The sequence below is a fragment of the Nelumbo nucifera genome, chromosome 2 (assembly GCF_055504915.1).
Source record: "Nelumbo nucifera cultivar China Antique chromosome 2, China Antique-T2T, whole genome shotgun sequence".
NCBI lineage: Eukaryota > Viridiplantae > Streptophyta > Magnoliopsida > Proteales > Nelumbonaceae > Nelumbo > Nelumbo nucifera.
The window spans coordinates 24,606,474-24,717,566 of record NC_142650.1 but is presented as its reverse complement, the minus strand read 5'-3'; the positions used below and the strand labels follow the sequence as shown (position 1 = coordinate 24,717,566).

Genomic DNA, 111,093 nt, shown 5'->3' with positions numbered 1-111,093 from the left:
TAACAATAAAATTAGTTTTTTAAAATAAAACCTGGTATGTTTTCTTAATAGAAGCCTTAAACCGAAGCAAACTCAGGTTTTCAAGCAACCCAAGTGGACATCTTCTGGGCAGGCCACGTGGCAAACCTGAAAGCTCAATGCAACCCCAACCACACATTTAACCAAGAAGGAATTATTATTAGTAAATAAAAAGGTCCACGTCAAATACTTCATGCATGGCCATCCCACCACCGCCCGTGACTCATTCCTCCCTAATAATAAATTCATTCAATTAGTGCTCGCGTGCTTCACTCACGTAGGTCCATGAAACCATGATGCATCTTCGCCACACCAAAACGAACTTCCACGTAGTTGACCTTTTCTATCTTTAATCTATGTTGTTTTCATGCATCATCATTTGATCATCTACCGAGTATACGATTCATCTGCCCCGTCCGATTCCCATATTGGGGACAAGAAATCCTACGACGCTGATTTCTTTGAGCTTTTGTTTTCGTGTATTAATTAAAAAGTAAGCCGGGTTTATTTATAATTTTTAAATTACGAAGTTTCACAAAAGCCAAAAAAACTGCCACGATAAAAAGCCCTCAACTCCGTCAACGGATTCTCACAGTCTCTGAATACCGCATCTCACCTGAGGCGAATGGACGGAAGCCGGAATCTGACGTCAAACTCCCTCGGTCTCTGTCTCCTGCCTTCAGAGCTCATACAAGAGATTCTACTCCGGCTTGTCTTGCCGGAAATCATCCGTTTAAGAACTGTTTGTAAAACACTAACGTCGGTTATCTCCGCCGAGGATTTCCGACGTGAGTACAACTCCAGGTCCAGCTCCGACAGTTGGCTCTTCGTTTACAAGAAGAGATCACCTCGTAATTCCTTATTGCACGGCTTCACGGACCGGTCAGACCGTTGGTTCAAATTACAGGTAGCCGAGTTTTTGTTTCCAGCCGTTCCTCCGGGTGAGGATCTTTACTTCCTGACCGCCTCCGGCAACTTCTTTCTCTTTGCGTCGAATAACCGCCGGGAAGTGATCGCCGTTAACCTGAAGAGCAACACCGTCAAGAGGATCCCTCCAAGCCCATTGGGTCCACGTGGGACGTCATCGTGGCGACGATCAGGACTGAAATTAATCGCCGGACCTCCCGGTTCCGACCGCTTCCAATTTTTATTTGCCGACTTATACGAGAACCGCCCCACTCTGTTCGTGTATGGCTCGGAAACGGACACGTGGCGGTCGATGGAAGCCATCGAGAGGGAAACCAATCAGCCAGGTGTCACTGAGAAGGGGACAGTGTTTCTGAGTGTCGTCCATCGGAGGACAGAGAGCGTTGTCATCGCGCTTGGGCCCGAACGAGAGAAACCGATGGTTCTACGGCCAAGATTTGACGGGGGAGGCGTTGAGGAGAGGCTGGCAGTAGGATTCGGTACGGCTGATGCAAGCGATCAGTTACACGTGTACGGTGATGGTGACATGGTGATTATTAGGTCGGAGTTGGTGCATGGGCGTACAAGGAAGATGAGGATGTTTACGTGCATAGAGCTTTGGCGGTTGAGCGTGGATGGACGCGTGTGGGAGTTGGTCTCGAAGGTTCCAAGTGGATTAGTGAATAGGATTAAGAAGGCTTACGGGGTAATGACGGGTTGTTTGGAGGAGAGAGATGGGATAATCAGGGTCGTTCTGGTGTCTAATTGTGAGGGTTTGTGGGACCTGATTTGGCTGACATATGACCTTAGGATGGGAAATTGGGCATTGGTCCCATTGCCTGAGTTCAGAATGGAAGGCCTGAACATGGCTGGGATTGCTTTATCATCTGGTCTCTCACTCTTTTGATTTTATCATGGATCCTGATCCAGCGGCTACAAGTCACCGAAGAGTATGTTATAGATTGCCCAGTTTTGTCTTTTGTGCGTTGCAGCTTTTCATTTTGGGTCTGATTTGATTTTGGTGTTATCTGAGAAAGATTGTTTTGTCCCTGTGGTAGTGTTTCAGCCTTGCAGGGAAGAGAAAGGGAAGCCAAACGAAACAAATGCAGTCGTCTTTTCTTTCTCAATCAAAATTCGGGTGCAATTGTATTGCGCTGCGTGTTGTTGCAACGCATTGAGAGTCGAGATACCTGAATTTCAAATTGTGTTATTGTACTACCTAAACTTAAAAAAAAAAAAAACTGTCATGTTGGTTAAAAACCGTTAAATTACATTAATCGACAAGTGTAATGACATAAATGCCCCTTGTAATTTGAAGATGAGACATATTAAAATTGGAAAAATCTATGGAGCAGAAAAAGATATATTGGAAGAATTTTGACCAATCAAAATCTGCCCATGAATTTTGATAAATATCAACATCCAATTTTTGTTCAGTCTCCTTTTTAACCCACTTCTCACACTATAAATGTCCAATTAGATCTTATCAACATATTTAAAACATGCTAAAATCTTAAAAAACTAAACTACAACTCAGATAGTCTCAAATCCATCATCAAATCCATAAGATTCCTTTTCGATGGTTCCAATTGTACCACACCACAAAACCTGTTACCTGCATGGTTTAAAATATCGATATGATATGCCTCGTATTGGGCGTATCATATCTTTTGAAAAAGATACGGTTTCCAGGCGTTTCGGACCCCTAATTTTTTTAAATAATAAAAAACATGTTTTTAGCTTTCGAAAAAAACAAAATTTGAAAAAAAAACTAAAAAAAAAATGTTTTGGTCGTTTCTAAGTACCGATATGATACGATCAATATGCGAATCGTATCGATACTTTGAACCTTGGTTGCCCGATCAGACTCCACCACATGAAGCAAAGCTGATTATCATCCAATCACACCAAATTTCAGCCCTAAATTCCTTGATTTCACCATTCATCCATTAGAGATTCAATTTCAACACATCTGACAATATGACACTTCTCAAACCAAAAACCTATGATCCACACGTCCCCAACATGATCAAACCCTAACAACAACATCGTAATTCAAATCCATGCCACTTCACCAAAGTCAAACTAAAAATTCCCTTATTTACCCATTCATCAAACCAAGATTCCATTTTAAGTCCCCTCGTTATCCGAAATACTCACAACCTAGATCCTCACGATTCCCAAACCACTAAAGCCATTAGACACTTTCATTAGACTCTTGGGACCCCAAGATGCCCATTCAACAAATTTTAGAACCAAAAATATCCATTTTGCCCCTAATATAGGAATATTCCAAATCGGCCATTTTCATTGCCCACTACTCTCCAAATCATAAATCTCCATCACAACACCACCCTCTATGCACCCAAACCTCACCAAAACTTTCATCAACCACCTCATCGACAATCCAACAAATTTCAGGCCCCAAAATACCAATCTTGCCCCTCATCCAAAAATATTTCAAATCAACCACTCCCGTTACCCGACACTCTTAAAATCTTAGATCTCCATCACAATAGCTCCCCCGAGACACTCAAATCTTCATAACCTCCATTAGACCCCTGATCGACCAACCACCAGATTTTAGACCCAAAAATGACTGTTTTGCCCTTCATCCAAAAAGATTCCAAATCGACTATTCTTGACAGTCGTCACTCTCGAAATCCAAGATCTTCCTCGAGACGCTCCATCTAAGCCCCCCAAACTATACTAAAACCACCATCAACTTCCTGATCAACCATTCATCTAATTTCATACCTCAAAATACCCATTTTGTCCTACGTACACAAAGATTCTAAACCGACGATCCTCATTGGCTGCCACTTTCAAAATCCAAGATCTTCATATAAGCACATCATCTAAGACCCCCAAAACCTACCAAAACCTCCATCAACTTCCTAATCAACCATCCGTCCAACTTTAGACCTCAAAATATCCATTTTGCCCTTCATCCGAAAAGATTTTAAACCGCCGATCCTCATTGGTTGGAACTCTTCAAATAAAAGATCTTCACGAGACACATCATTCGAGACCCCCAAAACCATCTGAAACCTCCATCAAACCCCAATCAACCATCCACCAAATTTCATGCCTTAAAATGACCGTTTTACCCTTCGCTTAAAAAGATTCCAAATGAGTCATCCTTGTCGTCTAACTCTCTAAGTTCAAGATATCAATCATTACACATCATCTGATACCTCTAAGCCCCATCAAAACCTCTCGATTGATGATACATCACATTCCATACCCTGAAAAATAACCATTTTACCATTCGCTTAAAAAGATTCCAAATGATCCATCCTCGTTGTTTGATACTCTCCAAATTCAAGATATTCCATTGTCATACATCATCTGACATCCCCAAACCCCATCAAAACCTCCTGATCGTCGATCTGTTAAACCATAGACCTTAAAATGACCATTTTACCCTCATATATAATGATTCTAATTTGAGGGCTTTCATTGGCCACTACTCTCTTATTTCAAGATCTGCACTACGGTACACCCTTTGATACACTTAGATCACGCCATCACCTTCCTAAATACCCGAATAAAATCTCCTCTATTTTTTTTAAACCCAAAATGACCATTTTCTCCTTCCATTAGGAAAATTTCCAATTCCACGACCTTTTTTAGTCGACGCACTCCAAATCATAATTTCTTACTCTAGCATACCCTTCAAGGCCATCAAACCATATTGATAAAGGAAGATTTGGCCCGACCTCGCAAATCACGGCACGTGGCAAAAAAGGCAAGTAGCTCGGCACTCAAGACAGCATACCGAGGGTACAAACGCCAAAGGGAAGGGACCAGCAGGCCCGGACTCCCTACTTAGAACTCGAACTCCCTAGCAAGAGGCCCGAGCTCCCTACTTAGTGCCCAAGCTCCCTACTAAGATTTCAAACTCCCTAGCAAGAGGCCCGAGTTCCCTACTAAGATTTCAAACTCCCTAGCAAGAGGCCCGAGTTCCCTACTTAGTGGTCGAACTTTCTGCAAGGTGCCCGAACTCCCTACTTAGTGGTCGAACTCTTTGCAAGGTGCCCGAGCCCCCTACTTAGTGATCGGACTCCCTGCGATGAGCCCGAACTCTCCCTTTTGACCCCGAGTCACACAAAGCAGAGACCCGAACTGGCTCGTCTTATGACAGTTCGGGGCCTCCCCTTATCCGAACTCGAGACTTTGCCTCATGCACCGCTCCAGGCACTTCGCTTCCGGAGCATTGAACTGGACGAACCACGCCGTACCTAACACCGAAGGAGTCCGTATCCAGGGGCGGCGCACCTAACTGACTTGGGATCTGACGCTTGACGGCCGCATTTCCAACAGCCACCTGCCACCTTCACCTGTCACCACTGCCTCCAGCTACAGAGGTGGCTTCGACAAAAGGAGCAGTGACGGGTCTGCCCCAGCAAAGGCGATGACGCCCGAACTGGCAGAAGCACGGAAATACTCATTCCCGACCTGATAGGAGTCTAGGAGTGAGTGCGCGAGGTGGTTATAAAAGGCTCTCCACCCCCAAAGAGGAGGTATGCAAACTTTGCGCTATCTGGTTTATCTCGCCTTTGAAGGATTCTAACTTAAGCTTCGGAGCTTCCTCATCTCCTCCGTTTCAGGTCCCCCGCTACTCGATTCAGAGGCAAGATCGCTGACAGCTAAGACCGGCCGGATTGCGCATCATCACATATCATCACCCTTTTCGGACACCTTAGAACCCCTTAGAAAAATTTGTTACAAAACCCCCATTTTACCCCTCATCTATGAAGATTCTAATTCGTGCGATCTCGTTGTTTGAGATAAACCCTAACATCTTGAGTTTTAATTTCAACCCACTTGAATCCTACACATCATACCCCTTTGGACTTGCCTTCTCATTGCAAAAAACCCCTTTTGTGTTTTTCACTTAAGTCCCTACACATTTTTGAAAATCACCCCAAAGCCTTCACTAAACCTAGAATCAATCCTAGCCCTAGATTTGAACCCCCCCCCCCCCCCCCCCCCCCCCCCCCCTTGCTTCTCCGCCCTTGGATCAGCCTAACCCTTACTTCCACACCCCAAAACCCTAAATTCTAAAACCTTAGACGCCCCCTCCAGTTTTGGCTCCAAGTTTCAAATTTTAAAAATTAAATTCCAAATCCCCCTCATTCTAGACATTAAATGAAGGGGAGACAATTGAGAGTGATTTAAGAAGCCTTGTCTAGAAGACTCCACTCATTAGATTAGCACAAATAGATAGCCCTCCAACCACTTTAGCCAAACCCTGAAACCCTAACAATTCTCACTTAAACCCTAACTAGACACTAACCCAATTCGGTCCAAACATAACTAGATCACCCCAATTCGGTCGATTCCCAATTGATCGAGCCAAGCCCTCTCCATTCGGTTTTAAAAGAAAACCTTGGAAAAAAAAAAAAAAAAAAAGTGAAAAACCTATAATACAAAACCAACCGAAGCCCAGTCTTCTCTCCTGAAGAGTCTTACCACCAGAGCCCAACCGTCTTCGTACTCTCCTTCTCACACTTTCTTCTCCCTGAAGCTCTTTCATTCTCATCTCCTCTCCCTCACTCACCATCGAACTCTCTTCTTTTCCTCCCCTCTCCCTCACCACCGAACTGATCTCCTCCCTCATCTTCTTCTTCGTCTCACCCCCAACTTCCAAGGTTGGAACCACCGAACTCCCTCCCGCTCATCTCTTATCTTCCTCCACCACCGAATTCCACCTTCCTCATCTCTTCTCGTCCTTCCTCCTCCCTTCTCATCTCTCCCACTCTTCCCACCAAAGTTGAACCTATTCCCTCAAGCTCTCTCACACTCAGTCCCTTCTCCCTCACTACCGAACTCTCCCTAATGCTCTCACCGAACTCCCATCCCTCTCAGCCCTGAGACCATTGCAGTAGGACCTTCTTCCTGATCTCTCTCTCTCTCTCTCCTAGCTTCCGCTCACCTTCTCCCATAAGGAAAACCCTAGCCACCGAACTCCCCCTATTTCTTCTTCGTCTAACCTAAACCAGCTCCCCTCCTCCAACACTACTACGCCGAAACTCCTCACCATCATCTCCATCCCCGCTTGTCCCTTCAACCAAAATAAAAAAAAAATAAGAGAAAAAAGAGCAGGTTAGAGGAGACTCCTCCATTCAGGTAGAAGAGAGAAGGAAAAGGAAGAAAGAAGGGAAGGAAGAAAACGTACTCGGCATCAAGCTTGAGCATTTCCCTCCCACCAAATTTAGCACAATATTTTGGGGCTTCTTGGGCATCAACCGAGTTAGGAGCTTTCCCATTCAATCAGACCATCAACACTCACCTCATTGCCTCTCCCAACTTTGAAAGAAAAGCCATAAACAAAGGTATCTGGCCTTAACTTTTCCATCCTAGTTTACAACAGTTTTTTTTTTCTCTTTTTTCTTTCCTTTCTCTTTATTGCTTTGGTTATTTTTAATTTTTTTTTCTCATAAATAAAATGTTTAGATTGATGTTGCCTTTATCGTGATGTATTTTTTGTTTGTTTTGTTTAAAGATGAATTAAGATGATATGAATTTGATTCTCCTGTAATTTGTTTGTTTTGTCTAAATGCATGTAGCACATTCCGATCTAATCCTCTTTATTTTTGTAAATCTGATTTAGAGTGAAGTTTGGAGTTTTGTGCTCCTCATAGTTCCCTCTCTCTCTACCTCAAGTAGGACTGTGGTAGACCTTGGATAAAGAGGGGGAAGGTGTGTAGACACCCGTCCATTTGCTCCTCTAAAGGCTTCTTACACTCGGAAAGAGGGAAAGAGGAGATTGAACCCTGTGAGAGAACACTCTCTCCGTGTTAATATCCTTATTGAATCAAAGGATGCCTTTTGTATATTGATTTAGTTTTGAATTTTAACGTTAGAGTTTAGGATAGGCATTCACAAGACAAAAGGGAGAGAGGTGCCTAACACCTTCCCTCTCGCCTAGAATTATGCCGTAACCTTGGTTTAGGAAGCCCATCACTCTGTATTTCAAGTTGTTGGTGGGTGGCGGCTCCTTTCATTGCCATATAGTGACACCCAATTTCAATGGGATGTTCACAATAAGCAACACCTGATTGGCTGCCATATTTATGTTTCCACTTGATTAGTGAAAAATCATTCAGATATCATATCTTTCTGATATCATAGTCGAACCCATTAATATTTAAACCTTTTTTTTCCTTAGACTGAGCAAACTGTTCATTCCAAGCATTGATGTTTTGTTCGAAGTTGCAATGTTTTCTGTTGGTGGGTTTGTTTGGAAAATCGATGTGGGAGATGACTTATTCAACGATTGAATTCACCAATGACGATCAGAAAATTATATTATCACCTATACGATTAGGGTTTTCGCCTATTTACACCCAGGTAACTGAAAAGGGTAGTGTTTTCAATCTATCACCGTCACCGAAGAAGACAAAGTTGTCACTCGGCGCCTCAACAACTAGGGTTTGCTCTAGATTTTATACATCAGTTATCAGCCTTCTCTCTCTCTCCTGTATCTTCTTTTATTTGGCTTGTTGAGTTCACGAAGGAGACAATGAAACCGATTTGCACTCATTATGCTCCAATCGATTGTTCTTTGGATAGTTCAGTGGTAGATATAACTGGGCTGGGTTGTTAATTTCATTGAGGAGACGATGAGACCGGGCTGTGCTTATTGTGATCCGATCAGCTATTCTTTGGATAGCTTGGTGCTGGAAACAATTAGGCCAATAGGCATTACACTAAAGATGTGCAAAATCCTCTTGGCAAAAAACAGTTATTGCCTACAAGGTAATCCTCTTGGCGCCAATTTGGTTGCCACACTGGCCTCCTTAGATGTGCAAAATCTCATGCATCTTGAACCGTAAATGGAAGTAGGCAAAGAGATCTGATGACGAAACATGAGTTAAAGGCTGATTCTTTTCTTCTTTTATCAAAACAGAGCAAACAGTAGGGACGAGCATTTTCTCTACGATCGGTATTGCTGAGCTCAAGCACCAATTGCTCGGCTGAGGCCATCTTCTGATCTTTGTTAGCTTGAACAATGTTTGCATTAATGGAAGAAGCACTTGGGCCACCATAAGGAGGGTTGAGTGAAAGTGATGGGGGCAGATTCACCATCAACGGTCGTGTATCGTTTTTGATACCCGAGTTTCTTCTGGGAGTTGGAGGAGGGAGAAAGAGAAGTGACGATGTTCTTTATTACTTTTCTTTTCCTCTTATGCCTCTCATGTTAATACCAAAACATATCTTGATGACAAGGAGTTAGTTAGAACGTAAAACCAGTACCAAGGATCTCTTTAGCCTTCACTTCCCAAGTCTAGTTTCCAATGGAGGCGTCGAGGTAGAGGCGGGGCCTAACTAGCAGCAAGAGAAAGATGCGTTTGGAGGATTTCCGACATGGCAACAACTGTGAGCCCTCATAGATGCGTAGGTTGGTACATGCGTTTTGGGGTGAATGACAAATTCTGGGCGTTTGTGAAGCCCTTGTCTCCTCCGATCTCTCTTTCCCGCTATGTGAACGTGAAGCCTTTGTCGTCGTCAATCAAAATCCGTTTGCTCAACCCTAGATTATTTATGTTCAAGTAGAAGCCTCGTCAGAAGGAGAAGAGGAAGACTTGTCGAGAGTAAAAGACCTTGGTCGATGACCCGTCCACGCCATCTCTCTCTCTCCCTCTCTCGTGTTTCTCCTCCTTTCTCGTTTGAAACGCTAGATCTGAAAACCGTCGTAACAGTGATTGTCGTTAAGCTGAATAATCCTAAATTTCCCAAATTTTAAACTGGTTTAAAAAGGATAAAATGGTCTACAAATTCACTTAAAAGGGTAGTTTTGACATTTTGAAAATTTTTAACCATCACATGTCGTCACGTGACCGAGATAACGGATGAAGTACTAATGCCAGATACCAATTTGAAAGTTTTTGAAAATTTAGGTATTGTAGAGACAATTTGAAATTCCGGTACTAACTTGAAAGTACCCCTAAAGTTTAGGGTACTAATCTAGAATTTACCCTTTACTTATTATGCTTAAGTTCTTATTTTATATCTTTTGTTCTACCATGAAACAAAACAAGGTAAAATTTTAAGCAAAAAAAAAAATCAGAATTTATTTACACTGATGCAAAATCATGGTAGTAAAAATGATTTTAGTGCAAATTATGGTTTATTTTTATTTTGAATTATATGTTATTTTGTTTTATTGCAGTATAAATGAAGTAAAGCAAGGCTTGAATCAAAATAAAGTAACACCGAAAACAAAATTAAACCAGAATTTGCATTCTTTCCATTTGCAGTCTTATGCATTTGAACTAGTACAAATAAAATTGTCTTGCAACCATACACAGCCTTATATAAATCACTTATACTACCATAGTTTTGCACCACTGCAAACGAACGCATCTTTGCTCCATATTTAACATTTAAAACAGATATACTGTATATGAAACAACAAGGTACTAATTGTAATGGGCCTAGCCCTGCATAAATTCAGCCCCAGCCCAGGTAGTCCCTAATCGTTGTTCAAGACCACTCACCACTCCATAAACTCAAATTAAGATTGTGAGCGAATGTTACAGGGAGGGGTCTTTAACCACGATTAGACCTGCTATTGGGGAGGTGGGCTTTGGCCAATAATGAAGACTGAAGAGCATCTGGGAAACGAAAGGCCCCTTATCGCCCTGTGTTATCCAATGTTATGGTAAAGATATATCATGGGCCCCCATGGATTTCAACATGGTCTATAATTGTCTTAAAAGTAAAGGCTTTAAGGCCTGTATTGGCCAGCTTGGGTTGGGTTGGGTTGGCGATGGGCCTTCGGTATTTAGTAGCCCATTGGCCCGGCCCTTGGATAACAGAACAAAGAGTAACTTGAATGGAAATGCAAGAAAAAGTGAAGGATATCGGGACTCAGAAATTATGTAAATAACCCTAAATTTGTTTTCTTTTTTGGGAGGCAAATGGACTACATCTACTCTAGCGGGTGGAACGTCCCCGAAACCCCAGAAGAAGGAACCTCCCCAACCCTAAACAAGGGCAGGATTGGATCATAGGTCTCCATCGCAAGTCGCATCCAAAAGGGACCCTAACGAGTTGTGACAAGTCTTTGTTGAGGTGAGTAAGGGTGTCAATGGACCGGTTTTGGATTGGACCCCATCCAGTCCAAAATCAATTTTGACGGACCAACAGGACATATATTGGATTGGACCAATCTGGTCCAAAAAATTATTAGATTGGATTGGACCTGGTCCGTCCATAACAAATTTATATTGGATTGGGTTGGATTAAGTCAATATCTGGACCATTGATATAAGATAAGAATATGTGTTAATGGACCAGGTTTGGGTTGAAATCAATCTAAATCCAAATTGATCCAAATATTCATTGGATTGGATTGGACTTCGTCCATTTATAATGGATTCACATTAGACTGGATCGGATTGGACCAAATCCAGTGCGATTGACACCCCTAGAGGTGAGGTAGGTGGAGGATTTGACATCACTTCATAGACGTTATAATTACTAAAATACCCTTTTCTGTGACCAATCTAAAATCAATACACAAACCCCGAATAGTTGGCATCACTTCGTGGGAGGTGGACCCTGAATAGTTGGTCAGAAAACTTGTTGAATCTTCATGTTCCCCATTGCCAATTTGCGATAGATTTATTGCAAACAAGCTAAGATTGTGTTTGGATAAGCTCCAGGGTTGGGGGCTTATAAGTGTTTTGGCTTTTATAATATAGTGTTTTCAGAAGCAAAAGTTATCAACTGTTCAAAACACTTTCTGGCTCAATTTTGTTTTCAACAGCCCAAAGCTCAAAAATAAAACTTATCCACACAGTGCGTAAAATTATTCAATTAACAAAGCCAAAGCTCCAAAAAACGGTGACACATCAGTGCCACATCAGAAAAAAATGGTATTCCAGGAATCACCTTTTTGTTTAGAATTGTATTTTCATAAAAAAACGGTGCTCCAAGCCACGCCTTAGAAATTGAGAAGGCATGGCTTTGAGCAATGCCAAATTTGACATTTTCTGGAGCTGCAGCTCATTGCTACCAACAAGGACATGAGCTGAAAACGTTTCCTTGAAGTACCAAACAGAAAATGTTGCTGTTGCTCCAGGAAATGATCTATCTGACAGTAACATTTTCTAACAAAAAAAAAGATACTGTTCTCTCAGAAAACGATGTTTCCAACCCACATATCAGCAGCACCCTTTTCTGAGAAAACGGTGCTGTATCTGCAGCATAGATGCCATACATATATTAACTGTTTTTGTTGAATGACTTATAAAATTCATATTTATACATACAAGTAAAGTAGATGCTCCCGGTGTTCGGCTAGATTGCTGTGTTTGATAGTGGCAAATATGGACTCTTCTGAAATATCCATTGTCCAAATAGGAAGGAAGAGAGAGAGAAAGAGGTTATTAAGCAGAACTTTTGGAAGCAAATACCAAAGTCTGGGGACAAAAACCTAGACGACATACTCTGTTCTCTATGCTTTTAGTAAGATGAAACTGTCAGCTAAAACAACGGGACCAACACAACATGTTCTCTTGGAGGAATGCCCACAATCCTCCTGTTGGAATTTGGAAATTGGCAACTCCACTGTAAGATCTATGACCAAGCCTTTTAGGGTTTCCACGAGGGTCCTCACTCCTCATTGGAAAACCTAGTGGACCCCATCAACCTGACCTAATATGAACCCTTGTATGAATAAAAGTATTACACTATCTCTCGATTTCAAGTTCCTAACATCCTTTTTATACTGAATTTTACTGCATTTTCAAATTTGAAATGTTTTTTCTTTTAAGTTAGAGAGAGAGAAATCTTTGCCGAATGACAAATAGAATATTAAACTCACATGGAGTGTAGTTCTTGGAGACCAGCTCATAACAATCAAAACAGTAGGATTGTAGGGAGACCCATGTCTTGAATTGAATCAATGGACTATTTTAATTGAATGGATGTTTCTGACAAGGCTCCCTTTTCATGAAAATAACAGTTAATCAATATAAGAGTATATGTGTGCTTATATTATAATTTTTTTTTTATTCATTTGGTCTGTAGAGAGTTCTAATGTATTAAGCTTAGTTTATACTCGATCTTGTCTTGTTCCCAGATTTTCTAAAATGCCTTATCTCAAATGAAGGGATATTTTGGTAGAAAAATAAATTTCTTCCCCACTTCCATGAAGTTGAAAATGTCTTTTTTTAATCCCTTGTTATCGCACATGATATGTTCAATTAAAAATGCTTCATTCTAAAATATTCCATTTCCTTCTTCATAATGGAAATGGATGGCTATTCAAGACGCCATCCATTTTGGTTCTTTTGATAAATGGACTCGTTGGGTTAGTGCTGCAGCCAGGAATGCAATTGGATTTAGCAGGTTCCTCCAATCCAATGATTTTCTAAAACCAAAGATTAAAATATTGATATATCTAAGCATTGGTGTGTATCGAGATAATCAATATTGTTTAATTTTTATTTTTTTAATTATATATTAAAAATTCATACCATTTATTTTAATTAAAGTTTTAAGGTTTTCAAAAAAAAACTTATATCAATGCATCCAAACATATTTAAATACATTAATTAATATATATATATCCTAATTACCATCAAAACGTGAAACCAAAGATGCATATCTATCTGAAAACATTGAATTTGGATATAAGCAACATATAACTACTCCCCAAGCTTGATGGGATGGGGGGATTGTGTGCGAGTCCACGAGAGTAAACTTGCCACTGTACTTGGGTTATTACTTATTATTGCTTCTGTCTAATTTACTATGTATAAAATATATCGCTCTTCCGCTAGTTTAACACCTGGCTTAATATAAAAATCAGATAAATTGTTAGTGGGACTCAACTTTCTCTCCCATTAATGGCCCTACAGTATCAGCCACCACATCAATGTAGCAAAGTTCTCGTTCAAAGCAAAATACAATTTAATAAAATATGGTTTCAGTCTTCATTCATGAAAAGCTATCCACATTACTTTTTTGATATGTAGAAAAGCTTTCCATATTGTTCATCAATCATCGAATTCGAATGAGTAACCTTAGTTGAATTTCTCACTTAGCTCTTTTATTAGTTTAATCAACTTAATCGGAATTGGAATCAGAATTAAAATTTTTTAGAATCGGAATTGAAATGATTCATTTTCATAGTCTGTTTTGTTCAGACAGGAACGGTAATGAGAGTCAACAGGAATAGGATTTTATACCCAAAGAGAGGGGTAGGGAATGATCATTCCCTCTAATGGGGAAATGTTATTCCAACAGAAATAAAAATAGAATTCCGATTCCACACAATCAAACAGTTCAAATTAGAATAGCCCATTCTGATTTCAGACCCTTTTCCTGCAAACCAAACAGGACTTAAGAATTAAGAATAAAAGCTGAGAGACAAGTAAAATTTTAGATTAACTGAAAACATCAAATTAAGTCTAAAATAGAGAATAGTTTAAATAGACCATTGATTATTTGAAGCACTGGTTTGATTGGGACTCCATTTTAGGCACCGATATCAGCAATTTTGGCCCCTTGTGTTCAAAAGTATTTTCACTTCCAAGGATTCCTATACTCACCTAAGAATTAATTGTCATACTAAATCCTTTTCTTTCTTTTTTTTTTTTCCTTTGTTTTGCTGTGTTGTCATCCAGATATAAAGGTTGCTAAGAAGTCATAATCCACCTTATTAAATATATGCTTATCACTTTATAACCTTCAATGTTAATTAGTAGCCTAACTTAAGGAGAAAAAAAGGTACAAACCCTCTATTTAAAAAATTAGGACTCTTTAGCATATGATAATCAACTTTGATTTTGGTGAAAGAAAAGAAATTAAATATATTATCATCTTTTTCTCTACAAGCCCCCATTAAGCCTGAAAAGAGGTCTGGCTCCTATTATTTATTTATATTACAATGGTTTATTAATAGTACTTTATTATTATTTAAAAAATAATAATAAATTATTGGGTATTTGATATTGATGGATTGGGAATACTAATGTGGGTAGAACTGTAGTCAGTTCTGGTAAGTATGACTAATAATAGGCGAGAACTTTCCTATACATCTGAAAAGCTATTCATATTGTGTTGACAAACTTAATTTATTATATTGCATGTGGACAATTTTCATGTTTCCCTTGAATTTTAAATTCTCCAATGTTCTTCAATTATTTACATTTGTACCCAATAAGATGAAATTTGGGCTCTGTTTGTTTTGTTTGCAGTACAATTTTGTAAATGCATGAGAGTACAGATGAAAAGCATGCAAAATCCGATCAACTTTCTTGGGCTTTTATTTTACCTTTCTTCAAGTCTTGTTTTACTTCATTTTTACTGAAAATTGTCAAAGGTACGGTAAAATTTGAAAGAAAAATAAATTAGAATTTACCAAAAAGATGATGAGATTTCTGTAATTATTTACATTAGTCACTATAAATCAATAAAGCACATGAGATAATATGTAATAATAGGCAAAGAACAAGGAAAACAATGAAGTTTGCCCTCATATGGTCTATTATGAGCTTTTAGCTTTTATCCTTGCACAAATAGAATACCTAGACAGTACAACAGGTGCACTTTGATGATTTTTGTTGCCAAAAGCACTTTGGCAGAAAAAAAGTCATTCGCAAGAATCTTTGCCATGAAATTTAGGTCGAAAGCAGAACTTTATAAAGGAAATGGGACAGAATCATTGCATCAAGATTGAATCATATTAAGAGGTCTTGACTAAATTAGGACCACTTGTTCATATCTCTAATAATAATTACCCAAGCCCACAGTCCAATCTCAAAAAATAGATCTGGCGGTTGAGAATTCTTGTGTAAATGGCTTTGTTTGTCCAAGGGTTTAAAATATTGGGTTATGTAAATATTCTCAGACGGGTAAATACTACATTTAGCTGAATGATAGACAAATGGGTGAACCATCCAATTCAGCCATCAAACCGATAACCATAACTTACAATGTAGAGTGGGTGTAGAATCCTTTATATAAGTTATAATAAAGATCATCATCAGTTTTCTATTAATATATAAACAGCCTGATCTAGTACATTTAGATTTAGCCGCTCAATTAGGTTTATGTTAAAGCAATGAATGATAGACACACATAAGCCCAAGAAAAGTGAACAACTTTTCTCATAAGTCATAATGCATGGGAATCGGGAAAGCTGTTGGGGCAACAAAGTGGACATACTGTTTTAGGCTTTTAGCCATGACCCCGGTCCCTACCAAATTTTGGAGTTTGTTCCCACAGCCTAATTCCTAAAGGAGTGCGGGAATTTTCCATTTGCCAGCCAAACGAGACCTACCTTCACTTGAAAGTTCAAACTCCGGAGCCAAAAAGCCCGAATAAGGGATTTTTTATGAAATGAACCCATTTTGAAGTGCTTTTCCACTAAAAGATAACCATAAGCGTTTATTAAGAAAAACATTAATTAATAAGTAGTTATTTATCCAAATAAGCAGTCCCAAACGGGGGCAAAAGCTTTTGTTTTTCTTTGTATCTCACCACGTGGTAGAAAAAGGTACAACTTGGGAGAGCAGTGGGTATAAGTTAAACTGCACTTTACAGGTTCGGAAGATAAACCTCGGAAACAGCCTTGTCGACTGACCCACCTCTCTTTTGACTATTATCTATGTCCCTTCTATCTATCTATTCAAGAGTCATGACTCAGGGCTCCAGGACTCAGGAGACAGCCCTTGGCGAAAAAAAATTACGGTGTAAATGTGCCTCTGTAGTACTGTACTCCCGGTTATCGACAGTTAAAACTTGTATTCCATTTCTTCCCTTTTCTGTACTAGGGTTTTACAATTTCTCGCGAGACGAAATGGAAATTTGAAAGAACGAGAGAAATAAAAAAGTTAAGATGGAGAGACAATCGAACCGTGGGCCCATGCTACTTGCATGGCCTCCGATTGATACATCCATCCATGCATCTATCTTGACATTGGCATTTGGCAGGCAGATCTTACGCCCCCCTCTCTCTCAAACTAACACAAAACCCACCTTCCCCTCTCTTTCGTCTATCACTTCTTAAACTTCCTTTCCTTCTCGCCTCCTCCTCTTCTCCTCATTCCTCACTTCTCCTCCCTCTCTCTCTCTCTCGCTTTCCTCTCGCCGGATTCCGATATGCTTCAGGGATACCGCCAGCACATTCTTAGCTTCTAAGTAAAAGCATCACTTAACCAGGGATGGGACCGTATGACTCCGGCGCCTCTGCCCCAAGCACCAGCAGCTGCTTGTCTTCATGCATGGGAAAATCTTCGGAACTAGACGGACTTCTCGCCGGCGCCGGTTACAAGGTCAGGTCCTCGGATCTCCACCAAGTGGCGCAGCGTCTGGAGCGACTTGAGACGTTCATGGTCAATGCTCCAACCGAGATTTCACAGCTCGCCTCCGAGGCTGTACACTACAACCCCACCGACCTCGCCTCCTGGGTGGAGTCCATGCTCACCGGAATCAATCAACCCTTCCCCTCATCGTCGTCTGATCTATCGGGCTTTTCTGAACTCCATTACTTGGATGATCTAGTAAGTCCACCCCTCCACCCGACGGTCGTCACAGACGCCTGGACGGACCAGACTACGCACCAGCAGGAGCCGCAGCAGCAACATCAGCTGACAGTGGCGACCGCAATGGAAGAAGATTCCGGCATCAGGTTGGTGCATTTGCTTCTCACGTGCGCTGAATCAGTGCAACGTGGCGACGTCGCATTGGCTGGATCCTTGCTCGAAGAGATGCGAGCGTTATTGTCGCATGTAAACACTGGATGCGGCATCGGGAAGGTCGCCGGATACTTCATCGACGCCCTGAACCGCCGGCTTTTCTCGCCACAAGCCGTATGCGCCGGTTCTACTCTCGAGACCGAGATCTTGTACCATCACTTCTACGAGGCCAGCCCGTACCTCAAATTCGCTCACTTCACGGCGAACCAAGCCATCCTCGAGGCCTTTGACGGCCACGATTGTGTCCACGTCGTCGATTTCAACCTTATGCATGGATTACAATGGCCTGCCCTGATCCAGGCCCTTGCCCTCCGGCCCGGTGGGCCACCCTTTCTCCGTATCACCGGGATTGGACCCCCGTCTCCCGATGGGCGCGATTCGCTACGTGAAATTGGGCTGAAGCTTGCCGAGTTGGCCCGGTCCGTAAACGTCCGGTTCGCCTTTCGAGGAGTGGCAGCTTCACGGCTAGACGATGTGAAGCCGTGGATGCTCCAAGTCGGGCCGAGAGAGGCCGTTGCCATAAATTCGATAATGCAGCTCCACCGGCTACTAGCCCCGGACCCGAGCCGGGGTTCACCAATCGACTCGGTTCTTGGATGGGTTCGTGGCTTAAACCCGAAGATAGTAACAGTGGTGGAGCAAGAGGCAAACCACAACCAACCAGAATTCCTGGACCGTTTCACGGAGGCGCTGTACTATTACTCGACAATGTTCGATTCACTGGAGTCTTGTGCGCTGCAGCCGGAAAAAGCCCTCGCTGAGATGTACATACAGCGGGAGATATGTAACATAGTGTGTTGTGAAGGGTCGGCCCGGGAGGAGCGGCATGAACCGCTGGCCAAGTGGAGAGCCCGGTTGGATGGAGCCGGGTTCCGGGCGATGCATCTGGGGTCGAATGCATTCAAGCAAGCGAGTATGCTATTGACGCTGTTCTCGGCCGAGGGATATTCCGTGGAGGAGAACCAAGGGTGCTTGACGTTGGGCTGGCATAGCCGTCCTCTCATTGTGGCCTCGGCTTGGCAAGCCGTGCCCGATACGAGCGCCCTTGCTAGAATAAACAACAATGCCTTGTAATTAGTTTTTTTTTTAATAATATTATTTCTTTTTAAATTCATGTTATTATGTTCTAATTTAGGGTTATCTATTAAAGGCTTATCCTTCTTAGGGTTCTTCTTTTCGGGTAATAAAAAAAATTCATGCTTTTCCTTTCTTTTTTCTACATTTTTAATGTATATTGAACTACTAATAAAAAAAGTTTTTTTTTTTCCTTATCGCAACGTGTATCTGATATGTATTATATGATATGTATCGATTTTTGAAACCACCCTTTACATAGATTTAAGAGGTTTCTTTATACCACATCAGCTTGAAAAAAACAAAATTTGTATTTCTTGCGTATTAATACTTCTTTTTGATCATCAATGGAAGGCCCATTTTTGTAAATAGGCAAAATTTAAAAATATTATGTGGGCATTCATGGATAGGTCGTCAATTTGTATTTTTTTATTTTAAATGTTTATTTATATTTTTTCACTTTAAATACTTTTTACTTTAAATGTTTCTTTTTTTTTTTTTGATATTTGGTTAGGCTTCACTTTAAACATTTTTTATTTTATATATCAAATTAATACCCATTAAAGTGTGCCACATCAAATTAATACCCATCAAAAAACATTGGGACGTTGGGGAAAACACAAATTTAACATTTCCTTAAATGCCCGATGAACAAAAATCAAAGCATTTCAGTTTTTTACCATTTGTTTGATAAACGATAAAACCAAACAGTTATTTCATTTTGCTTCATCCTCAATAAACGCTAACACCTATAGCTATGTGGCACTGATGTGATAATATTTTTCAATAAATGCACATGGAACCAAACACAACCTATATAAAAACCCTTTATCCTTTTGATAAAAAAAAATTTCTCTACTAATTCTTTGTTATGTTACTGTTATTTTGTGCTTTTTTTTCTACAAATTTGAATATCTAAACATATGGATGAAATCAGAAAAAGAAAAGAACTCATTTTGCTATATAGATTTGGAAACATGAAAACCTAATGGAATTCATGTGGGCTTGGGTCCTCATGCACGCTAAAGCCCCTTTAACCGGGCCGTTAAAAAAAAGTGGACTTGGATGATTTATGTGTGGCCTTAGAGTATTGTAATGACACAAGGGACCCACAAGAGAAATTCTAGACGAATCGGAGGTGTATGATTGGGATAGTACATGCGTATGATGATATAGGCAAGTAAATACATACACGTACGTACGTGATCTCATGGAAAGGAAGAAACTTGTGGGTCCCGTGGACGTCAATATAATGAATCAATCACATGGGAGTTCTGTTTAGCTCTGCCCGTACCATTGACACGGTATCCTCATTCCTCAACGGGCTTCTCAGTCACGAATATCGGCTCGGCGTTGGCGGCTTATAATGAGTTGTGGCTCAAATTGTAGAACCAACTAGAAATTACTGGGTTCAAATTTCAAAATTGGCCAAGTAATTAGTGGGTTTGAATTGATGGGTTTTGCGTTGGGTCTGTGACTCTCGGTAGTCGGTGCTGTGCTCCCAAATCTCAACCTCTATCAACTACTACACCGAACCTCGGATTCTTGATCCCAGAGTCTTTCCGCGTGGAGGAATATTTTCCTTTAAACAATGTCAGCTTTTTCTCAGGCCCATGTACGAGTTTAACAAGTTCCACAGCTTAGTGCTTACAGAATCATCAGCTTTTTTATGAGGTTGGCACAGGCTGTGCTCATATGGCAATGCATGGAATGGACCGGCCATACCTGAACCGGACTTGGGCAGCTTTCAGAGCGGACCAACATCAACCGACCCATATTCCACCTTGGGGTTGGACCTTGGACGGAATTTGAGAATCTCCAGCCTGAGCCTTTGGTGAGTGGAAGTGCTTTTAGTAATGTCAGTGGTTTCAATAGCTCTATCAGCTTCAGTAGATTCATTCATGGACCTGGCCCATATGCCCAATGGGTGGCAAAATATCTGAACCACTTTGAGCATTGTCTGTCCAGAGCTATGCCACATGAAGCACAATGTTAGAATGGGCAAAAATATCAACAGAATCCCTTCATTTTAGGTTCTCACATGAACACCATTGTATTGTCAATTGTCATTAATGTCTTGAAAAGGTTAGATTCCATTTCAGTCGACATGTCCGGTCCGGTTCGGTCAAGTCGAGATTCGACATATGTTGCTTTCGAAGGGCCTGACATGCCACATGGCCATAATTGTACAATGTCAATCATTGAAATTGATGTATTTGCAAGACCTGTTAATATACAAATCTGAAGGGTCCTAGTCTTTCTCTTCTTCTTTTGCTTTCTTACACTAGCTTGAGAGGGAGAGGTTGAATTGTGATGAGCAATAAATACAAATGGAAACCATACTGAATGGCTACATCATACACACAGACTGATGGCAAATTCTGTGGTCCGGTGGTAATCCAACGTCCGGACAGGATGAAAAACTTCCCCTTCTCCAAGTGAAAACAATAGCGAAATAACATTCATTCACCAAACTTTTATATACTAGAACCCCCATTAGAAAGCATAATTAAGTTATATGTTTCTACACAGCAAAAAAACTTAGTGTCCACCAAAACTTGGTTGGGAAGAGTTTTTTCTGACCAAATGCTTTTTATACTTTATTCAGGGGTTGGGGTTTGGTGGTAGGTTGAACAATAAGACGTCTTTATGTGATTGGTTTAGATCTGGAATTAACGCACGGCCAATATCTAATTAAAATCTAAAAATGTGCATTAAATTAAATTTACATGTATTTAAATACTTTTACCCCCCCAGTACAACACAGACAGAGGCTAAGGTTGAGAAGCCGAGCCGAAACGAAACGCTTAGGTGCGAGTTGGGTAGCTTGATAACCACTGGCTTGGCCACTTGAGTGCTTGTGTCTGTGAGGACACGAGTAAAGCGGACGGACCACTCAAAAGTCAGAACCACTTTTTTGGAGCACATAGCCTTGCTTTCACGTGTTCCCGTTCCCGTTTTCCTGACAACTTGCGCCCACTCATGCACGGCATGGGGACCACCACTCTCCGCAGATCACGTGTCCACCTTCTTCCACGTGGCGACAGTGATATCACGAGAATATCGTTACTTGTAACGGCGGCAATTATTTTCCCATAATCTGCTTGCTTGATTTCTTTCTATTTCGGGTTTTTCTTTTTTAAAGCTCGTGGGGCCCATCGCTATAATCATCATCTTGACCGTTGATGTACGCACGATAGCTGTTTCCTCGAAACGGGAGTGGGTCCCGCTCTGAATAATTCTTCGGAAAGGGGTAAACCTTTGATTTGGATTATCTTAACATATTGGATTGGAATCTTTTATTTGTCGGAGTGGACCCCTCTTTTTGATCGTTCGATATGGCCACGTGGGATTCCAATCCAGGGATGAAACGAAGGTAGTACTGTCACTGAAATTCTGACTCTCCTATACGGAGCTGAACGTGGACATGTGATGATTGACTGATCCCCATCAAAAAGCGTAGGTGGCATGTTTTTCCTTTCCCTTCTTACGATTGAGAGAGACGGGTAACCTCATAACTGTCCGTGTAACTTGTACTTCGGGTCGAGTCGGGTCGGGTCGGGTGCAATAAAATGTATTGTTGGAAAACATGTGGTCCTGTACCTCTATTCCGATACAAGTTACAACATGGTCCCCACGTACTAGCTTCTAAGAAGTGGACGGTCATGATCTTCTTTCTCATCAAGGGGGATCTCTGATTTGGCCTATCTCTTGCTTGGTACTTGGTAAGGAGCTTGGTGGAAATAGAAGGATTAGCAAATGAATTATGACATACCCCCACCCTCATAAATTCTTCTTCCCTTCAGGATTCCCATCGATTTCCTTGGAAATTTATCTGCTTGGACACATTTTTACAGCAAAGTTTTTAACTTTTAACCATTTTAGGACAAACCATGCCTGCAATTTTAGGTATTGCCTCTGCTACAGTGAGGGATTTTCTTCATATGAATAGAGTGCCCATGGATTCAGGTCAACTAAGATGTTAGAACCTTTTAAGTGGTAAAAAAGAAGACATTAAAACCCGAGGCAAAGAAATATAATAATTATCACTTGACTGGATTATGGACCCATAAAACATAGTATGATGAGACTGTCAGACTGTGCATCTTCTGAACAACAGTTCTGCTTATGGGCCTACAGATGTTGGTATATGGTAACTTTTTTCATCCCCCATTTTAGTAGAGAAAAAACAAATGATGTAAAGCAAAAGCAATTAAAAAAAATGCCAATTGAAGAAACCTATTCTGCTTCTGATGTCAATGAGCTAGGCCATCAATGAATCCATTACTATGTTAAAAGAGATTAAAAAATCTCCAAATCTACAACCCTTGAAAGTGAAGGCAGACTCAATTTGCAAACAAAAGAGAGATTTCTCCTATGAATTGGTCGGTCCTTATGGATAGAGTTGTTCTCCCAATAAGGTTAAGGTTGAGGAAATCAATCCATTTAAAGATATTCTGCCCCAGGACGTTATTGCAGATGGTGTTGTCTAAAATCTGTATCCCAAATGTAAAATTTTTCATCATTCTTGTTTTATAAACAGATTTCTCTGACTGAAGCATTGGCCCTTTGAAAATCCAACAGCTATGTCTGATTGATGCTGCACTGTCTCTTCAACATGCAAGTTCGAGGTTACCACCATTCACTTCAATCAAGCTACATCCTGGAGGCTTCTCGATTCCCTTAGTATCCATTAGATTTCTGATCCTTTTCACAGCATTCCATTGACCCATATCAGCATATATGTTAGATAGCAGTACATAGACGCCCTTCTCATCAGGAGCTAACTTGAGAATGTGTCTGGCTGCTTTCTCTGCAAGTTCCACCTTACGATGAACACGACAAGCAGAAAGAAGAGATCCCCAGATGATAGTGTTAGGTTGCATTGGCATTTTCTCAATGAGATCATTTGCTTCATTTAAAAGACCCACTCTACTGAGGAGATCCACCATGCAACCATAGTGTTCAATGCTTGGGGTGATTCCATACAAGTTCATAGAACTGAAGTAGTGGTATCCTTCTTTGACCATTCCCGAGTGGGCACATGCACAAAGAACAGCTATGAAGGTTACATCATTAGGCATGGTTTCCCCTGCCTTTTCCATTTGGGTAAAAAGATCAATGGCCTCCCTTCCATGTCCATGGGTGGCAAGCCCTCCAATCATTGCATTCCAAGAAAAAGTATCTTTAATAGGCATATGCTGAAATATTTGTAATGCTGTCTCTATGCATCCACACTTGGCATACATGTCCAATAATGCATTTACCAGATGCATATCTTGTTTCACATTGTTCTCTTCTATGTAAGCATGAATGTGTTTGCCTTGGTCCAATGCTCCCAGCTGAGCACAAGCTGATAACAAGCTAACAAGGGTAACTTCGTTTGGCTCAACTCCAGAGAGCTTCATCTCCTGAAAGAGGACCAAGGCCTCTTTGAACTGGCAATCTTGCACATAACCAGTAATCATTGTTGTCCATGAAAAAATGTCTCTATCTGGCATCTGACGGAATACATCTACAGCTTCATCTAGATGTCCACACTTGGCATACATGTTAATAAGAGCATTACCAATAAAGACATCATAAGCAAATTTCTTTTCACGTAAATATGTATGAATTTGTTTGCCTTCCTTGATATTAACCAATTGTGCACAAGCTGACAATGCACTTACCACTGTGATCTCATTAGGTTGCACATCCGAGCATTGCATTTCCTTGAACAACCTTAATGCCTCTGCAGGGAGGCCATTCTGAACAAACCCACCAATCAAGGAATTCCATGTAACCACATCTCTTGTAAGGATGTTGTCAAAAACTTCCAATGCATATGACATAATTTTGCACTTAGCATACATACTAACAAGTGCATTAGCAACGATGCAATTAGATTCCATATTATTCTCCACAATGTACGAATGAAGCCACTTACCTCTGCCTAGAGCTTGTAGATGCCCACACGCAGAAATTAAGCTCAAAATAGTGACATTGTTTGGCTTGACCCCTGCCCTTCTCATCTCATCAAATAGGAGGAAGGATTCTTCAGGATAGTTCAACTGAGCATAACCAGAAATCATAGTTGTCCACGCAACTACATCTCTTTCAGGCATCTCATCAAACAGTTTTCTTGCAACTCCAATTCTTGCACAACACAAATTGAAATGGATCAGTCCAGACATTATAATCATATCTGAATCAAACCCAGATTTTACAATCTGCCCATGAAGAAGAGACCCGCATTCAAGCGCATGAAGGTGAGAACAAGCTTTAGTTACAATTGGGTATGTAAAATTATCAGGAGAAAACCCCCTGATAAGCATCTCTTTATAAAGCAAAAGCGCATCTTTAGGAGCACAGGTTTGAGTATAGCTCCTGATCATGGAATTCCATATGAACAAGTTTGGGTGGTGGACTTGATCGAATATTCGACGAGCGTAGTGCACATTGAACTGGGTTGATGGAACTGTGAAAAAAGCAATGATCCGGCTAACCACGAATGTATCTTCGATCAGACCAGTCCGGATCGTCTGGGCATGGATTTGGTGCAGTATCTCTATTTTGGAACAGTTTTGTATTAAAGAAATTATGTTCTGGCGGTATTCTACCCATCTTATGCTGGGTTTGGAGTTAAAGAGGTAGCGCATGAATAGCTCGGGTCAAGTGATGGCCAATAGAAGAAAAGAACTGTAACGTCATGGACTCGTATATGTAAGGGTCTCTTTTGTTGACCAAAATACCCCGGGATGCATCGCGCATTCAAAGTTTCGCTCAACTAACTTTTAAATACTTGGGATGAACTTTATTGACCAAAATACCCTCTCAACATTATTTGCTTGACCAAAATACTCTCATAGCCTCTTCTTATTCTTTTAAAAATTTAGGGAGAATTCCCCATCAGTACCCTGTATTTTGTACCTAGTGTCACTTAGGTCCCCAAACTTTAAAATACGATGTTTCAGTATCCAAACTTTCAAAACGTGACAATCCAGTATCTATCATTAATCAGTAGTTAACCTGTTAAGTAACATTTGAAAAGAACACAAATGCCCTTTGAGTGTCATTTAATTTTCTTTATCAACCATCTAAACATTGACAAAAAATTAAAAATCTCAAATCCTTGCTTCTTCCATTCAAGAAGGTTGGGGTTACGTTTGAGTGGACATTCCGGTGACCCCAACTTTCTTGAATAGAAGAAGCAAGAATTTGAGACTATTAATTTTTTTGGTCAATGTTTGCATAGTTGATAAAAAAAATTAGATAACACTCGAATGGCATTTGTGTCTTTTTAAAATGTCACTTAATGGCTGATTAACAGCTATTTAATGGCAGGTACTGGATTGTCACGTTTTGAAACTTTGGGTACTGAACTGCTACATTTTAAAATTTGGGGACCAAAGTGACACTAGGCCGAAAGTACAGGGTATTAATCAGGAATTTTCCCAAAAATTTATACACTAAAATTAGTAACGTAATACAAAAAAAAAGGTGGAGTTCAGAAGAATTTGAAGAGAAGAAAGATTAAAAGAACCTAATAAATATAGCATTTACTGTGATATTTATTTCTAAAGTAAAGTTGTAATTTGAAATATAACTTATGAGAAAAACCAATTAAAAAAAAAAAGATTTCGTTGAATGTAAGCAAAAATCTTGAGGAGAATGAATAATTATATTAATAAATTGGAAGGGCATTTAGATGGAACAACAAGCAGTTATATAATATTATATGTGGAATACATAAACCAAGCTTATATTACAAATCCAAGGATTATAGTACTAAGTAGACTGTGTCTCATATCTTCACTGTCTTCTTGATTCACTTGATGGATGACTCGATCAGTGAAGCTGTTCTCATGGACATCTTCATCAATCATCAGACCCAAATACCAGAGGCTTCTTCCGTATGCAACCTACTCCCTTTCTTTCTCCCAAGATCACAGAAGGTGAAGATGGTATTGACCTAAAGACTCTAGCACTCTCAGGCCTAACAAATTCTCTCTTTTTTCGCCTTACCTTCAAAGCTCTTGCTACTCCCAACGCCTTCACCTATGCTGATTTCAAATGTACTAGTTTTCTGCAACTTGAAGTCATTAGTCTCTGTCTCAACAATGTCTTCTTTCCTCACTCCACAATTTCTTTCGTGGACTGTCTGTTCATCAATCTCCTCATCAACCTTGGCCTCTTTCTGTGGATACTTGAGATTCAGCTTTCTTATTGTTTTGTTGGCTCTGCTCGTCTCAGGTTCATTAGAATTTTCAGTCAGCTCCTCAGTATTGTCTAGAAGCATTTGGAGCCACCTCTCTACCTTCCTTTTTCCGCGTTGTTTTCTGCATTCTTCATCCTCCTCTCTTTGTGGGCTTCGGAGTCGGAGAGTTGAATTTGGTGCATTAATCATCATCTTGTTTGGCTCTTGGAACTCTAATCTGTGAAACTTATTCTTGACCATTGATTCATCCTCCACAGCAACAAGGGACTTGCTGTGTTCTTCAAGCTGCTCTCTCCTGTCTTCTATTTCTTTTTGTATTTTCTGTTCATTGAAATAGTAACCAGCTTCAGATGATTTTTGCTCTTCTTCAGAGACACTCAGTTCCTTGTTATGATGCTTCCTTGGCCTGATTCTTGGTCCGTATAGAAAACTTCCATAATCTCCTTTTGCATGAAGGGTACCATCAATTCTAGATCTCTTCCTTGCTTGTTCCCATTGAGGCCTGATCTGTGTTTCAATCTCATCCCTTTGTTTGAATTTTTTGAGGAGCTCCTTCTCTGAGGAATCACATATTTCTTTTTGTGCTTCAAGTCTTGCCATCAAAACATTGGTGGCTGCTTGGTTCAATCTAATCTGCTCCTTATAGATGACACTCCTACAAGATGCAACAAAATTAGCTAGAAAGTATTCCAAACTAATACAAAATTGTAAAAGGGTTGGTGGTTTTCATCAGTCTTACTGGTGAAGGGCATCTCGAATCATCTTCTCTAGTACAGTTTTGTATGAGGATTGTGATTCTGCTAGCCGCCTACATTTCTCAACCTTTCTCTTACGTTTTATTAGTAACAGCTCCAAATCTTGAATAGCGAGCCTCTCAACTTCAGTCTTCTTCTTCATTTCATCCAATTCCTTGTCCAGTTTTTTCATCTCTGATTGCATCTTCTGTGCTTCCTCTCTCTGCCTAAGGGAATCTCTGGCCATGGAGATTGCCAGATATGGGTTCGTTACCATGTCAGGATTATTATTTTCTGTTGAGATACTATGTAACTGTCTCCGAACTGACTTGCAGACGGATTCATTATCATCAAATAATGACTTCCTCTTAACTATAAAAATTGAAATTAAAGAACAAGATAAGAAAAGATGTTATTTTGTGGTCTAAAGGAACTATAGAAAACATTGACTAAAAAAGGACACTTTCCCACTGACCATTAGCAGGAGAGCTTGATCTGAGTCGCCTATTGAGATCAATGGATTTAAGAGGCGAGGATGCATCAAAAGATTTCTTGCACGACAGAATAATGGCAGCTGGAGCAAGGTCTGCATACTTTTTTGTCTCCATGAAATGTTGTGGGAGAGCATGTGACTCCATAGTCTGCGAAGAATTCAATTCTTCCTTTTCTCCATGAGAGAACAGTAGTGAGAATGCTCTGTTCCTGTTGAAATTGTGGGATCAACATCAGTGGTCTCTAGTTTTGTGCTTTAAAGTCCCAAAAAAAAAAAAAAGAATTTTAGGCATACAAAACCCACCTGAAGTCAGAATTTGAAGAAGCAAATATAGACAGGAACTGGTTTACAGAGATTCCCAATTGAAGATCCCACCATGGAACTAGAAATTGCAACTTGTTATGTTTCTTCCTACATGCTTGCCACTGTAGCAACCTCAAATTGCCTGGAACAGTGCGTCCACCTCCTGTAGTCTCAGAAAAGGCCGCCAAAGCAAATCATTTGTATGTGTCTAGACAGAGAGAGAATTGAATTGAACTTGAGGAGAAAAACAAAAGAGTTTCCATAGATTATTACTTGAGCAAGGAAACCAATGATCGATCTCCCAAGCAAGAGGAGAAGCCGGATCGGCATGGTAATAAAGAACATTACCATATGGATCTACTCGAAATTTTGCAGGATCAAAGCCAGCATTCCTGAAATCTCAAGAACAAATTGTAATAACAAATGGTAATCAGGAACCTTTCAGTTCTATCTCAAAAAAAAAAAAAAATCTATTTTTCCCATTTGTGAGATATAGTATACAGTTCAAGGTCTTACCCAAGGTGGTCGAGTTGCTTCCACAGAAGACTGGCGTAGATTTTTGGTTCCGTTGAAGGTTTTCCTTCATGATCGATTATAGGAAACAAATCATCAAAATCGCGAGCTCTTGAAATCTACAGAGAATAATATCCTATAATAGTCAATTATAAATTTTAAAATGAAAAACTAAACCCAAATACGAAAAATTTGAAAACATGGTTTTGGAGACCTCCTTTGAGCAGGATAAAAAGAAAAAAGAATTGCAATTAAGAGAAACCAAGACCAGAAATTCTGAATGATCCATTAAGCCAACTAACATTTACCTGAAAATGGGAGAAAGGAAAAAGAACATTGAAGGAAATGGGTGTAAGATTCCTTCCCAGCCCAAACCAGAGGACAGAACAAAAAAATAAAAAAGAAATTGAGGATAACCCAGAAGCTTATCTGCTTGGTATTAAAACTGAAAACCAGCTAACCAACAGAGAGAGAGGAGCTATTGTTACCTCATGAGTGGGTAAAACATAAGGAATGAAGGTGAAAGGGGGGCCATTAATGTAAGGGTTGAGATGGGGATCTCGACAGAGCTTCGCGTAGGCTTTTGGGTAACCGATACCTTCGTCGATCATCATCTCATCGTCCGCGAATACAAGTTTGGCCGCCATGGTCGTCTTCGGCTCTTCGCTGAGCTGAGTTCCAAGTCTTCGGGGAGGAGGAACGCAACGATCGACTCAGCTTTTCAAAGGATATATTTTCAAAATTTTGGGCCCACTAAAATAGTCTCAGAGACAGCTCCCGTTGTAAAAGCCAAGAAGCCCATACTTTGCAGGAATTGCAGTCCGAGTCCGAGTCGATCACATCAGGTTCTTTTAAAGTCCATAAAAGCCCATGGCCCAAATTCATCAAAATAAACTCAATTAAACTTAACAATTAACATCACCTTACCAGACTAACCTTAATCCATCTTGGGTTCATATTTTTCAAAACAAATCCAAATTCAACCTGATCCAACCCAACCCGACATTTTCAAATTGGAGTTGGGCTAACCTGGCCCAAGTTGCGGCACTAATAATAATGATCCATCAAACCATTTCTAATTACATAAATCAACGCGCAAGTTTGGACGAGGTCCATGTCAATCCACCTACAGGTTCCAGGTTTATTGGTTCTAGGTCCAGTTCATGGGAACTCATGGTCAGACCAACAAGGATCAGGCCCGAAGTTTATGGACCCAGGCCCTGTTAATCTGGACCGTATATGGGAATAAATGGGTACCCATTAGCAACTTCTGCAAGGCTGGAATTCCTAGCTCCTATTGACGATCCCGAACAATAAAGCATAGTAAGGACCCCAATACAAAAACCAAAAGAGCTGCTGGGATTGACGATAATATGCAGTCTGTGAATATGACGTACGATGACGATCAAAGCTACCACGAAGGTTTTTAGAATTGGATCGGACAACGAACCAATCAGGGTCTGGTTCTCAGGTTGAATGGTCTAATCGTTCAAACTGAATAAATGGCCCATTTTGACAAAGATTAAAAAAATAAAAAATGGTCAAAACCGTTGGACGGTTCGAATGATTTGAATGTCCAGATCAACGATTTATTGATCAAATCAATGGTTTTTGGCAAAATAACGATTTTAGGGTAAAATGAAATCGGTTCCCTTTTTCCGGTCCAACTTTCCAGTCCAGTCCGGTTTTGAAAACCATGGCTACCATTGGAAGAGCTAGGTTCTTCTGATTCAAGCAGAGCATCGTTTTCCATTGGAAATCTTTCGTACCAACTAGCACCGCTCAAATTTTGCATCTCTAGCAGTGACCTGTACTCACTCAGGTTGCATTTAGTTGCAGCGTAAACCTGAACCATGTTCAAATTTTGCACTTAATTCAGTTTTGCATCTGATTGTTTGCAACAAACTAACAATGATTTACTCTATTACCTGATACAAATTTTACACTTTGAGTTTTTGTCCCATTTGAACTCATTAACAATATAAATTTTGCATTTCAAAAATTTATGCAAAATTTGCACCACCTTCCTCCCATGGTCCTACCTCAATTGTCGATTCTCTCTCATATAGCCTGAACCCAGTCCAATCCGGCCTATGAACATGTCTACCCATATCCTCCTACCTCCATTTTAGTGCATATAAAGTGGAACCTCACCATTTTACCAACAATTTTACTCAAGACAAGATCAAATATGAAGCAAAAGTATATTAAAATTTAAACTCTACCTATTTGTACTCCCATGCATTTAAAGTAGTATGAATTTTATTTGCACTACAACCAAACGCAGCTTCAAGAAAGCTTATGCCATTTTTTATTTCACTTTTATTAAATACTTCTTTTTATAAGTACTTAAAATAAGTGCTGGGACCACACAGTAAGTGGAAAATAAGCACTTATCCCTATCTAGTAAAAAAGTAAGGAAAAGGTGCTTATTTGAAAAAGTACTTATTGAAAAAGCAACTTGAGAGTGGCTTTTTCAAGCACTTATTAAATAAGTGCATGTTCGAAATTTTTTGGGATGGTTCAGTCCCTGGTTAATTTTTTAAATCCCCAAAATACCCCACACGTTAGAAAAACCCTCTTATTCCTCATTCAAATAGACTCGAGTACACCAACGGCGACACCTCTACTGGGAGCGACCAGCAATCACCAAACAACATAAAAACTCACCAGCAGTCAGGCTAGTTTCACTTTTGGGACCATTTTTTTCATGTTTTCATGAATATTTTTTTTTGAGGTATTTAACGCACAAACCCTTTTGGTGTTATTATTTACCAGATTTTTTTTTTTTTGGGGGGGGGGATTCCATGCCATACAATTGCTAGCGACATCAGGTTGATCATCCTCCTCTCATTTTTTTGGGGGGGATTCCCATGTGTCATGACGTGGTGATGTGGCGAACATCCTTCAAGTGTATAATATAATATTGAAAATCATTGTTTATATGTGTGGATAGAATGGGGGTTAAAATTATCATTTATGCTAAAATAAGAACTTTTGGAGAAAGTATCTCACCTAAGTGATTTAACAAGCAGGCTACCAAACAACATTAAGTGAGTGTTAAAATAAGCACTTACAATAAACAATTTATCGAACCACTTAATCACCAAGCATAGCCTTAATCATTTATTTTTATCATTAGACTGCTTATGCTTATGTTGGACCACACTCATTTGGAGAAGAAGTGCACATTCCATTGGACATTCAAATGTAACTCTGTGGTTAAGACTTTTTACCAATTAAAAATTTTCAAACTTACCACAACTCGAGTGTAGAATCTTCCTCCATAATGTTATTAGAAAAGAGCATCAAAATTGTACTAACACATCTTGACTCGATGTCCTCCCAACCAAAATCCTTTGTCTTTTGGCTTTCCATAATTTCCCTTTAATGCCCCAACTTAGCCTTGTTAAAGTAAGATGGTCCTTCAACTCCTTTGCCATATAAGGTAAAGCAGCTGCCTTTGCCATCAAACCTTTCAATTTGAACTTAAGAAATTGTACTTTTGCTATCATTATCTCTTAAACAATTTTACAAACATCTTGTGAATACCAGCCTAAGAGCTATGATACCAATTTGTTGGACTCAAAACAACCGCCCATAAGAGAAAACCACAAAGTGCTTTAAACAAAATAGAAACCAAAGGAATCCAATAGAAACGGAAATAAAAAAATCAAAGCAAAGATAAAAGAAAAAATAAATACCAACAAGAACACAGAATTTACATGGTTAGACTTTACTGCCTACCATGGGGGAGATAAAAGTTGTTCTTCACTATAAAAGAAAATGAGAAATAGTACATGATAGTTTGTAGATTGCAACCCTAACCAACCCTTAACCCTTGTACACCCATTTCCCCTTTCCTTAATTCAAAGAACAAAATAAGAGAAAAAAAGTCAATCAACTCTTACGTGAAAATCACTTCTTCTCTCAACCCCTCTCTCTATCTCTCTCTCTTCAACAAGAAAAAAAAAAGTAAACTTCCCTATCTAAATCTTACATACAAAAGAACCCTTTTATATGTAAAACCCACATTAACCTAAAGGAGAGACCACACCCATTGTTAGATTATAACACAATCCAACTGTTGAAAAATAATACACAATCCCAATAATTTACAAATACATTAAAAAATTTGAAGATGATTGTGACAGCATTATTTTAAAAAGGAAAGATTTCACTATCTTTTTTCTTCTTGAAGCATGAAAAGGAAAAATTCATTGAAAAATGCTCACATTATAAAGCAAAACGAACAAATAGCAAGAAATAAAACTAACACCCAAAAAAGTTCAAATTATTGAGCAAGATATAAGTTATATTGAGCATTGGGAGAAAGAACTTGTAAGAACTTTGCAAATGGTGCAGAAAAAGTCAAGAAACATAAGGAAGGAGTAGAATTCTCCAACAGAGATTAACTTACCAAGCAAAACTCCCATCTCAAAGAAACTGAAACTCTAAAAGCCTTATCCACACATGATTTAAAAAAAGAAAAAACTTTCAGAAAATGAATATTGTTGTAAAGGATGATAAGACAAAAAAAGATAGAATTGGAAATAAATATATTAAAGAGTTCCATGTGTAATTTCAATTTGTAAGAGGACAAGAGAAAAATGACTAGATGTTTGGTTTGGAGATTTAAATAAATGGCCAAGAAAATGTTTGGTTTGGTTTGGTGCAAGGAAAGGGTCATAAAAAAGCAATAAGTGGACAAGAAAATGTGGGTTGAAGTGCTATGAAATGATCTAAAAACTTATAATTTGACCAAAAGCACTACTCTTAATAGAAGAAATTTAAATATAAGAATATCTAGAATTACTTTTTTTTTTATTTGACTAATGAGAATTAGAGTACTTCTTTTGGGGGGAAGGAGGTCAAATAAGTGCTTCTAAGACTTATTTCTTTCAAGAAGCCAGCCAAGGTATATCCTTTTCTAATTCATACCTACAAATTGAAACCTGAAAATAAAACTACATAAAGCAAAAGAATCTTACACAATAAATAGGGGCCAGCAACTTAATATCCCAACTCAACCTTCATGATGAAGCTTTACGATCTAAAATCACTGTTACTACTACTGCTTGTATTGTTCCCATTAAGCATATCATTGATGTAAGCAAGATTGGAGCTGAATATTTCTTAATTGTTGCAGCCTGTAAATTAAATTAAATAAAATATTAACCTTCATAATAAAATAATAAATTAATCAATTTTATAATAAACAATGATATGGCTAAATTTCTTTCAATATAGGTTATTAATGATCCCATTTCTTGTGCTACACATTTATCTTTCTATTAGAAATCATTAATTCATAAAACTAACCTATTATGCAATCAACCATTATACTCAAAATTGATTATTAGTCATTAAATTAATATTTAACTTTTCATTCCACACCAAAATGCGTTGTATTTAATATTTTCTTTTAAAGATATAGTAAATTTTGTTTTCAGAAATAATTTGGAGAAGTCTAAATCTAAATGACAAATGCCATGGTATAGTGTTTTGTGGGTAGGATTCTTATCGATCCAACTAAATCTGAATCTAATCTAATTATTGAAACTTCAAATCCAAATCAAAAGTAATTAGGGTTCCAAAATCCATTGAGAGCCCTGATATTTTTTATTCAATTTTGCAAATTTATGATCTATGACTATGTCTTGCAAGTTGGATGTAAAATTTTCAAAGAAAGGGTGGCGCAACATTTAGAACCTACAATGTTTTCATACTTTTGTAGGGGTGTCCATGGTTCGGTTAACCAAACCATGGGCAGTTTTTGTAAATTGAACCAGTATCACCAGTTTTTCCATTTCCCCAAACCGAAACGGAACCGGTATAGTACCACCGGTTAACCAGTCCGTCGATTTCGGTTTTTGACCTTTTCGATTCTTGGGTTTTTTTATATTTATAATATATTATATAAATATATGTATAATATTATATTATAAATAATAAGTGATATATAATATATTTATAAATAGATTATTATAAATATAATATATGTATATATTTATATATAATGAATATATATTTATATATAATATATAGAAAATATGTGACATATATTAAAAATATATATAAAATATACATATAAATATAACCGATCGGTTCGGTTAACTGCTGGTTTTTTTGTAGGTTAACCGAAAACCGAACCGGTCCTTTAGTTTTTCAAAAATACCGAACCGATTGATTCGGTTAACCTCATTTTCTGGTTCGGTTTTCTCTGTTCGGTTCAGTTTTTTAATTTTTCATGGACACCCCTATATTTTTGGTATTTCAAAATATGTCTATGCACATAAGACTATTATATTTAGATTATTATATATTTAGATTAATTGTTACATATTTATACTAAATATTTTTTCCTTTGGGTTTAGAAATTACCTGTAATATATAGAAGGCTGCTTGTGAAAAACCGGAAACAATAAGTAGAAGGGAGCCTTTCATCCAATCCTTTTCTAATGATGCCACTGGTTTGGTAGAATTGGTAGAATGTGGCGAAAAAAGTGAAATTACAACAACACCCTTAACACCCTTGTATAAAGTCATGACTGTAGCACCTGCAAAGTTATAAGAGTTCCACCTATTGGCTGCTAAATTTGAAAATATTTAATTTCTCCGTTCTGAATTCAAAAAATCCAAATTTGTTAACGTTAGTGTCTATAAGAAAGCTAAATACAATATTTTTTTTTATAAATGATCAAATATTTGAAATTAACAATAAAAGATTTGCACATTCAAGTAATGGACTTGAAACCTAGGCTGCATTTGAAAACGATGCAAATGGAGTGTAAATCCCGGTTCAGGATAAATTTGCACTCTGATTCACTTTTGCCGGCGTTAGGCAACATTACATTTATACATTGATAAATGACAGAAAATACATTTTACAATGCATATTTACATTGATAATAAGGCTGTGTTTGGAAACGATGCAAATGGAGTGTAAATCTCGGTTCAGAGTAAATTTGCACTCTGGTTCACTTTTGCCTGTGTTTTGCAATGCATATTTACATTGATAATAAGATGTAAAAGTACATCAATAAAAAAGAAGTAAATTTGCATTCAAGTGGTCTTTTAATAAAAAAGGAATATACTTTATTGGAATTCGTGTTTGCAACCAATACAACTAAAAGTCTGTTTGGTAAGAAGGTAAATTTGCCAATGCAAAACTAACCCAATTTTGCAATTTATATGGACCATTTTACACTCTACATATTTGCATTCACACTTATTTGCATGGTTTCCAAACACAGCCTAAGATGTAAAAGTACATCAATAAAAAATAAGTAAATTTGCATTCAAGTAGGCTTTTGATAAAAAAAAAAAAAAGGCATATGCTTTATTGGAATTTGTTTGGTAAGAAGGTAAATTTGTCAGCGCAAAGCTAACCCAACTTTGCAATTTATATGAACCATTTTACATTCTACATATTTGCACTCACACTTATTTGCATTGTTTGCAAACGCAGCTTTAGAATAAAAAACTAGAGCTGCCAATAACGGTGTGTCCTGATTAATAAATTGGGTAGGACTGGTTTTTGCGGTTCTAAACTGATAATATAGTTACTGATATATATATATATATATATATATATATATATATATATATATATATATATATATATATATAAGATAATTTTAGGGTCTGTTTGGTTCATGATCGGAATGGTCTATTCCCCCTACCTGTTTGGTTCAAACAGGAATCGGAATCAGATTCCTATTGATGCTGTTTGGTTCATCAAGAGGTTGGAATCGGAATCAGCCATGATTTCCAATTTTGCCCCTAATAAAAATAAAAAAACAGAAAATGCATGAAAATACCAAAAAAGTGCAGAAATTGCAGAAATTTTGCAGGAAAATGCAGAAGTTACAATAATTTTACAGAAAATTTAGAAAAATGTATGAAAATATTCAAAATTTGCAGAAATTGCAAAAAAAATGTAGAAATTTTGCAAGAAATTGCAGAAAAATGCATGAAATTTTGCAGAAATTGCAGAGATTGCAGAAATTGCAAGAAAATCAGAATTAGAATGGGCATTCAAAAAACAGGTTGCTGCTTCTGTGATCATAACATGGAAAATTTGGTGTCACTTTTTGAGAGGCATCAACACTAGCTAGTGCTTTCCAGTAACAGTGATGTAATTGCTATAGAGCTTATTTAAGTAAAGAGCATGTGCAATCATGACAGCAACCATACTATGATCATTTGGATGGAGTGAAACTCTGGGATTTTCAGCAATAAGTCTGCTCAAAAAGATGAGGTGAAGAGAAATGAAGTTGCAACATGTTCCTGCTTATCTGTGCTGGAGTTCAGGGGTGTTGTGAGACATGGCCTTTTCTGTATGGGAACATAGGTATAAGGGGATTATTGGATAGCCTCATCCTGAGAGTGCTTATGTAATTGACCTTGAGTCCTTCATACAGCCTTTCACTGTAGTAGCAGCTCAATCCTAGAGTGTATCTCTTATTTGTTTCCTTTCAATATAATACTATCTCTTTCCATAAAAAATATACCTCTTAGATCCTGCCCAGGTTGTGTGGTCTTGAACTCATTAGAGTAAATTGACTAAGGTTTCTACCTTACCATAATAACATGCTTTGACATATAAAATTGAGGCCACAAACTTGGTATGTTTCAATTTTGGATAAGATTCAAAATATAATTATATAGCCCATGGATTCAACAATGGGATATTTTGCTCTCACATTAGATATGATGCATAAGTACCCATTGATTAGTTTGCCACCTAATGGCAAAGGATGCTAAACCAACCTTAGTTGCTCCTGTAAAATGAGTAAGCAGGTGCCTGTACACATCTGGCAGATATGCTATTCTAAAGGTTCATAACCAGCTTTATGCCCAACTTATGAGTTCTTAAGTCATGGTTACGATAACCTAATGGATATTCCCATTTGAACAGTTAGTGCAGAAGTTCATGTTTCTTTTCTGAATTCATTGTGAAGTTTGTTTTCTCTTGAGCTGGAGCTAAATTTGTTGTTTGTGCTATACACGCACATAATATATATTTCCTTGTAATGCACCTGACCAAAATGGTTTCTATCTGCTTCTTCAGGTCAAGATAAAGTGCTTGTGTGAGTCAGGACGTGTCATTGGTTGCAAGCTTACTCTGTTTTAATTTGAGTCCAGATGAGAGAAGGTTATATGTGTTTTTCAGTTTTACAACACCCTATGTGCCGAGTCTCATATTTATTAAAAGGAAATCCTTTCCTTCAACCAAGGATCTTGGCCCGTTTTTGGTCAGAGAAGTACCAAAACAGTTGTAGATTTTATGTGCATGGACCTAGCACCCATGAGCCTTCTGCAAAGGAACGATATAGGGAAGATGGGAGCAGTTACATATAAAAGTAGGAAGTGAAAATACCCAGAGTAGTAAACTATATGAAATCAGGCACAAAGTGTTGGACGGAAAAGTTACAGCAACAACTAAGTTAAACATAAATAAGCCAAAGCTGATAGAATTTGAAAGGGTTCAATACTGTGACATTCAAGAAAAGATTTCAGATAGCAAAGTACTAGATCAACTTGTCACATTTTTTGTTTTTGATATTGAAACCACTGGATTGAGCAGAGAGAACGAATGAATCATTGAGATTATAATTCAGGATCTCCTAGGAGGTGAGAACAGTACATTCCAAACTCTAGTCAACCCAGAACGTGTTATCCTCAATTCCCATGTCCATGGCATCACAACAAGTATGGTTAACTGACCTGATGTTCCAAGGTATAGTATTTCATAATACTGCATTTCCATGCTTCTGTCATTGACTGATTACCAAGTATATCAAGTAATAATCATGGTTAACAGGCTCCCAAAGATATAGCACTTTGATACTTTTTTTTGATAAATTATACCACTTTGATGCATTGTTGAAGCAGCTATTCTCATCCTCTCTCATCTATCGAATAAAGGAGGTGGGAGCATGCATGTGAGATGAAGGGATCACATGGATCGTTGAAAGCTCATGGAAAGGAGGAGGAGAATAATTAATTACAACTAGCACTTCTAATCTGTAGAGAGATTTTTTTTCTTCTAATGTATTCCCTTTTCTTTTTATTATTATTTTTTTATCATTTTTTATTAATCACAATTTATAGTTTATCTATTTCTTATATTGCTTACTACAGGGAAACTCCCTGCTTATCGGAGAGTTGAGATCAGTTCTTGGCCAGATAATTCAGACGAAATAACCATCAACTGGACTAATGTCATCATATTTGAAATTAGGAAAAGAAAACCGGGAAAGAAAAAAAAAAAATATATATATATATATATATATATCAGAAGGTCAGCAATCACACTAATCATAAATTGAGTCCCTAATCGGAGTTAGAAAGAAAAAATGAAGAGGCTGGATAGGCGTTGACAGTTTAGTAGTTTATGAGCTGATTCGACAGAACCAGCTCCATCCCTCTCCCTCAGGCCCTAGTCAGTTCGAGACAACAACTTAAATAGAGAGTCATAAATATAAAATGGAAGAAACGTAACCAAAAAAATGATGAAATATTGTAGAACGCACTTGCCTGTTAGAATATTGGCTTGGAATCGATGGATGTTGTAGGGGAAGATTTGAGACGAACTTTGATCTTGAATCACTCGCCCTCTCTCTCTCTCTCTCCCTTTGAATTATTGCAGCCATCGGTGCTCTAGATGCAGTCTCTGCACGAGGTTTAGGAAGGAACGATTTTAGATTGTATCCGGTGAGGAAGAAGAAGAAGATTCAATCAGTGGTCTTACCTCGCCGGAGGTTGGTTCAATTAGAGCATGCGGTTGATTTCGAAGAAGGAGGAGGAGGAAGAGGAGGAGGAGGAGGAGGAGGAGGTGGTGGTGGAGGAGGATAATGGTTCAGCAGTGGTCTTACCTCGCCGGAGGTTGGTTCAGCTCTCTGTTCGGCGATGGAAGAAGGCTTGGAGTTCTCGCAATCTCTGTTTCGTATCTTCGACTGGGTTGAAACAAAAACAAAAATCATAAACTCGAATGGGAATAACATTCCCTGGGGAGGGGTCGGGAACGGCCATTCCCCTATACGAGGGATTTTCATTCCTATTTCGATCAGCCAAGCATTTGGAATGGAAATGGGCCATTTCGATTTCGATTCCAGGCTCCTATTCCCTCAAACAACGGACCCTTGATCTAAAACACTTGTTCTATCAATATATAAACAGTTACTATTTACTGTCATTTTATTAAGAATGAAGTTTGAAATTGTTATTATCATAATAAAAATTATAGATGTCAATATAACAAGGTCTAATTGGGTCAGACCCGATTAATAATTGGTTCACTTATAGGTCTATATTATAGAACCGATTTTTTGGACTGGTCCATTCTTTCCCAAGTCAGACCCAACCAATTGACAGCTCTAATAAAAACACCATCTGGGTGGATTTTCCAATGATTTTAGAATTCACCAGGTAGACAAAGAACACAACAAAAGTTTTTTTTTTTTTTTTTAATCTCATGCGACTCAACTTTCCAAACCAATAGAGCAAAATATAAAAGGAAAAAAAAACTAAAAAATATTTTCCATTTCTGCTCCAATCCAAAAACATCTTGATGAGACGATATAGGACTTTACCTGCATAGAATCGCCAAAATGAGAGTCATTGATGGAACTAAATTTCTCATGGCAGATGAAGTATATTCTAGGCCAGCATAGAATGTTATCGATGAAAGTATGGGCCTGAAAGATATTATAATAATCATTAATCAACATTAAAACTAGGCCACTAAGCCCGGCCCATGAACACACTACATACCACGAGCCCCGTAGTTCAACTAATTTGATACTATACCCACTTTTCTTTACATTGACAGAGTTCACTTGATTCAATTATTTAATAGGCTTCCCAAAGAAATTTTACATGCATTTGTAGATAGTATTCACTGTGATTGTTGCTAGTCCAGATTAGCTGCATTTAACTAAAAATAATGGAAGTCAGAATAGCTAAACGGAGAAAGCTGTAATGGGGGCTGTGTGGCCAATTACAAGTTTACAACCCTCCGTTTGCTTTATACGTTAAACCCCCTTACCACGTGAGTCATTTAACAATTTCTAATGGGTAAGGCTGTCAATCGATCGGATATATATTGGTCCATACTAACCCTCTTCAATGAGTCCCATTATAGATGGACCGTGTCCAAACGAATTCGATGAATATTTTGTACCATTCTAGATTGGTCCAATTCAATGTCTAAGACTGTCCAAAATTGGTTTTAATTTAGGTTGGATTCAAACAAAATTGGTCCATTGACACCCATACTCTTAGATTGGACATTGGTTCAAACCGATCCAGTCTAATATAAATCCATCTTAAATGGACCAAGTCCAATCCAATTCAACAATAAGTATTTTAGACCATAAAATCAGGACTAGTCCAATTCAATATGTCTTATTGGTCCATTCAACCCATTAAAATTGATTTTGATTAGGATGGAGTCCAATCCAACCCAGTCCAGTGACACCCCAACTAACGGGAGACCCCTGCCTCTTCCTCTCCCTTTTCTCCTATCTTCTTGCTTCCGTCTCAAGAGATCACATCTGCACCCCATGGGCACCTCACAACACATTTCAACCGTGTATTGGAGCATTTTCCAATGACAAATACGAGAATTTCCCAAAAGGGTGCAGATGTGAACTTCCACCTCAACCCAGCCCCCACTAGTACCCTTCAAGATTCCTTCTGGTTTTCTGTCCATGGTGGAAGCTGTAGGTGCTTGTTTCCAAGCTTATATTTGGATATGTCAACCTCGGTTTGAAACTCTTGAGCTCCTTGTATAGAATTAAGGATCCCTACGTTCCACAACCACAACAATCTCTGACTTTGTGTGTATGGCTGACGTGGAGATTATTAGTTAAACAGCCCCCAACACAGCCAACAAGTATCAAAATACTAACCTAGAAGAAGATATTGCTTGTCAAAATACTTACCCCAGAAGTCCCAAGAAGAAGATATAGGTCAAGATAAGGAAAGTGATGTGAGGTCGATTTTTCCTGCAACAAACAACAAACTTAAATCAACCTTTGGTGGGTTTATCTCATTCTCATTACACGTTTTTACTTCAGGATATATACATGAACAAGACTTTGCTTTAAGATTGTATTATTACTTTATTTTTTTGGTTCCTGAGAAAATTAACAAATGAGAAAGGTAAAGTTGTTGATGAACTTCATGAAATGCCTTGAAGAATTTTCCACAAATTTCTTTTTCTCACTAATTTTCTGATAAACTAAACATAGTGTTGGAAAACCAAACATGGTATAGTATAGAGATGCTTGCAATTATAGGCATGGATAATTAATTAAGTAGAACTAAGGAATCATAAGGGAAAACCCATGATTTTCGATTTTGGATCAAGTTAAAATTTGGGGCTTATCCCATGTATAGAAAGCATAGGGATCTTCTCAAAGCAAAAAATGTATGGGAGCTAGATATTCCTGATGTGTGATTGGATGATGATGTGTTGTTAGTGTGTTCATATAACTTTTTGGTTGGAGCAGATTCCACCTCACGCACTAAGAGAATTGCTGCCTTAGTGAACTTACATATTTGGCTGTGAGGGAAGAAACAAATTAAGAGGAATGGGACCTTTCCAAGCACATGAGCATAGACGACGAGGACATATCGGGTCATGCCTTTGTTTAGAGAAACTTTGGAGACTATGTTAAACCCTGCAGCACAAAAGCAGTTAAATATGCTGAGAAAGTAAGGTTGCAATCTCTCCATCCTCTTCAGACCTTCTGTGTTTCCAGTTCTCTCTTGCTTTTCTTCTATTTCTCCTTTTCACTGATAGATCTCAGAGGTACATGGGTTCGTTACAATGAATCTTACATGCATTTAGACTACTGACATGGGGTGTTTTTTGCAAAAACCATGCGATTATTCTAAAAGCACAACATCCATTCAGCCGCATATCAGGAATATCTCCTATAAATCTCTTCTCTCTTCTTACTGTAAATGGACCCCTTCCCTCCCTTTTGAAAAGGATAAGAAAGGCACTATGGCTATGGTTGATTGGTTGGATGGGAATTGAATTATAACAATTAAAGAGAACAGTGAAATACCAATCAAATGGGCCATTTCTTTTTTTCTTTTTTTGATAGAATAAATGGGCCATTTTTTATTCTTATAAAATATGTAACTAATTCATTTTACATGGAAACAAAATCTATTATACCTCTGCCTTTTCTACAGAAAAGAAAAACCCTTGTTATCTTTTTCTTTTACACGGAACCAGATGTCTCTATTATACCTTTTTCTTATAGCCACAACTTAATTTGTTTTTTTCATCCCTTTTACATGGAAAAGGACAGGCTTAAAAGAAGAATAGCATTCGAATCTCAGGTCTCTGTTATTTTTTATCCTTTTTGTTAAATCGTGGTATCAAACAATCTTAATTACTAAGCTGTATTTTCAATTCCATCTGTTCAATAAGAAAGAAAGAACTAGAAAAAGGTGCATTTCATCACTTTATGAAGTGATATCAAATGAATTAAAGGTCGCCCAATTATATTTGTACCCATTACTGGTTCCTACAGTTAGGCATTGCTTTTTGGCCTATATACTTTTGATTTTTGATCGTCCTTGATTGACTACTCCACTTGTCCTTTTATATAGGGTTAATTATTTACCCTGTAGTTTCAACAATGTGGTTTAAATAAACCTTGTTGACTGGCCCACTTGACATAAATAGCCCTTCCGTTATTGTAATTTTTGTTTTGCCCCTCTATTGTTGAAAAGAATTAGAAAGGAAAAAAAAAGAAAAAAGTCTGATTTATCATATCTTTGTATCTTAAAATCCTTAAATCCACATCCAGCCTTATTCTTAGAAAAAGGGCTTTGGGCAAGATGCATAGGTGTTGTAAATATAAATATGTTCAATCCAAAACCTTGTATACAGTTAATTATTTATAAATATCCTGTATATTTAGAAAATTACCATATTTAAGGGGGTATTTTTTTTTTTGGCAAGAAACCCATGTTCTTTTATCAGATTTGTGTGGGGACCAGAGAAAGTTTATTTTCTTGGGTATGAGTACTTACCCGTGTAATTGATACCCATCTCCTAGGTGGGTAAATAACTTTCCCACCTGGGAGGAAGTTTTCAATACTTTAATGCGACAAAAATGCCCCTTTTAATAATAGATTTTTATGGTTAAAATGGTCATTGCCTTTACATTTACTTGGATAAATAACTTACCGAAAAACAACCAGGGCCTAATGTATTTGGTAGTATGGTGTTAAAGAGATGGACATCGTAAAAAACCAGAACTGAGAACCCGCCTTTTTAACCTTACTTGATGAATTTGGTAGTATGGTTGTAGTGTCCTAAGCATCCTTGATCGTGTTCATCAAACCTTGAATAGGGGAATAAGAGAAACATCAAAGGAACAAGAGATGCAAAAACCGGGAACTACGGAGGAAACTTAGACACTGCTATTCTTGTAAGATTAAACCTAAATGTTTAGTCTTGAACATAGGGGGCCTTTTCCTTTTCTTTGAAACCTAAGAACCCCTTTTCTCTTTTCTACTAGAAGAAAGAGGAAATCAAGTATTGGAAACTCAAAGAGGCTAATTTAGATTGGGATTTCTACTGCAATCAATCTAGGTAAGTTATTTTTGTTCTTTAAATCATTTAGTTTTTCTTTTATTGCATTTTAGGGTTAGATTTAAATCAAGAATTAGGGTTTTTTTTTTGCTAGACGTTTGTTTTCCAGCTACTTTCCGACAAAGAAATTCTAATCAAAACCCCATGCCATTAAGATCAGAACAAATCCAATCTTGTAGCATTTGGGTTTGTAGATTATGAATTATGTTAAATTTTAGATTGTAAAGGCATAACATCATTCAACTTTAGGCCATAAGAAACTAGCCCTCCAGTAGCATTTCTGACCTGATTTTGATTTCAAATCAGGTGAAAAGTTATGGTCTTACAAAGTTGGCATTCTAAATGGGCTGGACCTAGAATTCCACATATAATGATGATTAACCGTTTTATAATATTTATTTGTTAATTTCGGTTTTATCTTATAGATGGTCACGGGGAGTCTATATTTGGAGTATAAATTCATGAATTTTGTCCTTAGAAAATAAGGTATAAATGTTGGAAATTGGTCTCAAAAGCTTATTATCTAGGTGGCCGAGGGTGGGCATAGTGATCCTGCAAGGTGAGAGGGCACGTCAGAGGCCCCAGGTTGTCACCCGAGGCAGAGATTCTGATAGTCAAGTTAGTATATCTGTACGAAATAGCCGAGGCTTGAGGTACGAGTACTCAAATGAGGCCACAAAGTACGATAAGAGATCTTAAAGGGGAGTTTTGAGAGTCTTAAGTTCTGGGTCCCCTTACCTTAGTGGGGGGTACCCCCTATTTATACTTGAAGTTACCGGGTCATGACAAAGTTCGGGCGGTTGAAATGAAGTCTGTACACGGGGAGCAAGTCCATCTAAGGCCGTCAAGTGACACTGCACGATTGGTTCCACGAGGCCCGCTGGACTCCTCCCTGAGTGCATCGTGATTGGCCCCGCAAGGCCCGCCAAGCTCAGCTCTGCCTCTGCTTTGATTGACTTCCGCCCTGAAATGCGCTGATAGGCACGTGTAAACCCGCCATTGGTCTAGCCGAATGCGTCTACATCACTTTTCTTTGCAGAAAATGTGTTATTCAATGTAAAAAAACTAATGTTTACTTTTGGGAAGAGTATGAATATATAAATACGTTCGGTGCAAAAGAGATGAAAAATAGTATTTCTATATCTATAAATGCAGTATCTTTAAACCTTATATTTGTATTTTTACTTTACTATTCTTCTCAAACTAAGCCATGAAAAGTGCAGCTTGGAAATGTTAACTAGCCATATGTTGGACTTTAAAACAAAACCATTTATCATTTAATTACATTGCGACAGCTGAAGTCTTGTCCAACCGTGGGAATAGAAGGAGATTTAAAATCGGGAAGTAGATGTGCTAAAATGACGCAAACACCCGAGGTGTCTCTCTTTGATGGTGTTTGGTTGTGTGCTTATTTATTTGAAAAACGGTGTCAGGTCATCACCATCACCATGTAAGCATTGGATGAAACACCACTATGTGGTAAGATCATTCATTAAATAAATGTTTTCTTGGTTTATATGAGAACCAACTGTTGGAAAAACACTATTTTAATATTTTTCACAACACCCAACTGTTTATTTGCTATTGAGCTTATGTAAAACCTAATAGCGCCTACCTCAAACAACACTAAATAAACATTTATCATTTACTTTTTCATTTTTTAAGATAAAAAATTATAAAATGTTTATTAAAATAAACAGTCTATGTTTTATTTGTAGTTACGTTTCAGTTAGAAAGAAGAACTCCATTCAATTTAAATTTATTTATTTTAATCAAACAAACAAAAAATGACAAGCAAATGTGTTGGCTTGATTACTAAGGGAGTGTTTTACAACATGGTTGTTTTTGTTTTTGAATACAAAGAACTACTCACACAGTATAATTTTTCTGATGTGGTAGTTTTTATTTTCAAAAGCAAAACCAACCATCTTGTCTAAGAAACTTACAATTTTATGGAAAACTAAGTGTTAAGAATATGAGAAAGCGGCTTTTAACGTATGAGCTCTTGCCTCTTGATGTTGAGTTGTTTGTGGATGTTTTGAAAATTTAAAGAATAGTGAAGGACATCTTTATCCTTTAATTAATATTTTTCCATCAGTTTTAACGGTTAAATATTTCACAAAATATATTTTTAAGTAGTCTTATATAATTAAGTAAAAACATATGGTATATTTAAGCAATTAACCCTTTTATATATTATGGGATCTATCAAGAATCAACAATCAAAAAAGAGTTCTTCTCATACTGCAGAGCACGGTTTAACCAGGGAAGCACATGCCCGGGGCCAACCCGATGATAGTGGCAGACAACTCCAAAATGTCAATTTCAAGGAGATCCGATGGATCTGTCGGTGCCTCAGATGAGACAGGATGGACCCTCCACCCCACAGCCCATTCCGCCCATGAAATGGAAACATCTCCCCATGACAAGCGTGGGAAATGTTTCTAACACACTTCTTTTATCTGCTTCTAGTGTCAAGATGTATGTCTACCAGTATAGCTAGGTCCAATCCATATTTGTTACGACAGTATTGTAGCCCAGCACTGAAACAAGTAAATCAAAGCTTTTGATTTGCTGTCACGGTCCCATCTTGAATTAGATTGAAGGAAATGGGCTTCTTTCTATCAGAGCAAATTTGTGTTCACACCATTCTAATAGTCTTTTGCAATCTTGTATTAAGAATATCTCCTCATAAAATAAGGTACAATATTCTCAATGCAAGGCAGTAAAAACTGCCTAAATGGGCTTTGTTTGCCCTATGGTTTTTAAAAACGAACCGGTCAGGGGTCCAGTTATCGGTTCGAACGGTCTGACTGTTCGACCTAAACGGCCAGCCTATTCTGACAAAAAATTTTAAAAATTAAAAAACGGTCAAAATCATTCGAACGGTTAACCGGCTGATGGTTCAGCGGTTTGATGACCAAAATCAACGTTTTGAGAGAAAAAACGATTTTGGAAGAAAACAAAACCGATCAAGTGACCGGTTCCTGGTTTTTCTGGTCTGACCATCCGGTCCGGTCCAGTTTTGAAAACAGTGGTTTGCCCAAAGTGAAGCCGAACTCATTCGAGTGGATTTTCACACAAAGACATTGTGGCGTTCAAAATCCAAGATGGGTCCCACATGGAAAAGTAACTAACCTTAGCTTGAAGCCATGTGTAGTGAAAAAATCCAGGAAAAAAAAAAAAAGTGCGTATATGAGATGGGAAATGGACTTTCTGACAAAGCTATTTTTGGTAGTTTCTTGAAAGAGGTTCACTTGGTCCAAGCTAATAGGGTCTACACCAGCTCCTCCTCACTTTCCAGAGACGCATGTAACATGTTCACAATGTACGACTGATGTGTGGAAAGGAGATCCGATGCATGTAACATAGTAACCTCGAGTACGGATCTCCTTCCCATATAAACTCTGTCCAAGTTTATCAGTCACACATGGACAGAATTCTCGTAGGCAAGACATCCGGACTCCAGATCAATGGTTTGGTTGTTTGAACCTATCCATTGCTTATATATATAGAGAGAGAGATCAATGGTTCAATTGAAATCTTTGCACACTACTACTTCAATGTTTGAGATTAATTCATTGATCTTGAGAGACCATGATGCATCATTTGGGTGGGCCAGATTAGATGGAATCTTGGTAAACTAGAGATATTTGGATGGTTGAAATAATTAACTGATGTGTTATTTATTTCGATGGCCCAAATTAATTTCAGATGTTGATTGATGTATACTTCATTTGTCAGTATTTTCTAGAATTTTTAAAATAGTTACTTGAATTATGAGACTGGCGGAAATCTCGGTCATTCACACACATAAGACAATAAATGAGCAATTTCATAATTATCCACTCATTGTTAACAAAGTTTAGATCAAGAGGTTTTCCCTTAATTATTTGGGTTCCAAAAACAAACATTGCCAGCAACGTACTCATTTTCCCAGTCAAGACAGTTTTAAATAATTGAGAAGTTGTTATAAAATTCACCATTAAAATATTAATCATTCTATCAAGGATTAATATAGCTTTGCCTATTCTAGCAAATGATAAGAATGAATGATAATCCTGATTAGAAATTTTGATGGATTTGGCCTTTGGCCTTGTCATTGATCAATTTGGAAAAATTGTGAATGATTTAAAATAGAGATTGATTTGAGATGGCTAGGAAACTCGGGGAAGAGATAGAGGGAGCTATCCAATGCAAATTATCTTCCACAGTGTCAAACCTCGGAATTAAAGGAATTAACCATTAAATATCTGTTTGGTATACCCTTGGAATTAAAGAAATTGGCTTCTGTCCTTACACCCATCAAAATTCATCCAAACCATCCACCGTAGGGCTAACGCTAAAACTCAAGTGAACAGTGTGACTAAGTGGTGGATGTTCCATTAAGTTAATTTGAACTTAACGTATCCACTAAAATCTAAATAATATTGCATATTAAAATTAAGCTCATTAGGATATGATCAAAGTAATATTTATTATTGATAAGCTAGTGGTGCATAAAACATTCAGTACAATAGTCCCTTTGATATCATTCTATGGTTCTACATTCTCGCCTTTATCATGCAAATTTTTCTCAATTAATTCATTCGCATTCTCCTTCTCTTTACCCCATAAAACCATGTATAGGCCTGCAAATATCAAAACAGCTCCAAGAATACTGCACAGATTCAAATAAATAAATAAAAGAATAATGAAAACAAATATTCATATATTTGTGAAATTTGATTTAATTAGGGTTATGTTTGGTTTGAAGGAAAAAGAAGGAAAAAGCAAGTAAACCTTTACAAACTCTGTATAGGTTTTTATATCTTTCCCTTCTTTTCCCTACCTTTTTCTTCAAACCAAACCTAGCCTTCATGAAATCTTATAATAACATATTTACCTTCCCAAGTGTAAAGCTTCTTTCAGGATAAAAAGTCCCATAACAGCTACAATTATTGTCCCTACTGGTCTGAAAGCACTCACAAACACTGGGCCTCTTTTCTGAATTACTAACGTCTGAATGTACCTAGTTACTCCAAAGACCATGACACCCTGCAAAGCACACTTGTGGTTATGACTTTTCTACAATATTCTAAATATATATACATACATACATACATACATACATATATATGAGAAAAAAAATTCATATGAAAAATGCCTAGGTGGCTATTCTAAATATAGCATAAAAAAATATAGAGGATGTTGTTGAAATGGTTGAAGGGATGAATATTGTGCATTAATTATATGACATCCATCATATATGTTAAAAATTTAGAAGTTGATGATTGAGACCTCCGAAGTTTGGTAATTGTAATCACTTCTGAACTTTTTGATATAGTTGCAAGTAGACCCCTCAGGTAGAATCTTCTAAAGAGAGGCATGAAAATGTTTAAAATACTCATGTAGTTTCTTTTGACAAAAATATTAATTTATATTCCAATTTTTCCCTTCATATCATCATATGAATTACTACACCAAACCCTCCTAGTCTCTTTTCTGAAATTGATTCATTTTTCAAATTTGTCCAATGTATCAATCACTCAAGGGGCTGTAACTTTAAATTCTTTGTTTTTATTGTTCATAAAGTTTGTCATGTCTTTTGGTATAAACAAGCCTCAGTAGTAACTACATAGGTTTTTTGGATATTTTCATACCTTCTTTTAGAAGATTTTATCAAAACGGGTTTACTTGCAACTGTATCAGAAAGTTCAAGGGAGGTGATTGTAATTACTAAACTTCAGGAGAGGTGTCAGAAAGTTACCCTTAATTTAATAAGGAAATAAGTTTTGGTCTATAAAGGCAACAAATTCAGGAAATGAATATAACTGTAGTGGTAGAGGTGTAAAGTGGGCTGTGCCACCCTCCCTGGTGAAAATTTTGGGGGTCGGCCTGGCACGGCCCACGGCTTGGGCCCGTGCCGTGCCGCAGGCCAGGCTGGCCTATGGGTCGAGCCTTGGGCCAGGTCGGGCCGTGCATCGAGCCAAAGCTATTTATTTAAAAAAAATTGAAAAAAAACTTAAAATTTTAATTTTATATGAATTTTGTGTATAAAATTGCTTATATATATGCAATAATTAAATAAATTAGTATAATAAAATTTTAAAAAATATTTATTTTATTAATATATTATATATTATTATATAATTATAAATTATATAATATTATATAACTATATATAAAAAACATATAATATAAAATATATATGGGCTGTGCCGCGGGCCATGTTGGGCCGGGCTACGGGCTGGGCTGTGCTGACATGCGAACCGCGGGCGGCACGGCATGAGCTGTGCTGGCCCGTGGTCCTCGAACCCCCAGCCCATCACGGCACGGACCTTCATGTTACACCTCTATGTGGTGAATGATAAGACAAAAAAATGGATAGAATTAAAAGTAAGTACGTTAAAGAGGTTTCAGCTGTAATCAAGAGAAAATGATTAGGGGGTCATTCATGTGCTGGTAAGTTGGGGTGAGGGGAAGTTGATCAACAAGGACCGATAAGTGTAAGGCCCATAAAAAGTGAAATTTTTATAGTAAATTTTTGGTCCACATTTCTGAATAAGTTTTACCACTCTAAAATAATTTGGAGAGTTGTCTCATTATGTTTGAAAAACGATGCAAATAAGTGTGAATGCAAATATGTAGAGTGTAAAACGGTCCATATAAATTGTAAAGTTGGGTTAGTTTTGCATTAACAAATTAGTCTTTTTATCAAACAGACTTTTAGGTATAATGGATGCAAATATTAATTCCAATAAAACATTAAGCATATGCCTTTTTTTTATCAAAAGTCCACTTGAATGCAAATTACTTCTTTTTTATTGATATACTTTTATATCTTATTATCAATGTAATATGCACTGGAAAATGTATTTTCTGTCATTTGTCAATGCATAAATGTAATGTTGCCAAACACAAGGAAAAGTGAAATAGGGTGCAAATTTACCCTGAACCGGGATTTACACTCCATTTGCATCATTTCTAAACGCAGCCAACATTTTCAAGCAAAAGAATGCAGGTAAATGTATTTATTTTAGAAAGGAGAAGAATAGAAAATGTTGGTTGAAGTGTTACAAAATAATCTAGGGAGAATGATGGTTCAACCCAGGGTCAGAATTTTTAGGCCCAAAGTAATGTTGGTGGGGTGGGTGCCAGCTCGGAATTGATGCCAATTCACAGACGGGCATTGATGTATAAAGTGGGGGTTTTTGATATTTTGAAGATTTATAACCGTGCAGTGGGAATCAGAAATCTGCATTGGGCATGTCGATACTTCTCCGAATAATCTAAGGACTTGCAATCTGACAAAAAGCACAAAAGCACAATTCTTGATAAATTACAACGGTGTGACAGGATTTGAATCAATGTTTTAAAAAGCGAGCAAGATAGGAACCACTTTGACCACCAACCATCTGGTTCAAATGGATGGTCCATTGAAAATTTAAAAAAAAAATAATTAAAATAAAAAACAGCTAAAACCATCATCTGGATTGAATGGATCAACGGTCAACTACTCAGGTCAGTGAACTGCTGACTAAATCAACGGGAACAGTTCAGGAATGAAACAGAATCAGTTAGACAATTTGAAAACCATGGTTCATGTAGGTGACCCCAAATAATTGAAATCAAACTTAAAGTTCTATCAAGTAAATGGAAGAAATTAAGAAAAGTAAGAAATAGGGCAGAATGGTATATAAAAATGAAATTCAAGTATAAAAATATATAGAATTACTTTTCTGTTTGGATTTATGAAGATTATTATAGTAATACGTAACATCCTATATATGAATCATTTTCTAATACCATGTTTATATGTAGTAAATCAAAATTCAAGATATATCATTTTCCAATTCATACCTACAAATTGAAAAGCAAAAGAATCTTACACAATAAATAGGGGCCAGCAACTTAATATCCCAACTCAACCTCCATGATGAAGCTTTACGATCAAAAATTGTTGTCATTACTGCTGCTTGTACTGCTCCCATTAAGCATGTCAACAATGTAAGAGAGATTGGAGCTGAATATAACTTAATTGTTGTAACCTGTAAATTAAATTAATAAAGTATTAAACTTTCATAATAAAATAATAAATTTATTTATGATAAAGGGTGACATAGACAAATTCCTTTCAATATGGGTTATTAATGATCTTGTTTCTAATATTGCACATTTATCTTTAATACTAAAAATCACTAATTCCCTAAAACTAACCTATTATGCAATCAACCATCATACTCAAAACTAATTATTAGTCATTAAATTAATATTCAACTTTTCATTCCACGCAAAAAAAAAGTGTTGTATTTAATATTTTTTAAATACATAAAAAATTTGCTTTTCAGAAATAAATGAGAGAAGTCCAAATTTAAATGAGCAATGTTATAGTATAGTGTTTTGTAGTGTCAATGCCACAAAAAGTATTATAGAAGCAAGGGGTGTAATTGGGTCGGTTCTCATCGGGTCCAACCACATCTGAATTTGATCAAATTATTGAAACTTCAAATCCAAATCTGAAGTAATATAGTAAGATCAAGTTTCAAACTTTTGAAGCCTATGGAGAACTTTAATATGTTTTTATTAAATTTTGCACCTTTAGGATGTATCTACCTTGCCCTAATAGCACTTTATGTAAATTGTAAATTTAAGGATTGCTAACATTTACAGCTTACAATGTTGTGGTAACTTCGATATTTCAAAACACTAGTGTAAGGGCACGTATTATGCACATGTGAAAGGTAAAGATATAAAGGATTATATGGTACAGTAGTTTGATATAAGTTTTAAATAATAATAATAATAATAATAATAATAATAATAATATATAGAATCATATAATTTGATCTAATAGAATATATCTATATCTAATAAGATTAAATGTACAAATATACTTTTAAAATTTTCTATACTAAAAATAATAACAAATTTTCTAATTCACATTTTTATATTTAATATAAGGCATATATACTTTCCAAGTGCTTGAAGTTATGTTCTATTTTATTTTATCTGTTATACTAATCAAAATGTTACTACTGATTGTATCTACATGCATCATAAATTATAAAAAGACTATTAAGAAAATTGCTAATTATAAAAATTGTGAAACTTTTTTACGAGGTAACCAATTTAATTTAATTCCATGAAAAGTATTGAAGAATAGTATCCTACATATATATATATATATATATATATATATAAACAATAACATCATAAAATAGATGGCAATCAATTTTTTTTTTTTAATCTTTGGATTTAGAAATTACCTGTAATATATAGTAGGCTGCTTGTGAAAAATTTGAAACAATAAGCAGAAGGGAGCCTTTCACCCAATCCTTTTCCAATGACGCCATTGGTTTGGTAGAATGTGTTGAAGAAAGTGAAATTACAATGGTACCCTTGTATATAATCATGATTGTAGCACCTGCAAAAGCTATAAGAGTTCCACCTATCTTTAATTGGCTGCTAGATTTGAAGATATTTAATTTCTCCATCCTGAATTCAAAAAATCCAAATGTTAGGGTCTATAAGAAAAGCTAAATATGATATTTTATAAATAATCATATATTTGAAATTACCAATAGAAAAGTGAACGAAAAACTAGAGCCAACAACGGGTCAGGTCTACCGACCGATAATATAGTTTTTTTCTATATAAACAATAATATAGTTAATAATATATATATAAAGGTCTCCTTGTTTTTTTGCTATTTTTATTAAAGGGTAAAGTAATTATAGAGAGTATATAAGATGGCTTTGGTTAAAAATACATGTTTTATCAACACATAAAAAGTTTATTATTTTTACTGTCATTTTATTAAGATTATATTATGAAAAATGAAGTTTCAAGTTGTTATTATCATAAGTTAATCCAAAAATGTTTGTTATTATCATAGGTAATTAACATTGTCAAGTATAATCAAGTCTAATTGGGTCAGACCAAGGTTCAAAATATTAATATGCCCGATATGTCGACAGGGGCGTATCGGATGAATCGATACACATTTTTGTGCCTTTTTTTTTATTTTTTTCGAAACCAGTTCAAGGGGACCAGTTTAGGGCTCCTCCACCCCCTGAACCGGTCAGACCCCCGATACATCCACTATAGAGACATATCGGAAGGGTACCGAAATGATATATATCGACCAATACAGACCGATACGTATCGATACTTTAAACCTTGGGTCAAACCTAATTTTTCCCGATTAATAATTGAATCAGTTCTGACTCTATTCTGTCCCAATCGATATCAGACCCATCCGATTTGATAGCTCTAACAAATACACCGTGTGTGTACATTTTTCAATATTTTAGAAGTAACGAAAAGTAGATAGAGAACATTAAAAAAATATCTACTACTTTTTTTTGGATCTCATGCGACTCAACTTTATATAAAGAAAATCTTGTCTCATTTCTACTCCAAACCAAAACCATCTTGATGAGACAATAATGAACTTTACCTGAATAAAATCGCCAAAATGAGTGTCATTGATGGAACTAGATTGGCCATGGCAGATGCAAATGCAGATGAAGTAAATCCCATGCCAGCATAGAATGTTGTCATTGCAATTACGGGTCTGAAAAAACATATTATAATCAACATACATCACCTAACCCAAGTTCTCATATTAAGACTTGCATAGATATAAACATAAGAAAAAAAGTATCTATATACCAATGCATGTAAATTTTAGAAGGCCCACAAAAAATATGGCTCTTAGTGCTCCACACCAGTGATAAAATAGATGGGAAACTTGTTGCTACGAGCCACATATGTTTTATCATTGGCACTGAACTGAATAGCCTTCTTAACAGCCAATCACATTCAGCTAATCTGACATGAGTGGGCCCACTGGATATGCCACAAGCTCGATGAATTTGATAAAGTGTAGATCCCCTTTTCTACAGTGACACTAAGTTCATTTGGCTCCATCATCTATAAGACAGTAGAATAAAAAAGTATGCAAGGCTGTAGTGGGCCGAGGCTGTATCCAATTACATCAATACAGCCCTCTACTTCAGCTTTACACGTTAAGCCCACTTAACATGTGTGAGCCCTTAATAGAGACTCCACACTCCACAGTGGACAGTGGTGAGCCTCTACCCCAACCTTTTCGTCTTGCCACTCTCCTCTCTTTAAGTCTCCCTCGCCCCCCACAGTCACTGTCAAGATATTCCGGCCGGTTTTCTATTCACGGCGGAGGCTGTATATGTGCATGACCTTGGAAGTGTTGTTTGTCTTCCAAGAATACACAAACGCTTAAATTGGGGCCCGTCCTGATGCTCCCTCCATAACTGGTACTGGAGTCTTTCATTCTTCACCCAAACAGAAAAAACACAACGGAAAGCACAAGTAATCCACCCAAACTGCACCGGTGCACTCAGATAGGAGGTGCAATTTCACCTCATGTGAAGTGTCGCAACTTTCAGGCTAATGCTGATGTGGAGAGCTGTAACTATATATATATGACTATATGAGTGAGGAGTTATGATAGTAATTAAACACAGTCATCAGGTTTCCATTGTTGCATGATTGTCATCAAAATACTTACCCCAGAAGCCCCAAGATGAAGATATGGGTCAAGATTCGGAAAGTAATGCGAGGTCGATTTTTCCTGCAAGAATACAACGTAACTTAAATCAACCTTTGGTGGGTTTATCTCATTACAAGCAGACTACCTTGCTTTTAAGATTGATTTTTATTTTGTTCCTGATCAGAAAATTAACAAATGAGAAAGGAAAAAAGTTGTTGATAAACTTCATGAAATGCTTGAAGAATTTTCCACCAATTTCTTTTAATTTCCTCACTATTTTTTCTGATAAAACTAAAAATTAATAGTGTTGGAAAACCTTTCAATTATAAGGCTAAGTAGCACCCATGATTTTCAATGCATTATCATTGATTGGGAACAAAAAATCCTTTGTGATGTCTATGATCTTTCGATCAATTCAAACTTTGGGCCTTATCCCGTGTATATATCAGGGAATTTGGGTATGCTCAAAGCAAAAAAAAAGCATACAATCTAGAGATGTTTCTAATGTGTGATTGGATGTTGTTGTGCTCTTGGTGTATTTGTGAGATTTTTGCTCTTAGCAAATCCCATCTCATACATATATAGGACTGAACTTAGACATTGATTGTGAGAAAAGAAACAAAGAAGAAAGGAACCTTTCGAAGAGAAGTGCAAGAACAGCTGTGGTTAGCATTCCAATTGCATGAGCATAGACGACGAGGACATAACGGCTCATGCCTTTATTTAGAGAAACCTTGGAAACTATGTTAAACCCTGCAAAACAAGCGCTGCTAAATATGCTGAGAAAGTAAGGTTGCGATCTCTCCATGACTTTTATGCTCTCTTGCTTTCCTTCCATTTTATGTCTTTCACTTTGGGCATGGGCTTACCGCTTACATACATTATTATGCATGCATTTATATTCTTTTAATTTGAAAAAGTCGATAATACCTTTTCTTCTTTCCTCGTGGTGTGTTTTGGAGGATTTTAATTTACTATACCTTTTTCTCTATAATTCCTCCTTGATCAATAGATGATAAACTCACAAAGGGCCGCCCCACAGCAAATCCCTGCCGCGTATTAAAAATATCTCCCGATAATAATGGTACCAATCTCAATCTCAATCTCAATCTCAATCTCAATGATATTAGAGATGTTTCCAATACAATACACAGCGGCGGGGATGTATGAGTGCTGGAAATGGAAATGTGTTGCGCAGCGTGAACTAAAACTTTTACTGTCTGCACATGAGACGTCACCCCCACTGATTTCCTTTTTTGTCTTCTTAATTAACTTAAAGAATATTTGTCCCGCATCCATGTTAATGACGTCATGCATATGTAGGAAGAGCCCCAAACTGTACATCGATGATCGAGCTTTAGACAGAAAAAAAAAAAAAAAAAATTGTTTACTTTGGTTTGGGATTCTCTAACATGAGAGGTAAAGTCTTTTTTTAACTGAGGGACCCAGATATCCTGAATGCAAAAACAGTGTGAATACTCTCTGAGAGCATGGCATTTATGTGTAAAATTAAAAATGAAAACAAAAATCTATTAATTATACATTGATTCCTGTAAAACATATGTAAATAATTCGCTTGGCATTGGAACATATTATACCCCTCTGCCTTGTTTTGGCAAAACCTTTATTTTCTTTTTCTTTTTCTTTTACATTTACATTTGCATTTGCATGTAACCAAATGCATGCAGTAGTCTCTATCTATCTTGCTTTACGCCATATATGACTGCTGCTATCTATCAACACTCAACAATCAAAAATAATGTCTTAATTTAAATCTCCATATGTGTGAAGCCTGAGATCTCATCCATATTAATTACATTCTAACTTTTTTAAAGGATTCTCATTGCAATTAATAAAAGGATTCATAATCAGGCAGCCGGTTCTATATAGTTGTGATAAGGCATGGTGAGCAGAGAAGGGGTAACCATGGCAGCACATGAGCCATATTTTTATTCATGGATTGGATTGTAACATTTGTTTTAGTTTTAGATTAAATATAAATGGATTATATTTTTTATTGTTATTTGTTAATTTTAAACTTTTATGAATTTTAGTTATTATTAAGTGGATTTTAATTTTAGTTTATGAATTGCTATCTTCTAGTGATGCCTTATTTCTAAATGGATTTTAAATTATAATTTGAGTTCGACTATGATGCCGGAAAAGCATCATACAAGAAAAACTTATAGCTAACCAACTCACACCATAAAGTGCTAACCAATCAAGTCGGTTTTTATCAAAATTCATGGGGTCTTAATTGGTCAAAGCCCTTCCAGTATCATATCTTTCCACACTACATCCCAGTTTTTTCTTATAATTTTTATTATATTTATTTAAGTTTTATTATTTTTATTTTTAATTATTTTTTGTACTTTTAAATGGATTTTCGTGATTATTGTTAGATAAGTGTTTACTAATTTTTATTAGTGTCCTTTTACCAAAATTCCCCTTATAGTTTGCAAACCTATTTACCACCTAGAAGTGTGACTAGGAATGGCAACAGGTAGAGTATCCGTGCAAATTGTCCTACCCATTCCCAAACCAGCCTATGTATCCCTGATTCTAAACTCGTCTAACTTTAAGTCGTCTTGCCTTTTGTGTTATTTAATGGAAAATAATATATTTTATTAACTTTTGCGTTCATCAAAACAATCAATACATGTATATGATTAACTATTCCAACTAAAAATTAAAAGAAATAATATTTAAAATTAGCATTTTATAACTAAATGAAATAAACAATCTATCAAATCCAAATTTACATCAAATGATGATTTTAATCCAAGAAATTTATATAAATAAAATATTAATAATAGAATAATTATCTTAGTACTTAAAATTTATAAATTTGTGCATGATGTATAATATAATAGATTAATAGGTTCATACTTATGCATCCCGGTATTGGGTATCCAATGCCCTAAAGTCAAAACCCAAACCCGTCCCAAACTCTATAAGATTTTGATAAATGGGTCCTATTAGGGTCGGGATAGGTCAGATACCCAAAAATTCTCACGAAATTGCCAAATTGCCATCCCTAAGTGTGGCCATCTAAATATGTTTGTTTGGCGCTTCATGTTTTAGGTAGGGGTAATTTTGGAATAACTAGTGTTTTCTCTCCTTTATTTTAACTTTTTGGAGTTTTTCCTTTTCTCTTTTTTTTTTTGGGCAAATTATTGATTCCCCCACCTCCCAAATTTGTCATTGTTTGTAACAGTAGTGACAGGTGGGGGAATCTGACATAATTCAAGGGGGTAGGTGGGTGATAAGTGAGGATTTTACAAAATAAAATAATAAATAAATAAACAAATAATTGTGAGGTGGGGTATACTATAATTTTCACTTTTTTTTTTGTGATGAGATGAACAAAAATGAGATTGGAAGAAAGAATTAATATCAATTCACATGTATGAACTATGAAGTATGCTTTTTTTTGTTTGGTGGAATATGTATGACATGCACATGACATGTCATTCTTGGAAGAGAGAAAGAGAGAAGGTAAAAACACATGATTAGGCTTTGGAAGAAGAAATAAGACATTGGGAGAAGTGATTGTTTTGGCTGCGTTTGAAAACAATACAAATAGTGTAAATGCAAATTTACAGAGTGCATTTTGATCCATACAAAAGTAAAGTTGGGTTAGTTTCATATTGATGAACTTGCTTTCTTACCAACCAACTTTTAGCTGTAATGGATGTAAACACAAATACCAATAAAGTAATTTACCTTTTTTTTTTACAAAAGCCCACTTTGAATATAAGTCTACTTTTTTTTCCATTTAAATTAAAAATCTCATTTTACATTCATATTACAAACAACATTATAATCAATTTCAATCTGGTTTGTGTCACACTCAACCTGTTCCAAACACAGACCCATTGACAGAAGCTATGGTGAAAATCCCATGTATAACAGTACTACAAAAGCTCACCCTGAATCGTTCCTGATTAATCTGTTATAAAATCCCATGTATAACAGTATAAGGCATACCGAGACCCAGAAGCCTGATAGATAAACTATTTTCTTTCACCCTGTCAATTTTTGTGTATGTAATTTTACTCAACTTCCTTAGAAATTTATATGGTTCATTATATATTGATCATATATGAAATGATCATGTCCTAGAATCTCTATCGTGTCATGCTTGAGATTTCACAGTAGGAGTAGGAAAGAAAAGAAGAAATAGAAAAAGAAAAGGAATATCAAAGAAGACAAAAGTATATTGATTTTCTAATAACAAGCTTATCTAATGCGAAGGAATCATTCAACCTAAATGCACAAGCTGTTAAGTAAAGTCTGTTAAGTATGTTTTTATTCTCTAACATGCCCCTCACACGAAAGTTTATTGGGCTTGAAGCACAAACAAGTAACAGGCTCACCTATACCTTGTGCTAAAATTTAATCAGTTATAATATATGAGGGTAATGAGGATGAGACACTAGAACGCTTGGTCAAATAGACTTTGATACTGTGTCAAAAAATCGTTCAATCTAAAAGCTTAATTCGACAATGTCTAGTAGCCCACGGGGTCCAAGCATTGCAACAACATTATTTATCGACTGAAATAGAAAGGGAGACAATAGACAATGTCTTTGCACCATTGTGAAGGGCTAGATTAGATAATGTAAAGACAATGTCTCAATATTGGGAAGAAAAATATTAAGAAATCACCTTGATGGTTAGGATCATTGGATTGATTTGTTACATCAATTTGATGGGCTAAGATTAGATGAAATTTGATACACCATTTGGATGGTTGAGATTCATTGATTGATTTTAGGAGGCTTTTTTTTTATGTATGGTCCATATCTTAGGTCATATATCAGTATTTTATAAAATTTTTAAAATAGTTGAATTTCTGGGATTGGTGGAAATCTTTGTCATTCAAACATAGAGGCGTTCACATCTGTGCCCCACAACGGGGCACCCCATAACGTTTTATAGCACATCCTCGTCATGTATTAGGAATATTTTCTGATGATATACTAGAATAGATGATGTCATCATTGGGAGATGTTCCCAATGCACCGCAGGAATGTGCTGTGAGACGTTTGTGGAGTGTATATCTGAATTATGTGAATGAGCAATTTCATAATTTCCCACTCATTGATACTGGAAGGGCTTTGATCAATCAAAACCCCTTTGTGTATTTTGATAAATACCACTTGATTGGTTATCATTTTTACAATACCGATGAATTGATTACAAGTTTTTCAGGTATTATAGTCGAACCCTAAATAAGAGGTTTTGCCTTATCTGAGTTCCCAAAACAAACATTGCTAACCGATTATATGCCCACACTGCAAGAGACAAATTAAGCAATTGAGAAAAGGCACAAAAAAAAAAAAAGTTTAGAATTGAAGGTTAGTTTAAGTGATATACCCCCCAAACTATGGGGGTATGTGTTTGGGGTACCCTTTTAAAATGTATAGAAAAAATTAAAGCCCATTTTCTTGCCTGGAATTGTTTTCAAGATTGGGAAGGATTAATGCCTTATATGGGGTCCCAAAAACAAACACTGCAAGCAACTCATATACCCAGCCTAGACAGTGTAGGGCATACATTAAGTAATTGAGAGAAGGCATTAAAGTTTAGAATTTCTTTAACAAAACATTTGATATTCACCAATATTCTATCAAGGATTAGTTTTACCTATGCTATCAAATGAAAAGAATGAACCCTAATTAGATATTTTGATTGGTTTGCCTTTGTCATTAAGCAATGCCCTTGTCATTAATCAATTTGGAAAAAAAAAATGAATGACTTGAAATAGAAAATGATTTGAGGGAACCATCTAATGCAATTTATCTTCCACAATGTCAAACCTTGGCTGCTTGTTTGATCTAAGAAATTGTTTTTTTTTTTTTTTTTTGTTTTTGTTCTACACCAATCAAAATTGATTGAAACCATCCACCATAGGACTAATTAAGCTAAAACTCAAATTAACAGTGTAACTAAGTGGTGGAATATTAATTATGGTTATGAATGAGATACAGGATGTTTTTGATCAGGTGGTTGAAGGGATGCATATGATGCATTATTTTTCTTGCATGTACATTAAAAATTTAGTAGAAGACTGTGAGACCAATAAATATAGCTGTGATGTGTGACAAGACAGAAAAGGATAGAATTAGAAACAAGTACATTAAAGAGGTTCCAAATGTAATCTCAATTTGTAAGATGCCAAGAGAAGAATGAAGAGATGTTATGGTTTTGTCATTTGGATATGACAGCAACGACTATATAATAATAAAAAAATAATAATAATAATACAAAACGAAAGGTGAATTGGTTCAAGAAAAGGTTAAAAAAAAGCAAGGAGAAAGACAAAAAAGATGTGGATTGAAGTTGTTATGAAATGATCTAAAGACTTAATTATCCGAAATAATTGAGACCAAACAAGTAAGAAGTCTGACAAAAAGGTATACATAAAAGAATTTCAAATATAAAAATATCTGAAATTAATTTTTTTTATTAGACTTATGAGGTTTGTTATAGTAATACTAATACATGACATCCTATGAATCATTTTCTAATATCATGTTTATATGTAATAAATGAAAGTTTAACATATATCATTTTTCAAAAAATATCTACATATTAAAAGCAAACTACTTATAAGCAAAAGAATCTAACACAACAAATATTCCTTCTTTTTATAAAACATAATTGTTACTACCTTCTCAGTGGCCTAATCATTGATCATAAATACTGTTCTTGATCAGCTTAGGGAGTGTCCATCTCTATGACTATGACTATGAGGTGGGGAAGGGAACAGAATTCCTCCTCCTCACATCACTCCTTCCATTTTTCGACTTTTTCTTTTTTTTTTAATAAAAGATATGTGATAATACTAAAAACATCTTAACAAATATTAGTAAAAATAAGATAAGTTAAAAATAACATTAGTTAATATTTATACTAATAGATGTATACAAGCTAACAAGCATATAAAAAACATTAAGTTAGTATAAGTAAAAGGAAACAAAAAAAAAAGAGTAATTATATAAAGCATGACCTAGCTATCTAATATCTATATACTAAAGATATTATTAATATTAATTACTATGTATAATTATAATTAATTATATATTATGATAATTACTGATTATTATTGTTATTAATATTAACAGATTTGATATAATTTTCATTTAAAGTACTTTCACTAATAAATTTTTGGAAATTTTAAATTTAATTATTAAGCTTATAATAATTATAATTAATGAGTTATCAAAATAAATAACCAATTAGTTTATTATGTAATTAATAATTGGGACACAATGGGTGTCGAACAAGAAGCCTACTAAAATTACTTATTTGTCTGTCTGTCTGTTTGGGAGTGGCTTTTGATTTTGTGAGGTGGGCATCGCATGGATGCCTTATAAATCATGTTTGGTGGAAAATCCAAAAACCCCAAATGACTTTATAATAGCTTATTTTGGTGGTTTATTGAAAGCCACTCAATGAAAGAAAACAGCTCAGCCCTCCAAAATTGACCCAGACTCTTTTTGAGTTTATATAAAAAGTAAAAATGAAGATAGAAAATCGAGCACTATCACTATCATTTGGTCGGACCCGGTAATCGGGCTGGGGTGACTAAAGTCATGTCACCTTTTTATCATGAAAATTTGGAGGTTTGTGTATAGATTTTAAAGATAGCTTGGTTATTTTGAAAAGAGAAATCCTATCTTGCCCTTCTAACCATTGGGCTCAAAATCTGAAACTCTAATGAAAGGAAATTATATAGATAGATAGATAGTTGCATGCTTTGAAAAATATTGGGTTTAAAAGCTTGATAGACAAGAGCAAGCTTGATGCCCAGCCTGAGCCTGAGTTGTTGATCAAGATGCTCGAGGTGGACGTGATCATTTCAGCAGATGTCTGATATGTCCATGTCGTTGGCTGGTGATGATTTGAATTGGAATATTCGATTCTCCCAACTCTAATTGAACCCATTCTTTCAGTTTCATGTTCATGAGTTCCAGTGTCCATTTTAAGTGAATGATTATAAAAAAACTTGCTCTTCGATTTCTTATGACTTGTATACTGGGTGCTCATGAAGTGTTTACATGTTCTTCAGGGTTTCAATTATATTGTACGAGCTGCAGAATTTTCTAATATAGTTCATTCATTCTGTCTTTAATGGTTTGACAAGGAGAGTCGAAAATGCAGGAAGGTTGTTTGTCAAAACGTCAGTAAGAAAGCAACGATTGAATGATTGATGCCATTTGATTCTTTTTCGAGTCCAATCAGAAACCTCACGATATGTAGTGTTTGAGTATTTATCCCATAAAATTCTCAACCATGAGAGCTGTGACCTTGTTATGGACCCGTTCCGTCCTTTCCAAAAAAGGAGCAAAACTAAAGGGGTGTGTGTTCCTGTTCCTAATCCTATCGTTGGGCTCTTTAGGGCTAAGGGACGAGGGGAAAATGCCAAAATGATAACTTGCTTTTGTTGCTTGTGTCTGACGGGCCGGGCCAAAGTTGTGGTCTCAGCCAATGTTGTATTATTTTGGGAATAGGGATACAACTCAGCTGGCCCAATTTAGCATTTGATGACGTTCAAAGTCACCAATGAAAGACATCTCTTGAGTACTTCTCACTTTCTCAGTCCCGTCGAATCTTGCAATTACAAACTCTTTGTAAGAGATCTCGGGGTGAAATTTCGAAGTGAGAATTCTGATGGTCAAGTATCTCTACTTGTGTTGTTTTGTTTGGTTTTTCATTGCTTTTAGTTTCCTAGGGTTTCTTTAAAGATCTTATTTTTTAGGGTTTCCATAAAGAACTTCTTTTCTAGGTTTTTCTGAAAATGTTTTTAGGGTTCCTTTTGTTTTTGAATCTAGTTGGCTTTCAATTTCTTCTTGTCCTGTTTTTGTTTCTTTTGTCTTTTTTTTTTTTTTTTTTTTTTTACCAGTTGTTACAGTTTCTTCCACCATTGGTGGGGTGTTTTTACCCTTGGGTGGGGTCCGTCCTTTCTCTAGAGCTTTTTTTCTTTTTCTAGTGCTTCTTGGCTTTCTCTTGGTCTTGATCTTGTGTTTTGCTTAGAGAACTGTCCTTCGGTCCTAGAGAGGTGGTATTTAGTGGTCTGTTATTAGTGGTGATGTTGGGAAGAAAGGGAACAAGGGTCTTTGAACATGGAGAATCAAGTGAGGGAAATACAGAAGGTGATATTTCTGGTTCTGGGTTAGCTAGGGATATAATTAAAGGCCTGTTCATTTGCATCTTTGTAACTTGCTTTGGTAAGTGCATTTACTTAGGTAGGGATGGCAATTTTTACCCTATCCTCCCTAATGGGGTGGGATTTTTTGTTTGAAGGGTTTTTGGGATTCTACAAGTATGTAGAGGGTACGGTATTAAGCTAAACCCAACCCTCCCCAATTCGCATATTGTTGGAAAGCATACAAACTTTATATACTAGGTGTTGAATTTAATAATATTTTGAATTTTATGTAAAGAATAATTAATAGTTTATATGTTTTCTACATGTCTTAATCAAATAATTGGAAATTTGGTTGTATATTTGTGTTATTTTACTTATTTCTTATTTATATATGACAAGAAATAATAGGAAATTAAATGCAGGTTCTAAACCCAACCCGCCCCTACCCTTGAAGGCGGGGAGGGTAGGATTAGGGAGGGTTTTGCATTTTTATGTGTGGGGAGGGTTTGGATTCTCAAAATCCAACCCACTATGGGTATTGGGGCAGACACAGGTTGGGAGGTTTAGGAAGGTAGGTAATAGGGTCTAGAATTTACAAAACCCTCTCCAAACCCGCCTCTTTGTCATCCCTATACCTAGGTAAATGTTTCCTAAGTGCACTTACCCATGTTCTTTTGATTTCCATAATACCCAAGTAAGTAACAAAATGGCATTTTTACTCATAAAAATCTAATATAAACATGGGAAAAGTTGTCCCATTATGCTTTATAAAATTTCCCCCAAGTGGAAAAGTTATTTACCCACATGGGAGATGGATAAGTTTTACCCGGGGAAGCGGAGCTTATTTTACCGTGTGGCTCATTAATAAATGCAAAAGAACATTGTAAAGTTGGTCAATAGAAAAAAGATACTCATTTATCAATTTTCCCAAGCTTATTTACCAATAAATGAACAGGGCCAAATTGTCTCTTATGCATGAAGCTATATATTTGTGTGAAATTGTAAAGGTATATGTAGGAAAGTGTTTAAGCAAAATTTTTACAATTTTCTTTTTACAAAAGCTCGTGATCTAATATTTTTTATTTGAGACTAAGGTTTCATCTAAAAAAATTGAGTTGTTACAGAAAAAGATTAAATACCTTAATGTTGTTTTTGTTACAGTAGAAGGATTAACGGGAGGTGAGTCTCTTCTTTAGAAAGAGATTATTGGTGTGCAAGTTATTAGCATAGTTTTTAAAACCGGACCGGACCAGATGGTTGGACTGGAAAAATCGGGAACCGGTCACCTGATCGGTTCCGTTTTTCTCTAAAACTGTTGATTTTGGTCAACAAATTGCTGAACCAGCTGGTTAACTGTTCGAATGATTTTGACCATTTTTCAAATTTTTAAATTTCTTTTTATTTTTTTGTCAAAACAGGCCGACTGTTCGAACCGGTTACTGGACCCATAAGAGGTTCAGTTTTAAAAACTATGGTTATTAGGGCAACAAGCAGATATATTTCTGTTTATGTTAATTCCTTTCCTCCAAACCAACCATTGTTATTATGCTTTATTTATGGAGAACCACGTAAAAGGTTTAAGTTGGCATTTTGGAAAAAAATTAACTCATGATATGCTTGATTTGTGCCCAAATAATTTACCTTGTATCTTTGTTGGGTATTTTAATGTTGATTTTGATGCAAATTGTAATGAAGATGATGGAGAAATTAGAGATAGTAGGAATTTAAACTTGGTTCACATGTTTAGAGAATTTGTGCATAAGTTTCAATTGAATGAAATAAATGTTGCGGGAGGGATGTAAACTTGGTCAAATGGGCATCTAGGTTTAGGAAGGAAGGATAGACAAAAAAAAAAAAAGAAGAAAAGAAAACAATCAACAAATTGTATGTTTCAGTTGAATGCCTTAATTTGTTGAAGTCAATTAAAGCTAGTGTGGGGCCAAATTGGGGTTCGGACCATAAATCTCTAGCTATGTATTTAAACTTTAATGAGATTTTAAAACCAAAACCCTTCAATTTTTTTCAAAGTTGGCTATTAGAACAAGAATGTGTGGAAATTATAAAAATAGGAAAAAATTGGATTGTATCAAGAAGAGGCTAAAGACTTGAAAAAAAAAAAAAAATCGGAGATATTAATAAGAAAGTGGAATGGGTAAATGAGTAGGTGATCAAGTTGGGGGAGAATTCTAATGTTTTTAAAAATAATGAGGAAATCTTAAAGCTAAATTAGATGAGAGTTTCTCGGCAGAAAATGTATTAGAGACAAAAATCTAGGCAATTTTGACCATAAAAAGAGGATCAAAATACAAAATTTTTCATAAGTTTGTAAATTTTAAAAGACAAAGAAACCAAATCTCTTAGATTAAAAATGATCGAGGTGAATGGGTGTCTGACCATGAGGATATTGCTGAGATAAATTTCTTAAAGTATCCTTATGATTTAGAAAATTAAGTAACTCCATCCCTACTATTTATATATTTTCTTAAAATATCCTTGAGTTTTTTCTAACAATTGTCTAAAATCTCCTATTGCACATTCATACATTTTTTTAAATTTCTAAAATACCATTTCTCTGACAATCTTCCTAAAAATTCCCAAAATACTCGTTCTTCTCGTCGGTTCAGGTCTCCTCTATCATCGTTGAACCAGCGGTCACCTGAAACGCTCTTAACCCAATTAGTGGTGACCTACGACGATTCTGGAAATACGAGCAGATGTCTCTGAGATGCTGTTCATCTTAAAATGTCTTCTTCGTCTCCATTTTTTCCCAGACATTTCTCAAAACTCCCCTATCAAAAGAGAACGAAACCCGGTTTTTATGAATTCCTCAGTTTTCAACAACGAGGTTGAAGCTCGAGATCCAAATCGAATGTTATAAAATAGAAAAGAGAACTGACATAGAACTCTTCTAAGCAAAAATCATGAGATTCAAACCGATCAAAAAAATCACGAGCCATAGTTGAATAGAAGATTTAAAGGGAAAAAATCACGAAATAACCAATTTTGTAGCCGCTTCAGACAAAAAGGAAAAACCTTATCAAACCTGGAAATTCATACGAAGATTTAAAGATTTCTAGATGGGCGGAACAAGTTAGAATCTTCTAAGCTGTAGTAACATAATAAGAAGCAAAGAGAAGGAATAAAAGAACCTTTTTAACCTAATGTGGAGGACAAATGTAAATCCTTTCAAGTTTAAGAGAAATTGAAATGAAGAATTCAACACACAAGAAGAAGCCAATTCGATTAGAGAGAGAGAGAGAGATTGGTATCGGCAACAAGAGAATCTGAGTTCTGATCGGAGGATGGTGGAGACAGATGTTGCTGTAACCTGTGTAGTTCGAACGACAGAGCTTGAAGGATGCAGGGGGTTTGGCTGATGGTTAAAATGGTAGAGACGGAAGGGGAGCGGAAAAGAGAAAATGAGGGGAGGAAATGAGTTCCGACAAACTTGTACAACTAGCATCTTCGGCCCTACTCACTCCCTATTCCAGTATAATCAGCATTGCACAAGGAAGATGGCCGGACAAACTTGTTTCACTGGATAAGGTTGGTAATGGCGACGCTTTGATCCATCGCCCAAGGATGCAAATTGATTCCTATCAAGCAGATCCCCTTTTTCAAAGGAAACATTAAATTCTGAAGAATCGGGTCAGTACGTGCAATAACTCCCGACACAGGCGATGACTGCCGCTCTGTTTCAAAGATCAGAAGTTGCACCGTCGGTATCTGTATCAACTCAATCCACCTCTTTTGCCTTTGCCGATGACTGCCACTCTGTTTCAAAGGTCTGAAGTTGCAATTGGTTTCGGCTGGGCCGGTTCCACTAGAGACACAGGCGGCATCGCTTGCTGGGGTTTGGGCGCGTGATGCCACCGATGCCATTGGTTTCGGCTGGGCCAGTTCCACCAGCGACACAGGCGGCACCACTTGCAGGGGGTTTGGGTGTGTGATGCCACCGGCCTTCTACCTTTTCATCCCTCTATCCATGGTTCTGTTCAGTTCTCGCAAGGCCTCTCCCTTTCCCCGCCATCAACTCGACAAGTTAGGGTGGCAACGAGCTGAGCTTTTCACGAGCTGTTCCAGTTCGGATCGGTTCGGTTTCAGCCGAGCTCGAGCTCGAGTTCGAGTCCAATTCAGTGGCTCAATTATTAAACCAGTCGAGTTCGAGCCTACTAGAGCTCGGCTTGTGAGGCTCGCGAGCCGGCTCGAATATATATATATATAAATAAAATAAAATTATAGAAAATAATAAAAATATTATAATTCTTAATTATTATAATTCTTAATTTTTTAAGTATAAAATAAATATATATATATATAATTTTTATTTTTATAATAAAATATTTTTATAAAATATAAAACGAGCCGAGCCGAGCCAAGCTCGAACTTATGAACTCTTGACTCGAGCCGAACTCGAGCTCAAACCTTGTAAAATAGTCTCGAGCCTGACATTATTCGACTCGGCTTGAATCCACCCCTAGGTAGAGTTAGTCAACTTCCTCAACCATAGGGATACTTTAAAAAAAAAATTGCCCTTTTGTTAATTATTTTGAAGTTTTGTTTAAATCACAAAGATATGAAAATTTTGAGAGTATCCCAAATTTATTTAGGGGTGTTGTAACTGAAAATGATAATGAATACCATAATGTTTACCATAATTTTTGGGATATTATGGGAGAGGAAACTTATGAGTTTGTGATTTTTTAAAAAATAAGAAGTTTGTTGAAAGAATTAATTATACTTTTCTTGGGTTCCAAAAGTTAAGAACCCATCTCAAGTGAAGCATTTTCAGTCAATCAGTTTTTGTAATGTTTTGCATAAAATTATAACAAAAACTGTTTGCTAGCAGGTTAAAACCCCTCTTGCATAAATGTGTTTCTCCATATCAATCAGAATTCATTCAAGGTAGATTAATTCAAGATATATAGTGTTGGCCCAAGAGGTATTTCATTACCTCAAAACTAAGAAAATCAAGGGAGATTTTTTGGAAATTAAACTTGACATATCGAAGCTTATGATTCATTAGAATGGGATTACTTGTTTTGGGTTCTAAACTCAATGGGTTTTTCCCAAGAATGGTGTGATTTAATATGAGCCTATATTGCTGTTCCAAAATTTTCAGTTATGATCAATGGTGTTTCTGAAGGTCATTTTTCATTATTTAGAGGTCTAAGATAAGGACATCCTATTTCTCCATACTTGTTTGTTTTGGTTATGAAAGGGTTGATTAAGCTAATTTTGAAGACAAATGAGAAAAATAAATTAATAAGAATTAAAGTGAGTAGAGAAGCTCCTTACATTTCGCACTTGCTATTTGCCGATGATGTTCTTCTATTTGGAAAGGCTACCAGGGAGGAAGCTACAGATATTGTGGATTTACTTAAACAAAGATAGTATTTGGGGGTCCCATTAATAAGGAAAAAAACAAAAACACCATTCTTCAGAATACATTTTAGAAAAAATGAAAGACAAACTTAGGCCCTATTTGGATAGACTTTTATAAAGTACTTTTATACTTTTGAAAGTACAAAAATACAAAAAGTATGATATAGAGTTTGTATTGTATACTTTGTTCTTCTGTTTTTATACTTGTACAAAAATTCTCAAAAGCACCAAGTCCGCTATTTATATTTTGTGCTTTTGGTGAAATAGTAATATTTTTGTTTTTTGTGCAAACGGGTGATCACGTGTAACCACCTTCCAATACAACTCTTGGCCCTACCTCTGTTCGTCGCTACTGGAGTTACACCGCCATCGTCGGTCTCAGCCATCAAACAACCGAAAACCATCACCGGAAGTATGGATGAATGTGCTTTTACCAAACAGGAAATGGTTCTTTTGTTTCAGAAAGCATACTTTACAAAATTTTTTACCCATTTTCAAAGCAAAAAACACCAAAGTAAAACGGTTTTCAAAATGAACAGCACCTTAATAATTGAAAAGTTTCATCTCTATCTTTTGATCTAAAACAGGTTCTAATTAAATCTGTACTCTAAATAGTCCCCTCGTATTGTATGAGTGTTACTAAATTCGCTCAAAAGACAAGGAAATGGTAAAACCTCAAAGAAAATTCTGATGGAATGAGGGAGGAAATAACAAACACATGAAATGGATTGCTTGGAGCAAGTTTTGTTCTCCAAAATCAGAGGGGGTTTAGGTTATACAGCTTTGAACCATATGAAGAAAGCTCTTTTGACTAATGGAAATTTTTGATAGAATCAGAATCTTTGTGGACTAGAGTTTTACAAAATAAATATCTTTATAACAAACAGATGATACCAAGGAAAGCTTCAAGATCTACTTCCCCATTCCCCCTTGTGGAAAACTTTGATGCATGAAATGTTATCTATATTCCCTAGTTTAGGGGTTCAGGTTCAAGACCATTCAAATGCAAGTGTTTGGGATTTCCCATGGATTCAGGAAAAGGATCGGTTTCATGTTCCAATGGGGCCACCTGTTAAAGAGCATAAAGATTTGGTCATTAAGGATTTAGTTTTCTCTGATTTGGAGTCTTGGTATCAGCAATTAGTCCATAATCTTTTCCCTCAAGAGAACACTTAACTTTAAATATGCATATTTTCCATTGAGATAAGGATCAATTTCTTTGGACACCCTCCTCTAATGGTAAATTTTCAATTAAGAAGTTTACCGAGTCGAAATGGCAAGAAAGTCATTTACCATTGGGTAATAGCGATCGGGTATGGCTCAGAAGCATGGTTTTTTAAAAACGAACCGGTGACCGAACCGGTCAGGGGGTCCGGTTATCGGTTCAAATGGCCCGATCGTTCGACCCGAACGGTCGGCCCGTTCTAACAAAAAAATAAAAAATTTAAAAAATTGGAAAATGATCAAAACAGTTCGAATGGTTTACTGACCAAAATCAACGGTTTTGGAGGAAAAAGCGGTTTTGGAGGAAAACGGAACCGGTCAGGTGACTGGTTCCTAGTTTTTTCGGTTCGACCGTCCGTCCGGTCCAATTTTGAAAACAGTGCTCAGAAGGATTTGAAAATTAAGGATACCCCCTAGGTTTAAGTTGTTCTTGTGAAGGCTTTATAGAGGTTTTATTTTGCATCATTCGGGGATATGTTACCAAGACAAGCCTTTTGTGTGTAAGGGTCATGTGTCAATCCATTCAATGGCTCCACTAAGGTCAGCGGCGCTGAATCATGACCTCATATGCACATGGTCTGGGTTCATGTGTGGCTCTTTCCAGTTTGTGGGAGGCACTACTTACGTGCCAAAGGGGGATTGCGCCAATGAACATACTCGTGTGCTGGAACAATGGATGGCTCATTCAGCATAGAAACGGGACTGGCAAGATATAGGGGCATGCTTAGGCTAGACTTACGTGCAAAACCTCCCCTTCATGTGCGGGATTGGCGAGATATAAGGGCATGCTTAAGCTAGACCCACGTGCAAAGCCTCCTCCTTATGTGCGAGACTAGTAAGATATAGGGGCATGCTTAGGCTAGACCCACGTGCAAAGCCTCCCCTTCATGTGCGTTGTGCAATGCCGATTCATTCTCTATCCCCATGAGCAATTGTATGCCCATGAGGAACCCTAATAGCCATGCTAGCATTAACCAAGGCCGCTGCAAGAAATGTTGATTTTGATTAGGCATCTCGGAGGTCAATCACCCCTCTTCAAAGAGAATGTTAAACTTTTGGAAGTCTCTGTAATATCATTTTTCTAAAAAATCATAATGACGGAATTGGCAATAAAACCACTCAACAAAGCCCACCAAGCATAAATAGATTAAGCCTATGACAAACCACGACAAGGTGGTATTCAAATCCTTGCCATTTGGGAACCTTGGACCAATGTCTTTTGTTCCCGAGGTAACATGTTCAATGATCTCAAGGTGATCTCATTGGAATAAACGATGAGGCTGATGAAGACAAATTGGGATCCGCTCCTCATCGAGCATGCCTCACACCGACCTCACAGCCACATCCCACCTTGTATTGGGAACATCTCCCCATAAATAATAAATATAAGTATGAGAGATGTTTCCGATGTGCAGCCAAGACATGCTGTGAGGTTGGTGTGAGACACTCTGTGAGGAGCAGATCCGGACTCGATGAGGACGAGAAGATTTCCCGAACGGAGGTTTGGATGTGCTTGTGTCGTAGATTAGCGCCACCAACCAAATTTAATAGGTGAACAGTTCTGGTTGTATCAATACTTCTTCGGGTTGGTCTCTTCAAATCATGGTTTTTAAAGCCGGACTGGATGGTTAGACCGAAAAGACCAGGAACCGGTCAGGTGACCGGTTCTGTTTTATCCCAAAACCATTAATTTTCCCAAAAATGTTGATTTGGTCAGCAAACCACTGACCTTGGCGTTCAAACCGTTCAGCGGTTTTGACCATTTTTTATTTTTTTAATTTTTTGTCAAAACAGGCCATTCGTTCGATTTGAATGGTCAGACCGTTCAACCCAGGAACCAAACCCCTGATCGGTTCATTGTCCGATTCAGTTTTAAAAACCTTGCTTCAAATGTTCACAAAATCCCTACCCAAGTCCACCCCTAACTTGGAAGTTTATTTCCACTTTCTGTCCAAGTTCCTACAAACTACGATTAGGCATTCTTTTATGACCTATACATTTTTGAATTTGATAAATTTTTTGAACCTATTATCCACATAATTGCTTTATAACATCTACAAATTCAATTAATGAAGCGGTACCATTTTGACCCTATGCCTTCTGGTTTTAACATAAAAACTGAAACATCGAAACCTTGTCTCAGTTTTAACACACTAGAGTTCCTTAGAGAACTGTACGCCCAAAATTAGCGCCAACCCCACCCCCCCCGCCAACCACCACCACCAAAAATAAATAAATAAATAACAATAATGATCTTTGGCGTATTTTGTTCTTCTGAATCTGAATCAGAATGAGAGTATTCACTTTGTATAAAACATTCGTCCAAGTGCATTTTTTATTTTTTTTTTCCTAATGTAACATTACGTAAAAGCAAGAAAAAGCAAAATTTTTGGAGAACATGAACACCCCCATAACATTGGCCAACCAATGGGATTCGATTTTTACACGAACAAAGAACATGACTGCAATACACTCTACAATATAAATACAACATTCATGTACAGACTACAGCGATGTTTTCATTGTTCTTCGTTCTTCTAACAGTAAAACATCACCCTTTTCACCTTTTCCTTCAAGGCAGGTAGAGGACGAACACATGATCCATTCTGGGTGCCTCTTGTCATAGCGTTGTCAGACACCTCCGGTTCCATGTAAAATCTAGCTCGAAATGCAGCCAGATGGGCATAATAAGCAGGAGGCACTATTCACATAATCAATGTATAAATGTTAGGAAGACATCCATCCAAGTATCAACAAATATTAAACTTGTACGAGTTCAGTTGAAACACAGTCAAATTTGCACGACAAGGATTTTCTAAAAGAGGAAAAGGAATCAAATTTCAGCTCAGATTGTGTTACAGTTAGAAATTAAGAAATAGACAATGAGCTCCTCGTTGACAGAATTATTGAATGAGTCGGGCCATGTGGAGATAGAAACGCTTACCCACTGAAACAGACCTGGTGCACCGTGCATATCTGCAAAGAAAATTCAACGGCATTAGGTATTACAGTTGCACGATTTTCAAGATCCCATAAAGAGTAAAGACTTACGTATAACAGAGATTGTTGGTAAGAGATTGTATCTCATCTGCTGTGAAATTGTTCTCATCCCAGAGAACATGATAGTGAGCTGGTCGGCTTGTACCCTGCCAAATACCAAATTCAAAGCAATTAAATGTTTCTACAAGCTTGGATTGTGCAAAATCCCTTTCAGAAAACGCCACTCAGTTGGACTATCAACAGATTTTTAAAACCCTCTAGGTTAATTTTAAGTATTGAAATCCTATTGGTATTCAAAATACTCTAATACCTGGATCCCAGCATGACTGCAGAGGTAGAAGTCAAACTCAGTAGGGTGACATATTTTAGAATCCACCACAGTGCCTGTGCAGTGAACCTCAGAACTGAATAACAATCTGAAAATTTCAACAAGTTACAGGAAAAAAGACCAACTGTTAAAAGCACATAACAATTACCAGGTAGGATATTTCCACTCTTGTCAATGCTACTTCTATCCTTGTGGTTGTTTGCAAACAGCCTTGTGTGATGGCGTTTTTGGACCACCACAAATGTTACTGGAGGCTGGTAATTTGGTTCTAATGATGCACAAGCCTACAGAAAGTGTAAACATAAGAGCTAGGAAGCTAATATACCAATTATCGTCATGACAGAGGTTAGATTACAACTTACCTTACGGATAGCATCTAACTCATATAACAGGACCTGATAGAACTGCCCTTCACTGACACCATCTCTGCAAGTAATACAGAAAAATGATAAAGGATTAAGAAAAAAAATACAGGATTTCTGAAACCTAGCATTTCCTCAAGTAAGCTTAATCTTGAATGATGTAAAAGGTCACTTTTTTGGCACAAGAATTTAAGAAGGGGAGGAGGGGAGTCTATGAGTGCAACACACTAAATTACCTGTAAAATATTATCCTCAATGGTTTTTGCCCAGTTGCCTTCCTGAAGGAAATTAAAAGCTCCCTGTAGTAGTAAATGGTCACATTGGTTAAAAAAGATTAAGTACAAAATAAATAATCAATTGGGGCTCCTTGCTGACCCATTCAAAGGAATAGTACCAAATTGGTGAATATTAGTTGTTACACCTATCAAGTTCTTATGAAAACAATCCTCAAAATTCAGGCTGTCCTTGGATACATGGAAACATAGATAGCAGTAGTTAAGCAAAATTTATGCAAGCCTGTAGTTGGTAAACTTTGTACCAACTTGACATGGGTTCCTTTCCAACACCATTCAAAGTGGACCATAGAACAAAAGCAAGAGTAACAAATGGTTGCCTTCCATGCAAGTTTATACTAAGAATTAGTATTGGTAGCTTCAGTTGATTTGCAAAGATATTTATCTTGTTTACTTAAGTTATTGAGGCCCAAACCATAAGAAAGATATATAAAAGATAATATTTCAGCATCTAAGATTGGACAGAATCTGAACCTCATGACTCCAGTCAATACATACATAAAATTGCTTCGCTTAAGAGAGAGAGAGAGAGAGAGAGAAAGAGAATAATAAATAATCAAGCATTTCCATAGTTGTCATAATAAGAAAATAATCGATCAAGTAAAAATACACCTTCAAGTACATGAAAAGCAATTGCTAAAATGCAGGGGTCAGTGGACGTATTGCAACCACTTGGGCTGGTTATACCAACAACAGCATTAGTAATTTTCAACAAGCTCACTCTACTATTAAACATCATTATAAAGAGAACCCACAAAACACAAGTAAGAATTAACAATTACTAATATGAACCATGCCAGTGTCTTATTTACCATGTAACTTTCTGCTAGGGCTTTTTATTTCACTTAATCAGCAATAATGCTTTGCTTAATTATTTACTTAATTTAAATTTTTTGGGGGGAAAATGAGATAGCATTAGCATCCACAACATCATGGCTACAGAAACTTAAATAATTCAGTATGAAATGGCAAAAACAAAGAATGGTGATAATGAGTAGGGTGATGGCAATAGCATGTTGTACCCCCAGTTGTTAGACATGAACTGGAAAACAAGAAAAATACAAAATCAAATTCCACAATGCCATCACAATGATTAAGCAGAAAATTATATAAATATACACCTGATCATGCCTCCAGTGACTGTACCCCACTGAGGATCATGCCAAGTTTTGAATAAGTCTTGAATAAGCTCTTGTCGATGAGCCTGAGCACAAACTAGCCCAGCATATTTTGTAACCTCAGGCCAGTCTTGCGAAGCTACCACCTGTATTAGTAAATCATCAGAAAAGAAGTTAAAATGAATTAAATTGTACTGTTGTACAACTCAAGTAATACATCAAGTTGGACCATTACAGCAGCAATTGATGGAGTAGAGTCCTCTCCAGTCTCTGGATGAGTTACATCAGCGCCAAATATAATTGTGGGGATGTCACTGACCAATGGAATTCTCCAACTCAGAGCATCTAAAAGCACAGTATTTCTTCCTCCCATCTGCAGAGGCAAGAGGAAAAGATAAGGAAAGAAAGAACAAAAATGAAAAATATGTATGGAAAGAGAATAAGTTAATGTTTCAGCTATCTTGCTCTAGCCTTTTCAAGTTGAATAAAGATAACTTAACATTTACTGCTTACCTTAACATTGATTTTAAGCGACAAATTTGCCAGGTACTGTTTGCTAATCTTAAAAACATGTTTTGTTAGACAGCATTGGGATATCAACCCCAAATCTGTCTCACAAATTCTCTTTAAGTCACCTGAACAAAGAAAATATTGCTTCAGTAAAAATGGTAGGTTGGTTTTACTTTTATCACATCATGTTCTAGGTTTTTAGGATAAAATAAATAAAAAAGATAAGAAATTCAAAAGTACCAGATATGTGGCAAAGAACAGCCTAATGAACATGTTCAGACACTTGTACCACAGGTATCTAGCACAAAGCTGCTTTCTGTCAACAAATAAATAGGACTAACAACATACCATATAGAGAACCATTGTTGTCTGGGAGAACAGCAATAAGGAGCTCCAAATCTTTCCCTTTAAGTTTGTTTGCTGCCGCATTGTATACATATTTCAAGGCCTTGTCTACTTGATCAGACCTTGCTGAATAGATTGGAATCACAGGTTCACGGTTGAATTCCTATAACAAGATAAACAAAATATAAGGTTCTAATTGAAATGTCCATGAAATCAAGTTCTCACAGGAACCTTATATTAAACAATTGTTCTATAAAACACCCACATCATGATAAAATACAAAGGGCATCAACACCCAAAGATCAGTGAATCATGAAATCTTACCATGCCAGAGATTTGGCACATCTGTGCCAGTTCCTGACAAAATGTACGAACGGTGCTTTCTTGAACACTTCTTGAAAAGTTGATACAAGCCCAATGATTTACAGTGCTTCCATTTATCATTTTCTGCATTAGCATAACCAAGAGTTACTTTCCAGTAGTTAGGGGGAAATCTTCAATTCTACATTTTGACAGAGGCAGCATAACTTGGGCATAAAGTACCTTGTTCATCATATTCCACTGACCAACCTGAGGTAAACAATCTTTTTCTTTTCCAGTATCATGGTATTTCAGCTGTCATACAACAAATGACATGAATAAGGTGCAGGAAGTTCATAATAGCTTGCTCACTAACAAAAGAAAATAATCCAAGAAATCAACTGGGCTTTGACTGGTCCATTGGCATGTTACCCATGGGGCAGGAAGAACTCGAGCTTCAACAGATGCAAGCTTGTCAGTGATACTGATACCAAACTCCTTTGCATAGGGATTTTGCTCATATCCATTTTGGTGGACAGTCTGAAAATAAACAAAACATAATATAAATAAGAAAATACAATGGTATTAATATGAGTCTAATCCAAATATTAACCCCATTAAGTTTTATGATATCCAAGATCGGAGTCAAGGTGCATTTTTATATATAAAAATAAAAGAAACTTATAATTGCTTTTCTTTTATGTTCAGCATTGCAGATGGCTGTTACGGACTATCCTAGATTTGGGTTACCTAACTGAATAATTGTATTCTAGAAATCCTGTATGAACTTTTTTATCATACAGATTCTTCAACTCTTCTAATAACCGTTCAAATAATAATCACCCACCAGAGGAGGGTATATAATAAAGAAATCGTGTTAATCATTTCCAAGCAGACATCTAACTTGGGATAAATTGGACAATGATTCCTCACCAATGATATATATATATATATAAAGGAATCATGAGTCCAATGAATGATTGAATGCGCACAATGAACTCTCATATCAAAAGAAGTTTCATTCTAAGCATTGAGATATTTATACCTGCAAAATGTCCATTTCCTGCTCCCGTGGTCTCTGGCATGTAACCTTTAGCAAGGAAGTTATCTGCTTGTCATTCAACCTCTTGGTGTATCTCTGTCCTTCAACTATCTTGCAGGCCTGCAAATATCATGTACAAATACAAACATTTGATAAATGAAAACAAGATTTACTGAATACAATATATGCTGTAGGCATATTTAATCAAAAAAGAGAGAGATGCTGAAGACATAGAATCGACCTCCATTGGTAAATAGTTTGCCTTTCTCTGATTTCCAACTTGAAGGCAAGGAAGATGGGTATGTTGAATGGTAAACCCATACATCTCTTGAAAGTAATCAACAACTGATTTCATGTTCATTTGTTCATCAACTGGAAAACTGTTTGATGAAGAAGACAAATATTTCAGTGTTGGATAAAGCAGGAAAAAGTGAACCATAAAGAATCATTCAGAGATATCCGGTACATTAGTTCTCTTGTAGGTTGTGATGTCAACCCTGAAACACGGTACTTTCTTCGTACATTTCCTCTGTGAGTAACTTCAACTTTGACTCCTCTAAGGGCCTTCTTGACCTGCTCAAAATAAATAATGTTTTAACTGGGTTTGAATGAGTTGCAAGTTGAAACATAACTTGGACCACCGGTATAATGAAATCTTACAGTATCAACAAGTATATGCTGCAGTGACATTACTTAAGCAAATACAGCAGAAGAGCTCCCATTTGTACAAAATGTAGGAATTCAACAATCTACCATGTTTACCTCTAGCTCTCCAAGATCATTTCTAACATCAGCTAATAAGCACAGGAATAAGGAATATGCAAACATTTTTAATGTCATTTTGTCCTCACTTGGACAATAACTAGTTGATTCATTACAACATTAATTGTCCATATGCACATGAACATTCAAAGGCTAGATGCTAGATGTTTATGTTTTAGGACCTGAAAAGTGAGATCTAAGTTTTCCTATAATGATTGTGTGCAGTGCTTCCTTATTTATAGGACACGAGTAAATTTAGTCAATCAAAAGTTACAAGGAAAAAAGAATGGAATCACATATGCCAATTCCAGGTAATATATATATAATTTTAAGTCATAAAACAAACAAAATGCAAGTTGCACAAAACACATAAACATATAATGAGAAACCCAGTGTGTTTAAAAGTGTACATTTCAATGCTCAACTTTGAGGATTATGCCTGAAAGTATAAGATACATTACTCACACCTTGAGGTGCCTTGGTGTGCATCTAAAGGTCTTTGGCACCTAAAGAGTATAACACACATTCCTTGAATTAATTTGGTTTTTTTCTTAAAAAACAGTAATCTATGCCTCATGCATCTAAAGGTCTTTGGTACCTCACCTCACATCTCTGCATTTTTAAACATTGGATAAATTATTAGTGAGAATGGAGCCTGAAAAGTGTTTAGGAGTTCTAAACAGTCCATATGCTAAATAATGAAGTATTGACCTGAATGAACAAATGAAGAAACAATTTAAAAAAAAATTAATCCAAGCACTATGATGAAGTTTCCTTTGAATTTCTTATGCCTCCATCATAAGAAATCATTTAAGGCATGGAATGTTAGCTACAGGAGGACAAAGAATCATTCCATGAAGCATTTTCCTTGAGCTTTACCTCAAATCGCAATCCCAACCAAGACTTCTTCTACAAGAATGCACATGCATGCCTCATAGACTAAATGGATGTTCACCATCCAATCTAACTAAAGACTTTTAAAACGCCAAGAGGACATAGTTTTGGGGTTTTCTCAGTTGACTGATCAAGATTAATCAATCAGTCATACTGGGCATCTTAGCTGAATGCAACAGTTAAATTTCCAGGTTATAACCCAACCCTATAATGGTTCACATGAATAAAGACCGAAGGATATTTTCTCAAGCACTTTAAACAATAATTTTGGCATCTCAACTATATAAAGATAGGTTGCAAGTTGCAACAGCCCCTCAAATACCATAACAAACCACAAAAGAAGCAATACCAAATAAATTGAAATTGTGCCCAAAATATCATGTAATAATAGAGAATATAAATCATAATTATCACACAACACATTTACATACCTTAATTCGTTCTGCATCAGACAATGGCCTGGACAATACATCTTTGCCCAAAACTTGTGCAACAAACTCAATCACGGGGAGTGGTTCAATGAAAGCAGTCGATGACATGTCTGAACAGTAATATACAAATAAAACTTGGTCACTGTAATGAAAAGAAAATATATAGATCAATAAGACATCAAACCAAGAGAACAAGAAGAAAAGGAAAAGTACAAGATTAAATACCAATATTCAGAGTCAGTCCCATCTGTGTTGGTTTAATACTCTGGTAAAAGCCACACCAAGATTGCAGCCCATTGCCTAGACGTTGTGGTTTTCTAATATCAGGAGAGTAAAAGGATCTCCCAATTGATATGTACCTAAACCCGTATTGGCATTAGAAAGTAGCAAGATGTAACTGCTATTACAAGAGGCTTACTAGTAAACTAAGAAATGGAGGGAAAGAATGAAAAGTTTGAATAGACCTTTGGTTGGAGATTTCCCTTAACACGATATCAAGAATCTGGAGAGAATCTTGAGGAGAATTGGCTTGTTTTCCAGCAAGAAACTGACGTAAATGGTGAAGGTCTGCACGAGCTACAAATTTGATTGCCACCTTAAATTCTCTTTCCCTGATACAAGTATTTAAGAATATACAGGGAAAAAACCATTCATGGAATTTCAAATGAGTTTTAATAAAGCAACCCAACATGAAAAAAAAATGTCGACGACAGGTAAGCAAACATAGAGCAAGAAAACTAAATAAACTAACCTTGTAATTCCCAGCACATCATCTTCATCCACCAAAGTCACACTGAACTCTTTGGAAGTAAAAGGCAGCAACCCGGCAGTGTAAAGGCTTTTCCGTCCATCATATGCAGGTAGCCTCATGCCCAAATCAGTCTCTCTGTATAGCTTCACCAACTGTGCCATGATAGCTCTGTTTAAGCGACGGGAAACCACTTCAGGAGTTATTGTAACCTGGAAAAAGAAAAAGAAAATGACAAAAGTTAAACACAATCAACTCTTGGACAAAATAATGAATTCTTTATATATCTAGGCGCATTCATCTGCATATGCTTTGATTTAACTGCCTAAAAGTTTCATAAGCACAACAATAAAATCAAGCTTACATCGTATTGATTCAAGTCCTTGTCTGGTAGCTCGGCCACGAAATGGTTGGCTTTAACTATGTATTTGGTACCAGCTTGACCATAGCCAGGTCGGCGTTGAAACATGAGACCTTTGCTTGAAACTGGCGGTTCCACTTCATGATCAAGGTCAACTTGCTTCAATCTTCTCTCCGCTTGGGCATCTTTCCCTTTCCCTCTTCCCCTTCTCCTACCTATATTCTTCTTTGGCTCTTGCAAGCAAATTGCACAGTCCTTCAACATCTCGGGTGAGGACTTTGGTTGATTCATGGAGTTCTGTAGAGGTTTCCTAGAAACCACATGTTTCTCATGGGGGTCTTTCATCTGACCAGGAGGCATTTCAGAAAGACAACAACAGGAAAAATTGTGGAAGCTCTTCTACGCGTTGGCTGGTTTCATTTCTCCTCAACTGGATTGCTGTATCTGTAGTTCAGAGACATTTGAAGGTTTATGGTACTATAATTATAGTCGAAACAGTACCAACATGCGTTGGTATTGAATTAAATCTTTTATAAACCTCAAAATCTATACCTTCACTGAATGCCATTAATAATTAGTTGATGCCAGATTGCCATCACAGAAACAATAAAGATGAACCAACAAAAAAAGTCTACACAGACATACAAGACACAGGGGGGCAAGTGTACATGACAGAAAATAGCTAAAACTCTGGCTTTTATAGGCGCCTACATGACATTTTTCACGTTTTCTCTGAGTATACTAGAGAATATCAGGTTATTTGGAGAAATAAAATGCAGGAAAAAGCAGCTGGTAACGGCTGCAAGAGGAAGGAAAGCGTGAACCCACGACAGTTTTACTGTGCTCAAAGTTTGTAATAGTCTGTTTACCAAAAAAAAGTTGTAATAGTCTGAAAAGGATAAAAAAGAGAGCATGCAAACATGCAAAAAGAAATGCAGCAACCTTATTCATGGATTTAAAAAAAAAAAAAAAAAAGTGGAACAAGAAAAAGGAAAGTTAAAAAGTAAAACATGGATTTTACTTTATTGATTTTCTTTAGTTGTTTATCCCTTCGAAGAAAAAAGTAATTATTATATTATTTACAGAAATAATACAATATTAATTAATTTTCTTACCACCGAATGAAACGAAAGGAGACATGCAGTTGGTACATGTTTTCTAAGGACATTTGTGATATTAAGAAGTAAGAAGCACTTCATTTAAAATTAACAAAGTGAACACCAGAGCATACATTCCCAGTAAGATCAGTTAAGAGGGAAATAATAACACGCCACATGTCTTGACCTTGTTCGAGATCTCTAACCAATCAAATTAAACATAAAAATACAAGAAAATGTAAAAAAAAAAAAAAACAACATTTCCACGTAGTGATTATCTACCAAAAAAATGTTCCATATATAGTGATTTGATTGACAAACATCATATACCTCTCTGTTCTGAATATTTTAGTTCATGTACATATGATTCAAGAGCTTGTTTCTTGTTGTATTGTATACCTCTATTTATCAAGTTGAGGGTTTAGACTGGAAAGGTGTAATTGAAATGTCCTTATCCAATGTACTATTAACCCCAACAAGCCAACAACTTAGAATTATAAGAGGAAGGACAAGTGTATCCTACATGGGGATGACATTTTTTTTCGATTGTCTACATGGGATGACATTGATGATGACCTCAGATAAACTACCCAAAGCAGGTCGTGTGAGAATGTGAGTAATGAGATTGAAGATCTTCTAGCTATGTTTCATTATTATGGTGAACATACTCCAATGCTTATTTGCCTTCATAAGTAAACCAAAAACTTATTCATCAAAATATAAATAAATGAACCAAAAGCTTTAGTGAATGCCGCAAATTTCAACGGCCAATAAACAGGAAACAGTCTGGTTGTAAAGCATGTGGGCAAATAGCTGGGAATGGTGGGTTCAAATTTTAAAATCACTGAACCATGCAGCATATTAGGTTTCCAAGCTCTGACTCATTAAAGACAAAAAATTGGTTTGGCAGCATTTAGTAGTATTGGGTCAAGATCCCAGACCATAGGTCTCCTTGCTCTCTAATAACCGGACACAATGCATGACTAGCCTTCCTTTCCCTGATAAAGATGTCCAGTCATACTCCAGCAGTCTTTTTCCAAAGCAAGGGTGGAGATAGGAGACGTGGAGTGTGAACCGATGAAACTTGGAAGAGTGCGTTGGTGGTCCAGCTGATAAAAGAAAACAAAAAATGGTCCCGCTCCCTCGTGCACCGCAAATCCAGAAGCCGTCTCCAGGGTCCAGGCTAGTCCTGTTCGGCCAAGCCGGACTGCTTCAGATGCCCTCATCTTATACGTGACATTTTGTAAAGGATCCACGTGTTGATCAAGTTCCAGGATTTCTCCACGAAGACAGCTTCAGACTTAAGCGCCTAGAAGCCTCAGAATACGTGGTAAAAGAAACAGGTCATTTTATCTCTTCTGCACCGGGGGATAATAACATGGACTTGGGCACTACAAACTCGAACCCGTGGCCCATGCAGCCACACTAATCGAAGTCATACACTCGTACTCTAACGGTGCACTCGAACTCTCGAAGAATAATTCACCGGTTCACCCTCAAAAGGACCACTTACAAGACTAGGGTTACATCTCTCTAACATAGATTCATAATTCTCCGATTCTCCTAAAGCAATGATTTACAGTAAAGAAAGTTAAATCTCTAACACGACTCTCACGCGAAATTCCATTGGGTTAACAAAGATCAACCTAAAACTTAAGCGGTTAAATGAGATCCATAACTAGATTTATATTCTTTAACAATTAATAACATATAAACGTATAGAAGCATCTTATTTTAATGCAAAATAATACGATTTATAAGGTTAAGCCACCAAAGTTATTATTGGTCATTCTAAAGCCGGTTTTCTGATCTTTCTGCAAGAGAGAGGTAATACCTGACTCTTGATTTAGGATATTCAAAAGAAAATCCACCTAATGCCTGGGATATTTTGGTATGGAAGAAGCACAATATCGTTCTCAGTTTTTCACTGAACTAATGACATGCGCTAGAAGCCTTTTTACAAGAAGAAGCCAAACATGGACAAATAGGAAAAGGCCAGACGCACGCCCTCCTGCTCAAAACCACCTCTCTAACAAGGAATCACGTGGAGGCAATAAATGCAAAGGAGAATATACGCAGTTTTCTGAGGAAGAAAATATGGTTGGGAGTACTACCACAAATATGGCTGGAGGAAACGCCAAATACTAGAAAGTGGAAATTAGAGATAGCAATCATGAGAGAGAGACGGAGCAAAGGCAGATGGACTTCTGAGAACGCCGACGCACGCTGAAAACTACAGTTATGACTTGCGGAGAAGAAGTCTGAAACAAACCTTTTGCTTTACGCTTTCTTTGGCGCCGCTGTGTATTTAACGCAAACTTTCTCCCTGCTTCCGCTGCTGAAAAAGAGTCACTCCTTTAATGTCCTCTCCCTCTTGCATTAACTATTATTAACTGAAACTCCGGCTTGCCTACCAGCAAAGTCTGCAAGAATAGCAAATAATAAAGAGATCTCCTAAATATTTATGAAAATGTCGGCACTTCTAGAAGTCTACAACTACTGATCTGAGCTCGGGTGTCTGTCATATCTTCAGTACTACTAAAAACAGATAATGCTTCGACGTGGAGCTTTTTCAAGGACTCAGTGGGCGAAGGATGCAGATCAAGACGAGATCTGGAGATCCAAGTTTTCTTGAATGGGAGGAAGAAGCCGTGAAGCTCTAACGATTCAAGCAAATAAAACAAATTGTGCGTGTCACAGGGAAGAGATTCGATGATATGTTGAGGATCTGAAGATAAAGCAAGTTTCCAAATGGCTATAAAATTAATAATCCTCTGGTTTAAACTTCAAAACGTAAAATGAAACGATGAATCAACTTCATACATTCGAACCAGATCGATCAAACGGGAAAAGGAAACAGAAAAATATTTTGCACCTTAAATCACGAAATTCTACCAAAAATAGAAATAAATTGAAGCCTTACAGATCTAGACATCTAGTTGAAAAACCTAGAGACAAAAGGCTTTTGAGAGAGCTAGGAAACTCCAAGGTAGTCCGAAAGCTGGAAGAACAAGCGTTACCAGATAAGCTCGTTAAAAACAGACGAAGAAATACTTCAAAAATCACAAAATGAGAAAAGAACCTCCAACAATACAAAAGATATTAACTGAAATTGATCGTTTCGAATAAGAGAAACAAGAACATGCTGTTCAAACAAAACAATAGGATCGACTAGCTAGCTACTCACCTCCAAGACGAGCGAGAAGTGCCTCGAATCCTTACGTAGTAGACAAATTCACAAAACACAGGAAACTTCAGGGATCGAACTTGAGATCGGCTAAAATCTAGAACTTAGAAACAAGCATGCAAGCAAGCAAGCAAGAAAGAGAATGTCTGGAAACAAAGCACGAGAATCAGGGAAGCGTGAAGCCCTATAAGGAATTTCGGGAGTAGCGAGCGGTTGATAATGCTTCACTTCCGCTGTTTATTCTAATGTTATTTTTTCCATCTAGAAACACCTAATTAACTAAACTAAACTAAACAACGGCTGTAGAGCAACGAGGAGAAAGCTTTAAATGTTGTTAAACATCCGTGCATTGAGTAACCATTACTTTTTGCTACTGAGCTCGCAGAGAATAAATTAAATAAAAAATAAGCAAAATAAACAATTGTTTCAGAAGCCTCAGATTCCATATGCAGCTCTGTCTCTAAACGCTTTCAGTACGCTTCCCCGCACTTTCGTTCTTATCCTGCCTTCTAACGCACAATGTTGCAGTGAGATGGTGAGATTGAGAGAGAAAGAGCGGGCAGTGTGTTAGTGTGTTAGGTTTCCGGCGTGAATTTGATCGGAATTGTAGAGGCCGGCCGGGAAGCGCGGCGAGAAAGAGATGAAGATGGAGAGAGAGAGAGAGAGCAGAGAATGGATGAGATCATGAGAATTGAGAGGGGTGAAGTCGGTTGCGAACGCTAATCGGCCTTGAAAAAGGAGTGGAATGCTGGGAGGCACGCACTGCTATCGAGGCTTTTATATGCTCGGTTGACGTCGACGTCATTTTAAGAAAAGGGTAAAATACAAAAACTCCCTAATTTTCCGACAATTATAAAATCTCTTTTATAGTTTTACTCTAACAAAAACCTCTTTAAACTTTTAATAAATTGACAAAAACCTCCCTTCCGTCATTAACATGCAAAATTTTTCCAAATACCCGTTTTACCCTTTTTGTAAAATGGGTACTGAAATAACTACTAGTGAAGAACGGATTACCCGAGGGTGCTGCCTTCAAGGCTAAGATGGAAGAGAATGTCAGATATGAGGAGAGAGGGAGAGAAGCTGTGGAGATGAAGTTGACACGACAAGAGAGAGAAGATCATAATGGTTCCAACCAGTGTACAAAAGCCTTACTGCCTTCCTTGTTTTCCCTTTGATGTCTTGTTGAACTCAGCTCCATACTTTGCGATAGGAATAAAAACAGTGCCCCATCCTCCCACCCTGTGCTCATGCTTTGGTAACTTCGATAACACCAATAATTCAAACTCTCCTCCCCAGAAATCAGATTTTTCAATGCGTTGGCAGTATCGTTTCAAAGATTCATCTACAGTAATTGCAACCATTGCCTCTTTATAATGACTCCGTTCTTTATCACCATAACATATGACCACTTTCACAGTCATCCGCAATTCATCTTTTCCCGAAGAGTAATGCGTTGATAGCGATTCCTTTCACCAATGCTCAAAACAAACAATAGTCATCCCCAGTAACTTTCTAAATAGAGAAATGTTCCAACTTCTTCAATTATGGTGAAATTCCACCCAGAGACGATCCTATTCTAGCAAAGAACTGATCACACCACCACCGAGAAACGGCGACGAATATCTAGGACATATCATACTAGAAATCGGAGTAACCGGCGAAGAGGCGAGCTCGAATTCAGCAACTCCTTGTTTCCGCTACTACAAATAACCTCGTTCGAAGGCTTACCTGCCATAATGGTGAGAACACTTGGGGAACTGAAGAAAGCGATTGTTGATGTTGTTAGGGAGAGGGAGCAGATTGAACGGGCCATGATTGATCGAGACCGTGAGATTGTTTCATTGAAGAAACCTTTAGAGGCCCTTGTTGTAGAATTTGGAACTCACGTAAATCCATCATTAATCCAATTAATCCAACCATAGAAGGCAAAAAAGATTGGCATCAATATCTTTCCTATTCAACCAAATTAAATAAATAAGTAGAATTGTATGATAAGGATGGATTCCCCACTTAGATTAGAGCAGGCCTAGTCCCATCAAAGCACAGATTTGATGGGACTGGAACATTTTTGGAAAGTTAAAAGCAGTGAGACCATTAGTTAAGCGGCAGCAAGGGTCGAGCTGAAAGAGACAAGGATTGATGACGGGGAAGGGGGGGATTCGGTTAACTGTAGGTTGGGGTGAAAGCACCGAGAACGCCGAACAAGATGAACTTTTTACCGACAGCAAGGGAGTGAATGGAGGAGATCTTTTGGAGGTGTCATTCTCGTCAAAGTAACCAAAAGTGCCTTGAGAATAACGTCACCGATTGAGATGGGAGCCATTACTGATTGCTCTACTTTTTACTCATACCTTCCCTTACCGAGACAAGAGGAGACGAGAGAGCAGAGTTCAGCATAGGTGGTAAATAACGTTCACGAGTTAGTTATTTCAGTAGTACCCATTTTACAAAAGGGGTAAAACGGGTATTTGAAAAAGTTCTATGCATAGGTTAAACGTTTTCCGTTTGGGTCAATGATAAAAGAGAGGTTTTTCCCAAATTTTTAAAAGTTAAGGAGAGGTTTTTGTTAAAGTAAAATGATAAAGGAGGTTTTTATGGTTGTCACAAACATCAAGGAAGGTTTTTTTATTATCAACAAAAGAAGGTTTTTTATGTTTTTATCCTACGAAAAAAGTAAGATTGAAAAATTACGTTACAGCTTTTTTGTCTCTATTTTTCGATTTCTTCATGGCTGGAGTTTGTACTGGAAATGTACAGGGTGCATACTATTCTACATTATTACAGTGGAATAGAGTCTGAAATATTCAATCTCAATCACGCAAGATGAAACTTTGTGGTTCCCACCTTAAAATTCTTAACCATTGGATTTTATTCTTCTTGGATCATTCATAAATAATAATCCCTGAAATAATTTGCATATTGGCATACTGTGTATCTAATGATGCTTTTTTAACATTTGGGCAGCGTTACATTGGTTCGGTTTTCTCAGCTTTTAAATAGAGTATAAATAAAGATTCATGTAAATAAGGTGTCAATGGATCGGTTTTGGATTGGATCCCGTCCGATTTAAAATCAATTTAGATGGATTGAACATACCAAAAAGATACAGTGGATTGGACCAATCATGTTCAAATATTTATTAGATTGAACCGGATATGGTTCATCCGTAATAAATTTATATTGGATTTGATTGGATTAAGCCAATATATGGTCCATTGATGTAAGATAAGAATATAGGTGTCAATGAATTGAGTTTGGGTTGAAACCAGTCTAAACTAAAATGAATTTGAATAAATTGGATTGAATTGGACCTGGTCCATTTGTATGGATTCACATTGGACTGGATTAGGTTAGACTAAATCCAATCCAATCAACACCCCTACATGTAAAAGTCCACTCTAGTGGACTTGTGGGGAAATTCTTTTACCCACAAGAAATATTGGATAATATTCTTTTATTCCACACCCAAAGTTTAAAGGTGTTTTAGGTTCTCATACATGTGTGTGTGTACATACATACATGCATACATACATACATACTAAAGTAGAGCTTTCCATGTCAGCAATCCTCTTCTTGCTCTGTTACCTAAACCGAACAATTCTAAAGGGGGTGCAAGATTCCCTCTAGAAGAACTAAGAGTTGCCACCTAACATGGCTTATCCCCTTTTTCCTATCATTTTTTATTAGGAAACTAACTATATCCCACTTTCTCCTAAATTATCTCTAATTCCTCTTTATTCTTTCCCTCGCTTTTCATTTATATCCATCTAAAGAAAATTTCAATTAAAACATTTAATAATTATTTAAATATTATAATGAAATTATGTTAATAACTTTAAAACATTTATTAAAAACACAAAAAATAATTATAATAGGTTTAATAATATTCATATTATTAATAATGTTATATTTTTATCAAATACATAACAAAATTATATAACAAAAATATAAAATATAACTAAATAATATTTTAAAAACATAAATGACAAAATATTAGAATAGCTCACTAATTATGTAACAAAATATTTAGAATTGCATAATAACTTTAAAGAAATAAAATTTAAATAACAAAAGAGATTAAACATTTTACATATTATTTAAATATTTAAATAGTTAAAACAATGAAAGTATGTAATAAATTTAAAAAAAAATAGAATAATAATTTTAATAGATTTCATAACTTTTGAATTAATTATAGTATAAATTATAATTTCATGGATTATTAAATTTAATAAATAATTAGTATTTTAAAATTTTAAATAATGTATTATTTAAATAATTAAGTAATATTATAAACAACTAATTTTTAAATACTTTCAATATCAAAATATTAATAACTAAATCATATCTTATATATTATTTCAAAAACAAAAAAATAGATTAAATAACAAAATTATGTTATAACTTTAAAAAAATTATCAAAAGCACAAAAGTAATTATTACTAGTGGGGCCCTATATGATGCACAGGATGTGGCACCCCTCCCTATCCCTCGCCCCCGTAGTTAATACACTTTACCCCATCCCCTGCCCTGTCCCCGATGGCAGGACGGGTTGGAGGCAAGGCACCCATTCCCCGTCAGAGATGGGGAATCCCCAAGGCAACCACCTAAAAATAATCTAATTTGTGGATATTTCACAAATAGGATTATGGGAATTTGGGGTATTTTAGGAATTGGATTATGACAATTTGGGGGTATTTTATAAATGGAATTGTGGGATCCTATGATTATAAAAATATGAGGTAAAACTTAGAGATATTTTAAAAGTCAATATTAAATCTACTGATATTTTACTAATTTACCATCGTGTTTTGGGAATTATATGCAAACCCCGTCCCTTCCCTGTCCCTGATTTGGAACAAAAATATTTTCCCCATCCCCACCCTGTCTCTTCCCCATCCCTATTTAAGATTCAAGAAAACTTGCCCTATTTGATGTGGGGCAGGGTATTATTTATGTCTTATATACTATTTTTTTAATAATTATTTATGTTTTATATATTGTTTTTGAATAAATTTTAAATGTTTTCAATATAAAAAATTGAATACTAAATCATATTTTAAACATTATTTAAAAAACAAAAAATAGATTAAGTGACAAAATTATATAGTAACTTTAGTAAGAATATAAAATATAAATAATTGAAAAAATAAACATTATTGAAATAGTGGAAGTATATTAAATAACTTAGAGGTATTAAAGCATTTTGCTACTTATTTATTGTATTTTTGTTATAAATATATTTTTAGTAATTATATATTTTTACTATAAATTTTCAATAATTATTGGAGATTAAACTATTGTTATTTGTTGGAGATTAGACTATTAATTTAGTCGAAATTAGGAGTGTTCACTAGGCAATTCAATTCGGTTGGAAATCGTTTGGCTAGCCAAATTGATCAATTCAGGTTAGGGAGTTGGTCACTCGAAATTGACCAACCATTGGCGAAAACTAACCAATGGTTAATTAATAAATGTTCAAATTTTTAATGTTTAGTGTAATTTACATTAATCATTGTAATTTAATAAATTTTCATTAAATTTTTACAACAATTATTTATTCACAAAAGATATTACTAATTTCTATAAAATCAATAATTATAGTTAACAATTATCAAATAATTCAAGGAAACTCTTTAACTAATAATCCATAATTTTTTAAATAAATAATAATTAAAAATTAGGAAATTAATCTATGAAAAGTATATTCTTCAAAACTATTTAAATAATAGTCCATTATTATTATTATTCAACTAAATAATTATTAAAAAATTAGGAAATTAGTATATCAGAGATTGTTTCATATTTATTTAAATAACAAACCATTATCATTATTTTAATAAATAATTATTAAATAATTTAGGAAAATTATTAAATCTATCCACAACGGTCTAGACCAATTGTTTGACTTCAACCATACTTGGTTTTACATTAATTAATTACAAATGATTTATTTTTAATTAGATTATTATAATTTACCATAATTACATCACTTTGATTAATAGTAAATAATTTAGGCTTAAAAAATAAATAATTTACATTAATTCACATTAATTTATTGTTATTGTAAATAACTAATTTACTATACATTTTTTCTAATCAACAACAATTTCAATAATTTTTGGAAATTATCATAAAATATTGTAATTTATTGTTATTTAATTTACTGTTAGTTAATTAGTTATAAAAAAAATATTAGAATTGTAGGGATATCAATTTTCCCTATAAAACTAGGGCCCTACCCAAACCCACCCCGAATGGGGCAAGTTTTCTCAAATTTTAAATTGGGATGGGAAAGAGACAAGGTGGGTACGGGGAAAATATTTTTGCTCCAAATCAGGGACATGGAAGGGTTGGGGTTTGCATATAATTCCCCAACCCCAATGATAAATTAGTAAAACATCAGTAGATTTAATATTAATTTTTAAAATATCTCTAAGTTTTCCTCATATTCTTATAATTCTAGGATCTCACAATTCTATTTATAAAATACCCCCAAATTCTCATAATCCAATTTGTAAAATATTCACAAATTAGATTATTTTTAGGTGGTTGCCTTGGGGTGGGGAAAAATTGAGGATTCCCCATCCCCAATAGGGAATGGGTGCCTCGCCTCAAACCCGCCTCACCACCGAGGACGGGGCGGGGATGGGGTAGAGTGTCTTAAGTATGGGATATATATATATATAAAGCAAGGTGGTCCACGTCACCATACCTCTCCTTACTCCAAACCCCACATGCTGCTCTCTCCTTAATTCTCTCTTCCTCCCCCTTTGGCCCTTCCTATCACTCCCAAACTAACAAGTCATCAATATTTAAAATTTCCTTACTAGAAACATTCCTAAAATCTATGTCTTTAACTCTTTATCCCCTCTCTCCTAAAATCTCTCTAAACTCCTAATTTATTGTCCTTAAAACTCTCATTTCCCTACTCTTATTCTCTCTCCCTTTCTAAGTTCTAACCCAACTTTTCAATTATTTAAGAAACATCATCTCCTAGTTAATTCCTAAAACCTCCCCTCATTCTTTAAATATTGCTCATAACTAACTTTTTTTATATTCCTATTTAATCCCCACTTCTAAGACACGACTCTCTCTCTCTCTCTCTCTTCGATTTTCATTAATCCAACACAGTTACAATCCATTTACTTTGAATGGTATACTAAAGAATGTTTATAATTAATAGTTTCATTTTATTTATTATAATTCATACCAAAATTAATTAATTATTTTTGTGGTTAGTTAAAAATTCCCAAACAATATTACTATTTCTAATAATTAATATTTTTAGTATTAGTTACTAATATTTTTGACAATTTACTAATATTTTTCCAACATTAATTAATTATTTTCAAGATAAATTACAAAATACCAAAATTCACTTAAAATCTATTATTTATATACATGCTTTATTAAGAATTACCAAAATATATTACTTTTTTAGTAATTAATATTAGTGATATATTACCAAAATTAATTTATTAATATTAAATTTAAAAAATAAATATATGTTTTCACTTTTCATGAATAATTAAATTAATTATTATTATTACTATTTTAATATTGGTATTAATTTAAAACTCCAAATATTCAATTAAAAATCTATTACTTATATATTCATCATTAATTCAGAGTTACCAAAGTTTAATACCAAAATATATTACTGTTTTTAATAATTAGTGTTAGTGACATATTACCAACAAATTAATTAATTACCAATAATAATTAATTATTTTATTAAGACTAAAGTTTAAATTTTAAAAATTATTTACATGAATAATTAAATTAATTATTTTATTAATATTAGTTTTATTAATTAATAATATTACCAAATATTACTATTAACAACAGTAATGTTTTTTACAAAATAAGAATTATAAGATTTATTAATTCATAATTAAGAATTATTAACGATAATTATAAATTTATTCATATTTTTTAATATTAATTATAAAATTTAAAAATCATTATTAACTATTTTTGTGAATAATTAAAAATACCTTAAAATATTATTGTTTTTAATAATTAATATTATTGTTAATAACTATAAATTAAAATTAGTGCTATTAATTACTAGCGGGGACCTGTGAGATGCATGAGTTTTGTTAAAAAAATTTGATGCAAAAGAGCTAGGGTTGTAGCTTGAGTTGGTTGGGCCTAACCCAAGCTCAACCCAGCTTAACCAAAGCTTTTGCACAAGTTGGGCTTGAGTTTTCAAACTTTAAATTAGGTTTAGACCAAGAAAACTCAAGGTTAACCTAAGCTCAAGTTGGGCTTGGGTTGAGAACTCGGGTAGTTCGAGCTCGATCCAACCCACTTGAGCTCATGCCAACATTTTATGATAGACTAGGCTATATAGCTTAATACGCCCAAGTCCAAGTCTAACTCAAGATGTTAGGTTAAAGTTGGTTGGGCCTAAGTTGGTAAACACAGGCTTGACATTAGGTTGTTAAGCTTGGGCTTGGGTTAGCAAATTACCAATAATTATTGTCATTCTATTTTTATTATATATTAGTAAATTACCAATAATTATTGAAAATTATCAGTAAACTTAGGTTGGGCTTTGGATTGGATGTGCTGAACTTTGTGGCTCAATTTTTAGATAGAATATATTGATAATATGTAGACATGTATATCACAAAATGTTGGACGGGCTCAAATTGATTGAATTGGGCTCAGGTTATACGTGCCCTCAACCCAAGCTAAACCTGAATTTAGGTTAGACTTCAATTTGTTGGCCTAAGTCCAGCTTGAAGTTTGAAAACCCAAGCCTAACCTATGCAAAAGATCTTTGATTGAGTTGGGTCGGGATCGGGTTAGGCCTCAGGTCCCCATTAGTTTAAATTTAAAGGTGTATTGAGTGTATCATATCGTTTCTTTTAATAGTGGGGTAATATTCTTTTACCGCACACCCGAGGTTTAAAGGGTGTTTTAGGTTCTAATATTGTGTATCGAGCTTATCATATTGTATCTTTTAGGTTTCAATGCATCTGTATATTTAAATTTGTCTTTAAGAAACTTTTTTAATAATTAAATTGCATAAAATAGGTGTAAGTTGAAAATTTGAAAAACAACTAAAAAATAAAAAATAAAATGTACAAGGTTCAAAGTATCGATAAATCCCTTCCGATCTATGAGGATGTATCAAACAATCAATATTTTAAACCTTACAATTATGGACAGAGATGTCCTTTTTTTTTTCCTTTGCTATTATCACATAGATAACATAATGAGGGAATCAGGGTAGGGTGACTGCAGTTTCATTGGTTTAATCCAACACTTGTTATTATGAAGTGATGCCAACCGACAAATTCAACTATTAAGAGCAAACTAATTGATCTTGATAACTGTTTTATAGACTGTAAGACCAATATTTTTGTTCTTATGGCTCATCATCATTAATCTCTCGCTTGCAGTTATGGTTGAAAACACACAGCCCACAATGCAGCCATTTAAGCTCAGCTAATCCTTTCTCTCAACTATTGGGTAATTGGCAAGATGTTAAATTTAAGTTCTACTTGTCCAGTGCTTATTAACAAAATACAACCAAATATCTCAGTGGAACTGGCACAGTCAATAATTGCTTTCTTGAAAAATAATGCCTGTCTATATTGAGAGCCTGCGCTTTTCACAGGGTTCTCCCTGCAAAAGTAAATTTGCTGCAACCATGGTCGCAGCACTAACTTCCTTCACTAGCGTGTTCATGTTGGGGTTGGGGACACAAGTGCTATGGTCACAGCAAATATGAATTCTCTCCCTGCATGACAGCATGACACGTTAGTCGTTAACTTCTTGTAATGGTAACAGTGTTGGAGGCACCGTTGTGCTAGCGAATGTGTGTCACATGGAGATGAAATGCATACCTCACAGAAACCTCATGTATTTGCAATTTTGCACCTTGTGCATTGGGAATATCCCCCCATACCTGATAACATTGTCAACATATAAGTACGTCTGTAAGTGTTGTGAGATTTGTGTGTGGTGTATAATGTGAAGAGCAAATCCAGACTCGTGAAACAGAGATACGATTAACCGAGTGTAATATGTATAAAATATATGAAACCCACAATTATTCAACCTCAGAGTATGGTTTTCATGTGTTTTTCACTGGCATGGGGCATTATCATTGGCTATACAGCTAAAGCATTCAGTAAATCCGTATTCGATAGAAGAGATATGGGCGGGTAAATTTTGTGAGTGATCTATAAATCAATCATATTCAAATCACCACAGTAGCTGTACGTGGAAAATTGTTGACTCTTTATTATTATCTTATCTAGAAATTTATCCTGTCTAAAGATTATTGGAGGCTGATTATTCAAACTATTTCTGTTGATCAAGTTGAACTATTTGTGATTATACCGGCTTTAATGGAGTTTTAAAATCGGAATCAAGAAGAAATATGTATTTATTCAGATGCTCAAAAAATAGTGAAAACCTTAAAGAAAAGCGCTGATCTCCCCTGGTCTTGTCAATGGCTTTTGTGTAGAACCAGGAATTTAATTTTGAACTGTGTTAATGTTAGATTTTGTTATGTAAATCCCAACTTTAACTGTCCTGCCCATAAGGTATCCCATATGGCTAAAACTCACTCTCAATCGTATTTTGTCTTAAATGGTTATCCTTAAAAAAAAAAAAAAAAGAACCGAATCCAAAATTTGATTTAGGGGAAGGATTCGGATTTTGTGAGGACACGGTCCTCGGAGCCACTTCATGTTGCTATTCATAAGATGATGGGAAGATATTCTTAATACACGGCTGTAATGGATATGAGGAGGACGGTGTAAAGATAGAATGTTTGAGGACGAAATCAGAGCTCCCTGTAGACATGCCAGCTTGTAAAGAGAGCTGACCGATGCTCCAATTACTTGTGAAACTCAGTAAGAGACCACAGTGGTCAGGCTTTTTGGTTATTGAGACCGGATGGAAGGGCGGGTCATGGGTCAATTTGCATCACCACCTCCCATCTCATAAAAAGGAATGGACGTGCAAGCAGGTCACTACCAGGATTGTGACCTTCGAATTGGGCCACTGTGAAAAGAGCAAGTTACATGGGCGTCAGATATAAAGAGCTATTTTAGGTGCCCTTATTCCAACTGACGTTTGTCCTACGTACAGAGAAATGCCAAAACAAGATTGATAAATGATCACACTTGACAATGTTAATAAGTTTCAATTTCATCATCATCGAACCCTTATTTGATTCCGTTTAAATTTATATAGAGGTTATTTATTGCTTTAAACCTTTATTTGTATTATTTATTGTTTTTTATCTCAGGTTAACATCCATAAAATCATACCACATCGTTATTTCGTTTCAAGAAATGCTAGAGTATTAATAAAACATTAAATTGTCTCATACCACATCGTTATTTCAGTTTCTTAATATTTATTTGATAAATAAATAAATGATGAAACCAAACAGTCGCTTCATATGTAATAAATATAAATGCCTCTGTGATGCTGATGTGACAGTGTTTTTTTAATAAGCATCAATGAAACCCCTTAATTTCTACCATTCCATATCTTTTATTAAATTACGTATATGCTTAAAGGCGTATTTTGTACTGTGGCCACAAAAAGCATGGTGTGTTCTAAGTCATTAGACCCAGGTTTTGGAGGTCACCACATGTTGAGTATTGTTTGTGTAATGTGTTCTAAAACATTGAAAGTTGAAATATAAATATTTTTCATTAAAATATATTGAACCAATATGTTTCAAGGTTTAATTGATGTGTTCTGAAACTCATCTCAAACACACATCATGGCTTAAGAGTATTTTCTCAGTGGCGCATTTTGGAACCAAGCAGAATGAAATTTTAGTTTTTTACCATAATAACAAACACCCCCTAAATCATTCCATCCAAATCCTTTTCGATCTGTCCCCGGCTCTTCTAATTCCTTCAACTTATGACACTGTTAGTAAATTTCTTATGTCAAAAAGAAAATCAATTTGATGAAAAAACCTCCAAAGTTGAAAAATCCATCAAGCAAAACCTCAGGCTTATAAGCATGAAACCACATGTTTAAGCTTTGAAACAATTTACTTTATGCAAAAAAAAAAAGTCAAAGGTTATGCTTATATAGAGTTTATCCCTATCAATACCCCCAGCTGACCAACAGCGAATAATGGCATTAATCTATTAGTTTCTCATGATAAAGAAGAAGAAGAGATGAAAGAAAAAGACCTAAAACATGCCTCAGAATTCAAGGTAAGCAAAGTCTTGAACATCATGTCCCTACCATGGAAGGTGTCTCCAACCCTTAAGCAAGCATATCCTTAGTGGGCCACTGGGACCTAATTATCAGACCACTAGAGAGACGTTTGCAGCTCTTTACAATCCACCACTCTCCCAACTTTTGAAGTCTGTGGCTCTTCTTTATTATTAACAAAATCCCATGAATTTAATTGATAATCTTGGAAGTACAAACCACAATAGATTAATGCCAAAAGGCTTATAGAATTGGGTGATTCATTAAAACAAACAAAGCTAAAGGGCATATTCTTTCTACTTCTTAGTGCTTGTACTATGTGAGCTGCTGCGGTCCTACTGGGCCGTACCCCCACTTGAGGCTCGGGGCTTTATAAAGCACAAATAATTTATAATGTGGGCCTCAACTCAAGCGAAAGAGACTTAAAAGTGGAAGAAAGAAGTAACCCATCAATCCAAACCACTCATTTGAGCCTTGACATTCCTTGTGTACCAAAAAGGCTGGCTGATTGGTGTAAGGACTAAGGCGGGCGTGCCTTTGATCCCTCTGAGCAAAGCTAAGTGGGTTTGACCATGTTTCTTATTGGAGCTGAGTCAGAACGGTATGAAACTCATCCTGTCTTGTCGTTCTCATTCCCATCCCATCTATCAAAACTCTGCTTTTTGTTTTGGTTTATTCTCTGAATCTCACTGAACAGAAAAAATGCTGAAGCCCCACATAGGAAACCTCACAATGAGCCAAATCAGGGTGGCTGGTGGTTGCCTGCTGCATGTGAGTTGCAGTTCAGCACTGGTTTTGTGAACTAAAAAATGTAGCCACAGACCATAGTCGAGTGACCTGCCCAGCTCTGACTTCAGCCTATACGGTACGATGGAAGAACTCTAATTGAGTGGTTTTTGCATTTCTCCTTCCAGCTACAGACTACAGTCTACAGTTGTGTTTTGACAACCAAGTGGCAACCAGGATCTCCGGTGCCAACAGAAAATTCCTGTTTTACCTTGAATTCAGTTCTGTGAGTTCAGGTCAGGGGGTTCTAATTTCAACCATTTCGAAATCTGGGTTCATCATAACTTTTTGAAGAAATCAAAATTTTGGGTATTTTTTAATGAATTGGGTTTATTTAATTAATATTTTAATGATTTTTTAAATATTATTCACAGAGAGATAAAACAACAAATCATTCAGTGCAACCAGGCCAGCCTTTAGTGGGATGGAACTGAATGTTTTCCCTCATTTTTCTGTTTCTCTATAGTATTAATTATCCTTACTTAAGTGGGCTCAGAAAAAACACAATCCCAAACTATAAAATATGATGAGATTCCAGCCAAGATTATTTATTCGTGATCTCTTTAAGCAAACTGCCAATTCCTGCCTTCCGGGGAAAGTTTGGCTGTTTTGAAAAACAGGTCGTACAATGACTCGTTATTATGAATGTGGGTAATGAGTATTTACGATCAATATTTTTTAGTTAAAAAGACAAAGGAGGACCTGGAAATGGTTTTGACCAATCAACCCCCCCCCGGTGAATTTTGATAGATCCCACCTAATTGATCATCATTATCATTTTTATGATACTATAAGGGTTTTGGCTCTTTTTCCAGTCAGTCAAAGCTTTCACATCATATCTGAAATACTTTAATGAATCAGAAAACCACGTGAATTTGAGGGATAAGTAATTGATTGGTTATCAATATGCATCATACTTTTTAAGGCATCATAGGTTTGGACTTGAAGAAATCAAAAAATTGATTGACTAGTCCCACTAACATATCAGTCTGTCTCCCTATCTATAACTAGTGCTGCAAATTAGCTCAAACCCAACCCTAAGAAGTAAGGTTGAGGTTAAGGTTAAAAAGTATGAAGTTAACTTAGTTTCATGTTTGTATGTATAAATATTATATAATGTAAGAAATATATTTATATATGGACCTATGTATTGCCTATATATAAAATGCCAATAATCTTATGTTTAAAGACAAAATTTTTCCTGGACAAGATAATTGTATCCTTTTAAAATTAAATTGATATATAATAACATGTACATACAATACATATACTTTTTATTATATTATATATTATATTTTATATTTTATATGTAAATATTGTAATATGACACTATGATCCTTATCATAGCTGTTAAGCCCGGCCTAACCCATGGTCACCCCTAGCCAGATGACACTATCTCACGAGGTGAGGAGAATGAATCCAATGAACCCATAGGTTCACGTCCAATAGAAGGTGTGTACGTTATTTATTCAAATCAAGCCATTTCCATTAACATTGTCTTTCCGTTAAGTGGGTGTTGGATTTTAATCTCATTAGAGATTAAATCCAATGGGGTTTGATTGGTCAATTACATGACAAAATACACCTGCACACATGTTTTGAAAAGTAGTTTTTCTCTTACTAAAACCAGTTTTAATTTGTCCCACATTGGAAAATTACAATAATTGTTTTGGGTTTTTTAATAGGAGTTGATTTACACTCCTTAGATATAAAAGAGGAGAGTATGGAGGCATGCTACCATGCAATGTGCGTGCGCACATGTGTGCGGCGCAATGAGGCACACTTTGCTCGCACCCGTGTGGCTCGCGAAGGGGCTTTGGTTGTTGGTGCGATGCTGACTGTTGATGTGATCAATGGCCACGATTCGATCGGGTGTGATCAAGAGGCACAATTCAAAGTTAACGGAGACTCTTCAACTTTGCTGGTTGTAGAGATTGTCTTCAGACGCACCTCAAAGCTTCTCCTCCAAGTCTTAGTGACCCCATTTCCCAATAGTGGGTGTATACGATACACCCGATCACTAATAAGAAAAAAGACAAATAATCCAAAGCACTCATTCTGAATCATTCGAACTCCCCTTCCTTCCAGAGACCATCGGCGATTTTTTAGCACAATTGAACTCCGATGGTAGTAAAAAATACCTAGCAATAAGTATCTATCCGTTGCTTACCGCTCTTGCAAGGGGGAGATACATAGGAGGAATTGACGAGGTAGTGAGCTTGCATGAGCAAGGGAAGCTCTGACCACTCTTGCAAGGAGTCCCAGTCGATCACTCTAGTGGCCCATTTGACGACTACACAAAGATACGCTTTGTGATGTGCTTCAACTGCAATGGCAATTGCAAAGTCAATTGTGATGAAAGGATTGATGGTGGATGGCCTAGCCGTTGCCCAGAATGCAATGAGAATGGATTTTCTTATTATTTTGACTTCATGGTGCTTTGAGTTGAGAAATTAATTAATTGAAACCACTAATGTTCTACGTATCAATTTGTGTATGATGGGATCACCATTAATTTGATGATGTAAATTCAATTTCAGTAGAATAAAATTAATCCCTCTCTATGCATAGTTTTCATGAATTTGATGAAGAAAGAACATTCTTTATTTCTTTTTAATTGAATCAGATAGATCATTTTCTTGTTGAAAGGATGGATTGTCAGTTTGTTACTTCCCCACGCATAGAAAGACAATTGCAAGTAGAATCTTTGCAATCTAAAGATTCAAATAGATGCTTACTACTGGTTATTTCTTTCTGCCGTCGGAGTTCGGTTGTGCTCAAAAATCGCTGATGGCCTCTGTTAGGGTTTGGTTGAAAAAATAAGGGAGAAGGGGAGTGTTTGAATGATTCAAAATGAGAGTTCTGAATTAATGATTTATTTATTGTCTTTTTCTAACCAGGTGAACAATATTCACCTATTTAACGGAAGATAGCAATAACAGAGTGGCCTCATTCGAATAGGTGACGTTACACCTCCTATTGGACGGTACATGTTCACCGTGAACCTACGGGTTCACTGCATTCATTCTCCAAGGTGAGAGCCATCCATCTCTAGAACAAGGTGAGAGCCAAATCACATAGGATTTACATACTTGTAGTCAAACAAAACATGCTCTAAAGTTTCTTCTTCTTGTCTACATATATAGTACAACGGATTAGAGGTCACATTTCTAAAGGATCCATCTGGTTCACAATCAGAATAATTTATTCCCATAATATGTTTGGTCCAAACAGAAATCTAAATGGAAATAGGAATTAGTTGGAATGGGATTTCATTCCCAAAGGGAGGGGGAGGTTAAGGGAATGACCATTTGACTAGGAATGGAATGGGATTTCGATTCCACCCAATGAACCAACCAGACTGTAAAGTAGGGGCGATCATTTCAGCTCGGCCTGGCTCGAAAATTCTGGGCTTGGGCCTGGGTTTTGTGTTCAAGCCCGGCTCAGGCTTGGGCCCACATTAGGCCCACAAAATTTAGGGTCGGGCTTGGGCTTAATACTTCAAGCCCAGGCCAGACCGCATATATTTAAACTTACACATTTTGTGTATAATGTATACATATGTATACATGTTATTTTACATTATATTATATATTTTATATATAAATATTATAACATGACATGTATAATTTATATTATATGTAATATTTTATATTTATAATGTATAAAATAAGTTTATATGCATGTTATGTCATTTAATATATAGATATGTATTGTTTTATATATGAGTGACATTGGCTCGGGCCCGGGCCTAAGCTATAGCCCTTATCATAAGTGCAAAGCCCGGCCTGACCCGGCTCATGATCACCCCTGCCTTAAAGTATAACTTTTTCAAACTAAAATGCAGTTATGACAAAGAATTAAAACATTGATACAATACACCTCATATCATATTGGGTGCATTGTAACCATATCCATGCATCCAAATATGCTTGTATACACCAATACAAAAGCTTTTTAGGAACGTCAAACTTTAAGGCTGAGTTTGGAAGGAGTACGAATACAAATATGTAGAGTGCAAAACCATATATTTTGTATGTATTTACGTTGTACATATTTGCATTTGTACAGCTTCCAAACTCAGCCTAAAGTAATCTATTGGGTTCTCTAATACATATAAAATAAAAAAGTAAAAAAAAAAAGAAAAACAAAGGACATCAACCATATTGATATGTGCACATCAAGCATATCAATAGTTTAATCTTTGGTTATGACACACTTTCCATTCATGCCAAATGGCCTGCCAAACCGTCAATTGCATTGCTGGCATTGGTCATATTACTATCAATATTATTTGGGTCATTTACTAAAACACCCCTATAGTTCCATGAATTTACTAAAATTTGCCCTATAATTTGTGTTTTACTAAAACATCCCCTATAATTTACAATCAATTTGCTTAATTGGCCTTCCATTAGATGAAAATGGAAAATGACAGTTCTAATCATAACATCCATTCAAATAAATTTAATCAAAATAAACTAAAACAAAAAAAATGCCATTTTTCACCTAGTAAAACATTGGCAACCACTCTATTTTCTCTATTTGGTCAATTTTGTTTTCTACATAAAAAAAATGTTGGGGGTACTTTTGGAATAAACAACCATGGACTTTTGAAATAAACAACCATGGGTCCATGCCTTTGAATGTTTTCCACTTAGTTTAGGTGATCGTGTTACTATTTTAAGATGCCAAAACAAATGGTTCACAATGAAAGATTGATTAAGTAAATAGGTTACAAACTATAAGGAGTGTTTTAGTAAAATACAAACTATAGGATAGGTTTAAGAAAATCTGTGAAACTATAGGGGTGTTCTGGTAAATGACCCATATTACTACTTTAGATTAGATGCAAGATTCTAGGCATCCCTATCATATCAATCAAGTCAACTTACCTTCTCAAGACTTCAAGATCGTGGCTTTTTGTTATGGATCATATGGCTAGATAATTCAGAAAAGTACGGACAAGCCCAATGCAGATTTATGAATTCCACTACAGATCTATAAACATTCAAAATGTCAAATACCCCCACTCTATGCACCAATGCCCACCCATGAATTGGCATCAATTCCAAGTTGACACCTACCCAACTTTACTTTGGGCCTAAAAATTCTGACCCTGGGCTGAACCATCATTTTCCCTAGATAATTTCAGGGCCTACATATATTTAGATAGTCACTATCTCCAACTCTCCATAAACTGAAGCCGGGAAAGTATTCATGTTATATAAAAGAAAGCTGAACCGGAGAATGGGTCGTTCATCGTTGGAAACATGAGAAACGACTACAGTCTACAGATGTTATCCGGAGAAGACAATTGGTAATTAGAGTAAACAGATGTTAATTACTTGCAATTATGACAACAACAAAATCTTCATCACTTATTAATGAATATCAAATTCAGGCGGCTACTGACGAAGCATTTACGAAATCAATGATTTGACGTAGAAGTTTTTTTTTCTCTCAAAGTAGAGTTATAGTTTGGTTTTAGTGGATCGTGTTGAACACGTTGCAAAATCTTCCCATGCAGGAACCAGATGCAGATTATTGCTCAAGTAGTATCCTTTGACCCGTTTAAAGTTTCATAACTTGGTTGCATTTAGTTACTATCTGACTACTTGTTTTACTAGTTTGTCTGGATGTTTTAGTTTGGTTATTGTTAAATTTAAGTATCTTGAATGGTTGGTCTCCTCTTTATAGTGATTTAAGTTACGGTCATTTCAGCTTTTATTGTCTCAGTTTATAAGTTGGCAGTCTCTTTTCTCCGCTTGTTTCTCTCTGTTGTTTTGTTCCCCTTCCTTTTCTACTTCATTTTTCTCTGTTCTTTCCTTTTTTGTTCCCTGGCTAGTTTTCCTTCTCCTGCGCTTTCTCCTTGTCATCATGGACAATATTGAAGCTCTTAATGCAACATTTCAGAATATGTTGCAAGGGCAAGGACCTAGTAACATAGAAGTAGTTAACATCCAACCTTTACTCCCGCCTAATGCTAATGATTCCTAGAATCTTTCTTTAATCTGCCATCTATTTCCTTGTCTTACTAACCAATTTGATGAAGTGGTTCAAGGGCTCTATGATCTTTGGAATCTCAGTCTGGATCAATTACTTTTAGCTCCTTTCTATCAAGGTTATTTTAGTTTAAAGTTCCTTTAGTTGTGGCGCCTTCGTCAAATCCCCCTTTTATCCGAATCTTTGTTGAAACATTTCACCTGGCAAAAAATACACAGTCTTTACTAAATTGCCTTTTAGATAACCAGGCAAGCCCATCTTCTGGGTCCAGAGGGAAAATACCTCGTGTGGACCTTTTGTCAAGTCTTAAAATCGAGTATGATTCCAACCTTATCGCTGTTTATGATCGACCCAAGGTGTTAGAGCCATCATCCTTAGCTGAACGTCTTATTATAGTGGATAATGCAGCATATTATGACTTGGACTCTGATCCTGATCATCAACTCTCGGTAAGGGTATCCTTTTCTTGTTCCTTTGTTTTGTTTCTCTATGGGCGGAGGTGGCTAGCCCTAATCAGCCCCACCCATATCCATGTTAATAATGAGTTGGAACTACTGAGGGGCTTCGCGCCCCAAGACAGTTCAAGGTTTGAGGGATTTTGTCTCTCATTTTAACCCTAGCGTTATTTTTCTTTGTGAAACAAAAATTCTGAAGTTAAATTAGACACTTAAATAAATACTCTTAGGTACCCTAACTCTTTCATAATCAATCCTGAAAGCCGAACAAGGGGGATTAGCAGTATTATGGAAAGCGGCTTTACTTCTGTTTTTTGGTCGCAATCCAAGTATGTTTTTTTGAAAATGTAATCAAATTTTGATTATTGGCTGTTTGGTTTTATTTATGGCCCATCAATTAAGCACCATAGGAATACCTTTTTCGCAAATTTAAATGCTTCCTGACAAACAACTAATCTCCCTTTTGTTTTAATAAGCGATTTTAATGAAGCAACTTCTCTAGACTTCCTAGATCCTTCCTCTACATCTTCTAACATAACTCATTTAACCTCAACTCAATACAAAAATTTAATTTTAAACCATAATCTTCTAGAATTAAATCTTCAAGGCGGTGGAATTTCTTGGTCAAACAAAAGAACAATGGGTCATATTCATAGGACTTTAGATAGAGCAATTTTGTCTCCAGACTGGTTACAGTTATTTCCAAATGCTTTTTTATCTCTGGGTTCAAAATGGGGTTCTGACCATCACCCTTTGTTTCTAAATCTCCACCCACAGACTCAAAATCTACTTAAACCTTTTAGATTCTTTGAGATGTGGTTAGCAGAGTCCTCTTGTAAACAAGTTATGGAGGAAGGTTGGACTTGTCAAATCAATGCTCAGGCAGCGTTTCAAATAACTCAAAAGTTGGATATGGTAAAGAAAAATCTAATCCATTGGAGGAAACAATCTTTTCCTGATCCAAAAGTAAAAATAAACAATTTGGAAGCCAAAATCATTCAGGTTGAACAATTGGAAGATTACTCAAACCTCCATAGCCTTTATAAAGAATTGGAAGAAACTACGTGGCAATTGGAAAGCTTTTGGAGACAGAAATGTTACAACACTTGGCTACATTTAGTTGATAGAAATACTATTTTTTTTCCATAAAAGTACTTTTTTTAGAAGGAAAAGAAATTATATTGAAGGAATAATGGATGACAATAATCAGTGGAACATGAAGATATTGCAAAAATTTTTGCGGATTATTTCTCGAAGCTTTTCTCTTCCCAAGATACTCAGGAAATTGAAGACTTACCAAATTTATTTCCTTCAATTATTACTGAAGAGGATAATACTAGGCTTTTGAATGTTCCATCTGAAGAAGTTAAATCTACTATTTTCAGTATTGGCAGTTTGAAATCTCTTGGTCCAGATGGAATGCCAGCCTTGGTTTTTAAGGAATGCTGGGATTTGATGGGGTCAAAAATTGTACAAGTGGTTTAGGAGTTTTTTAGGAATAAAAAAATGCTCAGAAGGCCGACTTATTCCTAAAAGGATTGATTGCACAAAAGTCCAAGACTAAAGGCCTATCAGTTTATGCAATGTAATTTATAAAGTGATAGCTAAACTGATAGCTTCTAGACTTCGTACCCTCCTGGATAAGTGTATAGCTCCAAATCAGGTAGCTTTTGTTCTAGGTCGTCAGATGACTAAGAGACGTGGTATTTAAAACATAAGAGACGCGGTATAGGCTATCTTGAGGTTTTCCATTATTTAAAACATAAGAGACGCGGTATAGGCTATCTTGCTTTAAAGTTAGACATGTCAAAAGCCTATTACCGCCTTGAATGGAGCTTTCTTTTAACCAATGGTACTTCTGATGGACATTTTTGCCCTTCTAGAGGCTTAAGACAAAGAGATCCTTTATCTCATGATTTATTTATCGTAGCAATGGAAGGCAAAATACAAGGCATATCCTTAACTTCTAACTCCCCTAAAATTTCTCATATTTTCTTTGTGGATGATGTCATGCTTTTTTTGAAAGTTCATAGGGAAGATTTAGACAATTTACTCCAAATTCTTACTAAATTTCAACAAGCTTCTAGGCAAATGATTAATTTGGAAAAATCTGGAGTTTTTTGCAATAAGAATATTCACCCTCGGCATCAACGTATGATTAAAAGACAACTGCACATAAGCTCTCTTAACAAAAATTCAAAATATTTAGGCCTTCCTCTTCTTTGGTCCCGTAATAGACATTCTCAACTTAACTTTATTTTGGGAAATATGAAATCCAAATTAAACAATTGGAGAGCCTCTACAATTAGTCAGCTGGAAAGAAAATTCTTATTCAATCTGTTCTTCAAGCTTTACCTATTCATACTATGAGTCTTATTCAATTTCCCTAGAAAATGATAGAACAAATGAATAAAATAATTAAAAATTTCTAGTGCGGTGTGTTTGCTACTCAAAAACATCCTCATCGTTGGTGTCCTTGTAGTGTTCTCTTGTTACCCAAAGCTTTTGGTGGTTTAGGTTTTAAGAATCTTACTTTGGTAAACCATGATCTTCTTAAGAAAATAGCTTGGAAAATTTTAAATGAGCAACACAAATTATGGGCACAGGTTTGAAAATCTAAATATCTTAAAAATCATAATATAATTCTCTATGCCTCTACCTCTACTGCTTTTATATGTTGGAAAGCTGTTTGTCCCAACTTAATATAATTGGCTTCTGAAGTAGGTTATCTAGTGAATGAAAATTCAAACTTTCTGGTTCATCAGTTCCCTTGGATCTAGAGAAATCATAATTTCTATTGGATTACTTTTCCTATTGCCCCTCATCTACAAAATTTGAATATTTCATCCCTAATTTCTATGAGGCATTGGCATACAAGTAAAATTCAACTAATCTTTCCAAGAGAAGAAGCAATGGATATTTTACAAAACCCTAATTTTCCCTCAAATAATGAAATGAATTAGATATAGACCCCTCATTCTGGGAGGTACACAATTAAGGAGGAATACAAGATTAAACAAAGGACTATTCTTCCAAATCTATTAGAAAATTTCAAATTCTGTTTATCCAAGATTTGAAAGTTGACTACTCCTCCTCGTTATCAACTTTTCTTTTTGAGAATTCTTAACAATTTCATTCCAGTTAAAACTTCTCTTTTTATAGATCCAATAGACAAGTTGTGTACTCTGTGTGAAGAATTAGAAGAAACACTTACTCATCTGTTTATTAATTGCCAATTCTCTCAAGCTGTGTTATTTGGAAATCCCTGGAATCTCAACTTGCATAATATTTTTTAGGACTCTTGGACTTCCTGTCTTAAGGAACTTTATAACCAACTAGCTGACAATCACCTTCTCCTTTAATGTTTGAATTGGTTAGCTATTGCATGTTATTACATATGGTATGCCGGGAATGAAAAAATTTTTAGGAAAAAACAAATTCTACCTTTTCAAATTATTTCTATTGCTAATAGAACCTTCCAACAATCCATGGAATCAAGACCATAGGAAAATTTACATCAATCCCTCTATGGAACTCAAAGAATGAATTTGACAATTAATAATACTACTGAGCTAATTGTCTTCATTGATGTAGGGAAAATTTAAGACTATTTATACAACTTTACTATTGTAATATTAAATGTAGGCTTGGAATGTTTGAAAGTTATTGGAGGAAGAATATCACATCCTACTTCTATTGACCAAGCGGAACTATATGCCATTATGTAGGTGATAATGGGATTACAACATTGGAATAAAAAAGAAATAGTTATATGCTGATATGTGAAACAGATAGTCCAAGCTCTATAAAAGATATGTACTCTTCCTTGTTTCTGCCACTGGTTTTTGTTGAGAACCCAAAACTTAATTTCTTCTTTGAACCTTAACATTACTTTTCATTTTATAAATAGGACTTTTAATGTACCAGCTCATAAAGTCTTCCAACAGGCTAAAACACATCCTTTATCTTTTTTTGAATATTATGACTATCCTGATGGGATTCCAAGAGCTGATAACTTTGCACATCTTTGTCTTATCTAATATATATTTTGTTTATCTTCAAAAATAAAAAATAAAAAACTATCTCCAACTCTCCATAAACAACTTTTTGCCAAAGTTTGAATTGGACTGGCATAAAGTCTCAGCTCAAAGAAGTGTAAAATAGTCATGGGCCCAAGTCACTGTGTTCACCTAACTAGGTTAGAAGATCATGAGTCCTTAAGGCTCAGTTTGGGAGGAGTATAGATAAAGATATATAGGGTGCAAAATTTTATATTTGGAAGAAATACAAATTCAAATATGTACAGTATAAATACATACAAAATAATATAAATTAGATGGTTTTGCACTCTACATATTTGTATTTGTATTTATACTTTTTTCAAACTGAACCTATGGCTTAATATGGAAGGAACACAAATTCAAATATGTGCAGTATAAATACATGCAAAATAATACAAATCAGATGGTTTTGCACTCATATTTGTATTTGTACTCCTTCAAAATGGAGCCTAAAGCCCACACCTCTCTTATTGCATGTTGTGGACAATAAGATCTAACTAATCTTTTTTCAGGGAAAAGGCAATAAGACATTGTAAAAACTGTAGGGCAAAGGCCATAAATTTAATTAAGACTTCATTGCCATCAGGTTTTATTTCCAATTTCAATCCAATCTTGTGCCTTATTGGCTACTCTCTATAATATAATTAAAAGCGTTCCTCTTGGATTAATGGTAGTTCAAATTAGTCCTCTCTCCTTCACAGGGTGGTTTTGATTGGTCAAACTTTTAAACGTGAGATCTTCTGGTATCATACCACCCGAGAGTTTGACCAATCAAAGCCACCCATGTAAAATTTGATGAATTTTCATATGTTAGTGTATGCCTTACTTAGTACAAGACAGTAAATGTAGAGGATCTGGACTCGTAGGGCGGCAACTTGAGTTGAATTAGGGTGATAATTTGTTAATTTTTG

The 111,093-nt window shown here is 36.2% G+C and overlaps 5 protein-coding genes, 1 long non-coding RNA gene and 3 pseudogenes across 12 annotated transcripts; 3 read left to right on the top strand and 6 right to left on the bottom strand.

Moving 5' to 3' along the window:
* The first annotated feature begins 382 nt into the window (after positions 1 to 382).
* On the top strand, positions 383 to 3,277 carry LOC104595295 (GRAS family transcription factor family protein). The gene is made up of 2 exons (XM_088899145.1): positions 383 to 1,874; positions 1,983 to 3,277. Exon 1 carries the CDS (start codon positions 644 to 646, stop codon positions 1,829 to 1,831), a length of 1,188 nt encoding a protein of 395 aa, XP_088755271.1. The 5' UTR covers positions 383 to 643; the 3' UTR covers positions 1,832 to 1,874; positions 1,983 to 3,277.
* A 13,597-nt stretch (positions 3,278 to 16,874) lies between these two features.
* LOC104595293 (protein SLENDER RICE1-LIKE 1-like) lies at positions 16,875 to 18,818 on the top strand. The gene has a single exon (XM_010255971.3). The coding sequence runs from the start codon at positions 17,115 to 17,117 to the stop codon at positions 18,720 to 18,722; it is 1,608 nt and encodes a 535-aa protein (XP_010254273.2). The 5' UTR covers positions 16,875 to 17,114; the 3' UTR covers positions 18,723 to 18,818.
* A 4,103-nt stretch (positions 18,819 to 22,921) lies between these two features.
* LOC104595292 (putative pentatricopeptide repeat-containing protein At3g05240 pseudogene) lies at positions 22,922 to 25,431 on the bottom strand (annotated as a pseudogene). Its single transcript, XR_016082818.1, has one exon. The product of XR_016082818.1 is annotated as a putative pentatricopeptide repeat-containing protein At3g05240 pseudogene (transcript).
* Positions 25,432 to 26,366: 935 nt separating this feature from the next.
* LOC104595290 (uncharacterized) lies at positions 26,367 to 29,719 on the bottom strand. Its single transcript, XM_010255968.3, has 7 exons — positions 29,454 to 29,719; positions 28,969 to 29,084; positions 28,726 to 28,844; positions 28,453 to 28,615; positions 28,132 to 28,358; positions 27,662 to 28,028; positions 26,367 to 27,577 (listed from the first exon to the last, which is right to left on the bottom strand). Exons 1-7 carry the CDS (start codon positions 29,610 to 29,612, stop codon positions 26,701 to 26,703), a joined length of 2,028 nt encoding a protein of 675 aa, XP_010254270.1. The 5' UTR covers positions 29,613 to 29,719; the 3' UTR covers positions 26,367 to 26,700.
* A 2,966-nt stretch (positions 29,720 to 32,685) lies between these two features.
* LOC104595291 (uncharacterized) lies at positions 32,686 to 40,142 on the bottom strand. Of its 3 annotated transcripts, XR_002022578.2 has the most exons (5): positions 39,849 to 40,142; positions 39,511 to 39,646; positions 36,651 to 36,750; positions 35,350 to 35,525; positions 32,686 to 34,115 (listed from the first exon to the last, which is right to left on the bottom strand). It is a non-coding gene; the product is annotated as an uncharacterized LOC104595291 (long non-coding RNA). The 3 variants fall into 3 exon arrangements; XR_016082672.1 differs by lacking the exon at positions 36,651 to 36,750 and having other exon boundaries at positions 35,350 to 35,588; XR_016082673.1 differs by lacking the exon at positions 36,651 to 36,750.
* On the top strand, positions 37,977 to 39,142 carry LOC148802002 (exonuclease DPD1, chloroplastic/mitochondrial-like; annotated as a pseudogene).
* Positions 40,143 to 49,056: 8,914 nt separating the features above from the next.
* Positions 49,057 to 56,995, bottom strand: LOC104595289 (WAT1-related protein At5g07050-like). Of its 2 annotated transcripts, none has more exons than XM_088898559.1 (7): positions 56,747 to 56,995; positions 56,130 to 56,192; positions 55,038 to 55,154; positions 53,845 to 54,073; positions 52,468 to 52,626; positions 49,482 to 49,633; positions 49,057 to 49,227 (listed from the first exon to the last, which is right to left on the bottom strand). In XM_088898559.1, exons 1-7 carry the CDS (start codon positions 56,947 to 56,949, stop codon positions 49,203 to 49,205), a joined length of 948 nt encoding a protein of 315 aa, XP_088754685.1. In that variant the 5' UTR covers positions 56,950 to 56,995; the 3' UTR covers positions 49,057 to 49,202. The 2 variants fall into 2 exon arrangements, with proteins under 2 accessions (XP_088754685.1, XP_010254268.1); XM_010255966.3 differs by having other exon boundaries at positions 49,057 to 49,256; positions 56,747 to 56,994.
* Positions 56,996 to 74,266: 17,271 nt separating this feature from the next.
* LOC104595287 (protein argonaute PNH1-like) lies at positions 74,267 to 85,884 on the bottom strand. 2 transcript variants are annotated; one of them, XM_019197435.2, is made up of 23 exons: positions 85,744 to 85,884; positions 82,378 to 82,818; positions 82,017 to 82,225; positions 81,730 to 81,876; positions 81,491 to 81,624; positions 81,266 to 81,375; positions 79,645 to 79,751; positions 79,420 to 79,558; positions 79,182 to 79,298; positions 78,569 to 78,676; positions 78,380 to 78,451; positions 78,161 to 78,283; positions 77,840 to 77,999; positions 77,495 to 77,616; positions 77,217 to 77,354; positions 76,985 to 77,127; positions 75,807 to 75,869; positions 75,571 to 75,634; positions 75,357 to 75,492; positions 75,191 to 75,264; positions 74,932 to 75,026; positions 74,825 to 74,856; positions 74,267 to 74,581 (listed from the first exon to the last, which is right to left on the bottom strand). In XM_019197435.2, the coding sequence occupies exons 2-23, from the start codon at positions 82,732 to 82,734 to the stop codon at positions 74,418 to 74,420; spliced, it is 2,814 nt and encodes a 937-aa protein (XP_019052980.2). In that variant the 5' UTR covers positions 82,735 to 82,818; positions 85,744 to 85,884; the 3' UTR covers positions 74,267 to 74,417. The 2 variants fall into 2 exon arrangements, with proteins under 2 accessions (XP_019052980.2, XP_010254267.2); XM_010255965.3 differs by lacking the exon at positions 85,744 to 85,884 and adding an exon at positions 82,927 to 83,067.
* Positions 85,756 to 88,600, bottom strand: LOC148802001 (OVARIAN TUMOR DOMAIN-containing deubiquitinating enzyme 3 pseudogene; annotated as a pseudogene). Its single transcript, XR_016082723.1, has 2 exons — positions 87,676 to 88,600; positions 85,756 to 85,894 (listed from the first exon to the last, which is right to left on the bottom strand). The product of XR_016082723.1 is annotated as an OVARIAN TUMOR DOMAIN-containing deubiquitinating enzyme 3 pseudogene (transcript).
* Positions 88,601 to 111,093: the final 22,493 nt, after the last annotated feature.

Coding starts and splice junctions, on each gene's coding strand:
- LOC104595295 (XM_088899145.1), top strand. CDS start 644: ATGGACGGAAGCCGGAATCTGACGTCAAACTCCCTCGGTCTCTGTCTC.
- LOC104595287 (XM_019197435.2), bottom strand. CDS start 82,734: ATGCCTCCTGGTCAGATGAAAGACCCCCATGAGAAACATGTGGTTTCT. Junction 75,635..75,806: donor TTGAGGATAATATTTTACAG/GTAATTTAGTGT, acceptor TATTACTTGCAG/AGATGGTGTCAGTGAAGGGC. Junction 74,857..74,931: donor ACCAACAATCTCTGTTATAC/GTAAGTCTTTAC, acceptor TTTTCTTTGCAG/ATATGCACGGTGCACCAGGT.
- LOC104595293 (XM_010255971.3), top strand. CDS start 17,115: ATGGGACCGTATGACTCCGGCGCCTCTGCCCCAAGCACCAGCAGCTGC.
- LOC104595289 (XM_010255966.3), bottom strand. CDS start 56,949: ATGGAAGGAAAGCAAGAGAGCATAAAAGTCATGGAGAGATCGCAACCT. Junction 54,074..55,037: donor ATTTTGGCGATTTTATTCAG/GTAAAGTTCATT, acceptor TTTTGAATTCAG/GATGGAGAAATTAAATATCT. Junction 49,257..49,481: donor GAAGCTTTACACTTGGGAAG/GTAAATATGTTA, acceptor GAATCTGTGCAG/TATTCTTGGAGCTGTTTTGA.
- LOC104595290 (XM_010255968.3), bottom strand. CDS start 29,612: ATGGCGGCCAAACTTGTATTCGCGGACGATGAGATGATGATCGACGAA. Junction 29,085..29,453: donor ATGTTTTACCCACTCATGAG/GTAACAATAGCT, acceptor TATTCTCTGTAG/ATTTCAAGAGCTCGCGATTT. Junction 27,578..27,661: donor ATTCGAGATGCCCTTCACCA/GTAAGACTGATG, acceptor TGCATCTTGTAG/GAGTGTCATCTATAAGGAGC.